At 46.1% G+C, this 144,179-nt stretch overlaps 3 protein-coding genes across 11 annotated transcripts in view; 2 read left to right on the top strand and 1 right to left on the bottom strand.

Moving 5' to 3' along the window:
• LOC119171941 (nose resistant to fluoxetine protein 6) overlaps nucleotides 1-37,097 on the top strand; it is a 37,364-nt gene extending 267 nt beyond the window's left edge. Inside the window, exons 1-15 of the mRNA XM_037422849.2 lie at nucleotides 1-282; nucleotides 8,782-8,993; nucleotides 23,432-23,543; nucleotides 23,809-23,893; nucleotides 24,625-24,707; nucleotides 25,459-25,638; nucleotides 26,664-26,757; nucleotides 27,344-27,430; nucleotides 27,552-27,717; nucleotides 30,123-30,205; nucleotides 30,486-30,608; nucleotides 31,258-31,378; nucleotides 32,478-32,667; nucleotides 34,932-35,074; nucleotides 36,288-37,097. The exon at nucleotides 1-282 is cut by the window's left edge and continues 267 nt beyond it. Coding sequence (XP_037278746.2) covers nucleotides 1-282; nucleotides 8,782-8,993; nucleotides 23,432-23,543; nucleotides 23,809-23,893; nucleotides 24,625-24,707; nucleotides 25,459-25,638; nucleotides 26,664-26,757; nucleotides 27,344-27,430; nucleotides 27,552-27,717; nucleotides 30,123-30,205; nucleotides 30,486-30,608; nucleotides 31,258-31,378; nucleotides 32,478-32,667; nucleotides 34,932-35,074; nucleotides 36,288-36,599 — 2,273 coding nt within the window. The 3' untranslated portion in view covers nucleotides 36,600-37,097. The remainder of the gene's footprint in view (nucleotides 283-8,781; nucleotides 8,994-23,431; nucleotides 23,544-23,808; nucleotides 23,894-24,624; nucleotides 24,708-25,458; nucleotides 25,639-26,663; nucleotides 26,758-27,343; nucleotides 27,431-27,551; nucleotides 27,718-30,122; nucleotides 30,206-30,485; nucleotides 30,609-31,257; nucleotides 31,379-32,477; nucleotides 32,668-34,931; nucleotides 35,075-36,287) is intronic.
• Nucleotides 37,098-47,097: 10,000 nt separating this feature from the next.
• LOC119171940 (TNF receptor-associated factor 2) lies at nucleotides 47,098-60,836 on the top strand. Of its 6 annotated transcripts, none has more exons than XM_037422845.2 (7): nucleotides 47,098-47,203; nucleotides 53,890-53,975; nucleotides 55,315-55,473; nucleotides 56,649-56,687; nucleotides 57,362-57,502; nucleotides 58,473-58,751; nucleotides 60,561-60,836. In XM_037422845.2, exons 2-7 carry the CDS (start codon nucleotides 53,919-53,921, stop codon nucleotides 60,786-60,788), a joined length of 903 nt encoding a protein of 300 aa, XP_037278742.2. In that variant the 5' UTR covers nucleotides 47,098-47,203; nucleotides 53,890-53,918; the 3' UTR covers nucleotides 60,789-60,836. The 6 variants fall into 6 exon arrangements, with proteins under 6 accessions (XP_037278742.2, XP_075748789.1, XP_037278744.2 ...); XM_075892674.1 differs by lacking the exon at nucleotides 47,098-47,203 and adding an exon at nucleotides 49,098-49,239; XM_037422847.2 differs by lacking the exon at nucleotides 47,098-47,203 and adding an exon at nucleotides 49,108-49,271 and having other exon boundaries at nucleotides 53,910-53,975.
• A 12,285-nt stretch (nucleotides 60,837-73,121) lies between these two features.
• LOC119171939 (fibroblast growth factor 1) lies at nucleotides 73,122-142,012 on the bottom strand. 4 transcript variants are annotated; one of them, XM_075892670.1, is made up of 5 exons: nucleotides 141,369-142,012; nucleotides 95,590-95,890; nucleotides 89,382-89,492; nucleotides 82,322-82,425; nucleotides 73,122-80,536 (listed from the first exon to the last, which is right to left on the bottom strand). In XM_075892670.1, exons 1-5 carry the CDS (start codon nucleotides 141,408-141,410, stop codon nucleotides 80,339-80,341), a joined length of 756 nt encoding a protein of 251 aa, XP_075748785.1. In that variant the 5' UTR covers nucleotides 141,411-142,012; the 3' UTR covers nucleotides 73,122-80,338. The 4 variants fall into 4 exon arrangements, with proteins under 4 accessions (XP_075748785.1, XP_075748784.1, XP_075748788.1 ...); XM_075892669.1 differs by lacking the exon at nucleotides 141,369-142,012 and adding an exon at nucleotides 103,465-104,017 and having other exon boundaries at nucleotides 89,382-89,489; XM_075892673.1 differs by lacking the exons at nucleotides 89,382-89,492; nucleotides 141,369-142,012 and adding an exon at nucleotides 103,465-104,011 and having other exon boundaries at nucleotides 73,122-80,533.
• Nucleotides 142,013-144,179: the final 2,167 nt, after the last annotated feature.

The following is a 144,179-nucleotide window of genomic DNA, read 5'->3' as shown; positions in this document are numbered from 1 at the left end:
CCTCCGAAAAGGGCGCCATCGCCTCCGGAAGTGTGGACTCCAGGCCCGCATCTTCGCAGCCGACGACGCCGATGCCGAGCACGACGACGACGACCACGACGACGACACGTGCTCCGAACATGATGGATAGAGCTCGGAAACTGATAGCCGAGGCCATGCGGTCGGCCGAAGGCTCGCCGCTGTTGCGTCGACTCATGAGGACAGAGGTGTCGCCCGATTGCACCATAGGCCTGCTGCGATTCATGCGTGACATGCGGAACCTCGAGCCGTGGGCTGTAAGGCGTGAGTACTACAGCTCCTTGTTCTTAGTGTATTCGTGGTGCGCGCGTGTTTGGCGAGCGATAGCGCTGGCACTCGATAGGTTGGGCCGAGTAGCAAAGAGCATCTAGTTGATACCACCTACGTATGTTTATTTCAAGGAACATGGGCTCCGACTCTGGCCGTTTGTGAGCGAAAGTTCTAGCCAATCGTCTTAACCAAGGAGTGTCTACGTACGGCTATAGTTCCGAGTTATCGATAATTCGGTGCTTTGATAACGGCGCTCATTTTGCGACTTCTGATAAATATATGAATCGTTATCCACGAGGTGCAAATGATAGTGTATAGTGAAGTTACGTTAAAGTAACGATTAAAATTTGTGCGAAATCAATTCGAGAGTTGCTCGCCATACGGCCGCATTTATAGATGGCGGCGGAAGGGAAGACCTCCTGTGTGCAGATTTACGTGCACTTGAGGTCACTGAGTGTGGAAATAATTATTCCCGAATCCGCGTCTAATACCTTATAATCATATATTGGTTCTGGCACGTGAAATTTCAGAATTCAAGGTTTAATCACATCGAAATAAGAACGAAGCAGACAACCTTGTAGAGCACTTAGCCGAGCATGGGCTTCACCAGAAATCATTCTTAACAATACAATAAACGTGTTTCGCACCGAGGACTGAGAGGTACAGACTTTAGAAAAATGTTTTCTTCTTCTTGTTTACGTGCGCGCTTACATTGCCCGATTCGCATTTCGCGGAAAACATCTTCAGGGAAGCGCACTATGAACGCTGCCGCTTGCGTCAAAACGTGGTCTTTTGAGGACGGCATTGTGTCCACTTTACTGGCCAGAAAAACGTTTCTTACGGATGAACGGCTCTGACAGCAAAGTCGCCACTTGTTTATCATCTTCACGCCGTAACGCTTAACAACAAGACCAGAAAGGGTCTATAGCGTTCACGCTGCGGAACTTCGAGTGGAAATCTACGTCGAGATAGACTGCAGCATGAACGCGGCAAAACTTTAAAATCGATTAACGATAATTGATTGCTTCTCGCTTGCACAGAAAATAAAGTTTGTTGCTTATCGAGTACCCTTTTGATAAATGATGCAAACGATTTTTTTTTGTTTGGTCAAGTTTTGATGGAAGACGTTTACGTTGCGTGTCTAGTATTATACAACCATTTACTGAGTTTGTTCATTCTAAAATTTGCTAAGAATGGGGCATCTTTTTATGGGGGGGGGGGGGGGGTAATATTTTCACGGATTTGTTGCAGAGAACACTGGTGTAAAACCTTTTGCTAAGGATTGCTGTTACTTTGGTGGTGTACATGTTGTGAGAACTAAGCTTTAAATAGAAGGCTGGCGGGACTGTTCATACTGCTGCAAATTTCTGCTTCCCTCTCCACTGTCCAAACACACATTCTGAGCAATTCACCCCAATACTCTGATCACTCCAGCCCCCCTATTTCTTTAACGCTACCGCTCCAAGCTATCGTGCCCCAATCTCCCACGTACAGACGTATAGGAAAACGTAGAACACGTCCTTTTTCTCGTGGCCCTAAAATCATCCCTACCCTGACTCCCCATGCACCAAGGTCGGGCGCGGTAGTGTCAGCGGCCTTCGCCAACCAGCTGGCCTGTGTCCTCCTGGAGAAGCTATATTTAAATGTCTAAGTTTGAACTCTCATAAAGATGTCTCTCTCTCTGATATTTTGTTAGCTTTAAAACTGTTTTCGCTCACTCCTTCGACCATGTTGTGACAGCCCTCGACAACGTCATGCCATAGGGTTTCTCCAACGGCCACGCAGGACCAAATGTCAATATTCACGTTGTTTTCACAGAGGCGGGAAACCTTCTTTTAGAAATCGTGCTGCCTAAATTTATCTTCACATGGGTGTTTTTCTGCCCTTGAGACGTCTTCACGTCGGTCCGTTCTCGTCGTTTACAGAGGTCAGAGTGCGAAGCACTTTCAGGTTGGTGCCAAGTCTCAATGACGATGAGCGTCATGAAAGCCATCCGACGGTATTTACCGTCACGGGGGGCAAATGCTCCGCGCGAGTGACCTCTCAGCGACATCTTTCGCGGTCACAAGAGATACTGGGCGTACGGAAGTGCACTGAGGCACTGTTCGGAGCACTTGAATATTGTCCTTTGAATACCTCCGTAGCTATGTGCGCTTTTTAGGAGCGAAGCTCCTTACGCCGTGGGTTGTTCGTCTTGTGTTTGTAGTTGTAGCCACGTCTCGTTTAGTCCTTAGAATGTCCGCTGGATGCCGGTACTTGTATATGATGAATATATGATGAAAAGGTGCGAAATGGTGGTACTTGGAGTGTTCACTAGATGGACAGACGGACGGACGGCCAGACGGACGCATGATTGGACATGCAGAGAGACAGACGGATGAACGGACGGACAGAGGCAAGAACGAATGAACGGACGAAAGCACGGACGGACTGATGGACGCTTCGCCCCACTCATCATCATTCACACCGTGCATATGCTGTGATGTTTTTTTGCATGCCTGAGAAGGAATCCATTCATCTCTTGCTTAACAGCGAAAGTTGCCAAGTGGAAAGCTGTGAGAGTTTTCATCATAACTTTGTGAAAGGGACAGGTTCTGCGAAAGGGAGTGCTGCATGTGCGTTTCGCAGGCGGGCAAAATTATTATCACTGATTTTTTGTTAGTTTTGCTTAGGTGTTGATAGGTATATGTAGGAGTATGACAAATATAGAAGCCATTCAAATATCCACCACGAGAGTGGCCCAGGGTAACTTTCGCATTACACACGCCAACTCTATCTTTCCAGGCATGAAAACGCAGAGCCTCTTTGCGCATGACTTGACGAGACCAAGAAAAAAAAAAGAATACATTAAATATACTTGACGCCGTAGAAAGCTCTTGAGATTTGACGGGTGATACGAGAACTCTATGTTATAGGTCCGACTTCGTTCAAGGCTCCAGAAGAGTACCAAAAGGAGAGATAAAAATATCGAACGAACGCGGATCTTAGAGTTATTGGCGCGCAAAATCGTTTTCGACCGGGACACCGCGCACGACCCGTTCAATCACGAATCCCTTCTTTTCGTCACGTGCTCCCATTCTCCTGTTCGAGGAGATCGAGATATTAGGAAGCACAGCTGTTTCTTCACATTCCTGTACGGCGTATTCTATACTGCCTTCCTTTCGTCAGGTGCTACACTTAAGCCGTTCTTCCGGCGATGACCTTGTCGAATGTATACTAGCCATATCCTTATTATACGAAGCGCAGAGGCACAGCCCTGACTTTCCGCTTGCCCACTTCAGCCGTGGAAATACTGAGGCTATAGACGCAATACAGGTTGTCCCGCAGCGGGTGACCCTGTTTTCACAAAGTCACTCCGTTTCATTTCAAGCAGCAGTGACGAGACCACAACGTGAAATCCCCGGACGCACGCTCTGAGTTTGGCTATGCATCAAGAATTTAATGAGCTGGAGACGCCTGGTACGGGCATTGTCTGGTTGTCTGCATTTTAATGTGCCGGGCTGACACTATAGGTGTAAGCAGGGCCTTTGAATATATTTAAAGCGTCGAAGGACCCGGGTGGAAGCTGTGGCACATGGCTGATGGTTTTTCTATACTTCGAATATTCTGGCACACAAGTGTAATGTACCTAACTTAACATTATTCGGAAGTACTGTCGCGAAGTCAAGTTTATGTAGACGTCGTGTGTTTTCTCGTACTGCTCATATACTGCGAGTTCCGTTGGCGTTCAGTTGAAATAATAGCCTCGTTTTTCTGTCACGGGCGTGTCATTCCATGTAACGGTATTGTACGGTTGTTTTTAGATGTAGGTAGAACACAATAATATTCCATCATCTACATCTCGGGTAGAAAATGGAGACCTGTCTATCAGTTGTCTATGCATAGATACCTGCTTACTGACTCGTATGGGAAGCTGTTCAGCAACAGCGTTAGATGAATGGGCTGAGGATGTCTTTATTGTCATTGTGGTGCTTAAAAACGGGTTATACTATGCTGCAAACTGGATGCTGCCGCTCGGATTTGAAACTTGTAGCGTTCTCGTACCATGTTCGAGGCATCGCAAAGGAGTCTTAAGGAAATGGTCAAAGATGAAAATTATACAAGGCACTTTGAGTTTGCGCTTCAAAACCAAGTTCCACCACCATACAAACAGGCAACTTGGTCTCATTTTCCCCGAACGTCGTTATGGTCCAAATGACGTAATCGCTTCTTAAAATCAACTATGAGAAAGAAGAGACGCTGTTAGCTTGCTTTTAATATATTACATTTACAGCGATGATGCATAGAACTATACAGTGTCACCACTTTTTTTTTCGTTGTGGCCTCTTATCTGTTGGTGCGCAGTACATATTGCACTTTAAAAAACACATTTTTCTATGTTACAAATGGGTTTTAAATGCACCCTCAAAAAAAAAAAAAGAGAACAGTCAAAGTAAAATATTCGCTTACGTGAATGACAGCTGGACTAAATAATAATAAAGAAAACAGACCACTGAATCTGGACGCCCAGTTATAATGGGTGTGCTCACTCATCTATAAGCCCATCCCTCCATCTCTAAACATCGCAGTATAAAGAAGTGAAAGAAAGCAGCAAAGCAGCTTCAAGGGCTTCGACGATGACCTCTAGGCTGCGTTTCCCTGAATCTATGCGATGTGTCCTTTTGCTGGGACATTTCGTACTTATCATCGGTCGTTTCCGTAGATGACGTGGAGGCAACAGCCTTCTACAGCACGGCCTACATATAATCACGTTGGGAGCCTAATGAGCACTGCAACAAATAAAAAGAAGAAAAAAAAACAGGTCCTTGTGCGCACTCACTTCCGGATGTAACCATTGGGCGATCTTCGCGAGCGCTTGTCAGAATGACTCCTCGGGACACGGAATCGTATAAAGAGTTCTCCGTCGCGGAGGTAAACAACACCATTTACATTTCCACGAGACGTCTCATTTATTCGCGCAGGGGCGGCTTTTATTGCCGGCACCGCGGCATCCCACAATACACGAGAAAAGGCCTATAGGCGTTGCGCCTCCCTCGATCTGACACGGTAACGGCTACGTCGGCTTCCTTTCCGCGTCGCATTGATAGCCGATTAGGAGAAGGTCGCTACCGGCCTTTATTCAGGAGGGGGGGGGGGGACATGGTTATTACTAGCAATGCCTTTTCCCCGACCTGTTTCCCTCACAATATAGTACTGCTGTGAGGTGGAAGCGCCTTGATTTAAATGTCGGGCTACAGGAATATCTCACGGCCAGTGGATACACCGAAGGCCGCCCGGAGAAGGTGTCTGTCGATCAAGACACCTCAACAGAACTGCCGTTTTCGTTTTATCTCAATCACTGGGTATGGATACTGCAACGCGTGGTGTTTTAGCAAAGCACTGGGTTGTAAGATACTGCGCCTACAGCAAGCTGCATGTCACGAAACGCTTCGAACCGTTCTCTAGCGTGCCGTGTTCCATGGACGACTGTAATTCAAATTGAAGAAATAGATAGTTAAGAGAAAGCGAACGCTCGCGGAATGTTGTTGCAAAATCGATGGTATCGGATGCCGATAAGAAGTCCCATAAAATGCGGGCTGTTCATATCTGTGACGTTCGTTACGTGCATAATCAAACCGATCGACGCCCCAGGGTTGCCGCGAATAGCCCCAATTTTACGAATATCAGGGTCAGTATTCGTATGTAGCCGATATTTTTGTACAAAAACGCTAATCTCTTGACCTAGAGAACGGTTAATTTTCACGTCCTCCGTGAAACTTGAGGCCTCTTATCAGTAAAGGAAAGGGAATCAGTGTGTGTATATCAACGGAGGAGCCGAAAGGACGAGCCTTTGCCCTCGGTGCACAGCCGCGCTATTCTGTCTCCGTATTGCAGAGCGAAATATTTGTGTTTATCGCTGACCGGTGCTCGTTCTGCGATCCTGACCAAGGCGATCGACGGCGTTGAGTTGCATAATAGCATCACTCTCGCGCCCGAGACATTGAACGCTCACCGAGGCCGGCGGCAACATGGCCAAGGGTTTCCAAATCTATCGATTACTGCCACGGACGCTCGATGCATTCCTATCAGATTGGCCTGGCGCCATGATTTGTGTTCTCGATGAAAGCGAATCTTGGCAAAGACAGCGCACGTGAAGCAACAGGAGCAGCAGCCGAAGAAGATTTTGTTTTAAGGAGGGGGCAGAAAAGGGGAAATTCAGGAGCACATTGCTTGGAGTCCCAAGTCACGGGCCTCAGCCAGTTGCACCGCTCGCCTAATTTACACTTCCGAGTCATGTGCAGCTGGAGGTGTCGTTCGAAAGCGCTGAGCGTGTGCGACTCCCAATGATAGCACAGATAAGCTTGGCTACAGGAGATTTTGTGCGCAAATTTTCATACTAAATTCAGGCCTCCGGAAACAGGTATTCACGACTATAGTTTTCATATCCCAGGACTACTTATCGTGACCTCAATCCGGCAACACGAGTATCCTCCTCGCAAACCACGCCCGCCATTCCCTCTAATCAAAATGTGACAGCCGTGGCCGGGACACTATCTGAAATCATGAGCTCGTCAACGCCACGCCACACTTTTTTTGCAATGATCAGACTGCGGTTTTGGGACACGAAACTCTGATACTAAATTTTAACACAAGTATATAGTGTGCCATCGGCCTGCACTTTTGCCATTTGATCTATCGTCTATATCTCTTCACATGTGCCAACAAAACCAGTTGGTACGGTGAGAAATTGATAATATGGTTATAGTTCCTCGCAAAGAGATGCTGCCGTCAAGTTCCAATGGTAATATAAAAGCGAGGAATTGTGTAGTTAGTGAACACAACTTAATATTCGCTAAAATTTGTTTTAGAGTTTCATACATTATATCCACAAGCTACTAAATTGTCGAAGGAAGTAAAACTGATTGATTGATTGATATGTAGGGTTTAACTTCCCAAAACCACCATATGATTATGAGAGACGCCGTAGTGGAAGGTTCCGGAAATTTCGACCACCTGGGGTTCTTTAACGTGCCCCCAAATCTGAGCACACGGGCCTACAACATATCCGCCTCCAAAGTAAAACCGATGCGTTGCACATGTGTATACGTACATTTTAGTTGCATAAAATGAATCTGATGTGGGGGTAATCTTGAAAGCTACGATGTGGGCAAGTGTTGTTCAAGCGTTAAGTAAACAGGGAAATCAAGAAGCACGAGAAATTCCGATTCACGAACGCTATATAATTGGCCGTAGTTGTGAAATCCATTGCGTCATGTGGCCCTCGGTGCGGTGTTCAGCGAACGCGTTTTTTTTTTTTTGCGTAGAGTGCAATCAGTCGTCCTTGAGCACGAGTCGTTTCGTAGCCAATGCGGGATCAAGCCTGCTGTTAAGACCGGCAGAGGTGCATGCCTTTGTTTTTTGACAGCTCGGCTGCATACTCCTGAAACATCAGCTTTAGCGAGGCGGAACGTAATAAGGACGCGATTGCGTTGGAAGCGTCGCCTGGCGTGCCCATTTCGCCCACCATTGTACGATGCACGCATTGACACGTTACTGTCAATCAACGCACTCAATGACCACGCGGAACTTCTGATACAATGAGCAATGCAACCAGAACGGCAACCGATACTATGATTAACAACGCGTACACAGTGTTCGTTGTAGCATTTCACAAACCACAGCAGTGCCACAACGCACATAAGCGGAGGAAGGGAAATCAGAGGAAAAGCGATAAAGAGGGGCCGCGATGACTGGACAGCTCGAAGTTACCAGAAGACAAGTGTTTGAGTAATCTTAAAAAGTCCGAGTGTGAACGTGTTGCTTAAACTGAATAGTAAAGCGTGTGTGCGTATCGTTTTCATGCATCATTTTCTTCGTAACTATCGGCTGGCTGTCTACATAGGGACATGTCTACATGTCTACATTCAGGACATCACTTGATGATTATGCCGTGTAATATTGGTTCGACTTCGCAAAACGAAGCCAGAAGCACTAAAAAAACTGGAAGCATGTTTCACTCATACGTAGGTTAAAAAAAAAAACACATTACATTTATTTTTTCTACACGTATTATGCGTCTAAGTAGAAGTGTGGAGTGACCATTCACAATCTTCTGTACATATTTCTACGCATTTTCTCTCCAGCAAACAAACAAACAAAAAAGCGTTTAGGTCGGTCATCATTGGAATGATTGATCTTGCTTTTCTCTCTTTTTAAATACGTGCTACATGAGCTTTCTTCCCTTTCTCAGTACATGACAGGCTACTCTTCACGATGTAATGAGCATTTAACTAACATATTAACTCACAGCTTCCTGAGCTTCTTTCTAATCAATAAACTCTTCTCTGAAAACAAGACCCGGGAACAATCAGATAAATATTCTTATGCAACTTTCTTGCACCTTTCTTGTGCACGACTTCGTATTCTTACAGCGGCAATACCGATGGGACCAAGTGCTCCCGGGCTGCTTTCCATATAGCTAAAAGGCGCCCTTTTCCTATGCTTTCTTTGCAGTGATCGACGCGAGCGGAAAGTACCCCTCCGGGCTGTTCCAGGGCACCATCTCGGACATCGGCGCGTACGACGAGTGCGTCGAGACGGTGGTGCATGACCAGTTCGGTCACGTGACAGTTAGTGGACAGTACTGCAACATGTACGTCAAGCTCGTCAATGACACGTCCCTCCTGGACCACATGTTGCCAGCATTTCTCATGACCAACAGACGGGTGGGTATATAGCTTTCGTGGCTTCCATATTGCTGCTCCGTGCACATCAATCGGTTTCTCTGACCGTTTCGGTGGCCCATTTGTTACGGTTTTAGGGCTGCTGACCCGAAAGACCCCACAAACCAAGCCAATCGTTTACCTCGTCAGTTGTGCATCAGCGCTGTAGGATCACAGATAACTTTTGGACAACACTAGATAACGTGTTTAAGTATTGCTGTGTTTAGTGATCTGCTGGTTATCAAACTGCGCGCATGTTGCTCATCAGAAGCATATCCTTCTACTACAACTTCCCAACCTTTTAGTGAAGTATTTATACACTTTAGCATCATTATATTATTATTCCAAGGGGGGGGGGAATTCATGAAGAGATGACAGTGTCCATAGGCGTGAACTAGCGACATCCCAGTCTTTGTTTAAAGCAGCTGCAATCGAAAGCTAATGACTACGTACATGCGTTCGACGACGTGTGATGCCCAGCGCACAGTGCGTTTTCCATATCCCCGCAACACAACCCAGTCTGATTTTCACATACCGTCGGCGGCGAGCGAAAGTGGGGCGTGTATCCAAACTGCACGGTGCGATAGCCTTCGAACCGCTATCGATTTATGATGCTGTCTAGACAATTCTGCGTGCGCGATGCAGAATGACGATTAGATCTTGCGAACCTCGACTGCCTCGATCACCTCGGAGACAGGACATGTACTAGTTTAACTGCACGTGTCCTCTGCTGACCTCGCCGCCGGCGGGCGTGAGGTATAAATTAACTATCTCGAATTTCTGTACGCAGTGCAGCACCTCCTGAAGTGAACGAGCATACGTAGACTTCCGCGACCTTCGCAAAAGTCTGCGCTCTTGGTCGATTTCGAGGTCACGAAATACGCCTAGAATGGGTGCATGCAGCCGTTCAAGGAAAGTGCTGGGAGCCACTGGCACAAAACTTGTTAGGTAGTCCATGACTGATAGTGTAGTGAAAGTTCTGTTACTGCCCCAACCTTGTAGCCATATGTGGGACATTCGGCGTTGTAAGTGTTTTAATACATGAATTGCTTATACTGCAAATGGCGATTATTTCAAAGTCCCTGAGAATCACGTCCAATGAAATCAATAATGATTTTGGGGTCCAACCGGGGGTAAGGGCTTCAATGAGCTGATCTGCATATGCATGCAACTGCAACTGTTCCTTCAGTTTCTGAGGCAGGTGCTTGTAGTAGTCCTAATAAGTAAAATGAATCAATAGGATTCAGGGAGATGCCGGTAATATATGTGTGTTCGTTCGGCATAGCAAATGCAAACTTAACTCGTTATCCGAATAAAAATGAGACAAAAAATCTCTCTAGAAGCAGCGCGCGTGCTTTTAACGAGCGAATACATCATAAAAACGGCCAAGTATGTTTGCTGATGACGTCATGTTCACAGCTGGTGGCCGCCAACTTACCACGGCTGAAATCGCGAGGAATGTGATAAGATGCCGCACACACTCTGGCTGCATCGGTGATCAATAGAAAGCATCGAGTTAGTACCACCTCACCTTACTTTAAAAGGTCGTTGAGGAAAGATGCTCAAGATACCTTGTTGTGTTCCTTGCATGCGTTGCAGCCCGATAAAATCTTGGTAACTAATCTTCCGTGGCTTTCTCCTATGGACGTGCAAGGAATGGGTAGACAGGAGTATTTACACATTGGTTTCTCTCAAGTTGCCTTCAAGGTTCTAGTTAAGTATCCTGACGATTGCAATAGCGAAGATTTTTTATCGCTGCTGTTTTTACTGAGAACCTTCAGATCTACCGTATTGTCAAAAGCAACATGTTCATAGCTACCAGCGGTCATATTTCTGCGGCTGCATGTTGTAATTAGGTTGTGTCAAAGAAAAAAGCTCCCAGAGAATTTCCTTCTGTCATTTATTGTCGGAAGCCTCGTTAAATAGGACAGATTCAAGACGAAGATGATGCAAAGTGTAGGCAACTGTTCACGCTTGCCAGGTAAACGTTGCGAGAACTTTGTCTGAACTTCCCTTTGAAGTTCTCGATTTTACGACGTGTCCCTTACTCATAGCCAGGCTTCAATTTGCACCGGTACGTCATATGCGACAATTATCGGAGCCCGGTCAAGAGCCAAATATCAGGCTCCCTACTGATCCAGATCTCACGTGTATACCGTAAGAGCCACAACGCGAATTGCAAGGGCTCACGGAAGCGTTCGACTAAGTGTCATTGACCAGCCCAGCGCGTCTGAGGCTTTTTGGAGTTTACGTTGTGGCTAAGGCTTTGGCGCACGCGGAAAAAAGAATCGCGAGGGCCGTCAAAACAATCGACAGACTTTGCGCGATCCACGCGAGCTCGTCGGAGGTCACCCGTACGAGTCGTCGTTTGCTGCTCGGGAATGCGTGTCGAGACTACGAAACGACGAATGTTCCGTTCTTTTCCGCGACCACGCATCGCGTATTCGGAAAGATTTATCGCACCGAGGACGACGCTCTGCCTATAGAGAGCCGATGAAGAGAGTCGGAAAGCCCCAGGCTGCCGCTACCGGTACCAGCCTGACGAATTCCGCGCAGTGACTGTACGTGTTTAGAAGCATGAGGCGAGGTCTTTCTGACGACAAAACGGACACGTGTCACGACCGTTATTGTTCAGAAATAACTGGTGTACTTAAGTCGACTGGAAATTCGTCTTTGTGAAGCACCTGAATGACTAAGTACAAGAGCAATCGTGTCGGTGATTACTTCCTATATGATGGCTCAGTGGTCTCATACATAACCTTGAAGCTGGAATGATGACGTAGCCCGCGCTTGGTATAGGAAATTCTAAAGCCGCGTAACCAGCGACTAGATCGGCCATTGATTCGCGTAGTGCTTTATAAGTGAGGTTTCTTAGTTCCCAAATAACAGTTAATCAGACACTTCCATTGACATTTTGGAGGTTATGTTCGCTAAATCGGCTATAGATGCTGTGGTACTATAGAAGTGTTCAATAAATTGTGCAAGAAGGAAGAATAGACAGATTATACAGTTCACTCACTGTTCACAGGAGGTTTCAATGTTCAATTCAACGGCCAAATAATATGATAATTGATTGCTATGTGGGATTTAACGTCCCAAAACCACCATATGATTACAAGAGACGCCGTAGTGGACGACTCCGGAAATTTTGACCACCTGGGGTTCTTTAACGTGCACCCAAATCTGAGCACACGGGCCTACAACATTTCCGCCTCCATCAACGGCCAAATAATATCGCTGAACCACAAATAACCCGTTGTACATACAGGTTCAGAACAGAATTGAATTAGGGGCCAGAACCGTGGCATTGGCCCTTTCTCTCCAGTGCAAGGCATATCAGGGCATGGAATCTGCAGTGGTTCGCGTAGGAAATCCCAGTGGCGCCGCACACAAGTGGCATGACTTATCGCAACTTAATACTGAACTAGCTGTTTTATCTCTAGAGTGTCGTTGTACCTGTTCTTGATACGATATGCATGCATGGACGCACACTGTCGCCAACATGGCGTCTAAACAGAATATTGCGCAGTACACTCGTCGAGGACCATGTAGGGTATTCACTCGTATCTCTAGTTGTGCGACAGCAGTGTTTTTTAGTCTTCCTTCTTTCATTGCGGCTTAAGTAAGCGTGCGACTATGCGCGCTCATTTCGCGTGGTCATGTTTAGTTTTATTTTTGTGCGTATTAAACGATTGCGGAAACCAAGTGGTGACTTAAATCCCTCCACCAAGAAGCTCGTGCTCCAGTGGTAAGAAGGTCGTATTGTAATGCCATCGTATATCGTGGCATAGTTTAGATAATAAAATAAGCGCGTGACGACAAGGCCGATACATCTGCTAAATAATTGATGATGTTGCCCGGTAAACAAAAACGTACAGAAGCGCCAGTATTCTCCTTTATGAGATATTTATCCCTACCTAAGCTCTCGAAAGAAATAAGCATGCTGGCAATATATATATTGGAACAAGTTTCTAACGGAGAGAGGATAAGAAAACAAAACAAAATAACTCTGAAGTATCGAAAGCGTACAATGCACCGAGATTGATTTTTTTCCCCTTCATCGGTGCTTGTTGGCTATTGTTGTAACTCGGGGTGGAAGGTGTATCCCACCGCTGCCACCAGTTGTTGAGGCTCGGGGTGCTGATTCGTATCCCACCGCTGCCAACCAGTGGTTGAGGCTCGGGGTGCTGATTCGTATCCCACCGATGCCAACCAGTTGTCGTGATCCCGGGGTGCTGTGGTAGCGTGGTGTAGCTTCGGGTTGAGGAAACGACCGCTTACAAGATGGGGATACGAAAAACAAACAGGTTTATGGCACTAATTACAAATATTTACAGCATGAGGTTAAGAGTTCACAAACCACGAGCGTGGTGGTTAAACCTTTAGTTGGTTCAGAGCAAGGTTCAGAGCAAGGTTCAGAGCGTTCACAAACTACGAACGTGGTGGTTGAACCTTTAGTTGGTCCAGAGCGACGTCCTGCACTCTGCGGCGTCCTTATAAGCCCTGTCGGGCTCCTCCTTCTTGCGGGGAACACCAATCACACACACACGACCGGTGCAAGGTACGAGCAGGCACGGCGCACGTGAACATCCAATTTCGAGTCAAGATCACTGCACTTAAAGGAGGCGCCAGAGAGGCTCTTGCTCGTCGTGTATGTCGCTGGTCGAGGGGTCCCAAGCTTCGGACAGCAGACATCAAACGGTCCGCCAAACGGTCCGCTCAATTAGCCGGGCACTTTGTGGCGGCGGTCGCCGTTTCTTCAAAGAAATACGCTCTTTGTTGTCCCCTCCGGAACGGCTTACAGCTTCGTGGCGACAGGACGTCTCATCCGCCGGCTAGCAGGGACAATAGCTGGCGAGCATAGACATTCGGCGAGTCGGCTACTTGTTTGGGGATTAAAAGAGCGCCGCTCCCCCGTCATCTCTGGACGCTGGTTCCGAGAAAACTGGAGTTCCAGGCGTGGGAACGCGGCCCGGCTACGCTTTTCAGCGACAGCATGGCGCCTGCTGACGCCGGTCATAACAGCTTCCCCCTCGCCAGATGAGTCACGGAGGGCAGCGGTCAACACTGCTGCTCGCAGGGACGACGAAAGGGTCCGTAGTCGAATCCCAAGAACTCGCCTTCGCTTGTGGCATGGTCTGAGTAAAGGCCGAATCTTCGACACCGTTTCTGCAACTGGACCACATGCACAAGCAAGCACTCGGCCCCCTTCGATCAAACCAAGCCAAAAGAGGGATGGAAACCAATTTTCCTTTCCTAGCTTTAACAAAAGCTCACACTCAAAACTCTCAGGACTCACTTGAGCTGAAAAACCGGACGTGCTACCTTACAAATTTACATAAGATGCACGAAAAAAACTAAAATATCAATTTTGATACAGAAAGAGCACCCCAGAATGGCGGCTGAGCGTGTCAACGTTTCCATTCAATTTGCCCTTCTTTTACCTAAAGCCAAAATTGTATTTTCGAAGAATCAAGCTCTGCCTCACAAGGCGACTGTTCTTTTATGTCACGGTTTGCAGCCAAGTAAGGGGAAAATGGTCTGTCCCTACTTTAAATTTAGCACCTCTGAGATAACCTGCAACTGATGAATGGCCTACACAAGGCAAGCGCATTCATTTCCTGAAGCGCAGTACGTTATCCCACGAGAGCCCAAATTCTGGTGCAAGCAAAGCGCAGCTTTGCTTGATACCATTGTCGTCCTGATATAAAACAGCAGGCTCTTTTTCATCGCTGACTACTTTCATCGGTTCTGTCCCGCTGAGAGCATCAGTCAGGAACTCGGATTCAGTGAGCGCTACCTTTGTCCGAACGTCCGTCTTTGTTTACGGCCGCCCATAATTGTCTACCACTGAGACATAAAGCTCACCAGCCCCCTGAAAGGTTAACCTAAGCTGTGACCTAACGGTCTACCTCAGCGGTTGGAGAAAGCTTGATCTGCTCATATGATCAATGATCAATTGTCTTCAAAGAAGACCAACAAAACAGAGACAAACACTTCTTTCTAGAATGTTCGCCCGGTTGAAGCAAACTGCCTTTGCTAATGCCTCTGAGTAAATCTCACTGGGCTCTCCTGAGCCTTCAATTACTCTCATTTCTAAGCACTACAAAATACACGGCGCTATCAACCAAACGCTTATTCCTTCGCAGTTTGTCTAACGACTTATTCTTACGTTACGTTGTAACGCACAGTGAACAACACAAAAGTAACCCTGGGTGCGATACTCATCAAAAGCACCTCACAACAATTGCATAGGGTTTCGCTAAAACTGTGCACCAATGGCTCTCAAATCTCATAACGCGCAACGACAACTGCACTGTGTTGCGCCAAACTTAACCATTTTACGAAATCATCTGGTCTATGTTAATATCTTCTTCCTTAAATGCCAATTCACGCCACATCCACATGACAGTAAAGGCATACGATATTAAACTAAACCTTTGAAACACTAAAAAAAAACAACAATTTTTTTAGTTTTTACCTTCTCGGTATATTCGTACAAATGATTAATGATCTTCTAGTTCGGCGGTTTTCTTTCTTCAAACTTTACATCAAATTTTGTAACCTATACACAATTAAAATGACTATAATTTGCATCTCCAATGCAACACTGAGTAACAATATTTAACATGCCTGTGCAAAAGTTACTCATACTGAACGTGAACCCTCTTCTCATGGTGCTTTTAATCGCACACGATGGGGTCGCGGTCCCGGCTGTTTTGCAGCAGGCCTGAGGCTACTAAACACACGAACGTTAGGTTGTGTCCTGCCGTCACGCCTCATTCTGCACTTCAGCCGGCTTTCTTCGGTAATGTGAAAGGGGTGCCAGAAGCAGGGGGGAAGCCTGTGCCATTTTTCTTTTGTGTTCTCCCCTACGCGGTATTTAGCCACTCTGCCCTTTCGACTCTGACCCTTCGGCAAAGGCCGCTTTTCCGAAGTTGTTGAGCTGAACCGCGCGCTTCGTTGGGGTGACGCACCTCCCTTTCTCCCTCCACACCTGGCTCGCCGCTTGTGCCTCCATGAACAGCCCCATAGACGTTTCCTTAAACGGATTAGTGGCCTACCCTTTCGTCTTTCGCGGGACGGTGTGGGACTAGTCCTATGCTTAGGCAGTGCCGAACGCTTTCGCTTCTTCCTTTTTCTGCGATGTTTGCAAACCTGCTCGGTGTTATCGCTGCACTGCTGAAGCGTGGCGTTCTTGCCCTCATCAGCCACTGCGCTAACCATGCCTAAATTTGACAATGTCGAAAGGTCCCCTTGAGGCACGAAGAAGGTTTTCAGCTCATTACTGGGCCCATTAGGGCTGCTGGAACCCTCTTCATCCACGCAAGGAGCGTCTTTCGACATCGTCCCCACCTCCAGACCGGCCACGGCCTCGTTCTCTACATCATTTACATGGATGCATTCGAGAATATGCGGGCCCTTCTCTGGCGCGATCTCTGTTTCTAGCGCTTCATGACGCGCCACAACTTCCAGCGCTTTGTGACGCGCCTCACTTTCAGACTCCGGTCTGATTCTTTCTTTATTTTGGCTAACAGAAGTTCCGAATCTTCTGATTAGCTCTGATTTAACAACTTCGTAGTTGTTCGCGTGCTGCTCACTGAGTCGCGCAACAACATCCGCTGCCTCGCAGGGCAGAACCGTGCGTAGCTTCTGAGACCAGGTGTCTCGCTCACATTTAAGTTGACTACACTTTCGTTCAAAGAGTCTAAGATACAGGCCCATATCCCATGATACCTCATATGGCTGCATGTACCTAGACATCTCGAACTCTGCCTCATTTTCGAGTACTCCTTGCTGGCGTCCCAACCTCATACTCAACTCATAGTCTTGTTTGAAAAACTTTAGCTTGAGGCTTTCTCTTTCGTCTTCACTCTTTCCTTCCATCTGAGCTGCTCTTAGTTTTCTTTCGATGATGAGGTCCCATTCTTCACTTAGTTCCTCATCATCAGCCCCCAAATCATTAATCGCTTGAATGATTATGGGTTTTCGTGCCAAACCCTTTGTATCGATCCCCAATTCCTCACACAACAGCAACAAGTCTGACTTCTGCAGCTCCCGTAAGTCCATGATCGTTCTGAGTGCTCGCTACTTCCAAAATAACTTTCCGAAACGGCGAAACTGAGTCTTTCGGCAAAGTTAACTACCAGTTCTAAAATTTAACCCTCTTTTAGAACCTGGTTCACTCAAAGGAAAAGCCAAGCACTCACCCATACGTGATCCACGTCTCGAGCCAGCTGCTTCTCCTGGGCCGACTGTTGTTGTCACTTGTAGCTTCGAATCCGACCGCTGCCAACCAGTTGTTGTAACTCGGGGTGGAAGGTGTATCCCACCGCTGCCACCAGTTGTTGAGGCTCGGGGTGCTGATTCGTATCCCACCGCTGCCAACCAGTTGTTGAGGCTCGGGGTGCTGATTCGTATCCCACCGATGCCAACCAGTTGTCGTGATCCCGGGGTGCTGTGGTAGCGTGGTGTAGCTTCGGGTTGAGGAAACGACCGCTTACAAGATGGGGATACGAAAAACAAACAGGTTTATGGCACTAATTACAAATATTTACAGCATGAGGTTAAGAGTTCACAAACCACGAGCGTGGTGGTTAAACCTTTAGTTGGTTCAGAGCAAGGTTCAGAGCAAGGTTCAGAGCGTTCACAAACTACGAACGTGGTGGTTGAACCTTTAGTTGGTCCAGAGCGACGTCCTGCACTCTGCGGCGTCCTTATAAGCCCTGTCGGGCTCCTCCTTCTTGCGGGGAACACCAATCACACACACACGACCGGTGCAAGGTACGAGCAGGCACGGCGCACGTGAACATCCAATTTCGAGTCAAGATCACTGCACTTAAAGGAGGCGCCAGAGAGGCTCTTGCTCGTCGTGTATGTCGCTGGTCGAGGGGTCCCAAGCTTCGGACAGCAGACATCAAACGGTCCGCCAAACGGTCCGCTCAATTAGCCGGGCACTTTGTGGCGGCGGTCGCCGTTTCTTCAAAGAAATACGCTCTTTGTTGTCCCCTCCGGAACGGCTTACAGCTTCGTGGCGACAGGACGTCTCATCCGCCGGCTAGCAGGGACAATAGCTGGCGAGCATAGACATTCGGCGAGTCGGCTACTTGTTTGGGGATTAAAAGAGCGCCGCTCCCCCGTCATCTCTGGACGCTGGTTCCGAGAAAACTGGAGTTCCAGGCGTGGGAACGCGGCCCGGCTACGCTTTTCAGCGACAGCATGGCGCCTGCTGACGCCGGTCATAACACTATCGAATGTAGTTGTACATTCAGAACGGAAGGCACCCCAGACACAGTGTCAGTTCTCACTTTAAGCAAAAGGTGAACAAGCTAATTTTGTTTAGTTTATAGCTTCTCGGTTATTGCAGAGCCACGCAGAAGGGGGTGAGTTATACATGTAACTCAAGTTACAGTTACTGTGTGAGGGTTATTTTACGAAGTCACCACTTTTGGTGGAGGTCAGGTGAGGAACAATTCCATGTCACCAGGGAATCAAAAAGCGCGAGAGTGTTGGAACTAGGCAACACAATTTGATGATGATTTGCGGGGTTTAGCGTCCCAAAACCACCATATGATTATGAGGGACGCCGCAGTGGAGGGCTTCGGAAAATTTGACCTCCTGGGGTTCTTTAACGTGCACCCAAATCTGAGTACACGGGCCTACAACATTTCAACAGGAACTAGGCAACAGTCGGATCTAAAGCCCTCAACTGTATGCGACATCTACTGCTCTGTAGTAGCGTCCACGTCAAGTGACACTGGAGAAAGGTTAAATTATCATCGCATTTTACAAAAGCATCTTACGAAAAGCAGTACGGGGCATTCGTGGTCAAGTCCAGGCCTAGAGAGGCCTCGGGGTGGACATCCACTACGTGCAAGTATCTCGCAAAGAACACAAAATTTCCCTGTGACTACCTGTAGGGGGCCATGCGTACCGTAACTGTCAGAGATCGTCGCGGCTATAGCTACTTGCGCCCGTAAGGCCGTATGTCGAAAAAAAAAAGCACTGAAATGAAATTATAGTTATTACAGCCGCAAAGGTGGCAGTACTTTCATGGAGTCACTTCCTTCTTTCCTCTCTTTTTTATCTCCATCAAAGGTCCCAGTTTAAATTGTTCCGTCTCTAGTGTGGTGCAGTGCACAATCTAAGTAGGGCACACGTCTTTTTGCACAAGCCTCGCGTATATATACTTTCACGGTCATAGAATATGTGACATTTTCGCACTAAATTCGTCTGTTCTTCATACAACTTGAGCAAATATTCGTCGCTTATAATATACAGACATGTAGACCTGATTCTGGCGGTTTAATGCCTAACCACTCCTTTAGTGCTTGTAGACAGTCCTTTACGAGAGACTGCTGGAGAGTGTCGAGTCGTCTCTGTCACCTTGAGGTTTTCTTAATTCAGCTTATAAACTGGAATTCCTATCAATAGTAATAAATAAGTTGAAAAGAACCGGAAAACTGTCCTTTTTTTTTCCTTGCTGAAAGCAACCGCAGTCATGCATTTTCACTGACATTTAAGGAAAATGTAGAGACGCGGACGACTGTGAACTTATCTGCTTCACTTGGTCGTGCAAAGCCTTTCACGTATACACAGAGCAGCGGTGGCTGCTTCGTACCAGACAGCACCAGTCTTTTAGTGTAACCGCAACTGGTATCTTCAGGGCACGTATAAAATAGCAAAATTTTTTGTAGACTACTTTTATACCCATTCCAGTTATTCGGGAGACATTCAGGAACAGATGATACCACGTCATCTAACACACCTTGATTCTTTTACGGCTTCGTACTGCTCGATTTTCGAGGTACGTGCGTAGGCATACGTAATGGCAAGAAGAAAAGATTAAAGAGGTAGTCTAGCACATAAGACTTTATGTGCTGAAAAAAAAATGGCAGCATATCCACGGAGTGAATGATGGAGAGTGGGGCGAAGCATTCGTCCGTCCATTCGTTCTTGCTTCCGTCCGTCCATGCGTCCGTCTGTGTGACCGTCAATGCGTCCATCCGCCCGTCCGTGCGTGCGTCTGTTCGTGCGTCCATCCCGGCGTTCGTTCATGCATCCGCCTCTGCGTCCGTTCATGCGTCCATCCACGAATCTGTCTGTGTGTCTGTTCGTCCATCTATTGAACACTCCAAGTACCACCATCTCGCATCTTTTCATCATATATTCCTCATATAGAAGCACCGCAATCCAGCGGATATTCTAAGGACTAAACGAGAGGTGGCAAACACACACTTCCTTACGGCTTGCGCTTCGGGTCTACTTCCCACATTTAACCACCTCGAATTCATGGTATATACTAGTTCACTGAATGGCACTGCGACCCAACGCTCGCTAAACCTTTCTAAAACCAATGAGGTTACGCCCAGCGAGCATAACGTTGCAACCTTTTCCTGTCAGACAGTACTCAATGTACATGCCAATGACTGCTAATGGGGATCACAGCGTGCGCTTAACTAAAAGCCGAATGCTCCTGTCTCTCATTCCCCCTTAACAGCCATTGGCATGTCCATTGAGCACTATCTTTTATTGTTCAACAACGCATAGAAGAAATCTCTCACCGGCATTGCCTTGGAGGTGAAAATGTTATACTTGTTACACCATGCACGGCCACTTGGATCGGGGCGCGCAGCGGTCATCCAGGTTGCCGTGGTTACACACTACAATGGCAACGAGGGATGAACAGGTGCCGCCATAAAGAGCTTCGCCCCTAAAAACAAGATCATTAACAATTAAAGTTTATGGTTGAGGAAGAAGCAGTCGTACATGTACTTATTGCGACATCCAGTTCGAACGAATGGCACGACAGATGCACCACCTTGGGGTGCGCTAAGGTGTTTATGTGGACGTCTTTTGAATTCTGTCAGAGAGATAAATTTGCATTTATCCCTAGCAGCGCACGCGATGCCCACATCGGAAGCATGCGCAAAGTGGCTATTACGTAATGATCATATGGGTGAGACCCAATGAACATCCATGTAATTAGATAAAGGCGCACGTTCAGTAACTCCGAGTTGTCTCCATTCATCCCGAGTCCCCGCGTACCGTGTGCCTCCTAATCGTGTCGTGATTTAATTTAATGAAACGATCGTGTGAGCCTATAAAGAGCAAGTTTCTCTCTGAAGGCATGCGTACTTTTTTTTTTCGCTGCTCATTCTATTCGTGCCGTTTGCTGAGCGATGACGAACACTCGCCGTAAGCAATGCTACGAAGACTGCAAAAGAATGAGGGCAGAGATAGATAGATAGATAGATAGATAGATAGATAGATAGATAGATAGATAGATAGATAGATAGATAGATAGATAGACCTTGATGTCTTTCTTCACTAAAAATAAGATTCACTGAAAGATTTGCACGTCGCTTGCTCACGTCAGAGTGCGCGTATGTAAGGAGCAACCAAAGTGAAGCCTTCAAAGAAAAACCGGCCTCGCATTTTCCGAGATCGTCGCAGGCAGAATTATCGGCGCATTCTTCGCGAAATGAGCTACAGGTGACGTGCTGGGGGAAGCCGATCCCGGCGGCGGCGATCGCACCGCGCGCACGTAAGCGTTCTTGTGTCGCAATAGGCGTGTCTGAAGTTATACGCACAGTTCTATAGCGACTCTCGCTGCTGCGCAGCGTGTGATTAAGTCTTTTTCTCTCTTTTTTTCCCCTCTTCATAGTAGACGTTCGGACGCCACGCGAGCTGTGGGGAGCGTGGCCTCTCCATGAGCAGTTTGGCACGACGCCGGACACGTTGCAAGGCACACGACAAAACGTGCCGCGCGCCGCTCCCGCGATGTGCTCCGTGATTATCGTGTCAGTGTACATCCGCGTAAAGCCACTGCTTGCGATACCTATTATGCGGAGTGGTGCTTTCCTGTTTTGCGATGAGCGCTGAAACAACGTCGGCCAAGTGTAAATCGGCGAGTCGTTCGCGTTTTGGCAACATTTGCGGGCGCTCGAAAGCAAATTAAGGCTTGATTCACGCAGGTATTACACGCACTGCCCCACCCCTTCTCACTCCGTCCCCGTCAAACAGCGCTGATGTTCATCGTGATAACACGTTTCTTTTTGTTTTGTTTTGTTGCGGGAATGTGCTTTCTTTGACGTTGGACGATACTGCTTACACCGTCAGGGTATCATTTTCGAGTGCTTGGCGGTGGGAAAAGCGGTGTATCATACTGGTTTGGTGGCTATGTGAAACATTCACACCCTATACAGATTGCAAAAGAGAGCGCAGAAATGCTTACTTTAGAGATATTTGACACGAAATGACGCACAGGCCACGTGACAAAAGACAGCGAAGCGTCGTCGCTGGCTCTCGCGTCATAAGAAACTCTCTATCATGGCAAGAGTGGTAAGAAGGCAGGACAAGAACAAGAAAGAAGGCAAGAAGATTAACCAGGCACTTGCCCAGTTTGCTACTCTACGCTGAGAGAATGGGAAGGGGGAGTATAAAGGTGAGAGAGAGAGAGAGAGAGAGGAAAGAGAAGAAAAAGAGAAGCAAAGATTGTCAGAATTCCGAGCAGGTTTTGACTCCCAAGTGTTCATTAAGCTGCGTTCGATGCTGAATAGCCGAGTTTTTTTTCCTCCTAAGTCCACATAAAAACTTTCAGTCTTGCGGCTCGATATTAAACCCGAAGGCAGGAATGAATGACGACACTATAGATTGCAGAGAGGTTAACCAGATACATGCTCGGCTGACTACCTTATACACTGGGGGAATGAAAAGGGGAGTATAAAGATGACAGAGAGAGTGGAGAGAGCAACCCGAGCCAGCAAGCCGCATCAATACGAAGAGAAAGCGCATAGAGAAAGCTGGACCCGCATATCAACGTACTTACAACGCATATACTTGTTTTTAAATATACAAAATGTGAATGTTAACATGTGAGGAGACGTACCGAACTACCCCAGAACTAACAGAAGTGGTTACAACTCGCATGACAACACGTGCTTTTAATGTTTCGTTTTACTATTTATTTATTTATTTATTTATTTATTTATTTATTTATTTGAAGTATTGCTTTTTAAATGTTTTGTATGCTTGATTCGCCGCTGTGGTCTAGTGGCTTAGGTACTCGGCTGCTGACCCGTAGGTCACGGAATCGAATCCCGGCTGCGGTGGCTGCATTATCGATGGAGGCGAAAATGCTGTAGGCCCGTGTGCTCAGATTTGGGTGCACGTTAAAAAACCCCAGGTGGTCGAAATTTCCGAAGCCCTCCACTACGGCGTCTCTCATAATCATATGGTGATTTTGGAACGTTAAACCCCACATATCATTATCTATATTGTATGCTTACCTAAAACAGCGTCGAAAGACCCTTCATTTGAGACGAGCCTTTGCAAACACATTATTTGATTATACGGTCCCAGTTTGCTTGTGAATCCTTAACTTTTGGTTTGCTGTTCCTGTCTTTACTGATTGGCTGCTGTTTTCCTTTTATGCGCAGACTACAGAGCTCTTCCATCTTCTCGATGATGAACGTGTAAGAGGCCTGCGGGTTGGAATATGCACCATGTCTGACTGCTCCAGAGAAGACATCCAGGCCATTGCGAACACGAGTGAGACCCAGTTGTACAACTCTGTTAGGACATTTACAGCACAGAAGATGTGATATTTTAGTTATAAGGAATGCGGCGACACAATCACCAGCTTAGCATATGCATTTCAATATTCTGTATAGCAATACCACCGCTTATTTGACGAAATTGTGGAGTAGGTGTCAAAACTGTGGTGCTTAATAGGAACAGCTGAAATTTTAGAAAAAGGCTCTGTAAGGGAAATTTATTGGCTTTGTATTTGATTCTGATTTCTCATTATTTGCAGTTACCGAGGGAATTGCGAAGATCACAGTGAACGATTGCGTCACTGGGGAGCCTGTACCTATCTCGGACTGGCAGATAGCGCTCATGTAAGTGTGTAATACTTGCAGCTGTTACTAACTCTCTTAAAATCACGGAGTTCCGAATTTATGCTGTAAACAACGTTGATAAGATGTGTTCTCTTATATGCAAACAAAAAGCGTTACCTCACCAAAGTAATTTTACCACCATACTGTTTTTTTTTTTCTTATCCCTATGGCAGGAGAAATTGATCACTGGTAGCCAGTCCTTTCACTTGTTGCTTTTAAGGCACGAACTGTTTGATTTCAGAAAAAAATTGTGTGTGAGGTCATAATACAGGTAGAAAATTGTGTGTTAGTGACCCGGGACTAGCCCTTTGTACTCGTAAGATTTTGTGGCAGTTTGTGTCAAGTTCCTTCGTTACCTAGTTGAGAGAAAAGGACGTAACTTGGGTGTCAGTTCTTAACAAGACGCAGACCTGATAAACCGTTAGCATTAACTACTGAGTGTTAGTCGCAAATGAGCCCTAACAGCCATAATCATGGTTTAGATATTGTAAAATAGTCGATTCGTCATTAATTTGTACTTCCCTATTCCAATAAATAGGAAACAACTTGCAAGCTCTTGCTTTCGGGCTTGACTGCGCATATACAATAAATGCTGCCGGACCAAGCTTGAGTGTGTTGATTTTTTTATTGACTTCGATTTTGAAGAACATTTGTTGCTTGAAGTGCTATAGACTCGAGTGCGCATTTTATGAATAGCATGCTTACTTCATCTCACTTATTTTCTTTCACAGAGCTCTTGCGGTTGCGAATGTCCTCTTGTTGGTCTTCAGCACTTCGTTTGACGTGTATGCCAAGAAGAAACAAATGAAAAGAAGTAAGTCATACACCGTTAAATTGTTTTATTTACATATTATTTTTACTTCGCCGGTCGTAACATCCATCTGCAGCAAGGATGATTGATATTTAGCATGTATTGTTCGGAAATTCCTGGCAGTTTTCAACAACCATGACTAGACCATACGACCATCAGTATCTCATTAAAATATGAATTAAATATGCGTAAATATTTCGTACGTTTTATAGATTGCTCACAGGTACAGATTGGAAGGCATTTGCGGAGTTTATCAGCTACATTGTTTTACAGCATAGTGGCTCTGGTTTTAGGTGAATTTCTTCTTTAGGCCAGAATCAATAACGTAAAAAAAAGAGAATTCGCATATTCACACCACTAGCAAACAACTATTTCACTACTAATGCAGAGATGCATCTTGCTGAAGGGATCAGCTACTAAAATATAATTGAAAATCTCCTGACAAAATTATTTACCTGTTAAAACTCTGTGTTTTAACGCCTATATTCTTCGACGTAAAAAAAAGTTTGCGTAAGCAACATAGTCGATTTTTCATCACTGACGATGTTAGTAGTTGCTATAGATCTGAAACTCAGAGAACAGTTTATTTTTTTATATAATTGGTGGCTTGACATGTGCATGAATGGCTGGACTTTGCGTAATGAGTTTGCTAATGCCTGCTACGTCTAGAAATGACTTCTGTTCTCACTTTCGATTCGTAAGACGAGTTGTAGGGAGAGATGTGTAATCGTTCGAATATTTTCTTCGTCTACAGCCCTTGTGGTGAAGCTCCTGACTGCCTTCTCGGTGCCCCGTAACACGAACATACTGCTTTATGTGACGCATAACAGCAGCTCGGAGGCGTACTGCTATCGGTTCCTGCACGGCCTTCGCTTCTTCAGCTTGTTCTGGATCGTGCTCGGCCACTCATCTATGGCATTCGATCCAGTCATCTGTAAGTTTAATTTTCATCGTCTGTTTTTTTTATTTATCTTGGTACTCATTTCTACTTGCAAACATTAAAACAATTAAACTCTAGTTTACGGACATGACATTTATTGCTGAGCAGTTGGCTCAGTTGTGAGTGGAGCTCTCTTCCTGTGTTTCGTCTTTCTTCCGGTAGGGCTTAGACGTGAAAAACTTTCTTCAAACTTAGTTTCGGAACTTTCGCTTTGAAACTGCACTCTAGCGTATAACAGTTCATCCTGCTCGTTGTTCAAACAATGACTAGAAACCACCAATGGCATTACCTTTCTTATTTGTGCTTCGTGCAAATAAGCAATAAAAGAAATCGCCGACTTAAAAAGCAATTAAATGCATGTGAGGAGAGGTTAGCGCAAATGCGTGGTGCCTCTTCACGCACATTGATCGGTGCACCGTCAAGTCAGTTCATTGTTGTTTTAGGGGCGAAGCTCCTTAAGGCGTGGGCTGTGCGTCCCCTGTATGTAGCCACTTCTCGTTTAGTTTTTGCAGTGTTCAATAGATGGCGGTACCATCCCCTGCATGTATCCACCTCTCGTTTAGTTTTTGCAGTGTTCACTAGATGGTTGTACTTGTAACTGATGATGAAAATATGCAAGATGTTATAAACTAGACGGCGGTACTTGTAGTTGGTGATGAAAAATGCGAGATGTTATAAATTAGGAATGGTGTCACATATGGCACGTGTCATTGGTGGAAGGCAATCGTTCGATTCAGTGTGGCGACGTCACTAGGGGAGCGTTGTAATAAAATTGAGTGTGTAAAATGTACGGAGGATTCATGGTTTACCAGGTCTACTTCCGGAGCTTCGCCCACTCATCATCACACACTTCATGGATATGGCGGCACTTTTTTTACCATCACTGCAAGGCGGTCACGTGCAAAAGCTTGAAAACAGTGTAGTGTAGTTAAGAATCACGGCCCTGATTTAAAGTATTGCAAGTAATAAGGTAGTAGAAGCGCCGGTAACAACTTTCGTGTGCGTTTGTTCGCTCGCAGCGAGGTTTGCCAACGTTCTGGAAGCCACAGGAACCTGGTTCTACTGCACCTTTTCAACGGCCTTCCTCAGCGTTGATACATTCTTTTACTTGAGGTATGTCGAGAGCAACCAACAGGCACGTTTGTTTTAGGCGTTTTAGGCATTTTAGTGGTTGCGATCATAAGCCATCTCGTCTTTAGGTCGAACTTGTGACGCTCCCAATAGGCGCAATGATGGGGCATGATTTGTCTAAGCTAAAGTTGCCCAAAAAATAATGTGCAACATCCGAGGCAATCCACATACACACGAAAAAATAGAACATGAAAGAAGCTACGTGTGAGATTTTTTACGTACATGTATGCAACCATCTGTCAGGTTACTCAATTTATGCACGGTCTATTGGTAGGGTAAATGGTGTTTCAATGCATTTTGAATGCTCTGGCGAGAAATAATGATTTCACAAGAGCTGATAAAGAATATGTTTTGTTGTGTAAGGTTACAAAAGCTTAAGTTCTCATCGCGGGATATCACAGGCTTGGTACGGCTACACTCAGTATAGTTATACTCAGCTTTTGTAATTATTGGCAATGCCACGTGGAAGCTTTTTTTTGTGTGTGTGTAATAAATCCCGAAAAATGTTTGAAATGAACTAGTCTTAAACGTTGATTTATTTTACCGTATTATCACCGTTTCTCTTTAGCGGATTTCTTCTGGCTTACAACGTGGTCAAGGTTGATTTGGATGCCTGGATCATCATTGCGGTCGCGCTGACTCGTCGAATTATCAGGTGCGTCAGTGGTCATGTGTCTGTTATCAATACATTACTGTGTCCCTTGACTCACGTTTGCCGTTCTCAACTCTTGTCTAAATAAGCTATTGACTCTCCTGGCCAATTTTGTTCGCCGCAGGGTAATGATACCCGTCACCTACGTAATCTTGGCCTTCTTCCTGGTCCCTCTGTTCTACTCGGGTCCCAACTCCAAGCTGCTCTTCGACAATTACCACGAAGAAATTACTGGCCGCTGGTGGCAGCTGCTCCTACAAATCCGCAACTTCTACAACTCCACCGATATGGTTCGTAAAGACACGATCTGTCGTTGAACGACCTAGAATTTTATATAGCGCCACCGCTAGAAACACGTCAGCACATTTACTGACCATTTCTTGATTTCCTTCCCTTCGCTCTTCTATCTCTCATCTTTATACTGCCCTTTCTTATTCCCCCAGTGAGGCTAACCAACACCGACTAAATTTCAAGGCCAAAGGGCAGCCGCAGTGACGTCAGAGGGTGGGGGCCCTTCGTGTCCTTCTTGTCTCTGTGTCGTCGTTTTGTTCTCGCGCTATAACTACCGTCAGGTCCAGTTACGCCGCGAATGCGGCGGAAAGCCACTGTTTCGTTCACGTTTTAGGAGAACCAACGCTCCCGCTGACGGAGCTGCTGCGGCTAGATCTGGCCGAATAAAAGATGTGGGGAAAAAATCTTACTGAGCATGCTCAGTAAGATAACTGGGCCGCCACTCCCTGACGTCACTGCGGCAGCCCTTCGGCCTTAAAATTTAGTCGGTGTTAAGCTAACCCCCGTATTCACAAACGCTCCTTGACTCGACCTTCACCTTTCACTTGACAGAGTGGCGCACTGTGCCGCTGCTCGACTGAAAATGACGCCGCGCTACTCGAGAATAGCAGCAAATTATCACTGATATTCAGTGACTTTCCCTGCCTGGAGATGGCACTCCCATCGGTTTTCTCATGGAATTGATTTGTGGGGTTTAACGTCCCAAAACCACCATATGGTTATGAGAGACGCTGTAGTGAAGGGCTCCGGAAATTTTGACCACCTAGGGTTCTTTAACGTGTACCCAAATCTGAGTACACGGGCCTACAACATTTCCGCCTCCATCAAAAATGCACCACAGCCGGGATTTGATCCCGCGGCCTGCGGGTCAGCAGCCGAGTACCTTTAGACCACCGTGGCGGGGCGGCTTCCTCATGGGAAGGCAGAGCGTTGAGTGAAGGGGCGTTCTAGAATACGGGGGTGAGCCTACCAGTCACGTGTCTTGTTAACCTCCCTGCCTTCTCTCCTGTTTTGCTTTCTTCCTTTTGCTCTTCAATTAGATGATTTACGCAATTAAATCAGAAGTAAGGCGACTAATGGGGCTTGTTTGTCTACGTTGGCAATGAGTGCACACTCATTAGAAGTATTACAAGAGCACAAAAAGACAAAGGTTAATGGGACTTCATACTTCCCATGAACGCACATTCAAGATCAAGTCATCGGAAATTTGCTCGAACAGAAAATGGAAGCTCATGTGTTGTTGTGACGTCAAGAGAACATGCATACTTTCTGCTCATAATGTATTAGCAATGGCACAAAGACTATATCATTTTTGCAGCGAAAGGTTAGCCTTTAAAATCTGTCGCAATCGGTCGAGGTTGCCTATACATGCCATAATAACAAAGTATTACGCCTCCAGACCAAGATTTCAGTCTCAGGACACTGATTTTTTGCCGTACTGTTGACGTGCTGTTATAATTTTCATCAGAAAAACCGCAGACCCGAAAAATAATGACAAGGATATTTCATTTTCCTTGATAATACGCTTAAGGAGCAGCTGAAAATAGTTTTCGCCTTTATGCAACTGAGTAAGTTGATTGAGAAATGGGTGAAGCTTTTCGATAACGCCGAGGAGATAATTTTCACGAAACTAGTAGCCTAGAAGAACCATATATGATTGATTTGACTACTCATTCATCATGTATGCTCAATATTCCCTCAAGGACTAAGGAGTAACCGGCGCATTACTTGTACGCCAACATGACTGTCTGTTAGATCTTAATAATATTGTGCCTAACAAAGAAGACGAGCGCTTAAATGTACACTTCTTTCCAACAACTCCATACATATCATTTCAATGAAAAATCACTCATAATACATAACCATTTTAGGAATGACCGATTTGTTTTATTTATTTACAAAGTTCTTGCAACGCCGTAGTGGCATTACTGCACGGGGGTGTACATACAAAATCCAATTAGGTTGCTAATATTTCTGCGATAGTGCACCTTAAACATTCTGGAAAATAAAACAACATATAATAGTTACAGGACGCAATCAAGAATATATTAGTACAATATGACACGTGGCGAACAGATACTAAAAGCGAATAGGCATGTCACAATTTCACAGTGATACGACTCTCCGACAAAACGAGCAGCTTGGTTTTACGTTCGATGCGGGTTGGAGATGCTGTATAGAAAGTATCCGAACCAGACGTCGAAGGCTACAAGCTGTGCATTTAAGGAGCTTTCCGATAACCGTCAGGGTGATTAGTTTGCCAAGTATTCAAGTGAAACGTGCTTAAAATGTAAGGCATTCATTGGTACCACAACCACCCGTACTAATTCCAATCTTATGTGAGAGAATTCACCGGAATATCCACGCTTCACGTTTCCCTAATGTTCCTTTTACTAAACTGCAGGAATGCTTTTCCCACCTGTGGTACCTGTCTACTGACTTCCAGCTGTTCGTGGTCTGCATCTTTATCCTGGCTCTGCTCAGAAAGTAAGATTTTGTCTCTAACGTTCCGGCACAGATAAACTGCAGTAGAACAATTTATTTTTATCCTTCGCTTTGTCTCCCATGGAATCAATTCAAGAATTTTGTATGCTTAGTTCAAGCGTAACCTTAAGAGTCATCTCTAACGTTGAAAGTTAGCAAGCATTCTCGTTCACAGGGTTTTCGGTTACCTTCAAGGCGCCTCTGCGAAGAATATAGCCCCGTCATTCACGACGCTTGCCTACGTGTCATTGATTCTACAATACCACGTGTGTTGCTTTCACAGGCGGCAAACCTGGATGATGTGGACCTTCCTGGGCCTCTCGCTCTTCTGCAGCATATTCTCCGCGTGGCAAATGCAGACTGGAAAATATCTCCCGGTCATCCCATCGGTGGTTGGAGATCTCACGTAAGTGTAGTACAATATTTGGCAAAATCGTGAAATTAGGAAAGAAATAAAAGCAAGAGATAGTGTAGAGATGATGCAGGCGAACTTTTTCAACGTTACAAGACGGTATAGATACACGTGAAACTGCCGCGAGGGTTTTATTTGCAATTCGATAAGGAACACTTTAGCGTCGAAGTAATTCATTTTGAAAGCACACTGCAAGTGCTTATATATACGCGCATGCACTAGCTGAAAAAGGTGTATAGTTTCGTACTAATTACACTTCTTGCAATGGAGGTATACGTCAACTTCTGTAGTAGTAACGTACGTTGACGCGGCGTACACTTAATGTTAACATCCGTTACTGCTCTCAATTAAAGTACGTTGCCTTTGCCGTTTTGTGAGCCCTTTATAGTGTGTATCTCACTTGTTATTCCATCTTGTCAGATGAGTTTGTGCCCAATTTATTCTCTAAGGGCTCATGTTGTAGCAAGTCAGCGGTTTTTAACACGCAGGTTAACTTTATCAGTTCAGCAAAGGTGAAATTTCGTCAGATGAAGGGGCATAGGTGTTAACAAAAAACTGGCTGTGTGATCAAGCGAAATGTTTGATTTCTAGCGTAGAAGTGCTTTGTTATTGCATATTTGATTTTTTTTCTTGACGTTCGCAGGACTATAGCAAACACATTCAATGAGGTGTACATGATGCCCACGTTCCATGGAGCCAGCTACTTCTTGGGATGTGTCACCGTACTCTACCTGCAGAAGTACAGGAAGGCTGAGATGTCGCGGGTACGTGCATCTGAACATAAACACATAGTTAGTTACAAGAAATTATTACTCTCTAGAGCTGTAGTGGTAAACAAAATGCGATTAAACAAAACGATAGAAATAAACTATTGCATTTGGTTGGCTGTTTTGAGTGTTTCGCGAAATCGTGACCTGGTACCTTTTTAAATCGCTACGAAGTTGAGGGGCGACTGAAAATAACGTTCAGAATCACCACATAGATGCGTGCAGAGGTCAGCCGGTGTGAACACAAGCATTGAAATGAAGTTACTTCATTCGACAAACGTTGTTGCGCTTTCACAGAAGGCTTTACCGACCGTATTCAGAACCAACTTCAGTGCCTCTTGTTGCAAATATATGACAAACCAAAAATCCCCTCCCACGCCCCCCCCCCCCCCCCCGGGACTTGTGAAGTGAAAGTTGCGGAGCTAATTACGAAGAAAAGCTTTTTTAGTCGTGTGACCGCAAGCAGAGAGATTTGCAGGCCTATAGCATTTTCTTTAAAGGGACTTGAATACCTTTTTCAAGAAAACTCAAATGCGGAAAGTACGCATCAGTATCCTAAATTGCATAAAGATACATTGTATTTATGTGACTATCATAAATCATATAAAGCGGATAAATCTAATATGATAATTCACAGCTTATGTGAATTTCTTACAAATTTACATCTATTGCGCCAGAGTCTAATTCGCAAGTTAGTGGAATACTTAGTAACGGTGTATTTTTAGTAATTATTATATTTTGAGCGCTATTTGACGTGCTTTCTATATGACTGTCATATTATCTTGCATTGATCAGTTAGAATTGTGAACTGCAAGGTTTTGTTCTATTTCAGTTTTAACGTTAATCAAAAGTTTGATCGATTCAATAAAAAAATACCGAAAGTCCCTAGATACTAGGTTCCTACTTTATCTTCTAAGTTTGGAGATTCTTTTCAAGTTCTGTGAAGTGCTCTTGAAGAAAACAAATCGCATACATTTATTTCTAAAGTAAATGCTATTTAAGAAAACCCTTCTAGATATCTGAGAATTGGTGATGATAAGACAGAAATTATCTAAAGGCCACTAAAATTGTTCACTGCTCTTTGTTATATGCGCAGACTACGGAGGTTGTGCTTTGGTGCGCCAGTGTTGCCTGTGCGCTGACCTGCGTCCTAGCTCGTCGCCGCTGGAACGCAGGCCTCGTGAACCCTGGTGCTTGGGAGGATGTTGCGTTCGCCTTCTTCGACCGACTCCTGTGGTCTGCTTTTCTCAGCTGGCTAGTTATCGCCTGTGCCCGTGGCCGAGGAGGTGGGTGCATTGGAGTTGTGTTTGCTGTGGCCGTATTATGAAGGTGTTTAAAGAGAACGAATACTGCGCGGAGAAAATAAACACCATTGTTAATGTCGCCTTTACGGTCTTCTTCGCGAGATCTTAGTCATGTTCTAAGTGGTCCCTCACTCAAATGCGAATTAGAAGAGATACTTATACAACAGAGATCTTACAGAAGACAGCGTAAACGAGGAACATCTCTTATCCTCGTACAAATGAAACTTTCTCTCTCTCTCTTTCTCTTTTTCTTGAAAGTATCAGCCTAGTCTAAGCTTAGATGTACGTGCACCTAACTGTTTTGAGGTCGGGTTGATTCGCTTGAGAGAGAGAGAGAGAGAGAGAAATAAGATGCGGAAAGACAGGGAGGTTGACCAGAAAGCAAGTATATGCTTTGGCTACTGCAGTTTCGGCAGCAATAACCATAATAATGACGAAATTACTTATAGCGCTTTCTGGAAGCGTTTTCTCATTGAGAGTCTTTCCGGCATTCAATGTTAAACCAGAACGTGTGCATTGGCTATTGCACTGAGGTCGCCGGTTGCAAACATTACTTTCTCTAATTTTTACAGCGAAAGCTGTTTTGATATTACAACAACGGTCGCGTGCGCTGTATTTGTTCGCTGCCACCGCCGGTGTCCGTAATCACTATCGCTTGAATTAAGAAAGACAACTAAGCATATAGAGCCACGAAAGACACAATGAAATTTGAACATGGGTCCGCTGTGTGCCAGCCCGGTATTCCAACACGAAGTCAAGCCGGCGCTTGAAACTCACTGGCAAACTGGCCTTAGGCAGGCTTAAAGTCTGGAAAGAAACCGCTTCAATGTAGGTATTAAAGCGTTTTAGAACATCAAGAAATACAACCAGGTGTCACACAATGCAAACAGCGTAACGAGTGGGTCGTCCAATGCTCCAACTCATTACTAAAGCTTCAGGCATAATTCTTCATTGTCATCAGAAGCAGCATAAGAAATGCGCAATGTTTCTTGCAAGTACATAGGGGGTAGCACGCCTCTCCGAAGGATGGCATAGTGAATGCCTTTCCACTACACAAAAATTATAATGATTTATGGCGTAGTGATTAACGTAAAAGTGTGTTATTGTCGTAAAAGTGTGTATGGAGTGTTTAAAAAAGGCTCCGAAAGCCGGCTCTTCCGCCTTTCGCTGTGACTGTGCTGCACTTTCCACGCAGAACTGATGGTTTTAAATGGGAAGCATTTCTTAGTACCCTTCGGCAACTTTGAGCGTATCTATCTATCTAGCTGCTTACGTTTGGGTGCTCTCGTGGTCACCCCCTTAACTTGGCGTGAACGAAAATTAGCATGGGAGGGTAAGATGGTTTGACGAATATGACGCGTTGGTCAAGACATGAATAATGTCACAATCATGTCACATACGTGGTCAAACACTTCCCGCCAGACAGTGACACATACCCACGGGCGAGTATGTGCCGCAAGCGGGTATGTACCCAGGTTATTGACACTTAGTATCTACCAAGGAACGACGAGACCACGCATGGACAATTTTAACGCGCAATCGTAAAGGAATACCCGACATTGGTAGCCAAGTTGGGGTCCCAGATGTAATTGAACCCAAGCATTCTGCGTGGCAATGAGGCATTTTACCACAGAGCTACGCCAGTTCTCGGATGTAATTCTTCGTGAAACGTCAATAGTGGTTTCAGCACTGCCTACCTAATTTTATGAACAAATACATATGTACTCCTTTGATACAGCCGTCACGTCGGGTTAACGTCAATTGTGATGAGTTGCCCTGCGCTGAAGTTGATTTATGTAGCAATGTCCAGGACCAGCATCTTCGCAAGCATCAGCGCTTCATACCAGCGTCTGGTGTTGCTCATGCGCATGTTCCAGTTGGAATTGTTGCGCAAGTGCAAACAACTGGTTACATAAACATCTGCAACTCTTGAACATATGTCGGTGCGTGCAACATTTGTACATATATTTAGCCTCATTTCACAACGTGTTGCTCAATAAAAAAAAGTTCCAACATGGTCACCTTCCCTCCACATGCTTCGTATAACGTCGGGTCCCAGGTACGTGGGATCTGCCGAACCTGTTTTACGAGGTTTAAAATTACTAAGCTGGACCAACGCGTCAACGTATTCTTGAGCAGGTCGCTATGTTATACCAGAATATCACCTCTATATTCCACTGGGGCACTTTCAATAGGAATTGTCTTTGTGTTCTTTACTAAGTCATCTGCGTGTTGTCCACTTGCAGGCTTCGTCGGTAGATTCCTGTCGTGGAGTGCTTTCGTGCCTCTGAGTCGGCTGTCATTCGGCGTGTACCTGGTGCACCTTCCGTACTACGTGGTCATGTGCTTCGTCTCCAGAGAGCGCATTTTCTACTCTATGCTCGGAGTGGTGAGTGCTTCGCCGTCTGAAATATTTGGCTTGCCCGCATGGGACGATCGCCGTTATGCAATACGTTATAACAGGCGTATAGACTTGTAAAACACTGCCCCGCCGTGGTGGTCTAGTGACTAAGGGCTGCTGACCCGCAGGTCGCAGGATCAAATCCCGGCTGCGGCGGCTGCATTTCTGCGGGAGGCGGAAATGTTGTAGGCCGTGTGCTCAGATTTGGGTGCACGTTAAAGAACCCTAGGTGGTCGAAATTTCCGGAGCCCTCCTCTATGGCGTCTCTCATAATCTTATCGTAATTTTGGGACGTTAAACCCCACAAATCAATCATTATACAGACTTGTCAAACATTTACACGCTGGTTCAGAGTTCTCGGACTCTGATGATTTGAAATAGCACAGTTCATGAATGCATGCTTCTATTCGTCGTTATTGGCGGTTCGTCGGCAACCTCGACAAGATTGTCGAGATTGCCGATGTCGAGATTGACTAGATTGCTCAGGTGTGAAAAGAAGCCTCTCTTGATCATTAGGGCGAAACATGTAACATTTTCAGCACTAAGAAGTCTTTGGTAAAGTTAAACGGCTAGCGCACTGTGCAAGCTCGTAGGAAAGAAGCCGAAAAAGACAGGATAGAGCACCAGGAGTAAGCGCTTCCTTTCTCTGGGGTCGTGCAGTACGCTATCTGCTTAATGAACCAACTATCCTAAAAAAAGTATCTGGAAGAAGTATACAGAAAGTGTGTGCGCAACATAAACGTGTCGCAAACAAGACCACCTTTCGTGTAAATTTAAATTTATTTAAGCGTTAAGAGCGCTTATTGTGATCCAGAGAAAGTGTTTCTTTTGAGCCCATTGTTGAGCGGTTTACTCTAGCAACCGAGCTAATTTTATCTGAGGAAAACAATCAAGCTATAAGACTACTGGTTAGTAGTTCTGTCTATTGCCACCATGCTCTTGGTGTGGTTTCGTCAGAATGATTGGCAGCGTTTCATTTATGTTTGTCAAGGTGCTTCATAATGATAGTTGCCGATTTATGACGTATGACGAACTTAGAGAGCACAGCACTTCGTCTTTAGCGCTGCATCAATCGTGCAAGCAATCCAACTGGGCCAACTTTACTTTCTACTGCAAACAAAAGCGGATGCTCTGTTAGATTATTTTTTCTGTTCCATGCTGTCATGTCAAGTGTGCTCTTGTTTTTCTTTACTATACGCAGGTGTCGACAGCGTTTTCGATCTTCGTTTGGAGCTGCTTCTTGAGTTACGGCATTTTCATTCTCTGCGAGTGTCCGACAGGCGTAATCGAGAAGACATTCTTGGCCTTCAACGAAATCGAGAAGACTACTCACGGGAACCAGCACTTCAGGCACGACGGGGCGAGCGGCAAGGGCTGGGCGTCCGCCGCAAACGGCAAGAAGCAGCCGCCCATCATACCCACGGTCATCGTGGGACAGGAACAGTTTTCAGCGACAGCCGCAACCGGTGGCACTGCGCAGCCGGAGACCGCGCCGCAGACGTGTCGCTTATGAGTGACTAAAACGCAGACGTGTCGCTTATGAGTGACTAAAACGCCGCTACCAATCGCGATAGCTCATCGATACGAACTGCTCTTTTTTTTCACATTTGCGTCAAGTGAAGCCCGTGTTACGCTTTTCGTGAGCACCTCTCCCATCACACGCTGTGTCGACATGACGGGCATCGTGAACTTCGTCGTGTGACCGTTTTGGTGTGGACTCGCGGACTTGAGGGGTGTGTGCGTGTGTTTTGTGTGTGCGGGTTCAATACCGGACCGGAGGTGTGGACAACCCGAAGCCAAAGACGGGCCCGCGAAAGGGACGCCAGTGACCTTCGTGTCAGAAGGTATAGAGTTCGCCGGCCTCGTGGAACGCTGACCTGTGGCAGCTGCTAAATAGGTGTACTCATGAACTGTGCAATCATTTAGAACACGTCTTTTCTGTAGTTTTGTCGCAAACGGGCATCGGCTGGTATCGTTTCCCACCTGAACACTTTGAAGACAAACTATTCAGGGACAGTTTTCTTACGATTTCGACAGAATGATCACGAAATTCGCGACACGTTGAGTTTTAGACCAGATTGTTCCAGCATATTATTTCCTGCATATATTCATTATAAAAAAGGGCCTCTGCAGAGAACCATGTGAGAGCCTTTTGTTAAAGCTGTTTCATGAATCTGCCAATTGCATGAGAGAAGCTCATACTTTACGAAGGTTTTCATCATATAATTTTGCTGTCTGTATACGCTGAGCAGTGAGAAAAAGAAAGTATTTTGGTCCTGGAAATGAGAAGGTCGAAAAATTTATGAAAAATCTCACGCTAAACAGCAGTGCAGCTTCATACAGGGTATTTATCGAACTCCCAGCGTTCTGTGTATTTAATTGTAGGCGTTGTTTAAAGGCACACGTAGTGCAGACCGTCTGTAATGAGCGGTGCTGGCTGGTTGATGAAGGTTCTCAATGTTCACTAGTCTTTACAATCCCAGCACATCTGGGAAAGCTCGTTTCTTGTGATTATCTTGTATTTTCACTTGTCAACCTCCCTAAAGCACTCGTACGTGAAACCGATTACCCAATGTCTTATAATGGCGGTAAGTTAAGATTCTCTATACAACCATTGTGAATATTTTGTACATACAATACATTTTTGGGGGGGAAAAGTTATCCTTTCTTTAAACATTGATGGTGAAATAAAGCTGAATATGCGACTTGACTCGGTCTCTTTCTTTGTCAGTTTTTTTTCTTTCAATGACGCCATGCACGCGCACTCTATTGTGGGCCTCGTCGTTTTCTAAAACATTTATTTATTCTTACTTATTTTTTTGTGCTGGAAAGCGTCAAGGTGGTCTAGCGGTCACAGTGCGCGACTGCTGATCCGGAGGTCGCGGGATCGAATCCCGGCTGCGGCGGCTGCATTTCCGATGGAGGCGGAAATGTTGTAGGCCCTTGTACTTAGACTTAGGTGCACGTTAAAAGACCCCGGGACGTCGAAATTTCCGTAGCCCTCCACTGCGTCCCCAATAATCGTATCGCGGTACTGGGACGTTAAACTTCTCTTATTATTCTACACTGCTGACCGACGAAAGTGCAGCGGTAATGAGTATCGAAGCTGTTCGGACGGCCCGATAAGTCATGAATTTACCTTGAGGCTCAAAACCTGCAACCGTGACACCAACGGCAATTTAAGTCCATGAAGTTTGAACGCATATCTCTTTGAGGTTGAAAGATAAAAAAACGCCAGGCCTGCGGGGTATAGGTGCATTACAGTCCCAGCAAAAGCTGGAAGAGCAGCCTTTCCGAGCCTTTTCAAAACACTCATTGGGTAACTACTGCGAGTACACGTGCTTGGTACCCACTAGGGGATTAATAACAAGCTTTTGGGAAGTAGGCCGGCATTTGCTATGCCATTATTCGTCATTATTCTGAGAAGTGTGGTATCCGCTAAACACTTGCAAGGAATTTTGTGCCAATTGTCCATGCAGTGGCTGACGACGATGAGGAATTATGGCGGAAGTGGGTATGCGCCACACTTAATAGGGGAACAAGAACAAGCTTTTGTGGTGGTTTGGAGCATTGGACGTCCCACTCGTTAGGCTATTAGCACTGTGCGATGACTAGTTGTTCTTTCACTGTTGTAAAACGCTTTATAAGTCGTATTAACGCGGTAGCTTTCCCGACACCAAACCTGCCTAAGGCAAGTTTGGCAAGGAATCACAAGCACTGGTGTAGCACAGTGAATAACACATCTTGCGGGACACAGTCAAAAGCACACACCGCAAGCATACCGGGAGCTACGCGAGGTTTCTTTAAGGAAGTTGCAGACAGTGTCCGGTTCTTATCAGTTCGGTTTTCCAATGAATACCTTTCTTCGGTCGGGCGAAAGAAATTACATAAAGACATATGCGACATGATTTTTCCAGTTCCTATGTATAGGTTAATAAATAGCGGGGGAGAAGGCACTGATGTTCTTAAGCGTGTTAAGAAAATGCAAATTCAGCCTAGTGCAAAAAGCTTTTTCTTTAAATTACACTCCGGAACACTGCCGGTTAAATCTTTTTTAGAAGATAGGGGATTTTATATGCCATGGGGTTCGCACTGTTTGATCTGCCGAAAGCCGGAGACAATAGATCACGTTTTTCTGCATTGTTGGGAAGAGTATACTTCTGGGATGTTTTGCAGAGAACTCTAAAAAAGGAACTTCCCTTACATTCACTGGGTATCAGGTTTTTAACAGTAGAAAAAGAGGAGGGACTGCCTTTCGATCTTATAATGCTGCTTGGCCTCCATTGTCTATGGCGGGCAAGAATGGCCGGTTACTACTGTGACCCTGACAGGCGTCCGGTCCGTATGCTGTTCTGCGAAAGCATTGCACAGTACATTGATATACTCAAACAACAAGATTTTGTTCCGGAATGGCTCTCCAGGGTCGAACCCCTGGTGAACCTGAAGGAATTTTAGCACTGTAATCACTAATAGTTCCGCGGCTTTTTTGTCATCACTTCTGTTTGTATGTTACTGTTTACAGTGACTTATATTGATGTGTGTACCTTGTGCGAAACCGGTAATAAAGAAAAAAAACTGGTGTAGCACAGTGGCAGAATATTGGGCCGGCACCCAGCGGACCCGGGTTCAAGCCCCACTGTGTCATTAGTGCAAAAGTAAGCTGGCGTCATCACATTTTTTTAAAAAAGTCTTTCCTTTATAATCACGACATTCGAAAGGGTTCGATGCCGCCGTCCATGTCATGACTCTGCAAGCTTGGGCATTCTGGCAACTTGGTAATCTTGGAACCGGCATCAGTAGGTCGTCGCTAACGTTACAAGAAGACTCCAATTATTATCTGCTGTGGTTCAGTGACTATTTTTCGTGCCACTGCTTTATAAGCAACGTGTGGTTCGTACTCCCAAGAGGCATTTCAGAGGCAGGCAAAACGGGTAAAAGGGGGGACAAAAACGGCATCAAAAAGGTAAAAACAAAAACTCGTGCATGGCAGCAATTCCAGTGCAGAAAGTAAAGCGCTCTTCCCGCTTCACTTCACGGGCTGACTGCTTAGTCCGGAAAATTTCGCGTATGAGTATCAACGTCCTCACAAGGGTGCAAAACCTTCACGTATTGCTTTAAACCAGTCATGTCGTCGCAATTCGTTTTTGTTTCACAGTGTGTTCGCGTAATCTGTAGGCGCTGTCTCACTGCACCCCAAGTCAACGAAAGCGTTTGGCGTATGGAAAAAAAAAAAAGGTGCATCTTGTTTCATTGATTTCATGCACTGCCTACATACAGTCCCTGATATCAACACGTGACGCGTATAGTGATTGGTATCACTGACCAAAAGCCAAAACAAGAAATTTAGCGTGAGCTGAATTTCTTGTTTTGCAATCGCTTGTGGGATGACACTCTAGAAAGAACATTATAGATAGCTCGCTAGCTTGGATAGACGTCATGGTGGCAGCTTAATAACGTGCTGGTTCACAAACATGGCGGCCCTAATTGATGACGTAGAGGCAGCACAATCCCATAGCAGTTCAGCTGCTTCAATACGATAGCGATACGGCCGGAATTCTATGGGCCTCAGTGCATCAATGAAAATAAAATGAAAGGGCAAGCAATATAATGATAACACTAACACGTGGTGTCGTAAACCTTGCGTGTGCCATGCGGTGCACCAACATGGCTGTTTCAGTGACGCCAGTGCAAGTCAGCTATAGGGAGTACTCAGTGAGCATGCACTATTTGTTGCGCAATTCACGGGCCTACGTTATCAAGCCACGTGCTTCAATCTAGATGCTATCGTCGTTTACGGCGAAACCGTGAACACCATCAGCTGCAGTGCGTGTTCGGGGAGGAAAGACGCCTGTCAACATTCCTGCCTTTACCAGGCAATTCTGTTTCTCTATCAGTCTTCGCGTGTTGCTAGACGTACACATACAGCCTCGCATTCTGCAGCCATCGCCGTCGTATACCCCCGCAGTGCAGGGCGGCTTGATGGCGCGCACTTCACACATCAGTGGAGAGCACTGCACGCGTTCGCCCCGAAAAAGGAGCCTGGCCGCGGTGGTCTAGTGGCTAAGGCACTCGGCTGCTGACCCGCAGGGCGCGGGTTCGAATCCCGGCTGCGGCGGCTGCATTTCCGATGGAGGCGGAAATGTTGTAGGCCCGTGTATTCAGATTCGGGTGCACGTTAAAGAACCCCAGGTGGTCTAAATTTCCGGAGCCCTCCACTACGGCGTCTCTCAGAATCATATAGTGGTTTTGGGACGTTAAACCCCACATATCAATCAATCAGCCCCGAAAAAGGGTCGACCTTTACGCGTGCAGCTCAATTAAGGCTTCGACCTGCGTAGTCAACTGTGACCGGTAAGTAAGGCCCACTAATTATCACCTTTAGCATGCATCACAACCTTTCGATATTATTGTCAGGCACAGCCGAAGGCAGAGAAAGCCGGTTTCTTTTTATACAACTTCAATATAATATTATCCGAGGTTGTACATGTAAAACCACTGCATAATTATGGGGCATGTCGTAGTGGAGGACTTTGAGAATTTTCACCCAAATGGTGTTCTTTAACGTGCGCTGGCATCACTCTGTGCGCGGGCCTCAATAGTATTTCGCCTTCGTGTAAACCATGGTTTAGCAGCCGAACACCTTAACCACTGTAGCACCACGGTGTATCTTTCATATTATTACATCTTAATAGTTAACTGGGTAAGTTGTGTGCTTCCATTTTGAACGAGCAAACATCGATAATACTAGGACCAGAAACAGACACGACTTTTCGTTTCTTTTGCTGGTTCTCACATTTCTGCACTGTTCATTCGTTCATATTACTTTCCATACCAGCTTAATGTCGCATGGCTATAGTGCAGCTCAGTTTTAGCATGCAGGAAAGAGACACTAGCGAAAAAGTGAATGACAGACAACAGCATGAGCGCCCTCACGCTCAAAGTGAGTTGCGCCATAGCAATTCGACATTACAGTGCATCAACTCGTCCCATCTGCAGTATTTGTTATACAATCCTAATGTTCCTAGTAAGTGAACGACAGTAACCAGTATTTCAGACTTGTTATGGTCGTTCATTAATTGGCTCAAGAGTGTTTCTGTGAAACCTGATTCATCAGTGATGAAACTACAGTACATTAAAATCACAAGTCAATTTATGCTGACAATTTATTTTCATAACAACATTGTAGTTATCGTTAGCATTGTAGATTTGTTACCAAATCGAAAATAAAGAGCCAGGACTTGACTTGAGAATTTCGCGCTGCGTCTTCAGCGCCTAAATGTTGATACGACGTACGTCACAAATTTCGAAATCCTTGTTTGTTTATTGTATTTTTGCTCCGGGCTTTATGTTCTAAGAATACCGGTGGCTGTTAAGTGATGCCACATTCGCAAATTTTAATATGGGATGAAATCGCCTCGTAGAAATCGCAGACGCATTGAAAGTTGGGCTAGTTGGTACGGCACGAAAACGACAAATACGGAAGAGAACAAAAGGAACGCGGACGGATGAGCACTGACTAGCAACTGAAAAGATCTACTTGAAGATCATGTGAACGTGAAAGCAAAAAAATAAAAGTACTCATCAGCATCGCCTACCGAATAATGGCACAAGTGCGTAGGAGATAGGCGAACTGTTTGTCCGTAAGAGACAATATGCTTCACTTACGCATGCGTCACAAGTTTGGTTCATGTGGAATGCCTCTATCACTTCTCTAGTTGCCCGTCAACTATGTTTTAACGATATCTCCGAATGGGCGAAAAACCGGTGAGCAACCACATGCGTTGCATTTCGATGCGAGATGCTAAGCGTTATGTATCTCGAGCACAATTGTTGTGCTCTCGTAAGCGTGCTTTATGGCACCATCCTCTCTAGCCCACGTGTGAACTCCCGCATGTAGAGCCTGGTAAACAATACTGCGCTCGCAAGGTACAAGTGAAAGGACATGCTTGATTTCAAGTCACTTTTTTCATTGTCATCTGGTCCCATTTTCTTTCGGGCCAATAGGCAAACTATAGAAAGCTTTTTGAGGAGCTGAGAGCTGATTTTACTGCATATACTTTTCGCTGACGTCGCTCAATTTATGTGGAAGTTTAAGTACGTACGGTAGATGTAACTACTGATTTGCAGTCTTTTTGTTGAAGCTTTCTTGTATTCCAAAAGTCTGGACTTTTTAACAACCTATTAGCTTTCTGTGCATTTAGCAAGTGCGCACATTCGTAGAGTGCGCGGCACATTCGAGCCTCTAGAGCTGTACTGTATCCGTACGTGCACAAGAATTCGAATCGCTCAAAGGTAGTGATTTCCTCGAATGATTCAAACATAGTGAAACATTGAATCACTCACTCGGCCTTAAGGTCAGCTGTAACTGTGTTGTGCACTTACGCTTCTCACAAAACTCCAGACTCTGGCGTCAATCTCAGACAAGTAGACAGATACTTTTGTACAGTACTAACAGATTGAAACTGGACACTGGTAGCGCATGGCCGCTGTTGCGTGTGCCGCCGCTCATGGGTGCTCGTGGAACCAGGATGTTGCATTGTGGTACAAAGTAACGGCGACAACAGCTACGGAGCAGGCTTACTCCTTCCGGTTACTAAAGAGTTGGCATACAGTTCACAAAGTGCACTCTGCCAGCGTGATGCTGCAAGGCTCGCGCGCTTTTGCATGCATGCATGCAGCCCAAATGGAGTTGACAGTGCGAACCATTTATATTGTGGCGCAAAGCAGACGATGCTCTCGATCAGCGCCCTTCGACGATGGGGCACGTAGCTCGCAAGTAAGAAATTGGATACCGCTAAGATTTCGTGCCTGAAATGTGCTCTTAGACATAATAAATAGCTGCACAAAAGCAGATAAAGTGTGTAAAGTTTTTTTGTCACGACAGAAAAAAAAAGCAGCAACCACGGGCCTGTTACCAGGCAGAATCGAAACAATGACTTAGTATTTTTTTTTGTTTCGCCTCGAGCAGCGAATAGTGCGGCTATACTGCATGGCAAGCATTTGTAGAGCTGTCGGCCATGGGAGAACGAGCAAGCTTCTTGCATTTTTATTCAACAATAGGCAACAGTTTGCCCTAACGACACTAACACACGATATTATTTCCATGTCCATGAAGGCAAGCATGCAACTCATTTTCTTTCTTGTTGAGGCAGAAACCGTGAAGTAAACTTTCCATGCTTTTGTGCACATGTTTATCATGTCTACAAACACACTAAAGGCGCAATCTCCTAACTGAATCTTGTGTCTTACTTGCATAGCATACATCGCCTAAGCACGCAGAACAATAGTGTTGCTAGCTGGCGTGGCAATAAAAGTGGTGCGCAGCGGCGAGCCAGTTTGGTCGACATGCGAATGTGCGTGAGCCTTGCAGCGCCACCCTGGCAGTGTACACATTGTGAACTACAGGCCGACAATTTGGCGACCGGACGGGGTAATCTGTAGGTGTTCCCCCCTCGCTTTATACCGTTATGCAACACATTGGTTCCACGCGCAGCCACCTGCGGCTAGCACATGTACCATCGGCCACACACTCCGAGTGTCCTGCTTCCATCCGTGAGTGTTGTACATTTTTTTACATTTTGTACTGTCACGCCTGCCTTCGCGTTGAAGCGACGGACTGTACAAAAACCACTTCGCTCCCTGGGACGGCCGTACTTCCTTATGTCACCCATTCGCAAAGTTATGCCAGATGGGAATCTAATGTCGTCAGCTGCTAGCATTACTTCGCATAACGTAGCTATTTGTGGTTATCGCATTCATTGCTTTGCTCTTGCAATGAAATTGACTTTTTTTAGGGGTGAAGCTTTTTATAGCGTCGCCCGAGCGTCCCCGTCGTAACCGCTTCTCGTTAATTCTTGAACCGCCATAGAGGGCGGTACTTGTACTATACGCTGAAAAATGCAAATGGTACGACACAAGAGGGCATTACTTGTAGAACAAAAGGATTGACGGCAAATGTATGGAAAGAAAGAGAGACGATCGCGCGACTACAATCGCGTGTTCTTCGGTGGCGCTGTACGCCAGGGGGCGCTCTGTAGTACAATAAAAGGGCCGTTTTGGCGCACGTGCTCATTGAAAGGCATCGGCGACGGAGGATGGACAAGGCTGCTGAGCGGCGTGCGCGCAGGGCGGCGGCTCGCGCTCGTAGAAGGAACCCCGACGTGCGGGCGCGCGAGGGAGAAGTGCGCTGCGAGAAGCCTGCAGTACGACAACGGGAGGCCGAAGCGGCGCGGCACAGTGGCGTGTGGACCCAACTTCACTCCACTCTCCATCATTTACCCCGTTGATATGCTCTAACTTTTTTAGTTGGCCTATCCTATGAGCTGAACAAATTATAATCGGACGACACTCCGACGGACAGTTACTGGCGTAGCAGAGGGGGCTAAATGTTCAGTTTTGCATGCGTACATAGACACGCTCCCATACAAATGCACTCACGACAATGCATAGCGCCCCGACATGGTGGTCTAGTGGCTAAGGTCCTCAGCTGCTGTCCCGCAGGTCGCGGGATTGATTCCCGGCTGCGGCGGCTGCATTTCCGATGGAGGCGGGAATGTTTTAGGCCCGTGTGCTCTGATTTGGGTGCACGTTAAAGAACCCCAGGTGGTCCAAATTTCCTGAGCCCTCCACTATGGTGTCTTTTATAATCATATGGTGGTTTTGGGACGTTAAACCCCCCATATCAATCAACAATGCATAGTAAGAGAGAGAATAAAATGAGGGAAAGGCAGGGAGGTTAACCAGAAAATGGAGCATCCGGTTTGCTACCCTGCACTAGGGGGAGGGGGAATGGGGAAGAAAGATTGGAAAGAAAGCGAAGAGGGAAATAGACGCGCGCGAAAAAAAAAAGGGGGGGGGGGGGAGCTGGGGTGCTACAGTCTATACAATAGGCCGCTCCAACGCAAAAAGTTCAGTAGGGCCTTCACTGATTTTCTGTGAGCACACAAATCATGTCCTCTTTCCAGCACTGATTGTTCAGACAAAGGTCTGTCGTCAAGGCGAGCTAACGCGGCAGCTAGTTGCCGTCTTTGCACGCTGTAACGAGGGCAGTGACAGAGAACGTGCTCTATAGTTTCATCGCTGCCGAAATGACCGCAAGCAGCACTGTCTTCCATGCCGATTCGGAAGGCGAAAGCTTTGGTGAAGGCGACACCAAGCCATAGTCGGCAAAGCACCGTTGTCTCGAGTCGGTAGAGACCAGACGGAGGCCGGAGTCGACGAGACGTGTCCAGTCTACGCAGTCGCGTGTGCCGTAAGCACTCGGTGTTCCACAGGGATTTTAATTCTGCATTAGCGATTTTTCGGATGGTCATTGCAGCATCAGTCCTTGAAAATGGTATATATTTTTCTTCACCATCTTCGTGTGCTGATCGGGCAGCTGCATCGGCATGTTCGTTGCCCAATATGCCGCAGTGACTTGGAAGCCACTGAAACGTGATTGTGTGTCCTTCGTCGAAGAGGTGGTGAAGCAGCTCTCTAATTTCCAGCACTAGTTGTTCATGAGGTCCCCGGCGTAAGGCGAATGTCAAACACTGTAGTGCTGCCTTAGAGTCCGTGAACACGCACCATTTCTTGGAATGCATAGTAAGCTTTCTCAAGAAATATGCGCATAAAACGTGGACGAAAAAGGAAAGGCTCTTTGACCACGTTTTTCGCGCAATTTTCTTGGCTGTAGAATTCCAACTCGCCCAACAGTCCATTCTTCTAAACCCAAAAAGTTAGTTGCTCCCTACCTCCCACCCCCCCCCCCCCCTCCCCCGGCTCACGAAAAAGAAAGTTTCTGACTACGTCATCGGCCCAAGTACGCCGTACACTATCGCATTACGTCGCTTCGGACTCGAGAAAGCGGATGTTGGAGATCTCGTGCGGGTTGTGCAAGCGTGAGCCTCCGTCGCCGTTGCAACCAAACATCGGCGGGTTCCCGTTCGCGCAAACTGACACCGACTGCAATGTGGTACGCTGGCGCCAGACGCAGCCGAAGGGGAGGAGGGGCTCCTCATCCGGCGTCTCTTCGATCGGGGGAGGGGGTGATAACTATACTGCATGCAGGACAGAAGCCAGAGCCATTGCCAGCCACCCCTCTGGATCGCGTGTATTCTCGGTGAAATACGTTGACAGGTAAGTCGTTGCCACAGCTCCGTTTATAGACCTTTATGAATTTATGGAAGCATTTATTTATTTACTTTTATAGCGTAAGCGAGAAAAGTAGCCCTTTGCTTCGAGAGAGGAAATGAGCATTAAGTTAGCTAAGAAGGATTGATTGATATGTTGGGTTTAACGTCCCAAAAGCACCATGTGATTATAAGAGACGCCGTAGTGGGGGGCTCCGGAAATTTATACCACCTGGGCTTCTAGCACACGGGCCTACAGCATTTTGGCCTCCATCGAATAGCTAGGTAGGAAGGTCAATCAGGCAAGCATACGGTTTGCTATCCTAGCTAGGAAGTAGTTCAATCAATCGAGGCAGTCGTGCGCATACAGCGCCGGAACTATATATATATATATATATATATATATATATATATATATATATATATATATATATATATATATATATATATATATATATAATCATGGTTGTGTCGCAATGTTAAATCTTCAGCGCTGTTCCGTGCACATTACCCCAGACATCAACGGTTTCAGATCCCACGCGGGGGGAGTACAATGCACATATCGCTAGCTCTTAAGCTCTGGCGTGTTCGGCGCTATGCCAAGTCCTCATACCATATGAGTGGCACTCATCACCAATCACATACGAGGTCTAGCATTTAAAAATTTCAGGGGTACTTCATAACCAGTTACATGCGAGGTCAAAAACTTTAAAAACATCAAGATTAATAATTACACCTCTTTCCTGCCCCGCCGCGGTGGTCTAGTGGCTAAGATACTCGGCTGCTGACCCGCAGGTCGCGGGATCAAATCCCGCCATTGGAGGCTGTATTTCTGATGGAGGCAAAAATGAGGTGAGCCCGTGTGCTCAGATTTGGGTGCACGTTAAAGATCCCCACGTGGTCGAAATTTCAGAAGCCCTCTCCTACGGAGTCTCTCATAATCATATGGTGGTTTTTGGAAGTTAAAGCCCTAACTGCATGCATGCCATTTCCTATCGACAGCGACAAGCGGCATCGACAAACGTGCTCCGTCGCAACGGCTGCAACCGCATGTCAGAGACACAGTCGTTGTTGCTTGAATGAAAATATCGCGTGCATACCCATCAATTGCGAATAGAAATTTAAAAGTAGGTCGATGACAACGTGCCATGTTTATTCGTGCCTTTTGTGACACAAGGAAGCCACAAAAGCTGCTTTTTACCGCCTTCTTTTCTCGCAATCTTTGGTTTCACCACGACAGGGCGCCCAGAAGCGTGCGCATGACGGCTACGACGCACTTCGCATGACGATTTTTAATTGTAGCAAGTTACCAAATTTTCGCTCGCAACAATGCATGGAGACATCATAACAAACTTTCGAGAATAAAACTTAAGGCGAAATACGGCCGCTCCATCTCTCTCCGCATCAGATGAGAATGTAAAAAAGGCAGCCGATATCTTGCATTCCTTGAAGCACACGTGGATAACAAGCATCGAAAGCAAATCGCAACGGAAACGAGGACCAAGGGCGCAGCCATGTTGCCGGTAATCGCCATGTGGGCTTCCAGGCGAGAAACTATCTTTTCCAGTTTTCCAGAAACACGCGATGCGACAAGTGGTGGCAACGGATGGGCCTGGGCGACAGCAAATCTTGTTGCTCGTCGCTGTTGTTTGTTGCTGTCGCGAGGAAATCGCGTACATGTGGTTAGGGCTTAAACCACACATATCAATCTATCACCTCCTTCCTGAACTCTCAGTGACGCACGCAGAAACACTGCGCGATAAGCGATATCTCGCCTAGGCCACGGGCTTCGGAAGAATAGGAAAAGCAAATACGAGCGACATTTTATCAGCGCAGACTTTAGGCGTTGCTCAGTCAAGTCGGACGAATGATAAATATTTTATCTGGCCTCGGCGATGATGAGCAAGCCGTCAATTCTGCGTTCGTAGTGTTCGCCTCGCGAGGTTTTCATGAATCAGTGGTCAGGGCTAAAGCCGAGCAGCATCAGCTGCATTTACTGACGTGAGGATGACATCTCCTTCGCAGTGATGCAGATTTGATCAGGTACTGGCGCTTTGCTTAGCTCTGAAAGGAAGGTCAGTTTAATTTTTAAAACTTATTCCTATTCTGTTTGTTCAGCTGCATGTCAAGATTATTTTTTGTTCTTGAATGTTTACGTCCGGGTGTCTACATCTTTCAGGTTTACATTTAAGGTAGCGTCTGAGTCTCGCAGCGAAATCGTTTAACATAATGCTACAGCACAGCTGTTCCAGAGAGTTTGACCTTTAAAAACACACTGCAGACAGACATTGTGTTTCATTTGAGTTTTCAATATATACTCGGTGGATGTGATGTTGTGGTGCAGTTGATTGCAGTGCTTGATTTTTCTAAGGGTACAAATGAAATGTGCTATTATTATGGAACAGTAACAATGTTATCACGAGTTTAACGTCCCAAAACAGCAATGTTATGAGGGAAGGTGAGATAGAGTGCTCCAGAAAATGCGACCAGCTCGGGTTCTTTAACGTGCACCTTAATTTAAGTAGACGAACCTCGAGTGTTCTCCCTTCCACCGAAAATGCAGTCACCCCAGCTTAGGTTAGATCTCAAGACCTTCGGCTCAGCAGTAGAGCTTTGTAACCACTAGATCACTCTGGCGGCTGATTATGCAACAAATGATACCTTGCATAAACTCATGTGTATGAGTTTCAAGCTGTAATCCTAAAGGCGCACTTTTTCAGCAATCTGTAACGTTTATTACACCTCGTGAAACTGTACCTTCGTCAAGTCTGAAGTTAGCATACGGTGGCACACTTGAAAGTTGAGGTCATTGTTGCCGCAGTGGAGGGAGCGTGCTGACGAACTTCGAGACCTGTGATAGATGAACAGTGTCGGTGTGTTTGATGCATCATTTGCCTGATTTGCGTACTTATATTAAGGGCTATTTTTTTTATCGTAACCTGTAATTGGTTGACACCTATCGAAATCATAGTGCGAGAACTTTCACAGCGTCTACTACCGTGATATGGTTACGGGCATCGACGTGGCTGTTTGAAACGATCTTCTCTTCGATAGCGAGTATGATTTAGATCGAAACAGCAGCGCCAGATATTAGTTTCGTTTTTATCTTGCGTGGAGAGATTCATGCTTGGCAGTTGGATGCCAAAGCTGCTGAGCCAATGCGGCAAGTTATTATAGTTTGCACTTTTATTTCGCATTATTCATTGTTTTGATCACGCTGCATGTCAAGGAAAGGCATGCACAGCTGAACGCAGATTAAATTACGGGACAACGGCCCTATACCACCCATGCTGTGCTCAACGCTTGCTTATACACGTGTCCCTTAATCAGAGCGTGCAGACTAAGCGTGCATGTTTTTCTAGTTTCTAATATTTAGCAAAAATGAAACATTGCCGCGTATTCTGTGCTATATTCAAGTGTTTCAATAAAAAGGCTTTTAAGCAGATGAGATGAGTCATAAATTACGTTCTACGAGACGATGTTGATTTTCAGAGGGTTTCAAATTAACCAAAACACCCACTTTATCTGTGCACTTTGACCCACGTGTTCTTAATTATTTTGAGATTGCAAACTTAGTGACAAGTCTTCCATGTACTCTTGATAAATGTGCTAAATGTAAACAATCGTTCTAATCCCGGCTGCGGCGGCTGCATTTCCAATGGAGGCAGCAATGTTGTAGGCCCGTGTGCTCAGGTTTGGGCACACGTTACAAAGCCCCAGGCGGTCGAAATTTCCGGAGCCCTCCACTGCGGCGTCTCTTATAATCATATCGTGGTTTTGGCGCGTCAAACCTTACAAATCAATCAATCAATCAAACAATCATTCAGCAGAGCATTTTTGGGAAATGAAGTGCCGTGTAGAAGGGGATGTCCTCCTGAGTGGCACGAAACTTGAAGTGACACTTATAAGTGGCACGAAACTTGAAACATGAACATAGGATAGCATATAGAGAAATGTGAGCGCCAATGACCAACTGTTTATTGGCAGCAAAGGCTGCAAACCAAGAAAAATTTCCAAGCCTGCGCAGATGCGTGAAAGGGTGATGGTAGATAAGCCGCAGGGGGGGGGGGGCAAAGGAAGCACGTGAAACCTTGCAGGCTTTGTGCCGAAGGTGTCGCTTACGAGATTCCCCTGAGCTGTGATAGGTACTACATAGGATAAACAGGATGGTGTATTAACGACCGCGTGAGGGGGCATGCCAATAGCAATAAAAACTGATGGTGTACATTTTACGGCGCATGTCAAGTCACGCTCATGTGTGCCACGTTTCGCACAACTTAAGATTATTGCCAGGAGTAGGGGTCAAATGGTGAGGGAACTATTAGAAGCGTTTAACATTAGAAGGAAGGGTTCGTCTTTTGTCAGTGGCGCGTAAATCGTTTTAGACGAGTTTGACTTATCCTTCTTCAACACAGCTTTCCTGACATGTTTGACGCCACTACTTCACGCATCTGCCCATGCTCGGAAAATATTCAATAGTTGGTGCTCATCTGGCTCTTTTTTTGTTTTTGTCTTTGTCTCAAGCTTCACGCCACAGAGAGAGATAGAGAGAGATAAAGATGCAAGAAAAGGCGGGGAGGTTAAACAGACGCACATCCGGTTTACTACCCTGCACTGGGTAAGGGATAAAGGGGAGAAAAGAGGTTGCAGAGAGATGAGAAGGTACACACAATCAATTAGCCGATGATGCAGCCCGCTCAGCCCATGAAGGAACCCGTGTAGTCCCGATTCCTCTATCAAGGAATGATGCAGCAAGACCACTTTACCTGCTGGCTCGAGATCTCACACGCACGTTCTGGTCGTCTACCAGCTTCCAAAGGTGTCAATTTTATGAACTGGATCCTTCGCTCAAGCTAAAGCTACCATCACAACTTTCCCGCTCCGATGCGACACTGTTATGCCGCCTTTGGCTGGGTGTTGCATTTACAAAGGTGTACTCCTTTCGCATTGGTATGGCAGACACTCCTACATGCGACTACTGCGGAGCTGAAGAGACCATCGAACACGTCCTGTGCAGCTGCGCTTGCTACGACACACAGCGATGCCAGCTCCGGATTGTTTTGAATCAACTTGACCACGGACCATTTTGTGTGCAGAAGATACTAGGACCTTGTGCATCTGCCTCAGTTGCGCAGAAAGCAACTAAAGCACTGCTACTTTACCTAAAGTCAACAAACCTTAGCGACCGCCTCTAGACTGTGTGTGCTCCCCGAGTGTGCTCGTGATTCACGCCACAAATTTCTAGTAAACCAAGGGACGTCCTCCTGTAATTAGCAAAACTTATGCGCAACGTAGTAATTTTAAACACGTGCATGAAATCTGTAAACAAAGAATTACTTGGATCTATAACTTTAACACACTCGTTAAAATCCGGCTTGAAATATTAGGTTTCATAGTATACGTGCTTTGCACGAAAAACAAACCGCTACATATATTTGCTCGGCATGCGACTGAGCCGCAGTGGTTATAATATTTGTTGTTAAGTCTGGCATAATAGTTACGACTTGAGTAATATTTGAACATTTATGTTTTATTTTGCACTGCAAATTCAATAAAAATTTTTTTACATTTGCTCAGTTGGTTCAGACTTTTCAATTATCACTTAACAGTACTGAACTGCCACGAAAATTTTTGTTATAACTGATAATTGCTATGAATGTCTTGCACAAGAAAAAAGCGAAATATGCGACGGCAGAATGTTGTGGAAAGACTATAATATTAGGTAGGATATGCCAGAGCAAACATCAGCCATAAGAATGACAAAGCTGACAATTTTTCGGACGTGCTTGAAAATTCAGACAATTTCATGGGACCACCAAAGGCCCCGCAGCCAAGTTACGTACGCTAAAACTCAACCAAGTGTGAAATTGTTACGATAATTGCATGTCTGAAAGTACGTTAATAGAAGCCACCACCACTCCCACGCCATAACCGATTTGAAAAGTTAGTTTATTCACAATGCGAGATCGCTATGCGGTAAAGCATACTGCGACTTCGAAGAGGCGCAGGGGAATATTAGTGTAGTGGGCCAGTTTCAGCACCTTGAATTTCTCGTTTTATTCTTTGTTTTTGCGGAATTCCGTTGCTTTTCTACACGAACACCCAAAAGCCAGAATTCATTGTTATAACCGATGATGTGGCATGCGGACATTGCTGAGAGCGGTTATTTCACTATAGAAAACATACAAAAGTTGATCGTGCCGCAGCTTCTCATTGTTATAACTGATTTGGTGTAATTATAAATAGGTTCGACTGCGGCAATGCCACTGTGACTATATATTCTTGCTCCATGCCGTCACATAGACTCTCAAAAGAGCTGTCATCGGGGTCAGTTAGTAAATATCTTGAGGATTTTGACTAGCCGAAACGCAAGACACTGAGCAAAGAACCGAGAGGCACAAGATGATTTTACTATCAACGGTGAAGTCAGCTGGTAGTACAGTCGTTACATGAGCCACTTTTCACATTTTTGTGTTTCGGCATGTTGAAATTCTCAACAATAGGCCGGCAGAGACGGAGTTGACTGAGAGGCCATAGAATGAGCATTCGAAATAACTAAGTTTCACTTCGAAAAACAATTTTGGAACGGTATTTTGCAAACATCTTTATTGTGAATCATGGCAAGCTATCATGAAAGACTTTCCTTTCGAGCAGCATTGATACGACAGCTTGTTGTATTTTTCAACTATGAAGCTCGGCCACCTTCCTGAAAGGGGACGAGCATGCAGCGCTGTCCGAATGGAGGGTGCCGCAAGGAAATATCAGAAACGGAACTCAAGGTACGCTTCGTGTTTTCCACATCAGCGTCGCTTTGGACGCTGTTATTTCCGAAACGAGAAAGCATTCTTTTCCACGAAGCCTGGTATCTCAAAGAATTATTTCGTATAATCGATGTAACGAAAAGCGAGCATTCCACATGTCTGATGACGTGTTGTTGTGGATGTGTTGTGTAAATGTTAATATCTTTGGTTACTGCACTAGCATTGGTACTAAGTGTTACTGTAAGTAAGCATTACTGGTCACTGCATTGTTATGTTCTTGTTGCTTAGTGATTATGTTCTTTCTGTTACTATATCATTACTGTCATTACGTTCTTACTGTAATAAGCGATCATGTTCTTATTGTACTAGTGATTATGTTCAAGTTGACTTATTATGTTCTAGTGAAATTGAAACTTTCGAATCCGCTGTCTCTGCTGCCCCAGCGAGGTATGGCCTAGTCAGGGGGTTTAAGTCCTCCTTTTGCCTTACGTCGCGGGCAAACCCTGTACGTGTTATGCCCAAATAAAAAAAATAAAGTAAAAAAAGTGAAATAAAAAATAGACAGGTTCTTTTCACAACACAAATTATTGATGAGCCCAATGCCGGAAAAAAATATTTTCTTGTTGTTCTAATGCGAGATCTTCACTTAGTGATTGCGAGTGTCATCGCGAAGATAATTCAGGAAAACTGTTTCATGTGTTTTGAGTGGCGTTTTCCCTGATTCTTTGAAAGCATTAAAAGAAAGATGGCCATTTTCTAAATGATATGCTGCTGTATTTAATTCATAACGAGTACCACCGGGATTATGAAAAAAACGCTATTATTGTTGTTCTTATCATTGCATTTCACTTATTATTACATGGACAAAAAAGACATTAAGCCAGATTGAAATTTTGCATTAGGCACAGTACTAAACATTTTCACAGAAATATGAAGGCCTGTAGTGTGCGCCAAATATTCTCCGTACACCAATTAAACTAAAACGTTTCAAGGAGGCAAGCCCTAAAATCCATCGCAACTTTCTTTTTCGTATTCCAAAGGCATAGCCAGAAATTTGTGTCCGTATTGTGTGTGGGGTGGGGATGGAGAGGTGTAATGGCGAGGGTGGATGTTACCGGTTCTTGTGTATATTTATGCATGTGTTTGCAGTTGTGTGTGTATATATACACATGCAAATCTTTAAAGTTTCTAGAAGCATTAGTTTTTACTCCCCCCCTCCCTTCATCCACTGGCTATGTCAATGTGGTGTTCCCTTTTCAATGACGGATGTCTGTACTAGGTCAATTGATGCGGCATAAATGTTGGTATAATTGTTATTGTTGTCGATAATCACATATCTTCTTGCCAAACCTGTCAGCCGCACCTGGAAAGATGTGCCTATCGAACCACTCCCTGCAATCTGTGCAACGCGGACATCGTTTTGACCAATTTCATAGAGCACTGCACCACCGCTTGTCCCAAGAGAAGCGTAATATGTAGGATCTGCTCGGCTGCCATCTTCGCGGAGGAAACAAAGGTAGTACTTGATTGTCACTCATGGTTATAATCTCGGCCACTTTTTTTAGAACTCCTTGTAGGGCAAGTTGTCAAACTTACCTAAGTTCACCAGGAGCACAATCCTGAAGGCTATTTCTTTTTCTTTTAAATCAAAGAAAAATAAATCAAAGGGCCTTTGAAATCAAAGGGCCTTTGAAATCAAAGATTGCACGTTTGGTCTCTGCTGGCGGCAAGTTATCTTTTCGATCCCTTTACTCGTCTTTACGTGTACATGAGAACCAATACAAATATAATACCCTACATTTTTTAGCATCATTGTATAGTTGTCCTCATTCATGTTGCGTCTAACATAAAAAAAAACGAGTCAGTAAAGTTTCTTTTCTTTTGCTCATAAAATAATTTTCTGACATTAATATCAATTTCCTATGTATACCATCTAGAGAGAGTGACAGAAAGCTATTCACTGAAAAAACATAGAATTTGGCCGGGTCCTATTTTATATACTTTGGCAGCACAACTGCTGTGTTTCCTGAGAAAGACAGGCTTGTGTGAACGCCTCTGACATGCGGTAGAGTTCTACATGCTGCAGTAAAATTACTGTCAGCCTCTCCCCCACCTTTTTTTTCTTTTCCCTCTCTTCTCTCTTTCTCGTCTTTCTTGTCCCCTTCCCTAATCCCCCAGTGTAGGGTAGCCAACCGGATGTCTTTCTGGTTAACCTCCTTGCCTTCTCCCTTTTTGTTGTTTCCTTCCTTCCTTGGCAGCACAAAAGGCAACCATCACTGTTTCTAAGAAAGCGATGCTTTGCGGCAAAACATTTTATCAGGGAAGGCGTAAAAATTACAGGTAATTGTATAGTATTCCAGAAAACAACTAATAGCATGTACACCCTTTAACAGGCTTTGTAAAAGCTCTTGTGTTTGTTTGGTTTTGAACGTATTTAAGGTTTTAAAAAACGCTTAAGAAATTTAAAAAAGGATGGAAAGATATGCTACTGACTCTGTAGAACACTGCTGTCTTCGCACACTTGCTTACTATTTTAATAAAATGGAAATCAACTTACTCAATCATTCTCGAAATCTATACCTAACTTTTTATGCACAAAATTGTCGTTTTACTTCCTACAGGTTCTTTCAAAAGATAGTGCAGAACTTTTTTCTTGTAAATGCTAAACTCTTTCATGAACTTTCTTTTTAGGAACACTCCAAGACCTGCCGCGTTAAAGGCGATGAAGAAGTAAGTTGCCAGTTTTGCTTTCTTCTTTCGTAGTGCAACCTCACATTTAAATCAACAAATAAAAGCTATCGACCACCGTAGTTATCAGTTAATACAAAATACGCCGGAAGCCATTGATCCTGAGCGCCTCAAACTAGTCGTAAAAGGTGTCAATGACACCCATCCATTTCTAATCCAAGTGAGCCAATAAGTCACATGCAATATTCCAAACTTTGGCGTTCCTGCCTTAAATTTTTCTTCGCTATCCAAATAAACAGCAGATTTTATGGGGCTTCTTCAAGTTAAATTCGTGAGTATACACTGAATATAACATGAAATTGACCATTGCGTATCGCTATAGAAGCGTTCCACGCGAATCGAAAGAATGCGTTTGCTTGTTTACAGGTCTTTATAGTTTGTACACTTTGTATACAGTTTGTATAGTTTGTAGATAGGCTTGTATAGTTTGAAAACCCTGGAAACACGTCAGTGAACGCGACTGTAATTTACTTGTTAAAACAATTAGAGAGTGTGAGGAGCTAATGAATAAAACAAAACAGAACTCCAGTTCGTATCATATCCCGATCTATCGTTATGCATCGATGCTGCAGCTGATCTCCGTTTCCTTGTATAAGATATACAGCACACCCTACCTCAATTTATGCTTGCCACTTGTGTTGCTTCCATTGTTGCAGAAATCTGTCATTCCAAAGAGCAAAGGAGCCTCGAAGAAAAAGTCGAAAAGTGACAGCATGACTGCGGACTCTGAACTCAAAGAACTGCGGAGACTACTGAACGCTGCAATGAGAGAAATAGCCGAACTAAAGCTTTCTCAGGTGCGCAACAATTTCAATATTTCAGAAAGCCTTAGTGATTTGCAGCCTGTCATTTACTTGACGAAAATAGTTGATATCTCCCGTTCTAGCGTGCGCTTCGTGGCTAAATAACGCGGATGCCAGGGATGCCGCAGATGAAACATTGACGCTTCATTACTAGATTTATTGTGCCCGTCGTGTTAATGCGCGAGGTATGATACACATAACGAATAATGTTTAGATGATGTCTTTCTAAGTGCACGCTGATTTGCGTCATGAAACTGGAATTCTAACCGAAATTCGACTTCTAAGACGTATTGTTAACGAAAGCTTGATGGTATATATACAGAAAACTGGGCCGAATTAATTCTATTTTTTTGGTAAGTAATTTTTGCCATTGGTCAGTTATATTCGGCAACAGCATGCCAAGCGTCTATACTGTCTGAAACCTTTTCTTACAAACATTGTTAGCTTATAGTCGTTTCTGCTATGCGAGCCTTTGAACGCATCTAGGCGATTCGTTCGCTGGTGATTTGCCTTTGCAGAGCCCCCGGCAACAATTCATGAATCGCAATGGGTGTCGTAAAGCATTTAGTTGAAGAGTTTTTGTCAAAGTTTTTTTACTGAGGAGGTTTGCCTGAAAAACCAGGCATGCCTCTCCAGGTCCCCATTAACATATTTCTCTATACTATGGATTTTGATTTTTGAAATATAAAAAAAATTGTCAATTACAACAAAAATTGCTGGGTAACGATTCCAAATTCATCTATGAAAGGGCGGCGTTCTTTAAGTACATTCTGGAAGAGGAACTCCTCCTATCGCTTTCGATCTCTTAATGACAGATCCTTTCATAAAAGTGTACATTCAGGCTGGTTGGTTCACGAATTGAGTTGCAGCAACGCAGATGGACAGCCCCGTCTCCGTTGTATGCCCCCTTTTTCTGCTGTGCGGCGGCTCTTTTTAAGTAGTCATCACTGGTGATTTGTTTCAGAGCATTCAGGAGCGGAAGACGGCAGCGCTACTGCGTCGAACTGGAGCGTCGTTCATCTGGTGCTTGGAGTCGTACCGGCGACTTCGCCGGCATGCGATCTCGCGCCGCGATGACTGTCTCAGCGAGCCCATCTTCTTCGGCCTGGCTGGCTGCAAGTTTAGGCTGCAGGTTAACTTGTACGGCGTCGGTGGCGGGGCCGGAACCCATATGGCTTTCTTCGTCCAGTTCAAGGTTGTCGACCTGGCCAGGATGGACAGCTGCTGTGTCAAGAAAACTAGGGTGAGCTTTTTGCGCAGCGAGTATAAAAGGAAAGAACTGAAAACAAAAACAAAGAACTCTGTCTTTCAAGGATTCACCCGATATAACTCGAAGGTGAAAACAATCTTCTTCGTCATTTTCTTATCAGTCGATTGTATTGATTCCTCTAGGATCGAAAGCTCTTTGCACGCAGCGTGACTTTGCATTGCCTTCGTGATTGGAGACATTGAAAGCCTTCTGGACGTCACGTACTTCCGGTATCAACCTTTCTATCACCAAGTGACGATGTTATGTGGTTGCGCAACTATCAACTATGACGTCATTTTGACGTCACAAATTTTAGCGATCTGACACAAGGATCACGTCGGAGGGATCTCACATCGTGTGATGATTTTTTTCATCCATCTTGCTGACAACAACGATCGCTTGTTCTTTATATATATATATATATATATATATATATATATATATATATATATATATATATATATATATATATATATATATATATATACAGCGATTTGCTATTGTGCTAATTTTCGGTGTGTTAGCTTCAAATATTTTAAGTCAATCAACAAATTCATACTCAGTGATTCGATTGATAGTTCTAGCTCTAAGTGACGAATACAATGATTTGCCACTGCTCATTATATCTGTCTTGCTTCGAGTCGGTTGGCTAGTACGTTCCCCTAAAAGTCAGAATCAGCACATGACCCAAGAGTTTAGAATTTAATTGTTTTTTAATTCTGTTTAAGCGAGAATAATCGAAAATGGTAGCTTTGAAGAAGTAAACCAGTTGACCTTTACGTCTGACGAATTAAGTTATGGAGTGTTGGAGCACGCGATCAGACAGAAGAATGCTTAAATTAAATTCTAGAGATGTTATCCTGGCTTTTCGCCTGACATAATACTTGTGGTGCCAGCTGATTATCATGACATACACACTGGTAAACGCAACAGCACATACAGTGACACGCACATAGACTAAAGCATTTGCCAAGTTTCGATGATGCTCTCGGCCCTATAAGGAACGTCAATAGCGCCGCCTCTTGACGCTGCATGCATTTTCTTAAAACCCAGAATATGCCGAACTTCTTAGCTGGAGTCCTGGTTATGGTTTAATGCTGTAATAAAGCCCTTGAATGTTTTCTGTCGAATCTGTTTAATTAGCAGCTACGTATTTTGAAGCAAATTTCTTTTACAGCTAAAATATTTATGCATCAACAGCCGATTTCGGACCGCGGTTGCTCGTCGCCGTCACCACCACCGATGCCCGTAGCCGCTACTGCGCAAAATAAGAAAAAAAAATATACTGGACCAGATGGGCTTCATGCCTGGACCCTCTGCGTGGCAGTCAAATATTATACCACATGACCACGTTGGTGATCGAGATCTTTTATCGAAACACTCTATGCAGGCGTCATGTCGGGCAAAGAATCATGTTGACATAATATAGCTTGATAGAAGAGTAAAATCACAACCAGGCGTCACACATTGCTAAGTGCTTGTAGTTTGTTTCAGCCTTGAATAACCAAAAAATCCGCCTGTCATGACGTAGGCCTCAGCAACACGCCGGTTTCACGAATTCCGAACAGCGCAAAGAACGTGCCAGTGGAGAAAGTAAGCAATCTGGCCCCCTCGTGAAGTGTCTGACGTCTCGAAAATGAGTAAGCGATTTTGGTTGGCGCATTTTTCCATGGAAGGCTAAGCGATGGCTACGAGCGGTGTCGTCATTTTTTTCTTAGTTCGTAACTGACTGTATATTATTCTGAAACATCTTTTTTTTTTCGTAGATACAATAAGGTAAACGTAGCCTGTGTCCGCGTGCAGTGTTTGATCCGAGTGGCGTCCCAGCGAGAGGGCGTCGACCACGTCGACCACACGTTCGAGTTCTGCGTCTCGGGCCAGGACCGGCGGCGCTCCACGAGTCGTCCGCTGCACATGTGGAACACTCTGTTCGGCCGAGAGAAGTTCATCCTCTTCGAAGAGCTCGAAGACCAGCGTGTTGGATACGTGGTCGACGACATGCTGATTCTGGAATTTCATGTTATAGATTGATGTATACAAAAAGAAAAATTAAAACAAAAAACAATGAAGCCATAAAAAGTGCAGCGTTTCCTGAAAATAGATATCATCGTCAGATTTCACTAGTACATAGCAATTATTCCTTAATGCTTAATAAATGCAAGAAGGGCTGTAGCAATCGTCAAATTTGATTGACCTGGCGAACTCGCACATTTGGTATGATGCATTTATTAAATCAAACAGAAAATCCAATTATTCATAGTGCACTGGCAAAGTTGGGGGAGGGGGGGGAGAAGCTTCTGTTTGCAGGTGTTTATACACACTCTGACAATCATAAATGATAATTGCGCCCCCTTCCCTCTTCCTCTTCTCCAAAAAAAAAACACTTCTGGCAATGACTCTGATACCTGCTGATATTTGATCAACCCTGACACGATGCAATACTGGTCCACTTATTTTATTTTCTGCCAAGTTTCGTTCTACGATCCATTTCCTTTGGGGCGAAGCATATATTTTAGTGTTCGTTTGTCGGCTTCTTATTACATCTACACATTAAAAAGCATTTAACTGCAGATTGTGACCCCTCAGTGTAGTGCGAAAATGAGCGCGCAAATGTAGCCTTTTCACGTGCACGTTAGCAGGTAATTAATGCGTTAAATTTGTATAGAATTTATCTAAAAGTCTTCATGCACTCAGTGGTCTTTAAGTGTTTTTGGTATTGTGGCGCCAGCTGTGGTTGTTATCGAGAGACAACAAAACCGGATATGGCCTCCAAGATTGCCAGACGCCCAATGGCATACGGTATGCGCGCCAACATTGGTGTCGTCGCAGCTGCCAGCATCTGCATGGCCTCCGAGACGGTCAGAGAAAGAGACAGGGAAAGATTATTTCTAGCTGATTTCTTTGTCGGCCTATGCGTCGAGGTCCCTTTATGCTCCATAACCTTTCACCAATTCCAGGACCCTTCATTTAGGCGTGGGGACATCTTCATATCTTAAGGAAACTTCTGAAAGAAAAGGTTGTCGCGCTATTGATTGTTTACGCAGGCTGAACCGTATTGAAGTAACACAACAAACTAGTAAAAACTCTTACAAATTTTTTTTTATTTTAGCTTGGTATTTTCATATCGGAGTATGCTGCCTGATGTTGCTATAAACTGCTCATCTATCAATGCATTCAGAACTGAGAATTCAACTGGTAATAAAATTTATGGTGTCACTGAACTTCATATGCAGCCTCTTGAGCCTGCGCACTTCTAAACGTCGTTTGCCTTTCTTTATTTTCCTGTTCAGAGCGTGTCAAAGCGTGAGCGCGCGTATTTATTGCTCATATTTGTGAGCACTCATTTTTTCGCTCAATGAATATTGTTTCATTTCTTTCTATTCTTGAACTGTATTTTATGTTTTACCCACTCCCGCGTGGAACAAAGAAGAGCAAAATAAATTCGGTTAATCATAGGAACCTTGCAAAGTGACAAGCCACTGGAGCAGCAGCAGGTTTGTACTTTATGAAGTTTCTAATATGTGCTGTTTACACTCTTGTTTGTTGTATCCTTCAGATCCAGCATTACACTGGATTCTCACATTCGTTCACTAGATCGCGAAAACAGAACATTCGCATGAATGAGTAAACACTTACAACAAATTGAGATTTCAACAAACTGTTTAGCACATATTGCGTTTTACGAATTGTATCCTAGAGTTTGGCGAGGCAAAACTATTACTAACGACTTTTCGCGAAAGCGGCTGTATCAAAGTATTGATATAAAATTCAGACTCGTCTACGGTGAGATGAAGAATGCACATCGAGGAATTTCAACATTGCTCCTTGTCCGATTTACGGAACTCCGGATACCAGAGTAACATGACTGGCAGCTGACGAGGGGGGGGGGGGGGGAAGCGAGATGGAGGCCGTGCCCTCAAGTCATGTATGATGGTATGCGAGAGCGTGCTAAATAGACCCCACACATTGACCTAATGGGGAGGGGGCACAGCGAAGAGTTTTCACTCTCTCTGAAGGGGAGCCCTTCGCAAGCTTATGATTGCGAGCACGTGCCAAATCTTTTTTATTTCGGTTCCACTGATCAACCGATACCTGAGAAATTCATCAATATCAGATAAACCAACAAAACTAAATGTAGTGGCCTTGCACACGTGTCATTTCACCGACTTGGGTGCCTGCCGGGCATGTTGATCAGATAGCGCGCATGAAGTGAACGAGTACACGCAGCCTCATTTTCTCAGCTGCGTAGAGACAATTATGGTAGCCCAACGATGTTTCGATCCAATTTATGGTAGCTTTCATTATATTGTACAAATTTGTATTCGTTTCTACCACAAATATAGGAATTATCATTGTGTGGGCATTAGTTTATGCACAATTCGTGTTGTGCATATACAGAGTCATGTTTGCTGATCGAATGCATAAATACATGCAGGCCAGTAGCAACATCGGACTGTTAAATGAGAAGGTTTCTTGGCCGTTCAAGCTGCCTTAACGAACCATAATATTTGGTGTATTTGTGATGTAACGTGATGAAATTGAAAGTGAATTCAAACAAACAAATAAAGAATGAACGAAATGGACATTGGTTCTAATAAGCTCAATTTCAAACCATTAGATGAACAATGACTGTTGCCTAACTAACAACAAATGATTAGCGCAGTCCAATTAGGTCGCTGGCACGACAAATACCTCCAGCATTTCATGCGTACTTTTTTCGTGTCTTGCGACTTCTCCTAGCTTTGTCGTATTTCGACTGATTGTGGAGGGCCCTCGAAACCGAAATGGTCAGCCTATGCCGCCGCAATAAATTGCTACAATGTGTTCAGAGGCAGAATGGCTCTATCTAGGAAAAATCAGCCCAGCTTGCCCCAAGTCACTCTAGCCTGGACTAAAGCCAGACTGATGGCTGCCTCACTGGTGCGCGTTTGACTAAACTTTCATCCTCGCATCTCTCTTTTCCTACCCTTTGGTGTATTAGATCCACCATGGGGGTCTTGTGGTTATGCTTCTCGACTGTTGACTCGTAACGGTCGCGAGACATAATAAAGACCGCGGCGGCCACATTTTCGGTGGAGACTGAAAAGCTTGTGGGCCGTGTACGTAGGCGCACGTTAAAAAACCCCGGGTGGCACTATTTTCCAGCGCTACACTATTGCATTCGCCATAATCACACGATGATTTTGGGACGTTAACCTTCAATCATTATTTAATTGCTATAAGATGCTATAGTGACTATGGTTGCTCTCATTTTACTATATTTCCGTGTCTGTTGTTTTTTCCAGTACATTTCTCTACGTCATTCATTCACTGCCCTTCTCCCCTTTATTTGTCACTATTTTTCCTTTACTTGTATTTGCCTTTCTTTGTCTTGTCATACTCATTCTAACCTGGGAGATGATTTAGACTCCAACCAAAAGTTTTCAAGAAACCCGACGTTTTGAAACCAACTTGGTTCCGAAGACGCCGCTGCTATGTAGTCCCGCAGTCACCCCTGAGCAAGGAACCAAATCGGTTTCGAAACATCGGGTTTCTTCAAAGCTTTTGGTTGGAGTCTAAATCATCTGCCAGTATCATAGCCAACCAGACAGACTTCTGTAAAATGTTTACATTCACTCTACCTTCCTTGTTTTCTTCCTCCGCCTCCTCACCATGACTTCGATTTTCCACTTTCTCAGTACACTGTACAGTACAAGGCTATGCTGCACAGTTCTGCGTGCATGAACAGCCGAGTGGTTTCAATGCTCGACTTTGGATCGCGGGTTCACTGGTTCGAACTTCGCCTCAACGAGAAATCTTTTTCTCAAAACATTCTTTTTCTTTTCCTTGCTTTTTTTTCTTTTTTCTGCACTGTTATTCTGACCCACCAGAGTTATTGCATCCCACGTCAGGTAGCTCAGCGCGCATGTTCTGGTAGCAAGGCAGAAAATCATGAAAAGAACGCGTTCCGGTTGACGGCGACGATATTTTATATCTGCGACACACAGCGAACCTAAAGCATAACAACTCTGCTGTGAAATGGAGAAAGTGTTGTATATCCACAAACGGTGACTCAAAGGGGCTTTCTAACAACGCAGACCACGTGAGATTATTTTGGGTGATTCATGAGAGCGTTAAAACAAAAAAAAAAGCGCCTGAGACCACTTCAAGGTGTGACGTGGCCTTATGATCGGCGATAAAGGCCTGAACTTTTGACTGCTTTCGGCCACCCATTACAGTGAAACCAATGCTTCAAGGGAACCTTTAGCTCGGAAGAAACGTCTAGTACACCCATCGCTGCGAGGTGGGACGTCAGACAAAAGCTGGGTCTTATCATCGGTGATAAGAGCCTCAACTTTTTCGACCGTTTTTGGCCATCTATTGCAGTAAAGCCAAAGCATCAGGGGAAAATAACTCAAAAGGGACGCGTAATACGGCCATCGCGGCGAGGTGTGACGTCAGACAAAAGCTGAGCGTTATCATCGGTGATAAGGGCCTCAACTTTTTCGACTGCTTTTGGTCCCCCATTGCAGTTAAGCCAACACATCAGGGAAACTTTAAGCTTGGAAGAAGCGTCCAGTACATCCATCGCTGCGAAGTGTGACGTCCCACAAAAGTTGGGCGTTATCATCGGTGATAACGGCCTCAACTTTTTAGCCTGCTTGGGGCCCTCTATTGCAGTGAAGCCAAAGAATCAGGGAGAACTAACTCACAAGGGACGCGTAATACGCCTGTCGCAGCGAGGTGTGACATCAGACAAAAGTTGGGCCTTATCATCAGTGATAAGGGCCCCAACTTTTTCGACTGCTTTCGGCCAATCAATGCAGTGAAGCCAAACATCAGGGGAAACCGACTCGGAAAGAACGAGTAATTCGTCCGTCACGCAGAGGTGAGACGTCAGGCAAAAGTTGGGCGTTATAATCGGTGATAAGGGCCTCAACTTTTTAGACTGCTTTTGGCCCCCTATTTCAGTGAAGCCAAAGAATCAGGGGGAACTAACTCACAAGGGACGCGTAATACGCCCGTCGCAGCGAGGTGTGACGTCAGACAAAAGTTGGGCCTTATCATCTGTGATAAGGGCCCCAACTTTTTCGACTGCTTTCGGCCATTCAATGCAGTGAAGCGAAAGCATCAGGGGAAACTGACTCAGAAGGGACGCGTAATACGCCCGTCGCGGTGAGGTGTGATGATAGGCAAAAAGTTGGGTGCTATCATCGCCGATAAGGGCCTCAACTTTTTCGATCGTTTTCGGCCACCTATTGCATTGAAGTCAAAGTAAGAGGGAAAACTGGCTTAGAAGGAACGCGTAATACACCCTTTGCGGTGAGATTTGACGTCCGACAAAAGTTGGGCGTTATCATCGGTGATAAGGGCCTCAACTTTTTAGCCTGCTTTTGGCCCTCTATTGCAGTGAAGCCAAAGAATCAGGGAGAAATAACTCACAAGGGACGCGTAATACGCCTGTCGCAGCGAGGTGTGACGTCAGACAAAAGTTGGGCCTTATCATCAGTGATAAGGGCCCCAACTTTTTCGACTGCTTTCGGCAATTTATTGCAGTGAAGCCAAACATCAGGGGAAACTGACTCAGAAAGAACGAGTAATACGTCCGTCGCGCAGAGGTGGGACGTCAGGCAAAAGTTGGGCGTTATAATTGGTGATAAGGGCCTCAACTTTTTAGACTGCTTTTGGTCCTCTATTTCAGTGAAGCCAAAGAATCAGGGGGAACTAACTCACAAGGGACGCGTAATACGCCCGTCGCGGCGAGGTGTGACGTCAGACAAAAGTTGGGCCTTATCATCGGTGATAAGGGCTCCAACTTTTTGGACCGTTTTCGGCAACATATTGCAGTGAAGTCAAAGTATGAGGGAGAACTGGCTCAGAAGGGACGCATAATACACCCGTCGCGGCGTGGTGGGACTTCAGACAAAAGTTGGGTGTTATCATTGGTGATAAGGGGCCTCCACTTTTTTTACTGCTTTTGGCCCTCTATTGGAGGGAAGCCAAAGAATCAAGGGGAACTAACTCACAAGGGACGCGTAATACGCCCGTCGCAGCGAGGTGTGACGTCAGACAAAAGTTGGGCCTTATCATCTGTGATAAGGGCCCCAACTTTTTCGACGGCTTTCGGCCATTCAATGCAGTGAAGCGAAAGCATCAGGGGAAACTGACTCAGAAGGGACGAGTAATTCGTCCGTCACGCAGAGGTGAGACGTCAGGCAAAAGTTGGGCGTTATAATCGGTGATAAGGGCCTCAACTTTTTAGACTGCTTTTGGCCCCCTATTTCAGTGAAGCCAAAGAATCAGGGGGAACTAACTCACAAGGGACGCGTAATACGCCCGTCGCAGCGAGGTGTGACGTCAGACAAAAGTTGGGCCTTATCATCTGTGATAAGGGCCCCAACTTTTTCGACTGCTTTCGGCCATTCAATGCAGTGAAGCGAAAGCATCAGGGGAAACTGACTCAGAAGGGACGCGTAATACGCCCGTCGCGGTGAGGTGTGATGATAGGCAAAAAGTTGGGTGCTATCATCGCCGATAAGGGCCTCAACTTTTTCGATCGTTTTCGGCCACCTATTGCATTGAAGTCAAAGTAAGAGGGAAAACTGGCTTAGAAGGAACGCGTAATACACCCTTTGCGGTGAGATTTGACGTCCGACAAAAGTTGGGCGTTATCATCGGTGATAAGGGCCTCAACTTTTTAGCCTGCTTTTGGCCCTCTATTGCAGTGAAGCCAAAGAATCAGGGAGAAATAACTCACAAGGGACGCGTAATACGCCTGTCGCAGCGAGGTGTGACGTCAGACAAAAGTTGGGCCTTATCATCAGTGATAAGGGCCCCAACTTTTTCGACTGCTTTCGGCAATTTATTGCAGTGAAGCCAAACATCAGGGGAAACTGACTCAGAAAGAACGAGTAATACGTCCGTCGCGCAGAGGTGGGACGTCAGGCAAAAGTTGGGCGTTATAATTGGTGATAAGGGCCTCAACTTTTTAGACTGCTTTTGGTCCTCTATTTCAGTGAAGCCAAAGAATCAGGGGGAACTAACTCACAAGGGACGCGTAATACGCCCGTCGCGGCGAGGTGTGACGTCAGACAAAAGTTGGGCCTTATCATCGGTGATAAGGGCCCCAACTTTTTGGACCGTTTTCGGCAACATATTGCAGTGAAGTCAAAGTATGAGGGAGAACTGGCTCAGAAGGGACGCATAATACACCCGTCGCGGCGTGGTGGGACTTCAGACAAAAGTTGGGTGTTATCATTGGTGATAAGGGGCCTCCACTTTTTTTACTGCTTTTGGCCCTCTATTGGAGGGAAGCCAAAGAATCAAGGGGAACTAACTCACAAGGGACGCGTAATACGCCCGTCGCGGCGAGTTGGGACGTGAGACAAAAGTTGGGCCTTATCATCGGTGATAAGGGCCCCAACTTTTTCGACTGCTTTTGGCCAATCATTGCAGTGAAGCCAAACATCAGGGGAAACCGACTCGGAAAGAACGAGTAATTCGTCCTTCACGCAGAGGTGAGACGTCAGGCAAAAGTTGGGTGTTATCATTGGTGATAAGAGCCTCAACTTTTTAGACTGCTTTTGGCCCTCTATTTCAGTGAAGCCAAAGAATCAGGGGGAACTAACTCACAAGGGACGCGTAATACGCCCGTCGCAGCGAGGTGTGACGTCAGACAAAAGTTGGGCCTTATCATCTGTGATAAGGGCCCCAACTTTTTCGACTGCTTTCGGCCATTCAATGCAGTGAAGCGAAAGCATCAGGGGAAACTGACTCAGAAGGGACGCGTAATACGCCCGTCGCGGTGAGGTGTGATGATAGGCAAAAAGTTGGGTGCTATCATCGCCGATAAGGGCCTCAACTTTTTCGACCGTTTACGGCCACCTATTGCAGTGAAGTCAAAGTATGAGGGAGAACTGGCTCAGAAGGGACGCGTAATACACCCGTCGCGGCGTGGTGGGACGTCAGACAAAATTTGGGTGTTATCATTGGTGATAAGGGGTCTCCACCTTTTTGACTGCTTTTGGCCCTCTATTGGAGTGAAGCCAAAGAATCAAGGGGAACTGACTCACAAGGGACGCGTAATACGCCCGTCGCGGCGAGTTGGGACGTCAGACAAAAGTTGGACCTTATCATTGGTGATAAGGGCCCCAACTTTTTCGACTGCTTTCGGCCAATCATTGCAGTGAAGCCAAACGTCAGGGGAAACCGACTCGGAAAGAACGAGGAATTCGTCCTTCACGCAGAGGTGAGACGTCAGGCAAAAAAATGGGTGCTATCATCGCCGATAAGGGCCTCAACTTTTTCGACCGTTTTCGGCCACCTATTGCAGTGAAGTCAAAGTATGAGGGAGAACTGGTTTAGAAGGGATGCGTAATACTCCCGTCGCAGCGAGGTGTGAGGTCAAGCAAAAGTTGGGCCTTATCATCAGTAATAAGGGCCTCAACCTTTTCGGCCTCTTTTGGCCACCTATTGCAGTGAAGGCGAAGGATCAGAAGGAACTAACTCAGAAGGGATGCCTAATACGCCCGTCGCGGCGAGGTGTGACGTCACACAAAAGTTAAGCCTTATTATCAGTGATAAGGGCCTCAACTTTTTCGACTGCTTTTGCTCCCCCATTGCAGTGAAGCCAACGCATCAGGGGAACCTTGAGCTCGAAAGAAACATCTAGTACACCCATCGCTGCGAGGTGTGACGTCAGACAAAAGTTGGGTGTTATCATCGGTGATAAGGCCCTCAACTTTTTCGACCACTTTTGGCCACGTATTGCAGAGAAGTCAAATCATCGGGGGAGCTAACTCACAAGGGACGCGTAGTACACCCATCGCTGCAAGGTGTGACGTCAGACAAAAGTTGGCCTTTATCATCAGAAATAAGGGCCTCAACTTTTTCGACTGCTTGTAAGTACTCATTGCAGTGAAGCCAATGCATCAGGGGAACCTTTAGCTCAGAAAGGACGTATGGTACACCCATAGCTGCGAGGTGTAACGTCAGGCAAAAGTTGAGTTTTATCGCAGTTTATAAGGAAGTTTTGGGACTGCTTTTCTCGATTTCTTGCGGGGAAGTAGAAGTATCAAAGGAAATTTCAGCTCGTAAAGCTCCAACAAAAGTAATAATGAGAGGTCTCAGTCATTAAGTGGGCTAGTTTCATAATCACAAAAAATTGTTAGGCTGAAGACATTCAAGCGAGATCTGTCATTTAGCTGCTTGTTTGTGCAGCGGGCCGCGTGGGCAACGGGCACACCTCGGTGATAGTTCAGTTTCTACTCAAAATAGACTGAGTGGAGAGCTATGAGGTATTGAATGCAAAAGCGTTTCTATGCCTAGTTAATAAGAAACGTCTGCGTTCTGTCCATCCCTCTGTCACGTGGTACGCGTGACTTCAAAAAAAATCAAGTGTATAGAACGAAATAAGTTTTATTCGGAGCGTACGGTTTTGAACCTACGACCTCGTGCTCAACAATTGATTGCTTTACCCACTAGGCTAAACAACAACGCTTGCAAAGCACGAATGTATCTGAGTGGTATCAATGTGTTGTGCTTGTGTTGAAAAAAAAATGTTGAAATAAAACGCTTTTTGTGAGTAATATTTTTTGTGGTATTGCATTACAGGACTACAATATGGTTATGAAGGACACCATAGTGGAAGGCTTCAGAACTTTTAACCATCTAGTGTTTTTTTTTCTTTACGTTCGCTAACGTGGTACAGCACATGAGCCTCTAATATTTTGCCTCCATCAGCCGGGATCGAACCCGTGGCCTTCAGGTCTGCAGCCGAGCACGCTAACCACTGCACCACTGAGGCCGAGGCGGGCAGCTTCTCTGAAGGCTTCATTGGCTCTTGGTGTAGAACGTAAAGGCCTTTTTAGGGCAACACGCCGAGCCGACATGGAGCGTTCTTTATACGTCAGGAAACCTCTGATCTTGTGAAAATATAATGCTAAACGCCCATTTTAGTGATCATGGGATGCGCCTTCCGGTGGGCACCAGCGGATTTCAGACACATAACAGGCGCCATGCCAATGCCACTGGAAACAACGTTGTGATGAAGATATCAACCACGGAGTTTATCACACTTAAAACATATACGCTCCATAAAGAGATTACGCGTGGAGTTTCTAATGTGTAAGAATTGGTATCCTCATAGGGAGGCCTATAGGCCCGGCCGCCTAAAGTTGGTGTTTTTTTATTATTATAAAAGTTTATTCCTCCTTCTACTTGCACCCCAACTCAACAAGAAGACTGTGCATCAGTGCATCTGCCTAATTTTAATGTATTAAACGAAACAAAGTTTTGTTTGTGGGTTTTTGAACATTCGGCCCCACGCTCATCAGCCCTGCCCCAAATGTCTTACTCGCTGGACTAACCACATTGAAACATTGAATGGGTCAGAACCATATGAATTCATTGCACCCAGATGCAATATACATGCAAAATATTCATGGAAGGAATATACTAAATAGTTATTATGAAGTCTTCGAATAGGGGCCTCAAATGTTTGGGGCCCCAGAGGCATTTGCGTAAAAAAGTTTTTGAATATGGTCTGCGGCGCTTTGGATCCTTACCCAAGAATTGGTCACGTCACGTTTGTCTGACGCAAAGCTTTTGCGGCAGGCTTCGGGGCTCCCGCTGATTTCGAGAAATAGCGTTCCCAACGCAAAACCAAAACGCGGTTTGGGCTTGGCGCATGTGCAGTGGCCTCGACACTGTTTCATTGGAGCCCCAAACTTTTGGAGCACCTATTCGAAAAATCTATATTTTTGATTCACGGTACCGGGGATTGGAAAATGTGACTTCTTACTGGGCAACGCGACGCGTTAAGCCACGCAGCCACGATGACATACGTCCTCCCACTTGAAAGCACAGAAAGCTTGGGCTGATTTGTTCTTGGCGCTTCAAACTTGTTTTCTAATCATCCCACTTACTAATGGCGAGCGATTTATATGCACCATTTATCGTTGGTGGTACGCAAATACCTGGGGTTATTCAGCGTGGCAGAGGCTCGTTCACCATCACCCAAAACATGACACAAATGTCCAAAGGACGCGCTTTAAAATGAGTCATCCCGCTCGGCTTTCACTACAGGGCCCTGTACACTGGCCCGGTACTTAGACCTGCAGGCCGTGATCTCCGTGGCTGGGAGCTGACCTCTTGCGGAAGTTCAGAAGGTGACTGTGCTTTCATCGTGCTGTCTAAGGCGGCAAAGCCAGCACGACGCTCACTGCATCATCCTTGTTTGCTAAAGGGTAGCAGCTTACTCCTTTAGCAAACAAGGATTTCATGCGAAGAAAGGCTGTAGCCTATAGCCATGAAATTTTGTTTTGCTTACGTCATTGCTTCGCCTTGCAGCGAAGACATGATATGATTTAGTTTTTTTGCATGGTACAATGCTCACAATTCGGTATTGCAGCAAGTCTGTTCTGCAAATGGCGGTGGTGGTGGTGATACAACAAGCAGGGTAACTTGACATACAACGCCGGCAATTTTTCTGCCCGAGCTTCCTGTGAGTTGATCGAGTGGTTGTCTTTCCAGCTATCGATCCGGCTCGTGTCACGCAGGAATATGATTGATAGAATGGGTTGTGCTTATTGGACACCAATACAACGAATGTTTCACGTAAGATGTCCTCATAAAGAATCTAAAGATGCCCGAGTAGCTTATTCAGCCGTCTTCGTAGCGGAATTTTTCGATCAATCGCTTTTGACTGCAATGTCTGTGTGCGCTTAAAGTCGTATACTTGCCCATTGAAGACATACCACCGGTCAGAATTACAACAGAGACGTTAGATAGATACATACGTTGGCTCCTTTTATTGCTTTCGCTCTCCGTTTCTTTGCCTCGTTCTTTATTTCTATCTTTCCTTCTCTTTCGGTCCCATGTATGGTTTTCTGCGGACACCATACTTTTTATCCTAAATAAAGTTTTTTTCCATACTATACCCTACCTAAAATTTTATGGCCGGCTTCAACAACTGCGCAGTTAAAAGACTATTTGGCAGTTCGGTGGGTATTGCGTACAAATAACACCAATTCGTGTTACAGTTAAGAAATGACGAGATGAAAGAAAAGAAATTCTGGGAAGATAAACTGCAACATAATTCTATTTGTTACGCTGCACCACGTTAGAGAGAGCTGAAAGAGTATGAAAATAAAATATATAAAGAGATAAGAACATAGTACACGCATGCAGTCACAGCTGTTTGAAGTACAGGATAACTTGGCAATACTTGCATTGCTCCTGGGCATCAGCTTTTGCCAGAAACTCCGCCAACGTGTTCATAGTCCTCTGGTGTTGTAGCTTGGGAGTGCCGTATTCGAAGATTCCTTCCGAAGGAATTGCAAGTGCAGGCGTGCACAGTAAAGACTCAATTTACGACCCCACAAGTACTGGTAAAGAACGTCTTTATTGTTTCATAACGTCTTCGGCAAAGGTTATCTCCCTGAGTTAATATACACAAGCGAAACAAGAAGCGGACAGGGCACACACTGTCGGGGTGAAAGGAACTCAGTCGCATGTTTATTGGACCCCCTTCGAAATGCACAATGACTAGATATACAGTGAAGTACTTTGCACATACGCGACGATCTCTAAATACATTCGAGCGCGCTCTTTCACTAAAGCCGCTTCATAGTTTAGAGAACTTTAGCACGCTGTCATGGTTGCCACCACTGCCTCAGCCAAGAGCGAATCAATTGCGAGCAATCTTGCGGCGCCTATTCGGATGAGCTACCAACAGCGGTGTACCATTGACGGCATGATAAAACCTTCTAAAGGACACTGAGTATAACATTGACAAGAGCAATGCGTACAAAAGCGCGCGCACAACGTAGATATACATGTACACTCCGCAGCCACGCATAAAAGAACAACAAATGTTAATGATCCGCAAGATATAATACGTCTATAGGCAAACACTTGCATACAGAGGTCCTGACAATTAGGCATCATCTATACATTAGACACACATCTGAAGTCTCAAGCAACACACTGCCCTTTGAAAGCAGTTTAGTAGGCCACTACAGCAGCACGTAAGCGAAAAACGGACTGTGCTAAGACAGTTTAAATCAAGCGCTGCCCTCCCATTTTCGCCCTTCTTGCAAGTTTAGTTTCGTTGTGCGTGAAGAAAGTGAGTCAATGTTGTCAGACGGGCACTGAAGGCTGCTTCCAGGCACAACGGTAACCCGTGAGCGATAAATATCAAACAAGATACATTAATGCATTTCGCGAACTTGGGGAACACGAAGAACCTTTCAAAAAACAGTAGAAAAAAGAATGTACAAGCATCACAAGATTGGGAAGTCAGGTTAACGCAAATAAGTCAGTTTCTGACAAGAAATATGGCACACGCATTCAAATTAACGACTTTCAGGAAGACCAGTTGAAGACGAGGCAGTTTTGACAAGTTTTGACTCTTGCCTATAGTTGGACATCGGAAAATTGCAGCTATGGGACTGAGTTCAACCAAGGGTTATTCAGTACAGGCTGCAGTATAACTTTGTCAAGCATTCACACTTAATATTTCGCCAGTCTACTTTTAGAATGCGCTGAACCATGCGAGCGATTGCGAATGATTAGAAAGGAATGCTTTACGACTTGGGAGTTGTCCAAAAACGGTCGGAGGATGTAGCGTCCTGGGACATTGAACTATTCACGTACATTTTTTTTATTTGGCCGGTTAGTGCAGACTATACTGTGTTTCACTTTTAACAGCACGTGGAGCATATTCATTGTCTGACAACTACCACAGAAAAAAAAATATGTGGTAGACTTCTAGCGCTCACCAAACGATTTGTTCCCGTTCGCTCAAGCAATATTTACCCGGTGTAACTTTTACGTAGCCACCAGAATAGTACACGAAAGTTTCAGAAACATTCACTTGGTAATATGAGAACTTCTCAATCAAAGATAATGAGGAGAAAACTCGGCGCTCGTTCTCGTTCTTCCACGTTTACGCAGCCACAAAAACTTATTAACCTCGACAAAATCGCATTTCGACGGGCATTTGAAGCCAAGCATTCTCCAAAATGACGCGAATGACGAGCTGCTCTTGTCCAATTGGCACTTGGAGCACCAGCCAGGAGTTTTGAGTACATTTTTATTTAGAGCACGCCCTCTGTAGATATCATTGTAAATCTATAATTTCATGCTGACCATTTGGTAATAGCTTCCTCAAAGAACACATATGTTCTAATGCCTGCCCACTTAGTCTGTAACAACCACAATTTTTACGAACATATTAGAGAGTTTTCGAATAGGGGACCCAAAAGTTTGGGGCCCGAAACCCTTTTGCGTATGTATGCTTCGAGTCAAGCAGGTGTGAAGTTCTCAAATAGGGTCTGCGGTGCTTTGGACGCTCACCCAATTCTTGGTCACTGTAGTCTTGGCCAAGAGTCCCTTCACTTCAGTGGGTGCCGTAGCATTTGTCTGACGCAGAGCTTTTGTAGTAGGCTTTGGGGATCCCGCTAAATTCGAGAAATAGCGTCCCAAACACGGCTTGGATTTCGCGCATGCGCAGTGGCCTTGGCGCTATTTCTCTGGGGTATTCCAAAACTCCCTATTGCTCATGGGTTAAGTTTCTTCCACATTATCAAAAAAGGCCCTCGACCTCCGAGTTCTTTCTAAACCAATGGGAAAGAGAATTCACAACAGTGGTAATGGTTTTTTACATGAGGCTGTTCCCCATGTAGGAACCAAAGTATCTATTACGTACTTGCTTTTTGAAAGTGTGCCCCTTTGCGAACATTCCAGCCTCCTCAAATTCATATACTGCAGTGTGAATAGCTGATGGCGACAGAAAAAAAGTGCAGCAGGGCAACCAAATAAATCAGAAGCTTGGAGTATTGTATTGATGTAAATAAATCACTGTGGTCGCCAGTAGTCGTTTGCCATTAAAGAAGAATAACAAAGGACGAAAGGCGAGGAGGTTAGCAAGCACAGGGAAACCGCTTTGCTACCTCCTCCTGCGAACAGGATGGGGAATATTGAAATATGGAGAGTAAGAAGAGAGAAATACTACAGATAACACAGCACACACGCACATCACGGGAAACTAGGAGAAGTGAAAGCGTATACAGTGCTCAAACCATTTGTCCTCAACTTCCTGCGAATCCTAAACGAACGAAAGGAGTGCCCACTTCCGATTGGCATTTGAGTGCGTCCTGGACTTGCTCTAGTCTTTATGCCTCAGTGCTTACCATTCGAACTCAGACGAGAAAAAAAAAAAAACGAAACGAAGAGAGAGGAAAAACGAGTTGCCCAAGAGGAGAGACGGAATTGGCAGAGGGCCATCTCCGCAGCTGTGTGCGTATACGTTCGTTCAGTCATGGGCCCGAGGAGATGTTGACTGCCGGTGCGTGCCCTTATCTCGTGCGCGGAACGCTATGTATAGCATCCGAGGAAGTGTCCCTAGGAACTAGGCGCGGGGAAGCGGTGCGTGAGCATCCGTCTGGGCTGAAAAACGGCCTAAGAGGACGAATAAGCCGAGCCCTCACCACCGCACACCCTCCGCCATTGATTTTTGTCGCTGTTTTACTTTCCCGACTTTTTCGCAGAGTTCGTAAGAAGTGCGGGTTTCGAGAGACACACGTGATGCTGTGCGTTTTGGTTTTATTTGAAAGACGCTTAGGAAGGTTCTAAGGGCAACGCTAGCTGGAACCCGTACCCGAAAAGACCAATGAAGGGGGGAATATCTGCAATGCGATGTGGGCGCGGAGCCAGGCTATCAGCCCAATTTCTAAAGATAATGAACGATGGATAGTAAAATCGATCAGAGAAGAATCCATGTATACAAGCGTCAGGCGAAAATATCTCTATCGCGTGTCCTTAAAAAGGCATCATTGTGGCCCTTGTGGCCACTGATTAAGGTGCAAGTGTCAACAAGACTGTTAACGTAACCTTCGGGCGGCAAACGACTCAAAACATTGCATGGCTCAGCGGTTACGAGAAGGTAGCAGGTTGCAGAACCCACGATAAAACGTGGGAGGATGCTGAGAACGTGGCAGGCGAGTCGAAAACCATACGCAAATGCATAGATGCACATCCTGGCAAAAAGTACCACACACAAATATCAGCACAACTGGGTGCTACGAAACATGCCGGCACCCTATATACAGACGAGCACACGAACACTTTAGCGAGTTCTTTCCCTTTAAGCCTTTAAACCAGTGAAGCAGATTAAGTTTGTAGCAAATCACAGTAAGAGTTCTGCTGGTTGTAGATAGTCGAATGCAATTCCAGAATAAGTAGGCTTTTTAGATCGCAGTTCGTAATTGGTATTCTGCTGGTACTGCAACAATAAAAAGTCTATTTCTAGTTACACCCCTTGGCTACTCATTCCACCTAAGCCGAGGTCACATGCCGTTGTGGTAGTTGTTGCTGTTGTCACCAAGAAACAAGGCAGCATAGAATGAGTCCGCAACTAGGTTCCTGGACAAATGCTAACCTCACACGCTTCAGCCTCTGTCGAAATACCAACGACGACACGTTCACTGAGGTTGAAGGCCTGAATAACCAGGGTCTCGTCACCTTCTTCCGCACATCTTCAATGCAGCATCGACGAAAGTCTTCGATAAGCATTGAAACCTCAAACGCTTCTTGTTCAACTCAACTGCGTTACTTTTGTGTCTAAGCAAATGTCACCGAAAACGGTGAGCTGTTCGTTGTGTACAATGTAGACACCGACAGAAAACTAACTCCATTGGACCTGTCTAAGCTTGAAAAAGAGCTGTGCTCAGAAGGTCAAGTGAATCCATTCATTCATCGCAAGCAGCATCAGGCATATCTGAGGAACTTTCAACAAGTTCTACTTTATGAGAATAAGCATGCACTTTTTGTCACAGCACAAAAGTTATTTCTGGTCATTATGAAATAATTATGAAACCCATTACGAAACCTAAATCTATGCTGACAGTGAATAATAGTGATTCATACAAAGGATGTACCCGTGATCGATGAAAGAATCGGGGAACCCCTTATACAGAAACTTGTAATAGCACAACTCCTTTAAAAAAATCACCTAGTCTTGATGCTCGGGACATACATGCGAATCCGGCTGACATATCAACGGCAGAGAGGAAATGAAATCATTGCGAGTTCGACCAGCAGATACATTGCCACAAATGAACTATGTTCGTCAACTAAGTAAATAAACAGTGTTCATGAACCAACTAGCCACACTAAAAGACCTTTTGAACTACTGAGGTCATATGTGCTTATTTTAGCTTCTTCGTTTCGATAAAAAATACCCTTGACTGTTCTTTCACGTAGCCCTTCACCGTATGGTACTTGTTAAAAGTGGAACTACAGTGATACAGGCATTTCTAAAAGACCGTTAGACTGTACCATATACGTAAGATGTCTCGCTCAGACTACTTCGTTTAGATTACTGCTTGTTAGATTCTAGCTGCACGAGGGAATCGGAAGTACGTCCTTATATGTGACGGCTCCGTAATCCAGCACCAAACGCATCTTACGATACGGCAGCTTCAGTTATCTGCATTTTTATCTAATCACAGTAATCTAGTGAGGACACGAGTTCAAGAGAGGCAGAGTAGACAGCGACCAAAACCGGTAGTGGATTCTCTGGCTTGGGCATAACTGCAAGTTTGGATCAGCCACAACCACTTATGCAAACCATGGACATCCAAGCTACGCTCAATAGTTATGAGGACGTTCTTACGTAGCACTGCAACCCCTGAATACGAACTTGCTGGCACGGAACTCCCAAGCAAAGGCGCTTGCTCGTTGGCCAAAGCGTTCAGATGTCCACCCCTCTAGACGCAGTTCAACGCTGCAAAAAATCGAATGCCGCTGCAGTAGGTGATCGCAGAGCATCCCTTATTAGGAACAGTTCCCCGAACTCCATCATAAAACAATAAAGCTTGCTCGCGTCAGTTGACATACGTTTTACTGTGACTTCATCTACAAACGTGAATACTCGCGGTCATTGTCACTAACACATTTTCTGTACCTTTTAAGGTACAGAAAATGCTATGAATAGTCAAACAATGGGTAATTTAAGCCCTGATTTCACGTTCCTAGTTGAACAAGGTAATAGAAACTTCTATTGTGGTACAACAAAAGGCTGCGAGAGCATGCGAGAACCACTCATTTGCCTTCGAACTTCTCTATGCATAACGTATAACACAACTCTTGCAGCCAGAGCTGCATTTAGAAGGCTGCTTACGTCAGGACACAAATGCGCATATCAATCACGCACACTACAGTGGTATACAGAGTATAAATACGATGCCTATTACACTTCTCAAAAGTCGTCCGTAAAAAAGCAATTATCACTCGCATGTGACAACACAGGCTTGGCAACATGCGGCACAACCACTACTGATGCGAAGCCTTTCACAACATCAAATATGGCCGATGAAACAGAGCATTCATGTCGTTGTCCCTTGAGAAGTAAGGGTGTGGATGAGAGAGAAGAACTCAACTCCTCGTTCTCAGAGTGAAACCGAACGCAGAAGAGAGAGTCCGGGACAGTTTGTGTGACCTTGGTTAATTTCGGCATTTTTTTTTGTTCTGCCCTTTTGCACAACTCCGCACTTTTGAATGACTTAACCCTTGCAAGCAATACCCTGGTGGTACGTGCCACCACCTAAAATATCGGCTGTTTCTTTACAGCAAGGCCGCTGGGGGGCATAACGTTCTCAACAAGCATCCACGCTTCTAAAAATTCAGATCGACTTCTGAACACTGCATAAGGTAGCTTAAGGTGGAAACTTGTTGGTCGGTCTAAAGGCTGGGCGTCTATTTGGTCTATCCTAACTTTGGCTACGTCAAACGAGGGCAGCAATCTGTCATCAGTTGTACTCGTTTTCATTAGTCGTTAGCAGCTTTTTGCAACCTATTCACACATAAGACCCTCATTCTCATCTAGCAACTTCATTTCTTTCAGCTACACACCAAACTTGCTTTTTGTTCTCTAATATGGTAATAATATATGGGGCTTTACGTCCCAAAACCACGATATAATTATCAGTGACGCCATAGTTCTGACCAGAAATTCGGGCCATCTGGTGTTCCTTAGCCTGCAAGAACAAGATCTCTCCAACTTGTGTGTCATGCCTTAGTAAATGGGAGAAACTGCAAAAAAAAAGGCAGTCACTAAAACTTTACTGACGATGTTTGAAGGTAATTTCTTGCAATCAGCCCATCGAGAATATTTGTCTATTCATTCCACAGTCACCATTCAACCAAACTTTCTACCATATCTTGTCTTCAGCTTCAGCTGGTCTAAAAGTTAAAGGGGCAAAGTTTTACCCAATCTCTGGTGCTCTATATAGCAAACGACGTAGCCTCTTCACATTCTTTGCCCATTCTATAAGAGCATTTGAGCTCGGCGAACCGTGACTGCTACCAATCTCTGACACCTCTCTTGCGTTCGATTTCACCCACGCGCGGAATCCCACATCATCACATTCCACTCCGACTGACCTACGTGTCACACGCATGCGCTCACCGATCCACGTGCAGCAGCGTGGCTGGTGCCAGGCTATGTCTTGTTTTCCATTTCTTGGTGGGGTATTCGACATTGGGATGTGGGCACCTCAAGCGGTCGATGAAACACCACGGTTGCGGGAGTGGAAGGACTAGGAGCGTGGCTTGGCTGCCCTGGGAAGGAACTGGACGGCCTTCTGTCCGCGCGCCGTGCGTGGTCCCGGTTTGGGCACGCCCGACTTCTTGATGCCCAGGTACCAGCCTTTGTCCTTGTTCAGCTTGCTCAGGTAGAGGTTGTAGCCGCCCTCGTACATCTCGTAGAAGATGCCCTCTTCGTCCATACGGTTCTTCTGGAACAGCGCAACAATAAGGGAAAGGTAGGTGGTGGAAGGAGATGCGCGTGCGTTAGGAGATATCCCAGACTCTTTCTGAAAGTGCAGTTTAATCTTAAAGGCAGAGTTATTGTTCAATGGAGATAAATATCGTGGAAGGCTCCCTAGTCTCCGTTAGTTACCAGAAGGTTGTTCTGTTATTACTGCCACGAGAAAGCCCGAGTAGTGCATTTTAGGGGTGAAGCTCCTTAGGCCTTTGGTCGTTCCCTCCTCCGTACGTAGTATGTAGCCACCGCTAGGTTATGACTTGCTCAATAGATGGCGTTGTGTGTATATGTCCTTGGGAATAATATAAAAAGATGGCGTTATTGGTTTTAAACAGAGCGAACAATGATGAGTAGAGTAGGGCGAAGGGTACATCCGTCCGTGTGTACAACCGTCCGTGCGTCCGTCTGTTCACCCGTCCGTGCATGCGTCCGTTCGTCTTCCGTTCGTCCATCTGTACATATGTCTGTTCGTTCATGCTTACATCCCTATGTCCATACGTCCGTCCGTGCTTATATCCCTCCCTCCGTCCATCCGGCTGTGGCATACTTTTCTTCTTCTGGCACGACACGCTTGGGACATAAGCTTGTAGTGGGTAGTCTGCTGAGGAGAAAGAAGAAGTAGTTGGAACAATGGCGGAGATGCATTAATAAACCGCGCTGTGTTTTCGGAACCGCGTTTCAGAGTGCTATACTTATTGGTGACCCGGACGTGATGCGATGAATGCGGAACTTGTTCTCGACTTGAATGAACCATAAGGAGGGATCGGCAAGCCACAGCTGTGGTAGCGTCATGGTAGTAGTACCTCCAACAACACCCGAAGAGGGTACATGGCCTGGTGCAGTGGCAGCGGTACCAAGGGCGAAGCTGTCGAGATGCTCACGCTGCTCCATGGAAGGTCGCGTTCGTAGTAATAATAATAAGTATAGCGCTCTGAAACGCGGTTCCGAAAACACAGCGCGGTTCATTGATGCATCTCCGCCATTGTTCCAACTACTTCTTTCTCACTACTAGCTTATGTCCCAAGTGTGTCTTGCCAGAACAAGAAGAAAAGTATGCCACACGCCCATCTGTGCCTATATCCGTTCATACGTACGTACGTGCTTCCTTCAGTTCTGGTCCGCGCATTCGTGCCTCGGTCCGTCTGTTCGGACAGACGTACGGATGGACACACGTACAGACGGACGGATGGACACTTCGCCCCACTCATCATCATTCGCTCCGTGGATATGGTGCATTTTTTGTTCTCTCGATTTCAGTGTTTCACGCAAAATACAATTAAACTATAGCGTGAACTTGCACTTCTAAATTTGTGCACTCACACTAGCTAAACGTGAAGAATGTCCGACCGCCTCAATGGCAAGAACTTGGAAGGTTTGTAATGCCATTTTGCGAGAGGAAACTCGCTGCTAATGTGGCTAACTGGATCACTCGCCCTGAATAAACCCTCCATTTCAGCGACACATTTTTTTTTCCGGGATGCGTTCTGTCCGGTGATAGCATATGCAAACGATTCCTACGGTTTGCTGCCAAGTCAAATGCTCGCTCGGACAGACAAAGAAACACATTTATACATCCAGAGAGAGCCAGGAACACTGACAGCGTGTCGAAGGACGGTTCTCTGCCGAGCTTCCTTCACTCTATTTTTGTGTGTAGGAAGAGGGTGCGGAAAAGGTTGAGCACGTCCCTAGCTGACTGCACACGTGGGCGTAGAAAAGCACACACCATTTCTAACGGATTCGCGTTCGCTGTATTTACCTTGGCGTATACTCTGCCTTCGGCGTCCATGCAGACGAACAGTCCCGTCTCGACGCCACGGATTCGCACTTGGCCAATGTCGTGCGAAAGAAGCTCCAGGATTGCTGTGAAAAAAAAAAGAGAGAGCAAAATAACGTATTCTGTATAGCAGAAAATTTGCTCATTCGGAAACTAAAGACACAACATTAATAGCATCCATGGAGAGAACTTAGTAGAAAAATAATGAATGTTAAACAAGAAATTCAGAACACAGACTTCAATGGCTAGGGTAAATACCAGAAAATAAAAGGAAAGGGACAACATGTGACGAGCGCAATAGAGAAAGGCAGAGAGCGATGCCCTCCTGCGAGGCAATTCGCTCAGCATACATAACTGCGTAGACGCTTCAGAGAGCAGAGTTGTGTTTTTGTTGATTATGATGGCGGGAATATTTGGCTTCGTTGTTGGGAAAGCAATTTATCTGACAAAAGGCAAAGATATGTTTCCTGCAATAAAATACAGAAGGATATGCACATGTACCGTAACCGCTCCAGAGGACAGTGTTTTGCTTGCCGCCGCTGCGGCGTTGGCGAAAGTTTTAGACAGAACCGTGTTTCAACTTGCAGGAACTTAAGTGGATTCATAATGGAAATATACATCAGCATGCTGATGGATGCGATGCCAGATTATGCATGACCATCCCGTTTACGTACTGATAAAGTGTAGTGACTATAGCGTGTCTGTGGTAGAGAAGCAGTTTGTTGTATTTCAGGGGTTTTCCACGAGATTGCGACATAGTCGATTAACACCTCGCCGGCGATGCGGACCGCTTTGCAACGCAGGAACACAGATACGTATACTGTTATCCGTAGAAGGCGCTACATGATAGCTCCGTTATATCGTGTATGGTGTCACGTCCGATCATTGAAATACGTCGCAGAACATGAGCTGCCGCTTATACAGCCTCGATCCATCAATACGTCTAAACTTGCCAATGAATATTTCACGACGTGAAGGCTGGCTGCTGTGTCGGCTGCGGGTGGAAGTAGGCCTTCCGTAACTTATACAGCTATTGCGTCAGTACGGCTGTCTCATCCACACACTCCAAGTGTGGATTTGAAGAAACAATCGATTAACTTACGTGTCACTGTTTCTTGTACGAGGAACAATGCCAGAGCATTTCGGTGTGCTTTGAATATAGCCTATATTTGGCCGGTCTTGGAGCTAAAGCAATAAGAATTTTGCCCCCCCCCCCCTCCCAATTGATTCCCGCTATCAAAGCGAAGTCTATGGATTACAGCAAGGCAGAAGTGCTCGACTGTAGATACGCTATTATGAACCTTGATTTTACCTTCATAATTTACCCGCAATCGGTATTGTAGTCCAATTGAAGGCGTTACGCTGCTGGGCACCGACTCGTGGGTTCGACCCCAGTCGTGCGGCCTCGTTCCGATGGAAACGAAATTCAGTTGCCTTCGTGTACTGTGACAGAGATGGCCGTTACAGAACGTCTGATTGCCAAAATTAATGCGGAGCCCATCGGTGCGATGCACCTAATACGCAGATGGTCGTTTTTGACATAAATTTGTTAATATTTGTTTACTTTTATACTTGATAGAAAACGAAGTTTCTAGAGCAGCCCGAGGCAGAAAGATGTAGTAATGGTTCATTGTATCAGAAATAAAAAAAACTTTGTATCTCCTTAGCTCTTGAAACGGAAACGAGACAAAAAGTTATTTCCTCTGGAGAAAAGGCGGAAGGTGGTTGAGCAGTGTATAACACTTTAGAGAGTGGTTAGTTGCGGAATTATTGCGGTTTATAAGCCCGGTACATAACTTCTCTTGTAACTTCACAAAGAAAGTTAACTTCACTATAGCATTTTCTCTGTGCTCAGCTATAAATATCTTCACACAAAATAATTCACGACCCAGCCAGCTACGTTACAGTTATGATTGCGTTGGCAGGTCGAAACATTTTTTTTAATTACTAGCACAGTGGGCGCCACATGTTTCATGTCATGAATGTGTCCTTGTCTCACGTATGTACGCCGGAAGAACGCCTACGCAGAGCCAGTTCATAGGCCCAAACGTGCCACAAAATGACCGTTCGTGGGCGGGAAGTGTATTGAGAGCCTCAAAACTAACGCAGACGTTCCAGCATGTTCGCGACTGTTTAGTCAGGAAGCTAGACAGGTCTTCCTGTTGGCATGCTGGATTGGTACCAAGCCGCACTGAGGCTGGAGCCGTGGTTGTTTGTCTTCGTTTGTTGCTAATTATACGCACTTGAAAGATAGCCACATTCCCGGCGAACTGGTTTAACTGCCCGTCAAGTGAAGAGCCGAGGAAGGAGGCCAGTGCGGACCGTCAGGTGCGTGGCATGACATGTGTGATAGGAACATACTGTTCTCACTCCATAAATTACAAGGAAGGGCACTCTCTACATCACACCAACTGGAAAAAGACTGTTCTACACTCGTTGTTATGGCTACAGGTGGCACCGGCTAACGCTGCCAAGATAACCAACAGAGAAATTATTATTATTATTATTATTATTATTATTATTATTATTATTATTATTATTAATTCGTGGGGCTTAACGTCCCAAAACCTCGATATGGTTGTGAGAGATGCCGTAGTGGAGGGCTCCGAAAATTTCGACCACGTGGGGTTCTTTAACGTGCAACAAAATCTAAGCACGCTGGCCTCGAGCATTTTTAGCCTACATCGAAAATGCGGCCGGCATATGATCCCACGAAATACGAAATAGAGCGGATAGGGAATCGACCACCGCTGTATGTCACTTGGTAGAAGATCGGAGGCTTTATCCGATCGAAGGTTGCCGGTGCAGCTCCTGCGAGCGGCATGTCAATTTTTACCCACTTCTTTTCCAGTCATGGCACTACACTACAGCTGAAAAACTACAACTGTTCCCTATGCCTTCATAGACTTGATTTTCTGTTTATTTAATTAGGTTGCGTTTAACAAAAAATATTAATTTCGTTTCTACAATCAACTTTCCAAAATAGCTGCAAGTGGCTTTGAGGGTTGCTCTCTTATTTTTTTTTTCACAATACCTTACTTTCATTTATTGCGTTAACGAAAAGGTCAATTGTGAAAATTTTTATGCTGTTCTCTGTTCCTGGGAGCATATAGGGGAGCATTTCATCTTCTTTTACAAATGATTTTTCTTGCCGCATCGGAATGGCAGGCGGTTCTGTCAGTGATCATTGCGACCGCGAGGAAAACATTCAACCCATCCCTCTGCTTTTGTCCCCTCCACAGCTAACAAACAGGCCCTTTCAGCAGTGGTAGCCTGCGTCGACAACCAGCTGCTTTTCGAGCAATCAATCTCAGAGTGCTGGAACGTGTGAGTTTCATATCTGAGAGCAACGAAGGCGCTACCGAGGTCTCTTTACGAACAACCAGCGTCGTCGAACGACTATGACACTTCCGTGTTTGAGTGTGTGGGTGCTGATGTTTATACAGCTCTCACTACCTTCCATTCTTTTCCGTCTTACTATCATTTCTCCTTATTCAACAACGAGAAATAGTCAACTCTATATTTATCTTCGGATCCGTACACCTGCCCGCCTACCACTTATCTTTTTTCTTTGTCTTTCAAGTCTAAAGCTTTATAAATTTCGCGAAGTAACGTTGCTGTGAGAGCATGCTAGCATTGTCGCTATACTCCATCACTGTGGCTAATGTTATCGCAACAGAAAGATTTGTAATGGTTACGTGTGCTAGTAGCAGTGATGCAAGAAAGGTTTTATTTTAGGGTCAAAGTATGTTTTACTCACAGAAGCAAAACAGTGACTACTAAGTTATGCTCGTTAAAAACTTACAATAAAAGCATACTGTAAAGCTCCAGAAAAACGATGTTATCACAGCGTTAGTCTTGCTTGTTTCACACAAAGAACAATTAAGCTACTACGCAGAGCATTCCATGTAGCGCTGTTTACCTTTACATTGTTTGAATATGCCTTCTCAATTTTTACGAAGACGAGGCACCTGAGGTACTTGTTCACAAAGCATCCCTTTTTCAGCGCTTGCATTTGAATGAGCGTTTGCATGTTCGTTTGTTTTATCACACTAAAATAAATTGGGCTTGTCACTTGTCACTGACCAGCGGACTTAATAAAGTTCTTCATAGCATACCATATATACCGACCAGCAGACAAACCCTGAGCTGATGCTTGTATTATAAGCCTGAAACAAACGTAAAACGAAATATTTAAGCAGCTGAGTGGGCGTTTCAGTGCTCCTTTTACTAAATGTCACTCGCAGCCTAAATTATAGACTCCAGCAAGGGGTGCAAAGAGAGCACTTCACCTGCCCCCCCCCCCCCCCCGAGTTAAAATCTCGATTGATTGATAAGTAAGGTTTACCGCTCCAAAACCACCATATGATTATGAGAGACGCCTTAGTGGAGAGCTCCAGAAATTTCGACCACCTGGGGTTCTTTAACGTGCACCCTAATCTGAGCGCACAGGCCTACAGCATTTCCGAGTTAAAATCTTGGTAACGACAATAGCCTAAATGAAAATATATTACAAAGAAACAAAGCAAGGCTTGTAAAATTACATGGGCACATGATTACTCAGATTCAAAATCAAAAGTTGTAATTAGCTCAGTTAATTTCTATCTGTTTGATAGAGACACACGCGGTTGCGACAAGTGCGCGGCAGGGAGACAGAGGAGCCTCGATTCGCCGCTAAACATCAGCCACCCGTGAGGTCACGTAAGCGAACAAACAAATGCACCTCTACCAGAACAATTTTACACACTTCCTAGGAAAAGGCACGGGCGCAAAGAAACGCTGTAATGCAGCTCTTCCCCGTGTGCATAAAGCGCTACCACCAACCATGCATCAAATCGATACCATCTCTCGGCGTGCGAAAGATACCCCGGGAACAATGGTTCAAATTACATTATTAAAATGGTATACACCACCCCTATACGCAAAGGCGTGTACAGCGTGCGAACACAGCGGGTGACGTCACGATCCACTACCGGGGACTCTCGGTGTCCTCGATCGGCACTTACGCAAAAGTTCATGCACTTTTGCGAATGAAACAGTTTTTGCGACACAGCACCCATTTACTCGACAGCTCCCCGCACCCCAAGGCAACGAAAAGTGCTGCGACCCGGCGTGCACTCCGTGCGAATCGTAACGCGAGAACGCACATTTCCGCAGATGCTCGCTGAGAAGTGACCTTCGTGCGGAATCGTTAGCGAGCCTGGTATCTCGTGGACGCATGCGTTAGAGTCATACGTGCGGACCTACACACTTTAATGGCCGCATAACAGACAGAGTAAACGGCGAAGAGAGAAGCGTGTTTACACGGGCTCACCTGCTGTGCCGGCATACATCTTTCTGTAGGCAGGCCTTTGAACAAAGAAACTTGAGAGCTTGGAAGGTTGCCACTGCATTTTCGAAGATAATAGCAGGCTGGACAAGGTTTATAGCATGGTGCGTGGCGTTACGAACATTGCCTCATTGGGTGTGGTCAAATGAATAATATTTTAGACGATAAACATATTTGCAGCCCCGCTGCGGAGGCCTAGTGGCTAAGGTACTCGGCTGCTGACCCGCAGGTCACGGGAAATACTCCTGGCGGCGGCGGCTGTATTTTCGATGGAGGCGAAAATGCTGCAGGCCCGTGTGCTCTGATATGAGTGCACGTTAAAGAATCCTAGGTGGTTAAAATTTCCAGAGCCATCCACTACAACGTCTCTCATAATCATGGTGGTATTTGTACGTTAAACTCCACATATAAATTAAATCGTTAAACATATTTTCAAAGTTCCACGTTGTTTTCTTCCTCTCCGTGTGTACTAGTGATGCAAAGTTAATGGTAAAAGGGGCATCGAGAACTTCTATAGTTCTTTTTAAATTATCGATGGTGTAAGAAAACTGTCCATATCACTACTATTGACATACTATACATAGCAGTAGCCTTGGCACAATCAATAGTACCGTCAGTAGCATCAATACAGGCAAAACTAATGATAATGATGAGGCTCTAATTAAGTATGCCATTGTTGGCTGACTAAATTGCCAAACATTCACGATGGCCTGTTATTAGCAATACTCAGTTTCTTTATGAGGAATTTTTGGCGAAATAAATAAGTTATTTTCATGACGGAAATGCCCGATCGAATCCATTAAAAATTCATATTCAAAAGAAATCAATTTCACCGTACAATTAAACTTAGTTCTTGATATTTTTATGTTAGGTTGTAAAACCTCAACAGCTCCTACGTACTTAATAATTTTACTTTCAAATAAAAAAAAGCCAATATAGGCCTGGATCCTCCCATTCCCACCATTTGTAACGGCTTCTTTTACACAGGTAAGCACTTCACCCTAATTATCATTGGTCAGCGAGACATTCTGAACAGAGTACACGAGTATCTCAACTTTCTTGCCCTTGAGCCCGCTCCTCCTGCTCCACCATTTATCACGCACCCAAAGAACGAAATTTACGCAGCAGTGAGTTCACTGTTGCGGTTGGTTTTGTACTATCGATGCTGTATACTGTCACACTTACTATCAATAGCCCTATTGATAGTTTTTTTACCATCAATAGTTCGAAACTATCGACAGTGTCGATAGTGCTATCGGTACAGTTGTGCATTATTGCTAACTACAGGAGCCCATAGCTGGTATTCATGATATTGAATAATAAGCATACGTGTAGACGGGTACGAAGCATATGAACAGAGTGCTACCACAATGATATTCTGTCAGTGGTAAAAAAAAAAAAAAACACCATTCGCTCTCCTCTCACGGTAACCTTAAAAACTTAAATAATTTTTTTTCTTTACGGCCTCGCAAATACATAATACAAGTAAAGACTTATTTTCACTCAACAAATGCTAATTCATACTGAAGTTTTGGAACCTACAAATTTTATGTCCATGATGCAGCAGGCATGGTGCCATTGCCGTACATTTGATTTCTGTCTGTAGCATTTCGTGTAGGATGCGAGTGCAGAGATTGCATTAGTACGCCGGAACTTATATGCAGCGTAACCTTGTATTGATATGTAGTGATTAGATTACCGCGGAGCCTGTACCGTTTTCAGCGAAGTGCTCTTGCGTGCCCTGGACAACGCCGAGGGGCTCCGTGTCCTCTTCGACATCGCCGTCTTCGAGCCGTTCCTCTAGTTCAACGCCTTCCGCAGCTTCTTCGTCGCCGGTGAGAACGTCACGTGGGAGAGGGCGAAAGAAAGAAACAAACAAAGGGCAAACAACGTCAGATCGGAGGCTATAGATGCACGTCCAAAACAGATGGGGTGAGGACGGTGTAGCGAGGTCTTGGGTACACTGCAGGTGATGAGCAGAGGCGTGTACTGCGCCCGCAAAAGCCACTTGACAAGGGATTTCAAAGCGATGAAGGCAGAACAGGTTTGCGATGAAGAGGAAGCGAATGTCGTGGGCATGTGCCACGTGAGCGGATTGACGGCGGACAGGACGTGAAAAGGCAGCGAGGCACGCAGAGCGGAGACACCCTACGGACACATGAGAAGGTGGTGATGGACGAGGCAACAGGTGTACAAGGCCATCCGGGTCGTCGAATGTTCTGTGTGCGATGCTTTATAATACATGAATTAGCGACAAACCTTCAAGCACGGATAGCGAACACACAGACGGATGAGGGGGGGGGGGGTGCAAACGTATATCTTATGTAGATTTGAAAAAAAATGCCAGGCCTGAGCAGAACACGCATCGCAGTGACGGCGAAACACGCATGCATGGGCGAAACACGCAGTGACGGCAGTGACACGCATCGCAGCTGGAACAGCGTCTTTTTCTAGAGCCACTTGTAGATTAGGGGCAACTAATACAAGTACACATTGAAGGTACCCAATATGTCATAAACCACCGTAACTTTCAGAAGGTAGGAAAATACCCAATATATCACTGTTCACTATTCTGTGGATTAGAAATGTACTCACTTAAACATATGTAAGGCATCATACGCACTCTGTGCTGTGGCTGATGAGGGTGACGAATTGTGGCTGAGCCTTTTATAATGGGTCGGAAGCATTGGATGACCCACTAGCCGCGTAATACGGATTGTGTGACACCGGGCCGCAACTTTAATCTGTCACGATGTCGTATTATGTATGTTAACAGAGTTTGTTACCCGACATGACACCTGCATAGCGTGTTTTAGCGAGGCAATTTCAAGAACTAGCGCGTTTATGCGAATACTCGAAGGCTACGCAGAGGTTCCGGGTTCAAGTTTTATGAAATTCCGGAAATAGTTTAACTACATTTTTTTACTTATCACAATAGCGTGGCGGTTACGCACACCAGCATTCGCGGCGTCGTTTTACTACGGCACCTAACTCGTCTCTTGTTGTGATCTCAATACAGCTTTCACTGTGATATAATAAGGGCCTCAACCTCAAACACCATCACTGTGACCAGCGTCATGGCCGAGAGAATGGAGGCGCGAAGCTGGTGGCACGGAACTTCATCTGCTGATGGAGGTGCTGATGCGTCATTGGCGATGCTACCGACGTGTTACCGACGTGTTACGAAACTTTTCGATTACCTTGTTTTTTTAATTTCGCGCGGTTACGGAAACCGGTAACGGCGGACAACTACCCCATTGACATGGCAGTTGTGATCTGATAACATTTATCGCTGTAAAACATTGTTCGTGGCACTGTTTCTCCACATTTGACATTGGTTGGTTTCGAAAACGAGGCAAGAGCGAGGTTCTCTTCCTGCTTTAGCCGTACATCAATGAACAATAATCCCGTGCAGCGCGCCCACTGCAATCAGCATCGTTGCGACCGGCCTTTGCAGGTACCAGAGGTCCGGGATGGAGACTTCAAGGCAGGAGGAAGGGAAACTTAACAGATGGTTTATTTACATTATGTACATAGCGAGCGCTCCTTGAATGAGCCGGGTGGCTCATTATAAAGGGTACGTTTTTTCCAGATCTCTAGTTCGGGGAAAACGTGCATATAGCACTGTTCAATCACCTGTCACACACAACTTTCGAGAGTGACGCTCACACACGGCCGAGTAAACGTCCCCCATTTTGGCGTGGTCACTGCACTGGAATGTGGCACCAACGTTTCTTTTTCTTGTCGTGTGTGTGCCGCTGGTCGAGGGTTCCCAAGCTCGCGACAGCATACATCAAAAGGGCCGCCGTAACAAAGCTCAAAGGGGTCCGCCGAACTGCTCGCTCAATTAGCGGGGCGGTTGACGTCGGGGTTGACATCACTGTCTCTTCCGAGAAAGATGTTGCTAGCGCGCAAACACTTGTAGCCGTCTCGTAATGCGGCTCACGGCAACTCACGGCGCATCGCTTCCCGGCTGGGAAGGACAATACATGGTGGATACTGGCCACCAGCCATTCGGCGATTTGTTTGAGGATCAAAAGAACGCCGCTCTCTCGTCAGCTCAAGCACCGGTCTCAACAGCATACAAAGGATCACAGACCTTCTTCAACTTGGCAAGCACTGAAGCCACCGGAAATGTTTATAGTGTATTTCTCGGTGTCTGCGTTTACCAGTCAGCTCATCTATTTGGGCAGTGCTTTACGTATACATAGGTCATGTATTTGTATGGATGATAATCAGAGTGACTAAAAAAAGTCAGCAGCCCAGCCACGAAGTGAGTGCTGATGACAGAAAGAGGCTAAGTTCTAAGGCACATAATATCTACGTTGAAGTCATCAACTTGTACAAAAGACAAACAGATGGGTGGATGAGCGCACGGATAGTAAGACAGGCGGACAGACGGACCAACAGATACACGGATGGACTGAAGGACGGACCGATGTACAGAATGAGTATGGCCTATTTTTAAACCATATGTACGCCATAACAGTTTTATGTGCGATATATGCAACACCCGTGTTTCGATCCGACGGCAAGCTACAACAACGACGGCGTGAATGGACATAGTGCGAGCCTAGATATCTTCGCTTCCAAAAAGCTAACAACGCTGTGTACACATGGACGCATCGCTGAGGAGCACATTTCGGCCACTAGATAAACTTGTTCTGAATTACAGCGAGGAGGCATACATATGTACTGACAAGTATCGAATATTCAGCACAAGGAGCTAGGTCTCATTTCTAGAATACTGTGGGTATGTAGTGCCCGAATTCGCAACAATCTTCTCTTTGAGCTCTCTGATAAAAAAATACTACTAGAATGTATACCGTATTATTTGATAACACGATACCGACGATGATAAACGCAGGAAAGACACTGATGGGAGTGCTATAACAGGACAAGACAGCAACAAAACTTAGGGGCTTGTGCCATACTGGGTGAAGCAACACAAAAATATAGATGATAAACACATGGTAAGCGGAACTTGGGTGAACACGAGAAATATGCAGGTTAATATAGTAACGGGTAATACAGAGAAAAAAAAAACACGTAAAGGTTGGACAGCCGTACGGGTGACGACAGTTCGCAGGCTGATTTGTGTGGAAAAAGCATGTGGACTACTCAACAGCTATTATACTGACATCAGCGCAACAAGCAACAAGTGATAGCAAAAAAAAAACAAAAACACACACACACACACACACACACACACACACACACACACACACACACAAAGAGCCCTTCATTTCAGCACGATTAACTCTCATGAGTGCAAAGCCTTACTCAAAATATTCCCAGTGGTGGTGCGATGTGGTTCCGAATTAACACGGGAGGTAATTGAGGCAGCAGAAATGGCGAGACAACTGCGTGAACATCCCGTCCATTGCGTCGGCAAAAAAAAAAAAAGAAGTTCACTATTTGTCCCAAACGCTTGACCGCTTAAAGAGACGTGTGCTGATATCATATTTGTTTTTCTTAATTTTTTTTATACATAGGCTTGCACTTTTTTTGTTCATATGCCGTTTTCTTCATATTCTGTTTCGTTTCGGAAATAAACTTCTGTTGCAAGTTCAGCGCTAGTCTGTGTTTTTTATTATTATTATTGAAATAAAAAAAGAACCAAGGAGTTCTTATCCCTTCTCCCTTGTTGCGCTGTTGTCAGTTTACTGTTATCGGCAAAAAGCTAAACGCACTACCCCGCACTACGCCCGCTTGTATATGGCACTGTGAGGCTAGCTCAACATTAAAACAACAAAAGGTGTTCTGTGTTTACTATAGCTATCAGTTATTTGATTTCTTGTTTCCTCCTACTCTTTCACGCTGCTTCGCCACCGCGATTTGCAGTGCTCGTATGTCCAAGCGCGAACAATTTCACTAGTTTTCATTTGGACACGTGCTTGTAATGACGATACAACTAATTTGCGGCAGTATACCGAACTCAGAAACGAACGATACTGGGAGTACGTACTGTAAAAAAACTTGCAGTTAGGACTAAAGGTTGATTCGTGCCGATGATTCGCAGCAATTTCACGGACAACTTAGCCGCAAAGCGACCTGCTGCAAACGGTCGCTAATGGTCGCTTTCGTCGGAAAGCGACTGCTTCAGCCCACTCGCTCTTGACGTAATTATATTAGGACACTGGCCGAGACCGTCCTCTGCACGCAAGGCATTGAGAGCGTTGTTGCGCTTTCTGCGGGCAAGTTGTCTTAGAGACAGACTGTAAACTGCGTCGTGGATCGTCTGATGACCTTCTCTCTCTTTTTTATACAACGTCTCTTTTCTCTCATCCCTTATCCCCCTTACCCCCTTCTCCAGTACAGGGTAGCCAGCCGGTCTGAGAACTAGCTAACCTCCCTGTCCTTCCTCCTTTATTCCTCCTTCTCCTTCTCCTCCTCCTTCTCCTTCTCCTCCTCCTATCTAGCCCCGCGTCACGCAGTTCCGATGATTGCCCGAACCGGTGCTGCAAGAAGACGGGTAACGGCACATTTCGGTGTGGCAACGGGATAGTCACACTATATAATTCAGAGTAACAAGTGTTGGGGTTTTACGTCGCAAAATCACAATAGCATTATGAGACATGCCATAGCGGAGGACTCCAAAAATTTCGACCATCTAGAGTTCCTCAACGTGCAGCTAAATTTAAGCACGCTATAGCCTCAAGCATTTCGCCTAATTCACCGAAATGGGCCCGCCGAGGCCACGATTCGATACTGTAACGTTCAGGTCAGCAGTGAATAATTCGGAAGGCCAAAACGCTGAATTAATCAGTCGGATACGGTTACCGTAAAGAAAACGAAAAAAGCAGGCACAAGCAGAGTGATTAGTCTTTCACTGTTCCTTGTGTATCGGGCTGTTCAATCGCAGTTAAAGGGCCACTAACCACTCCGCGTTTAAAGACGAGAGGGTGATTTTCTCCTCTCCTCCATACACGCGATGCATCCTCATCGCCCCTTAGTTCTTGAATGCACATGAACAATATCAGCACTAAGCGCTAGCTGCTGACCCGCAGCTCGCGGGCTCGAATCCCGGCTGTGGCGGCTGCATTTCCGATGGAGGCGAAAATATCAGGAAAGAATATTGCGCTCATTTTTGTGTTTTGGGAGCCTGGTGAGTGGACCTTTAAATAACAAGGCCCGTCGCAATCTGAACATTGGTCCCAGTGCGTAGTTCCTTCATCGAACATCTCCATTGTCTGTCCACCCCACCCCCACCTACTTGTTTTGATAGCCTGAGGCGCCACTGTCCACACTTCACTTGACGAGCTCTACAGTTGCGAGCTATGCACTAAAAAAATGGGCCGCCGCAAAAAAAAAAAAAAGGTGTCTTTTTGGTCTACAACAGTAATGGCCTTCTATATTGAGCGTATTTTCTTGTATTATTTCCACGCGCCCGGCACTTCCAGGTAACGAACGACATGTGCGTTACCAGCGTGACATGAGATTCTTGAGAGGAGAGTAGCGAGCGCAGAGTTTTCAAAAAAGAATATGCAAGCAACCCATAGGGCGATACTTTTGGAATCATTTGTAGAGCGGCACAGTTTAGGGTAGGCAAAACTGTCGTGTGCGCCAAGCCACTCCTATCATAGCAGCTTTGTATATATTTTGGTAGACCAGGCGGGGGTGGGAAATGGAAGTGAGGGTAAGGACGAAAGAAGAAATGGCAGAGGATGAAACATAGCATGTATAAGAAGGGGTGCTAAGAGGAAGTGAGTGTGAGGGACACTGATGTGAGGGTGAGGAGGACAAGAATGAGGAAGGTATAGCATAGACCAGGGTTATATTGTAAGGGGTGTGTGGAGGACTTGCTCAGCCTTCGCACACCTGGTGTGTAGCTGCCCCAATCTTTTTACTCGCTCTTAAAGCGTGAAGACCCCAAAAGATGCACTTTCGTTTGCAAGAAGGCATAGAGACAGGACGTTACCGTATCGGTTGTACGCCTCCCGCGTTCCGTACACCGTGCCGGCGGGGAAGACGGCCAGGTTGTGTCCCGTGCGGCAAAACAGCTGCTTGACGGGCCCCAGGTGGTCGGGCAGGTTGTCGTCCCGGCCGCCCAGAAAGGCGGGTCGGAAGCGAGCCATGTTGCTCCAGATGGCGCTCGCCTCGCCCACCAGCCGGGACGGGGACCAGCGCGAGGCGCACGCTCGCGATGAGTTCGAGCCATCGCCGTCGCTTGCATCGCCCGTCGACGGTTCGCCCGAAGCCTCGCGCGCCAGTTCAGCCTCCTGCGTGTCCAGCGCGGAGAATGCATCACGTCATCGTACACTCGAAACACATTCTGTCCGTCTTAATATGCAGAGCAAAAATGGAGACACGTCCGCGCGCGCGAAGGTACCCTTTCGTCCTTTATGGAAGAGAACACGCAGCGGCTGGCCGCAGCACCATCAACTAACAGCTAACGAAAGCACGTCCGCTATTGGCGGCATCTATCGGGAAACAAAATAACGAATCCTGACAGGCAGACAAGCGCTGCTACATCATGCTGCCGCCTCGGTCCCACAACGGGCGATGTCGCCTGAATCGGACGTGTTTTTCTTAGATGTCGGCTTTGCTGTGGTTGCTTACACCACGCGCCTGCGTTTCCTTTCATAGAGGACGACAGCGTGCATGTGCTCTTTGGAAACTACCGAATGAAACATACAGACAATTGAACCAAGAGAAACATAGGGCGCATTATTCGTTGTCTTTTACTACAGTGCCACCATTGTTGAACTTAATTGGAAAGAATAAAAAGTGGACAAAAGAACACCCTCTCCATCTCTGGAATTCGAACCAACAACCTTTTAACTACACTTCCGATGCTCTAAGAATTCAACTACGATGGAGGACGCTCCCTCGGCCCCTTTTTTTTGGGTATCTTCGGACGCGTAATGCCCTAGATTGTTACCCAGTGCTACTAGTACAGAAAGCGGTGAGTGTTGAACCCTGTTTTCGCCAGAAGACACCGTGTGGAAAGTGATATTTGCACGAGGTGTAAGCCGACTAACAAACGCTCACAGACCACCTAAGGCATAAAGTGTGCAAGATACAAGCCCCAAACGAATTTTCCTTCTTTCGTACTGTGACATTAAGGACATTTGTGCAGCCAACAACGGTGAAGCTTAGCCAGTTATTCATTATATTGATACGTGTATGGAACTGTCGCCCCGACACAGCTGAATTGGCACCCAAATGAAGAAGACTACAACGTGTTTGTTGTGGGTTCGACTCTCGAGCTTCTCCCGTTGGCCTGCATGACTGTGCGCCCTTTAAGCCGTTAGCAAGACCAGCTCTCGGTGAATAAATCTTCCCCGTAACAATATCACCGTACTGGTCTAGAGACTTCTCAATGTTCGTAACGGATTCACAATGGACTTGTCTTTTGGAATTATTCTTTATCTAATTTATACGCCTCTTTAATAGTTTTGAATGATATTTTCATGGTTCACCGTGTTTAATTACTTTTTCCTCCTACTTTGGGCTTTGTTCATTAAGGAATATTGATTCCTGGTATTTAAGTGCGTGATCCTAAATGTATACATATAGATGACAACCGCCCTCCCATTTTGAATGCTGTGTAGAGCGCACCAAGTTGGCTGCTTGTATCGCAGGTCATTTGGCTTCTGCTGAAGATTTACCTTGTGAGTGAGTCATGCCGCTTGAGTTACGTAGGCGAAAAACTCGTGGAAACATAATTTGCAAAAACAAATTCTCAAGTTTAAAAAATAATACCCTCTAGTAACTTCGCTTATTTCTAGCTAATACATGGGTCTTTAAAATAAAATATTATGCATAGTTTTAGCCCGACCACAAGACAAGTTTTTGGCACTGAATACAGAGCTCCCCCCCCCCCCCCAAAAAAAAGTGAAATGCACAATTTTTTCAGACTACCTGCTATAGCTTCACAGTCCAAATTATTTTTCAATTTGTAGCGTGTTGAACAGGCCACCAGCACATATTTTATTTGTGTCCTCTGAGTTTGCAATGTTCCCGAAAAAAAACCCAAATTCGGCAACATTATTCAACATTGCTCATGCGAAAAGTCCTCGAAAAATTAATACAGAAAAGTCAGTCTTTTTTTACGGTTAGATCACTCCATTATTTTGCCGCAAATTCCATTTTATTGAGTGCGTTTGGAGAACGTATTTTGAAATGAAATTGTTCTTTGCCGCCCCCTAGCTCAATTGGGGGCAAGCTACCGACTCTCGGAAGAACGTTTTTGGCAACGGAAATAAACGACCAGGACGAGTTTAGAACTTCAAAAAACACGTGCAAAATTTTTTCAGTCATATTAGGAAAGGTCGAAAAAAAAAACGCTGGATGATTTGGCATGGAATGAACCAAAAGCGAGAAGATGACAAGATCAATTAGGGATAACAATATGTGTTGTTTGCAATGAAATGGAAACAAATCACTTTCTTCTCCCATGCCGCCGCTTTGCCTCACTGCGCTGAATAATTCTTGAGAGAACGATTGGTATGCTCGGATTGGCTGTTAATACATCCACCCTTTTATCGTTTGGAGCCAGTCAGTTGGGTGCGGGCCACAGTGCCATTCCGCCAGCGCTATATAAATTCATTCAGGCAACCGGAAGAATACGCTGCTTGTGGTACTGCCAGATATATCCAATTCTTCGTCCCCCTTCTTCATTTTTTGCTATTTTGTTTTATATATTCTGGTTTATCAAATTCTTCTGCACTTTTTCACCTTTTTAAAAAGAAACGTATAATATTGTTCTTATCTAATTTCTCTCCTTTTTAGCAAGCGTTGTATAAACATTTCCATTACAGGGTACAGTGTGGTTATGAGCCAAGATCTTCTAGGTGACAAGACAAGACAAGATAACAATCATGACAGGTGGTGGTAACTTGCACAGACCGCTTTGTGAGGCAGGCACTATTCAATACGTGGGGAGGCGTGTGCGCAGGAGGCTTGTGCACGGGAGGGGGGCTTCAGTCACCTAAGACGAGGGGATGCCAAGTCAGCCACGTTTACATAATGCCGAAGGGAGCACTGCGGCGAACCTTCCCCACCTCTCTACCATTGAAGGTGTACCCCGCGTACGCCTCTGGTCACAAACCATAAGTTCAGTCGTTATTAAACTTACACAGACATATCGGACATCAAACTCGCGAATGCTATGCTTGTGTTTTGAATAACTGTTTTCCGTTGTACGCTTTCCATTGGAGGCACATCATTATCAAGCTGCGTGTGAGATATGTTCGATGTATTTGTTATATTAGACGACGACGATGATGATATATGTGGTGGCTAATGGGTGGGTTGTACTTAATGGGTTATATCAGAGGAAGAAATGGTTGTTATGGGCTGTAGATATGAGCAGAAGTGGGTGCTCGATTCCATTAATGACGTTAGGGTAGCTATGAGCGTGATTGGGTCGGAGATTCATCCCCACCCCATTAGAAGTTCCGCAGTGTTGTGTCTACGTATATATACACACAAAGACATCCACAAACATATATGCACGCAAAGGCTGAACCACCCGCTCACCACCTCAACACGAGAAAATTTTCGGCTGCGCCATTGTTCCACGACCTCAAGTTTATTAGCTGAAATCTACAGCTAAGCAAATTTAGGCTAATTAAATATAGCTCTTCACATTCTGAGGCAACTGCTGTATTGGTTAACACGGGGTGAAAGGAAGGGTCATATACAATGCAAGTGAGCAATGGACATTCCTTGACTGACTGGCCCCACCGACGTATGCACACTGCATGCGCTCTCATATTCACTGGTCATCGTTTTCGTAACGTGAAGTCATAGACGAATTGATTTATATGTGGGGTTTAACGTCACAAAACCACCATATATATGATTATGAGAGACGCTGTAGTGGAGGGCTCCGGAAAGTTCGACCACCTGGGGTTCTTTAACCTGCACCCAAATCTGAGCACACGGGCCTACAGCACTTCCGCCTCCATCGGAAATACAGCCGCCACAGCCGGGGTTCAGTACCGCGACCAGCGGGTCAGCAGCCGAGTACCTAAGCCACTAGACCATCACGGCGGGGCAAGTCGTAGAAGAATTAAAGTCACAAAAGACGCAAAGGCTCACGAAAGTGAAGGCAGAGGCAAGAACGAGAACAAAGTTGAAACCAATATCATGCAGTTTCTGTCCTGCGAGAGCCGAAAAATCCTGCGCTGCTAGCTTTTCTTTGTTTTCCATCCCTATCATGGCGCAAACGTGCACATTATCAACAAGAAAGTGGAACGTGCGGGTTTGATTTTAGAGAGCGCTAGAAATAAAGAATCTAGAAAAAACCATTCCTGCAATGAACAAATACAATCCGTGGTCGTATCCAAGCCATATAGTCAAGTACGAGCTATAGTGTTGTTCTTTTTTTCTTCGTAAGTCCGGACTTGCCATGAATATGCTCTTTTTAAAGAGTCGTATACGAGACAAGTCACAATTCCAGAGTGAAGGGCAAAACGTACTACTTTATTTTTTTTTTAGAATGTATGCGAATAGGTAAGCGACAATGGTAGCTCCTTTTTCAGAGCATCCACACTTTATATTGGGCTGTTTCCTATCGCCCAATAGATGGTTAAGTTGTGAAGTGTATAGCAAATTGTTCTTACGAGGCGGTACCTTGCACAGTAACGACACCCACATTCTCTCGTAAGGGAAACGCTCAATTCAATGCGTATACACTCGCAACGCAATCGAAGGCTGCTCGTGCACGAACGATGCGACACAAGGTTTACTATAAGGGCATCGTGTAGTAGTAACCGACTGGTATGTATTCTTCCTACGTGGGTTGACTACGATATGCAATCAGATATCGCTTAACCAGCTGACGCAATTGAGTGAGAACTAATAAAAACGAGAATACTGCGCATAAGATGCAGAGGACGTCTCACGAGCTATTTCACGCTACAGAAGTCAGGTCACGTACAAGCGTAGAGTCAATTTATACGAGTAGTTACGACTAAATGAGCTCATTAATTACATTAAAGGATATATATAGTTAATAAAGAAGGGGATGAATAGAAGCAAAAGAAAGTTTTGATGTTTCATGCGACGTCGCTTTAGAATCGCTAAGCAGTTCATGCATGACCCCTTGCTTGACAACACTCGGCACTGACTTTTTATTGCACGTGTTCGATTCACATTCTGAAAAGTGGGGAAAAAAGAAAAAAAAGGAACACAAAATGCGAAAACCAGGATTTGGTCAGCATTAGATAGAAGCACTAAAAACATTGCGATGCCGGCTGTGAAGCAAGTAAAATAGCGAAACTGAAGTAAATCGTAAAATACTGGCGCCCCTACCTATATTCATGAAATTCGACAAATCGGCATACATTCCTACCTTCCTTCGCTCGTCTCAGCCTATTCGTATCCAGCCTATTTATTTGTGTTCATCCCTTATATGTTTGCGTTTGAAGGAAATGTCGGCAGACTCGACCACCGAAGCAGTTGTGGGTGCTCGGGCTTCTCCGAAATTTATTGAGGTACGCTATCTTCTGTTCGCTGGACAGTCTCAATACGTGTCCTATAAAGATTGGCCGATACGCAGGAAACATGGAATATAAGAGGATACGTATTGGCCGAGAACGGTCGGCTTGGGTATAGCTTGCGATGAGATCGCAGCTCCTTTGAGACGGGGGTGGGGGGGGGGGGGGTCGTCGTGGCAAAAGTAGCGTTCATGTATACTGATCGGTCGGTGACCAGGACGAATATCATGTGAGGTAAAACTCACGTTGATTCAACTACAAACTGAAGAGCTTCAACGGCATGTAGTGTAGTCTTTCTCATATAATATAGACATATAGACAGACATAGTATGAATTGAGTTAACCTTGCGTGAGAGGCTGAAGAACTGGGTAAAGATGACAAAGCCTGTATACTGCCACAGTCATCCATTGCATTGACACCATGACCCATCTGTCTCATATTTGCTTATACCAGGGTTGTATACGCTCCTAGTTATCAAGTCCGTGAAACGTTCTTCTTCAGGGCCTTTACGTGGTGGGAGCGAACCAGGAATTGCAAATGCGAGTCTCCATCTTCCATTCTTTCTCGGACCTTTTCTGGCTGAAAGGATTTCGCAGTTCCAGACGCCCAGACTCTTCTCTCAAATTCAAGTGCTTTCCCAGCACCCATTGGTAATCAACGCAACTTAAGAACGCGCCACTGCTAAGTGCATAACAGACAGGTGTGAACATAGGAGTGTACTTAATTTTAGCGTTACCATTGACCAACTTCATTTTTTTGGCACGAGAAAAAGAAATTAAGCAGCAAAGAAACTTAACCTGAGCATTCCCTCAGTAGTCATTTAGAACGCACTGTCCAGGTACAATAAAGCAGAAGGACGGCAGGTGGATGCATGATGATGTGTTCTATATATCATAACCTTGATAATATAGTTTCAAAAATACTTCCGCATCATACTTCCGCATTACGTGCGGCAGGTGCATTACGCAGTACTTCTCGACATCATTTCCTTATCCTGTTTTATCGCTTCTCAAAGTTCCTGGTCGTATTGCCAAGCAATGGATTTCAGGTGTCATCCCCTTGATAGATAGAAGCCACCGTTGCGAAAACCAGGAAGGGCTACATAAAAAGTATACGAAACAAGGAACTAGGTAGCATTCGTGGGGCGTGATAACAAAGGTGCAAGATTACAGTAACACCGTGCAGCAGTTATTTTTTTTTCTGATATCAAAAAGGGGAAGAGTCGGAACAATAAACGATGGACTACTCACTAATCAAAGGAGACAACGAAAAATAAAACAGTTGCGTTAACACCAATTTGTAACGACTTGACGAGACTCATTGCCTCCATTCCGCCGATGTAAGCTGTAATGTTTGGACAAGCAGACTTGTACACGTCTCATCTTGAAAACATTGAATCCAGCAGAGCTTTGTTCAACTTTTTTTTTTCTCACATTGCATAGTTTATGCGTTTCGTCTTCCGAACAATCGTGGTTTTGTACAGCAGCTTGCGCTCTCACAAACGAAAGGAAGCTCTTTAAGAGACCAGTGTCTACTTTGCACGTGTGAGAACGAGGCCCGATATTTCGAACTTTCCGGCAAATATACATGGTAGCTTAACCACTTCGAGATGCTATATTTAGGAAAACAATTTATACAGTCGTCCCGGACGTCTCTTTTCGACGACATCTCCCTTTTACTATTCTTTACTATTAGAAAACAGTACATTGCCAATCTATAGTCGAGTGTATAGTCTTTAACTGTATAACACTCCCTCCGAGACCACATTTCGGTCGAAAACTGGTCAACATCTTGCATTCGACTGCACATAGCCTACAACGCCCTAAAAAGCGCCCACGGGCTATATGCAACTGTGGCCCGCCAACGCTGCGACCCAGTTGGACATGACATGCTTATATATCGGGGGCATCGGTCTTCGTGAAAAGCCACGGCGATTTCCAACTCAATCAGCCACCTGCCGTCAACAGCGAGATTCTGTCGTGAATTCCCCACGTGGTGTTGCAAACGCAAATGCAACATTGACCACCGCAACAATGATCGATCACATTTAGGCGATACTTTCACTTCTGAGGTACTTGACGGCCAGAAGCGGAGAATCACTCCTTCAGAAGCGGCTGTCGGCACGCCGACAGCCGGTTAAACCAATGAACGCGCAGTATAAAACGATATCCCCCCAATGTGATCGATCTAGGATACTGCGGTGGGAGGGAAAGGAAGTTCCCGAGTACAGGCCAATGAACCACGACGGGCCTTCTCGATCACGCCCTCCTCGCCCATTAACTTCGGCGCAGCGCGTTCCCCTCCGCAAGTCAACCGCGGCCACGTCGCGTTACGTTCCGTTTACCTTTGCCGAGGCGAAGTCGAAAGAGTGGAGGAGGATCAGGATGGAGAAGAGCAGCAGTCTCGGCAAACGAAGCTTGACGTCGGGTCGGCCACAGGTCATCACTGGCGCGCGCCGAGGAGACCATGACCGCTGCGGTCGCCGTTAGACACCGCTGCACGGGCGCTCTTGCCGGCTCCTCATCACCGACGACGCTTCCCATGCAGAGGTCTTGGACCGCGGCGTGGCTCTTGTTTCTTTTTCCCCTCGCCGACTAGTACCACTTCGGCGACGACGCCTGCTGCCGCTGCCTACCTGCCTGCCTGGAGTGCGGCAGTTCGGGGTGGAGGAGGCGAAGGTCAGTCGTAGCTGCCGGTGTAAGCCTCCGTTGATACGGCGACCATAAAGCGTTGTGGTGAGGAGTCTCGGAAGAGGGAAGTGCCTCTTCTCAAACCGCCGCAATTATCCACGCTTCGTGAAATACACTCGAGCCGCGGCTTCGTGGACAATCTAGTTGGGCATCGCTCGGTAAACACTGGTGAGCACCCCACCCCTCCCCCCACAAGCCTCCCCTTCGGCTGCTGCACCAGTTTGTGCGAGCGTGACACCCTTTGCGGCTTCCGTTGGGGCGCCTGGGGAAACCGTCCGCTCCCGTCCCACGTTCTCGGAGACGGCGCCCGGCTACAATGCGATTATCCATGGGCGGCGGCGTTGCACCCTCGGCCGGTACACGTCCAGGAGTCGGTAGTGTCGGCGTTCACCCCGCATCTCGTCCGAACGACTCCCAACTTGTTCCCCCGATCTTCCACGCTGCCGCCGCTTGCCACCGCCATTGAAAACGCGAAGCGGTTGTGTGCCATCGCAATTACGAGGAGGAGAAAGCAAGGTGGCGAGGAGAGAGGAGAAAGTTGTTGGGAGAAATGAAAGTGCGCGCGCGTGTGTGGAGACGTTATCCGCCCAGGACTTCCCCCTCGCCGTCGAGTTATATATTCGATAGCAATCGTACACGTCTCCCCGTTCGAGAAGAAGTCTATCCTGTCGGTTGCCGTGTCTTCCAGGCCAGGCCGGAGCCCCGCCGTCTGTGCTCACGAAGGAAGCGGCAGCATTGAGATGACTCGGGCAGCGCCCAACACTTGGCTGCGTACTGAGACCCTCTGGCGCTACGCCTGGGTCACGTAGCGGAGCGCGTACGCCGCTCGCTCTATTTAATTACGTGCAGCATCGCGGAAACTACATAACCCGCACGCATGAGAGTGGTGATGGGTTTCCAGGCAGGCCACTGATCATATGTGTCATCGTTTTTGATGTATACGCTTCGCAAGCTGGGCCGAGAGTGTCAACCGCCATCTGCATGACAATAAAATGCACGTTGGTTGTCTTAACGGCCTTTAACTATGAGTAGCCGGAATAGCTTCGCTGACCTGAACACATATGGCAGGCTGCGCGGAAAAGGAAAAAAAAGAAAAGCCTGCGCACTTCGCTTTTTTTTTGTTTTTTTAGCACCGCATTGTCATATGGGTTTAAAAATTCACCAATTCACGATCTATAGCTAAAACAAGAGTTTTAGCGCTCCGCTGACGTTTGTCTTGGTTCATCCAGAAGCCGTATAAGCACAGATGCGACCAGCTTCGTCGACGTAAAATACAACTCGCCACAGCTGAACTGGGCGCCACGGATGACGCAAACGTGCAGCAAGTGCGACGATGTGCTTCGGTATTCCTCGCTCTCGCGATCGGCTGATACGAGCGTTACCGCGTAGGCAGCAGTGCACCGTTTTATCGAAACTGAGCGGGGTGGTCGAACGCCGTGCGAGAAAAGCGCGGCCGCTTGACGGGTCCGTGAGGAGAATCGGAATCGAGTACCTCGTGACCGATTCTGTAGCCACCGGTCTATACTAGGTATACAGCGCGCATCTAGATGTGTGTATACTATACTTAGATAAACGTGCACTTTCGTCCAGGATTAAGCGCAACTGCGAGAAAAGGCGCGCGCAGGGCGACTGCGGAACGCTCCGGATAATGAAGTGGCGGAATGTGCGCGGCTAAAACGGCTGCCTAACCGGCAAATGGTGAGAGTGGGTGCTGCCGTTTATCGGCACCGTCGATCGGGCACGAGGCCCTGAAAACGTGAAACGTAGCGTCTTCTTTGTATATTGACTTTCCTCAAGACGAGCCATTCGATGCGGTAAGCACATGGGCTCCAGCAGAATTCAGCTATTGCGAACAACGCGGTTTGATTATGTACAGACGGGACAACTGTTAAAGGGAACAGCTGCGTGCGCAGCATGTTTAGATTTCGCTATCTTACGGAATCATAGCGATATGCATAAGGCTACGGGTGGTTAAAAGTCCCGACTCCTATTGACAGACTATTGACTTGCATGGAGATTGTTTCTTAATCCACTTGCTCTCAGAGGGCCCGCAATATTGATGGTGTGCAATCGAGTGTTCCCTTTAACAGTGGACTATACTGTACGTGAGCGAGGCGAATCATCGATCAGGCCATCGTTTCTCCGAGGGTATAAGCATCGTATATCATCCTGGATATATCGAGATTATGTGTCACAGATGGAGGCTTGTAGGCCACCCATAAAGATAAACGACGTTTTTAGGTCCTTAACTGGCATCGTGCACATGCGATGAAGCACAGCAACACCTTCCATTGTGCACCCAAAGGCAAATTTTCCGCTCATACAAATATAGAATAAACTCGTTGAGCCTGTATAAACACACGTATATGTGTGGCACGCAGAAAGTCGAGAACAGGGAAGGCCCTCGGGCCATTTGGCCTCATTGGTGAAGTGTATGCGTGTTTGTGCCATACACTTCCTCCATCCGTGTTCCGCGCATGCGACCCGCACACCTACGAGTACATATTGCATGTTCAATTGATTATCAATAGTGATAGGATTAAACTACAAACAATCAAAGTGGGAGAGTAGGCTTTAATCTGCTGGAGTGCTCTATTCCACTGCAGTACGCGAGATGATGGGTTCAATTTGCAGCTGTAGCGACGTTACACTCTATGAAGTAAAGGAGAGTAAAGGGTATCCAGGTTGCTCCTTTAGTGGAGTAACTAACCTGCCACACCTATTGCACCATTTTGGGAGTAAGTGCGAAGGAGTAACTTCACTCTCGTGGTTACTCCTCGACGGAGCAACAGTTAATTTGCGCAAAATAAAAAAAATTAGGTTTTGTTTGACTTAACGAGCCATTCGAAGTGAATGCGGGCATTTCGTTAAATGTAAAATTGATGAGCACAATTCGCATTCCGAAATAAATTTCCGAAAATTTGTATAGAACACACGCGATCCAAAGTCGGGACCACTCAGTCAGCATGCGCGTACACTAACCACTACACCACACCACGCTGCAGCACCGTCCGAAAAGAAACAGGCTTGCGTAGGCACCGATGGGTCGATTGCACACGGCGCGAACATTCCTGCATGCAGTTACTCCAAGTGCCCCTCCTTGCCATCCCATGTGCAATCTTTTGCGCACATTTCGTCTTTTGCCCTTCTTGGGGTAACTGCGCAGTTCCTCCGGAAAACTTTTTACAGTGTAGTTTCATAGAACCGGAGTGCCATAAACAGTATGGAAAACACGGCGCCTATATATCTGTACAGAAGTGCTTATAGAAATCCAAGACTATGAGCCTCGGTGTTACAGCGGTTGCAGTGCTTGACTCTTGAACCAAAGGTCGCGGGTTCGGTGCCACCCGTGACTTTCCCGTTTCAATGGAGGCGAAACGTTGGACGCTCGTGAACTGTGCGATTTCAGTGCACTTTAAGGAACACCAGATGGTTGAAATTTCCGGAGCTCTGCACTACGGCGTGCCTCGACCTACTACGGTGTGGTACTATACGAGCCAATACTACGGTGTGGTGTTGGCTCGCTAAACCCCCCGGATTATTATTGCAAGAATGATTGATTGATATGTGGGGTTTAACATCCCAAAACCACCATATGTATTGCTAGAATAAGGGGGTCGTCAAAGTAATTTCATACGTATATGATGGAGTCACGGCAACTATACTGCACAGCTTTAGAACGCGATTGCACGTGAACTAGTTGCACTGCAGGCCTGCCGATGCTGCAGACATTGTTACGACTGCGCTTGTAGGCACTGCAATAAATCTTTGGCTACCTTCACACTTTTTGCATTTTTGTCTCAAGTTAGCTGTTCACTCCGCCATTATTACATTAATAATCTTTGGATTCGTACTCCTCAGTAGAAGTAACCGGGAGAACAGTATACGCTTTTCTTTTACCATTCGAGAATCACGGACGATCGTCGTGATATCATTTTTTTTGTAGCATGGGCAACGCGTCTTTCTTTCAGAACTCGCACATTATTCGAGAAGTCGTGTCCTTATCTGCAGCCACGACCAACCTTTGCACCGTCGCGCACAAGCACGCATCGACGCGCGTTTCCCCGCTTCCCCATTCATTGCACGCACAAAAGGTCTTTCAGAGGATCGATCCGGGGCGGTGTCCCCGGGGTCTGTGCACGTCGCGGGAACGGACGTCCGGATGACAGGCTTCGAGCATGAAGCCCAGCACAATGAATAACGGAGTGACCCGGGCGCGGAACATATCTAGGCCACGCACAGCGGTGTGCACTGCATGCCTAGGAAATCAGAAAAAGCACCATACTCAATGCACCACACTTCTAAGCGTGGGGCGTACACAATTGTGTATGTCATTTCTCTTTGCCATATTAGCGGCCAGTCATATGGTAAAGAAAAAAACAAGGGCCATCAAGATTTTCGCGAAATAAACACTGTTTTTACTGAATTTATAATATGACCTTAATAAACAGCAATACCATGAATAATAACAAGCCACGATATGACTATGAGAGACGCCACACAGTGGAAAAGTCAGGGAATTTCGACCACCTATAGGGTTCAATGAACTGCACCTAAATCTAAACAGGCAGGCCTCTAGAATTCTGCCTCAATCAAAATGCGACGGCTTGGCCAATATTTGATCCCTCGACTTTCGGGTGAGCAGCTATGCACTTAAACAAAAATATTTTTTTGTTATTCCTAGCTGAATGAATGAATGAAGTGATAGTTATCGGATAATTGTGTGCTTCATGCTCATACTTATTTCCAATAATGACATATTTTTTATTTCATTTGTAACCCCATCATTCTCGACTCATTTTTTTTTTCTTTCCAGTCAGGCTACGGAATGCACTAGCTAAGACCCAAATGAACAGCAGCGCGAAGAGCCTTTCGCCAAACGCGAAAGCGTCTTCTAAATGCACGGGACATGCTATAGAATTGAAAAAAAAAAACGCGGTCCTACTGTTCATTGTAAGACCAAAAAATCGTGCCGTTTCTTCTCACTCTTTTCCAACCACCTCACATAGAATCACCTCTCACCCTTTTCGAACCATTAGAGCGACTTCCACGCCGCTTCCCACGCCACAAAAAGCACACACAGAATCATCTGTTAACCAAAGGATTGGCTACGGTGGGGAAAAGGGGTGTTCAGGAGCTTTAGTGTAGCCTTTTCAAAAGCAGCTCGATGCGGAAGCAAGTCAAGACATGCACCCAAACCAGCGAAGGGCGCCGTTTGGGAACCACAGACGTCTCTTCAGAGTCGGGCAGGGCGACGCTTGACCACAGATCTTTTTCTGCCATTTGCTCTGTGGCATGCAGAACGGAGCACCGCGAAACCTTCCCACGCACCTATGTTAAAAAAAAGAAAAAAAAAAACGGCGCCAATGGTTAGCCGCTATACGCCTGCCCACCGCAGGTTCTTCCTGGTCTTTTAGTTTGTTGATTATGCCTTTCCCGACAGTGCCCTCTCTACGCACCACAGCCGAAGTAGAGTGCACTAACAGAGCCTTCTAGTACGCTCATTCATCATCGTGATCGTAGCTGTCCTCTTTCCCGTCGGTGTCATAGCCTCCCAACCCCATGAAACCAGGACGTGCTTCAACCGAGGTTTGATTGTAGCGTCTCCCCACCATTGTTCATGCTTTCTTTTCTTCTTGTTTGCCTGTCTACGTGAAAAAGCTAACTGCGGAGAGCAAGTAAACAAGTTTTTTTTTTTTGCAGACTGTGGAAGGAGCTGTCTCTAAACCGCTTTTTTTTTCTTTATGTACAGAAGTAGTCTTAACCATTGAAAGCTGCATGAAGAAGGTAAAATTGCTCTTTAACTTTATTAACCTTCACTGAGCGGTGACAAATAAAGTGACTGGACGTGAGTGCTTGAAGGATGAAGTTATTTGAGTGATGGGGTTTTGATCTTCATTATACTGAAGAAAAAGAGGGTCGCCCGCTTGCAAATATGGTGATGAGATTTCGACATTCTTAGGGTTCCGCCTCGAGTCACTTCTATGGTCACGATAACCGAGTTGATAATTAAAAAGCCACTCCCTTATATGAAAACTTGGGGTCAATTGAGTATCCCGTAAGCACCAGCGGTGGTGGAATTCAATCCTCAGATATACTGCTGATCCGTATATCTGAGGATTGAATTCCGGCTGGCAAAACGCGGAGTGCGGTGCACAGCTGGTATGGTGGCACTGTGGCACTTACACAATATCGCGACGAATTCACGTGCACGGCCACCACTGGTGGCGCTGATCGCGCACGAATTCACAATAATAGTAAGCGCTGAGGAGAAACGAAAACTGTCCGCTTATCTCCCGCCTTACACCACCCTTATACAACGCTTTCATCGTTCGTAGTCGTGAGCCTTCTACGCAAGTCTATACAATTTTATTAAATGCGAAGCATTTTTCAGCAAACTCGGCTACTTTGAACGTATCTATCTATCTATCTATCTATCTATCTATCTATCTATCTATCTATCTATCTATCTATCTATCTATCTATCTATCTATCTATCTATCTATCTATCTATCTATCTATCTATCTATCTATCTATCTATCTATCTATCTATCTATCTATCTATCTATCTATCTATCTATCTATCTATCTATCTATCTATCTATCTATCTATCTATCTATCTATCTATCTATCTATCTATCTATCTATCTATCTATCTATCTATCTATCTATCTATCTATCTATCTATCTATCTATCTATCTATCTATCTATCTATCTATCTATCTATCTATCTATCTAGCCGCTTACGTTTGGGTGCTCTCGTAGTCCCCCCCCCCCCCCCCTAATTTGGCGTGAACCAAAATTAGCATGGGAGGGTAAGATGGTTTGGCGAATATAACGCGCTGGTCAAGACATGAATAATGCCACATTCTCGTCGCGTACGCCATCAAACACTTCTCGCCAGACAGTGGCACATACCCACGGTCGCGTATGTGCCGCTGGTATGCGGATATGTGCCACAGGTGACTGACCTTTAGTATGTGCCCTGAAACAACGAGAACACACATGGGCAATTTTAACGAGCGAGCATTAAGATATATCCGACATCGGTAGCGTCGACCCGACGAACGCAAATAGTAATATGTCAGGGTCCCAGCAGGAATCGAAAGTATGCTGCGTGGCAATGAAGCATTTTACCACAAAGCTACGCGCAGGTCTCGGAGCTGCATAGAAGTGTGGGAGCTTGGGCTAGTTGGTATGGCATGTTAGCGCTCGTGTCTTTCGTGTCCTTCTTGTCTCTGTGTCGTCGTTTTGTTCTCGCGCTATAACTATCGTCATGCGTCGGAGCTGCCTTTCAAACAGACGCTAATCTTTGTGAAACGTCAGTAGCGTTTGCAGTGCTGCCTACCCAATTTTATAAACATTACATATGTACTCGTTTGATAAAGCCGTCACGTCGGGTTAACGTCAATTGTGGTTGGTCGCCATGCGCTGAGCTTCATTTATGTAACAGTGTCCAGGGCCAGCATCCTGCCGAGCATCAGCGCTTTACATCAGCTTCTGGTGTTGCTAATACGCATGTTACAGTTGGCATCGTTGCGCAAGTGCAAACGACTGGTTATATAAGCATCTGCAACTCTTCAACATGTGTCTGCAGCATGCAACATTTGTGCATATATTTAGCGTTATTTCATGACGTGGCGCTCAATAAAAAAAAATGCAACACGGCCACCTTTCCTCCGCATGCTTCGCATTACGTCGATTATCAGGTACGTGGGATCTGCCGATTTTTTTTTTTTTGACAGCTGACCGGTAGCTTGCCAGCAACGTTGCTGCAGATGTTATCACAGCCATACACGCGACACTCATGTACGACCGCGAAATTAGCTTGATCCCTTCTAACTGCTATTTTCCCGCCTATGCAGCCACTCGCCGTCGCGACTGATTAGCAGCTCGCCGCGCCGCAGAGTGGCGCTACTTATTCAGTGAAAACTGAAGCGCACTAGGCATGTCATAGAGGCCGTGTGCTTAGATTTAAGTACACTTGAGAAAGCCCCAGGTGCTCTAAGTTTCCGGAACCCTCCCCTATATGCGTGATCTTTCATAATTAAATTGTGGTTTCTGGACGTATAACCCCAACACTCATTAGTATCTCGCTACGGTGGACTGTCACAAATCGTTCCCACATATGTCACCCTTCAAGTATGACCAAGAATCGGGTGAATAAAGCGATAAACTTGTATCGAAATTCGCACCCGAGTCCAGCTTATACAGGTAATGTAAGCTTGCTAAACAACTATTAGTAATAATTCCTGGAGTTTACGTGCCAAAACCATGATATTATTATGAGGCGACCACTTGGGATTCTTTAAGGTGCACTGACATCGCACAGTACAAGAGTCTAGAATTTTGCCTCCATCGAAATGTGACCACCACCAACGGAATCGAACCCACGTCTTTCAGGCCAGCGGCCAAGTACCGCAACCACTGCACGAGCACAGTGGCCAGCTTACTATGCAATCACTTATGACATTATTGAACGTTCATTAGCGCTATTTAAGCAATGCAGAAAGTGGCCGTGTTAATAAATCACAGATTTATAAAAACCCAACATAAGCCACTGGGTTCTTTTCTTCGCTTTTAATTCAGTAATTTCTTTGCGTGGCACTAAACCGCTAAGGCAGTAGGTTAGAAACGGGGGAAAAAGCTTCATGAACACTGTTCACCTTTTCATGACAGTCTGTTTTTCGTCGGTGACAGTTTCCGCAAAGTGGATTTCTTGGCACTCACATTTTCACAGTAGAATACCGCAACATATGTTCGTATATTCCCCACTCTTTTTTGCATGGTATTTCATTTAGGTTACTGTTTTACGCCAGGTTTGGAACCTGCCCCTTCGGCCATGTAGCACCTAGATCTGGAAAGTGGAAAGGCGCATTATTGAAATTTATTTTATTTCTTATTTGCATGGCAGAAATGACACCCACCTTGTATCAAATCACCTAGCCATAGGCCGGCAAAATAAATTGATCCCACCCAGACCCACTCAATATTTTTTTTTTTCACTAAGGAATCTCTCGGCCTGACGCTCACGAACATTTTCGTCAACCGGAGTCACTCGGAATCGTACTCACGAGCATTTTTCGCAACCGGTCTCACTCAGACTTAGACGATAGTTATGGCGCGAGAACAGAACGACGACAAAGAAACAAGAAGGACACTGTCGTCGTTCTATTCTCGTGCTATAACTATCGTATTGTCATACCAACTAGCCCAAACTGCCACACACCTCAGACATAGACTTGCGAATATTTTCGTCAACAAGACTCACTCGAACTAAGATTCATCGCGCAATCGGAGTGAACCGACTGGCTAGATAGTTTAACGACCTTCGTTCAAAGGGCTCTGCGTCAGCCGTGCTTCGGCAGCACTCGACTGATAACTGAGCACTTCCGCTCAAGCACCTGTGAGACCCCGATACCGCGGTAAATGCGTTCCCTGTCCGTCACCCCAGTGAAGTGACAACCCTTGCATCTAATTCAAGATTTTTATTTATACAAGCACTTGCAGTGCCACGCTGTAATTAATGCACGCGTGAAGAATCGTGCCAGACAATAATACAACCTTTAACTAGGCATACGCATTCTTGGGCGTATCAGAAAACTCTGAGAAAAATTCGATTTCCCTATTAGTTATCAGATGTTAGTGTAAAGCTTCCATCTGCAGCTTCACGTGGACCAAAACAACGGTATACGGCTTGCCACATGTCTGATTCCAGTGCACACATTGCACAATAAACAAACATTTACGTCATAGATTAAAACAGGGCAATATAGGGCTAAGTATTCACAGACACTACTGTTTCCATGGCTTTCAGTTACGGTCATATCACGCAATGACATGAACCGATTATATTGACAGAGTGACTTTATTGATATGTGGGGTTTAACGTCCCAAAACCACCATATGATTATGAGAGACGCCGTATAGTGGAGGGTTCTGGAAATTTCGACCACCTGGGGTTCTTTAACGTGCGCCCAAATCTGAGCACACGCGCCTACAGCATTTTCGCCTTTATCGGAAATGCAGCCGCCGCAGACAGGATTCGATCCTGCGACCTGTGGGTCAGCAGCCGAGTACCTTAGCTACTAGACCACCGCGGCGGGGCTATTGACATAGTATGGCAAGTTGGACGAGTTGGTTTGATGACATTATCGGAAACATTCTGGCGCGCACATTGTAGACGGGAAAACGGAATGTTTCCAAGAATGGTTTTATAAGCAGTTGCGCATACGGGTCGGTAAATGCGACTCATGTTTGAATCCGTGAGTTGTGCTTGTATGATTTGATAGACACGTGATATGCAGCTCAACACTAATAAAGTTCGTGAAGACATTAAATGACTTCCAAATAGAAAAAAGAAAACAAACGAATATTTTAAGGTGACAGAATGAACGAAATGCCATCAAAAATTAATCATCAAATTGAAATAGCCTAACCGTAGCGAATATTTGTTGGAATAAATTTAACGCCAAATATAACGAATCACGCGGGCCTGAAACAAAATTAAAGAACTGAGAAAATCGAGCGTATTGCAATCGTCCATTTGAACTTGTTACCTTCGTCGTATATACTAGTAAATGGAAGATTGCGTTGGGCAATTTTACCGTCGTCATAAAAATAGTAAAAAAAAGTGCGATAATAAAGAAGGAAACTAAGGTGACTTTAATGTTCTACATTTAAGAGTGATGGCCCTGGCCACGAGCGTTTGGTTCACTTCCTCGGCTCATACCCCCATGAAGTTAGAATCTTGAGACGATTGGCTGAAAGACAGTTTGGGGGATTATACAACCATTTCATGCCCTTGGGGGTTTTTTTTTTTTTAGAATCACCCATTTGGTGGTGAACTTGAGGTGTGGCGCAAGGGACGTACTATCAGTTTGTGCTGCTGTAGTAACATTAAGAAAGAAATGAAAGAATAAAGAAAGGAAGGCAATGCCAAACTTGAATGCTAAATTGTTGGCTCACTACATATCTTCTAGTTCAGGATTGGTACTTCATATCATAATTAACTAAGTAGCATTTATTGGAATTAAGCAATGCAGAAAGTATTGGGGAATTCACCTTATAATCGGCCAATCTCCTCCATTGGGCACAAGCCATGTGTAGAGAAAAACAAAACAACTTGAATGACGTTCGCGCTTTGCCTTCTAAGCGTGAACGACATTCTAAGCGAGAATTCGTTCACGCTTAGACGAATCGTTTTACTGGCATCTAACTTGTTAATGAAAATTGTGGCATACACTGCGCGTGGAATGCTTCGACAAACGCTTCCTTTTCTGTACAGGTGAAGTAAGCAATGTAGCGAAAGATACAGCGACATAAAATTGAACCCTAAAAGCAAAACAAGAACGTCTGGCTTACCTTAGTTGTGTCCTCCTCCGTCCTTTCACACCGAGATATGTGCTTGACGACAGAGAGTTACTTCCTAAGCGCGAGTTAACACCTGTTTCAAGATGCTTTTGAAAGTTTGCAATCTTACACGACCCACTTGAACATCAGTATGTGAGCCACTTCACAAAAATGAAACTCTTGCACTCGTGACCTCAAAACGGGGGCGTCCGAACGTGCTCGACGAATCGATTCTTGAAACGCACTGAAGCACGTCTACATCCCCTTTCATTGAACGAATGCAGTGACGAGCTGGCGATGAAACCGCGGCACAATAGCGACGATCAATCGTAAAGCAGTTTACGTGGTCATGAGGGCCTACGCAGAAAAGCGCTGACAGGCTGTACGACGAACACGGAATGTCCGGAGCTTGAAGATATCCGGTCAGGCGCTTGAACTCCGAACGTATCAGCGGCGAGTGGTTCGGAAGCCGGCCGGTGCGCGAACACTCACTCTCGGACCACGTACCGCTGCCGGCGCGGCCCCGCAACAGTGGGCTGGCTCGTTTGTGAGCGAGCCCAGCCCAGCACCTCTATCTATACGTTATCGTATTTTTCTTACTTTTTTTTCTATTTCATCACGCGAAGCGCGCCAACGTCACGCGTGGGGGCGCGTGTCGACTCGGCAGCGCGGTCGAAGGTGGGGGGAAAGAACGAAAGGTGACAGAAAGCTCACCGGTCTCGTTGGCAGCGCCGGCGCGATCGTTGCGTAGGATGACGGAGCGGGCACGACATCAGAAAAGTGTGCGTCAGTGTCTACAACGTGTGTGTGCTTTCTCGACCGAGCAGCCGATACGTCACTGCGCACGCGCTAATCTTTCGAAAGCCTTGCACTGTCTTTCCGCGAACGTGTATTTTAGTTATTACGCGCGTGCGTGCGTGTGAGCTGCGTGTATGCGTTCGTGTTTGTCAGTGCTAGCAGCCCGCACGAACTCACGCTGCTTTCTCGTCTCACGATGCGCTCGCGACGGGGCTAAAATAGCCTTCATAAGACGAGGTTTGGCGGGGCGCGGCGGCTGCAGCTCTCTCGTTCGTGAGCACACACCGTAGCTCACGTTTCGACACGCCAGCAAAGACCAAGGGTACTCGTAACACATGTTTGTGTGGGATAAGCATTACCTTATTTTCTTTTCTTTCTTTTTTCTCCCCGAGTATTTTTCAGTACCCAGTGCGAGTGTCCTAGCCCTGCCGCACAGTTCAGTATCACGACTTCCGTTGGAAAGAGCGGTACAGACGGAGCTACGCACACTTGCCTAAAACACAGATCCAACCTCTCCGGCTGCTGTTTTTGCGCAGAAACGTGGCAATACCTACACCGTAATGATTACCAACACAGCCGTACTGCATGCAACATTATTGTGCTATAATTGAAGTCCGAAAGAAGGTTGTGGCTTTAGTGAGGTAGCAGCTACGGGCAACAGCGGCCACAGCCATGCGCTCCACCACTCTTGACGAGCGTGACTCCGTTTGCACACATTGAAAGAAAGATTAAAGCGTTTTTCACGTGCCCAATGTGCTGCTAAGGCTTTGACTCTAGCAGAGGAAGTGAAACTCGCTTTAATATAAGGCAAGAGAGCTGCAAGCAAATATGAATCGCCTCCTTTACTTTTGCTTGTAACTAAGTTTTTACTATCATCAGTGCTACACCGCATGTGTCTGCATGTATGATGATTTTTGTTTGGTGCGTCGTAGTTTCAGTTCATTTTGAACACGCTTATTAATTTTGCTTGTCATACTGTAAGATAATTAGTATCACATATCTTCTTCTTATGTCTGTACAAAACTGCCCATTGAAGGAAGGAAAGCTCGTTACTAATTAATTGGATGCCTTTTTCAAAAAAAAAACATAGTTGGAAGAGAGGGAGGGAGGGAGGGGGGCAGTTTCTCTAAGGAGTGTATAGAGAAATCAATGCATCGGCACGTTCTACTGGAAATTTTTGAGGCCACATTCCGGCACAAATCATAGCCATCTCATTCTTTACTTGTTTCGTTTGTCTTTCATTTGGCTGCATAGCACACCCTGTTTAATCAAAAATTCACTAGCGTTCTTTTTGTCCTCTTGTGGGCATTCACTCGTTTAATTTGCGCATACTTGGAGCAGATGTAGCCAAATGTGATTAAATTCACCGAGGGTAGCATCGACCGAATTAACTTGAAGTTGCTCTACAGCCAAAAGTAGCAACAAACTATCAATAATATAAATGCGCTATCAATACCACACGTTATGTTGGTACATGCCTTCTGTAGGGAGTTCTTTGATTCTCAATTCTCGACATGCAAAGGTTTTTCCTACAAATTAACTGTCCATCCAAGCCCATAATTTACAGAACACGTAAGATTAGCGAAAGATTGTAACTAAATACATACTTTTGAGATTGATCTGCGTGAGCCCCACCGTGGTGGTTTAGTGGCTAAGGTACTCAGCAGCTGACCAGCAAGTCGCGGGATCGAATTCTGGCTGCGGCGGCTGCATTTCCGATGGGAGCGAAAATGTTGTAGACCCCTGTGCTCAGATTTGGGTGCATGTTAAAGAACCTCAGGTGGTCTAAATTTCCGGACCCCCCACTACGGCGTTTCTCATAATCATATGGGGGTTTTGGGAAGTTGCACTCCACATGTCTATCAATCAGCACCTATCCACGTAAAGCGCCCCTATAGGGTCCAAGTACTTTAGCGCAATGCCGTCAAGAAGAAAAGGAAACATTGAACGAATCATATTCTGCTTAGATGACAAGGTCCACGCGAGGAATGCCTGCGTGGGATGTTATCACCCGGGAAACCGTCAGCAGATAAGCACGCGCCAACACCAAGGAGCCTGGAAAGTGCGCAAATATGGCCACGTCGGCGAATTCTTTGCGGAAGCTGTGAGTAATCGCACTGAACATGTTAACCAGATCTGGCTTCTCAAAGCGCAAGCAACTTGCAAAGTGGCAGTGAGAAAGCAGAAAATGCTTGTAAGGAGGCAATGACTACCTGATTTATTACATTTTTTATTACTGGGAATAATATATGACGTACAAGGTGGTAAGCTTAGCCGACATCAGACACTAAGGCTGAAGGTTAAAACAAAATAATGCTGCCACGCCTGAGTATGTTCTCTTCTTGCCGTGCGATATGCGCTTGATGCCGTGTATGTTTACGCCTACAAATGCTCCAAACGTCTTCAATAAAACTTCACAGAACAGCTCCCTGGCCATCATCATTGCGGCCGTACGAGTATATATTGATATGTAATAGGTGCACTTATTTATTTATTTCATTATGAGCAACAAATGTTGTTTTCACTACACGACAGCATATACTGTAAAAGCTCCTTGGTCTTTTACACATTTGCCTAAGACGACACGAAGGCAAAATTTATTATTTTTTTTCTTTTCGTCCACCTCGGTGAAACAGTGGTTATAATGCTCGGCTGCTGACTCGAAGGTAACGGGTTTGATTCCGGTTGCGGAGGTCGCATTTCGACGGAGGTTATGTGATAGAGGCCTGTTTAGGGTGCTATGTCAAAGCCCGTTAAAGAACCCCAGGTGGTCAAAGTTTCCGGAGCCCTCCACTACGGCGTCTCTCATAATCATACGGTGGTTTGGGGACGTAACGTTCCAGATTTTATTATATCGTTTTCTTCCCAACCGACTGTATTGACCATGTAATGACGTCAAATATTCTTCATGATGGATTCATTACACGATTATGCTTTCTTGTATCACTTCGTGTTGACGCCAACGGTCACTGTTCGTGCTTGATGAGGCATCTAGGCTATCATCTAAGCTATCACCTTAAAGGCTCCGCCATGGGATGCTTCACGAGTCTGCAGCCACCTAGGTGTAATGTAGTTGGCTGAGTACCCGTCAGCACAAGCCCGCTGCTTTTTCCCTGAGCGCTTTGTTGGCATACAAGTAGTACACTATGCTCGTGAGCTTGAGCAGTCAGGTATGACTGGCCCAGTCAGATTACACTAATGCACACGTAGACAAGAAAATCTAACATGGCTGACACAGCAAGCATTCTATCCCAATCCTGAGGCAAGAATTATTACATAAGTGCTCAGTAACAAGCGCGTGGGACCGAGAAAAGAACATTTGCTTACTGAGTGCACTACACATCTAAAATAAATTATCTCTATCAAAACCTTCAGGAATCGTCGACGATGAAGACAAGAGAAAGATAGAGAGAGAGAAAGAATAAAAAGATAAAGAAACAGTAGAAATAAAGGTGTACTTGAATTTTTCGGAATATACTGTAGTATACATAGTAAAGAAAAGATTTATTTACAAGAAAATACAATTGAAATAGGATGTTGATTAGAAAAGAACAAAAAAGAACCAAATAAAACGCATTACCGAGAACGAAACTCGTGACGTTCTGACGTTTTTTTTTTAATTAAATGTATGTAAGGAGAGGTTGGTGCCAACAACTCTTCTCTTGCCCAGAAGTCAACATCGCATATTTGGTAGCCGACACAATAAGGCTACATCGGTACATAGCACAACACTTACACAATGAGCCCACGTCTTTCAATACTGAAATGTGTCCACACAACGCAGACGTTATGTTCCCATTGATTTATTGATTGCTCCTCTTCGTAAAGCATCACAGCATTTATACGCGATGGAGCGGTAAAGAGTTGCACTTAGTTTTTGTTAGTTGGTATGAATCCAACCTGATTTTCTTTGTGAACGCGTAGCCTACTACGCATTTATTGTTAACTATTATTTTAACAGCCATATTTTGAGAGCCCCTATACGAATAGAATCTCTGCAGGCGAAAGGCAAAAAATGTATCTCAATCACATTTTTCTCACTTTCGCTGTTCGGCCCCCAAATTCTTTTAAAGCCTGTTTAGAGCCTATATAATATAAAATCTCAGAGAAACAAAATGCTGGTTTTTACACTGCTTGCCCGTCTGAAAACATGAGCAAAAGCTTCGGTCGGTTGCGTGTTTTCTTTTCTCCTTTCTTTTGCAAAACATACCATAGCACACGTGGAAGAAAAACGACCTTGTCCTCTACATCGAGGCACACGGCCGTAAATTTTTGCTCCAGAAAATAAGCTCACATGGTGCAAGCACGTCTTTTGCTTTACGACCCGGGCAAAAAAGACCAATGGCTGTCCGCGTGCTGTGCTTATCTTGGTGTCCTTTCTCTATTGAAAGCAATTTGCTCGAACACGCTATAGCAAATCTAATAAACAAAGCAGCATTGCAAGATATGCCTCTTACCAGCGATTCCCTGGACTTTGAAAAAAGGTGAACGTATACCTTACTTTTTGCGTGTAAGAAGTAACATGATGTATATAATTTCTTTGGTACTGCACGCAAAGTTTCCTTCACTATTTACTAAACAGAAATGTCCGATTGTTCAGCCAACATGAGAATGACATGCTTTGGCCGCTAATAACACAAACACAAAGTAAAGAAACACACATACAACGACAAGCACAAGCGGCACTTCCAATCAAAGTATAGACCGGGGGCAAACCCGGAATAAATATACAACATACAGATATGCGCACTCGTCACATAGCCTTACGCTAGCCAGCTATCAAACAATCTCTTCTCTGAGACGTACAGCGCCCCCTACGGGCTCTGCCGCAGTGGTCTAGTGGCTAAGGTACTCAGCTGCTGACCCGCACGTCGCGAGATCGAATCCCGGCTGCATTTTCGATGGAGGCGAAAATGCTGTAGGCCCGTGCGCTCAGATTCGGGTGCACGTTGAAAAACCCCAGATAGTCGAAATTTCGGGAGCCCTTCACTAAGGCGTCTCTCATAATTACATGGTGGTTTCGGGACGTTAAATCCCACATATCCATCAGCGTCACCGACGTGTCCTTGATACACCCTTATTTTTTATGTAACAGGCTTCCATCAACTCACGCGCCGTTTTATTCCTATTTCTACCCAGAATCTTAAACTCATTATAACGAGGCACACCCGCAGGCTTTGCAATGCATAGGCAAATGCGCCAAGCCATCCTTTATTAGATTTAATCCATGCACCCTAACGCGTCATTATTACAGCATCCGGTGGTCTCGACGTAGGAGTTACCACACTGAGAAAGTGGAATCTCATAAACCATGCCTTTGGCACATTTCCCGTACGTCGTACCATGTTTCTTGTCGCGTCACTGACGGCTCGCCTCCACCGGGACCACCAGACGCTGTATTAATGAACGGGTTAGGGAGCACAAATTAAATCTAATGAAGGATGGCTTGGCGCATTTGCCCATGCATTGCAATACCTGCGCATGTGTACCACATTTTAATGAGTTTAAGATTCTAGGTAGAAGTAGGAATAAAACTGCGCGTGAGTTGATGGAAGCCTAATACAATAAAAATAAAGGTGTATCAGCGACACGTCAATGGCGTTGTACTTATCGGAGAAGAGATTGTTTGATAGCTAGATAGCGTAATGCTGTGTGAAGACTGTGCATGTCTGTATTTCATTATTTAGGCCTGGGTTTGCACTCGGTCTACTTTAGTTGGAAGTGCCACTTGTGCTTGTCGGTGTGTGTTCCTTTACTTTGTGTTTGTTTTATTTGCGGCTGAATCATATCATTAAGCAAGTACCAACTAGGCCAACATTCAGCATTGTTACAACTAAGGAATGACGGGTGTATTACATGGACTTGCCTAATGCCTATAGCCTTAGGGCCTTAGTGATTGCGGCTTTGCACGGACTTGTGGCTTTGTTTATTGTTGTGTGTTGACTTTTTCCCTTTGGATAAAAGAATGGACGTGTATTAAGCGCACGAACCAATTTGAATTGGTGAGAATAAAAGGGTCAAGGTGGTGATGTGACATGTGGGACTGCTAAATTCCGTCGTCGAGCAAAGGAGCTGCAGACCACTCCGAACCACACAAACCTAATGAGACGAAGCTAGTAGGTAAATCCATAACACCCATTGATGATGTAATAAACGCATGCAGGCGAGAACCGCAGCAGAAAAATAGGTCTGAACGATGAACCGGGCGTTCGGTCTGGTTTCTTCACTGATCGATAGTTTTCTTCACACCCGTGTTGTCAACTGCCACGAAAGTTAACGTGCTACCCGTAATTCTCATTCCGGTGGAAGCTACATGCGTTCCAGCTCCTATAGAGACCAGCACCATATTTCCTCCTATAGTGTGCTAATATGTACTTTCAGTTTTGCATGCAGAAGCTACGATAAGTTTACGAGGTACACCATAGCGTGGGACTCCGCCTCAATTTCGACCACCTGGGGTTCCTCAACGTGCCCGTTTACTCACGCATTACGGGGGTTTCGACCTTTCTAGTGCATGGAAATACGGTCACCGCGGCCGGGAAACGATACACACGACGTCGCCGTGCTTAGCGGCACAGCGCCAGAGGCTACGCTTTCTTTCTTTCTTTCTTTCTTTCTTTCTTTCTTTCTTTCTTTCTTTCTTTCTTTCTTTCTTTCTTTCTTTCTTTCTTTCTTTCTTTCTTTCTTTCTTTCTTTCTTTCTTTCCTTCTTTCTTTCTTTCCTTCTTTCTTTCTTTCTTTCTTTCTTTCGTTCTTTCTTTCCTTCTTTCTTTCTTTCTTTCTTTCTTTCTTTCGTTCTTTCTTTCTTTCTTTCTTTCTTTCTTTCTTTCCTTCTTTCTTTCTTTCCTTCTTTCTTTCTTTCTTTCTTTCTTTCTTTCGTTCTTTCTTTCCTAGTGTTCAGCCTCGGCTTCCTTCTAATAATTTACTTTGACGAGCAGAGAAGAAGGCTGCATCAGCAGTTTTGAGCTCTGCCGGTTGCTATAATAGAAAGCACCCTCAGAGCGAGCCTCTCGCGTTATTGTGGTGCCTCCGCAATCAACAGAGCGCAGGGCTTTCACTCTCTTTATCTTGGCTCGGGAGTATCTGTGAGAGGCACGCATCCGTGCGTGCGAACTTATCGCTTCCAGCTGCACGCGGGACGCTTGAAGTGCCGCACGTGGCCACGTTACACGGAGAACCGCGGCTGGTCAGCTTAATTTTAGAGCGACGTCTCTGTGTAGCTATTTTGATGACTACGAAAGACACCTACGTATGGGCGCGCGCGGCAGCTTGAGCGAGGTAGAAGTAGGTGAGATGGATAAAGAACAGCTGGACCAGTGTGCGGGCGTTGTCTGTCTCATTCCTAACGAGGGAGTTTAATAGCGACGCCAAGCAGTAGGCACGGTATGGACAAAAATACTCGAACAGTTCAGCGTCTACAGCTCGTGCTTTCTCACTGGTCATTACCTTGCGAATTCACCACTACAATGCCCCAACTTGAGGCGACTGACGTGGACCGTTTCACGACCAAGGCGGCGCTTGTCCGTGGACGGCTTGAGCGGTTCAATCACATAGGTGACAGGGCGCTGTATGACGCGATAAGGGCCAGTATACTTTGGTGCGAACTTGGGAGTCAGTCCAGGAGAGTGGAAAGGAAGTCGGAGCCACGCGAGCGAACCGACGGGGTAAGTGTCCTTGACAAGATCACGGTCATGGCGATCATTCTAGAGGGCTTGATTATCGGGTGTGAAGGACCGTGCACGCCGACGACACTTTTCGGCATGTTCGGCTATTTCACAAACTGTACATAACTCGGATGCACCAGGATTGTATGGCAAAATTGTGTCGAGTGTACTGCATGGGTCACGAAGAACTTATGAAGAAAAGCCTCTTGTTGATTGAATCGCCGTATTGTAAGCTTACGTCACGAAAGGTAGAACGACGTCCCAATCGGAGTGGTCGGAATCAATATACGTAGTGAGCATATGTCTCCCAGGGTTCTATTGAAGCGTTTCGTTAGGCCGTTCGTCTAAGGGTAATAGCCTGTTGATGTGCGGCGTAGCGTACGGCATGAACGTAGGAGCTGCAGCAGAACTTCGGACAAAAATATGCGACCTCTGTTCCTCACTGGCTCCCGCGGAGCACCATGACGGTGAACGAACCGGTGCAAGATGAAGGTTGCAACGTCACAAGCACCAGACAAAGGTAGCGCTGCCGTTTCGGCGTACCTTGTCAGATGGTCGGCAGCCACAATCACCCATCGATTACCAGCAACAGAGCACGACAGCGGGCCGTATAGGTCAATCCCAACACGGTCAAATGAGCGTGCAGGACATGGTAAAGGCTGCAGTTGATCGGGTGAATGAGGAAATGTCTTGGGCCGCTGACACAAGAAACATGAGCGAATGGGTTTGACGTACAAATTTGTACATACCCCGCCAGTGGTAACGTTGGCGGTGTAACAAAATAATCAGTTCGCAGACGTTAGACGGAGACGACCCGTTTATTCAGCATGGAGACCAAGCTGTCCATGCCTAGCGCGTGCCTATCTCTATACTTCGTCCTCTTCGATAGTCTGGCCCGCTCCAAGAGAATATTCTGCAACATCCTCCCAGGGGGGCCAAGATGACTCACACACTTCGATGAAGTCTGGACCACTCTATGTTGTTCTGATCCGCATTATTATTCAAAATCATTCCAAGGGGGCTGAGAATCATCCAAGGGGGCTGAGAACCCACCGATAACGCAGTTCGTGTTGAAATGCACTTGCATTGCTACCGAGAGTGCCAGTGCACTAACGCCGTCGATTCGTGGCTGTCGCACCCCTTGCTGTCTCTGGAACCGGCGCTTATGAGACGGAGGGTGTTCTTGACATGCGTTAGGCTGACGTGCTGGGCGTGCAGAATTACGAAGTCGCGATGCCTGTCGTTGTCGTCACCCAAAAGGTGGCTGGTCTGAGACGAGTTGTTCAAGTACGACGTCACCATGGACACGCTGGCGCTGACGACGTCGACGCACATGACATTGACGAGCATCGACGTGCTTGTTCGGAGGCTCCGCGTCTTCCAAGTTCCTGCCGCCAGCAACCGCGTAGTCAGGCTGATGGCACTTCCTTCCTGAGATCGAAACACCTTGCTCCCATACAGATAAATTGTGGTGCCTGTTTTAGGTTCGTGAAGACACTTTATCGCTCCTGATGGCACCAAATCACCACATCGAAGACATGTCTGTGTGCGTCGCAGAAGGATTGCAGCTCAAGACGAACAGTCTTGACACGGACGCTGGATGCTGTCAGACAACAAGGGTCCCTGTACCATCCAGCCAAACATTGTCTCTATTGCTGTTAGCGTTTCATTTACGTGGTCGATTTTGCCGGTGGTGACCTTCCCATAGGCGTCGGATCCTATGATGACACTGATCTCGTCCGGTTGCCACGTACTCAGTTGAAAGTGGTCAGCTAAGTTGTACTCCCGTTCAAAAAGTAGGTGCGAAATGTTGGAGTCGAGTGGTGGGTTTGTGACAGAGAAATGTCAGGAATCGTCAACGCTTCTGAGATAATCGTTGAGTCGTCGAACTGGCTTCGAAGCCGCACGTTGACACGCTTGGTGCAGAGTCGCCTTCGTGACTTGGAATCTCCAAAAGTGACAAGAGAGAGTTCTTTTTTTCCCACGACGGAGCACTGAAGCATCCTTGCCAGGTCTGCATGAAGGTAGGTGCGCTGACTGCCGCCGTCCAGCAGATACCCGCACAAGGAGTTGGTGGTCTCCAGACTCTGCCCAAATTGGACCTGTCTGTAGCAATACGTGAGTGGGCTCAACGTGACTTTGGGTCGTAGTGACCGTTGGCATGGTTAATGGGGGTGGTTGAGAAAATGCTGCATGGAGATCGTGCGTTGGGGTGCGGATTTGCGGGTGGGCGTGATAACTCGCAGAGGATGGTCAGGTGGCGTCGCTGGCAGGTACCACATCTAAGATTGAATGACTTCCTACACATTCTAGCGATGTGGTTTCGTGTTCCACAGCGGAAACAACAATTATAGTATTTCAGCCTTGCCCGCTTCTCTTCAGCCGATAGGTTGGCATTGCAAGCAGCGATCATGAGATCCTTGTTGTGGCAGAGTGGGCACGCCAGTCTAACAGGCAAAATAGACCCCATTAGGTCGGACGCTGACGGTACCATTTCTGTGTCATACGTTTCTTCAGAAATGTGTGTTCTGGTTTCGTCTTGTGACACACGACGAGACCGTAACCGGCCCTCTTCTCAGATTTCTACTTGAATGCGGAGAAACGTTAGTAAATCCTTGGCTATCCACGTTCGGTCTTCAGGCGTTTCGGCGATGCTGGAGGCGCAGTTCGATTCTTTACATTTCTGTCTGCACATAATGGCGAGATCCTCTGGCAGACATCGCATTAGGACACGGTTTAAGACCACCGTGTACTGGTCGGGAGCAACTCGATCCTAGGCCTTCCAATGCACTAACGTGTAACTGCACACTATCATACAGTAGACGAAGCCTTCGCACATCTGACGAGCTTTTCACAGGGCTCAGTGCAAAGAGATTATCATCATGCTCGTTTACAAGGAGATCCTGGCGTCCAAAGCGATCCGAGAGGGTCTTGATTGCAAGTTCGTAATTTTGCTCTGCTAAACGGATGCCTTCGACAGCTCGCTTCGCGCTCCCAGTTAAGTAAGTGAGGAGGTACTTGAACTTTTCGATGCGCGGTAGCTCGGTATTTTTATGGATGGTAGCGTCTAAATGGTCCCAAAAGGACTGCCATTCACAAAGACTACTATCAAAAGTTGGTATCTGGAGCTTGGGCAGTTGGACCGCACGCGGACGGTGCGCTCTCACCTGCCATGCTGCTTCGCCGGAGCTCGGACGTTCCAGGTTGCTTGGCCCGGGTCCAGTGGCTCGTGACTGCATTGTGGCTGCCTTCTCACGTTCCTGTAGCCAAAACTTGGCTCATGACACGACGTAAAGAATATTTGCGTTGTACTTGTCTGCTGTTACCACTTCATGATCCAGGTTCATCCGTTGTCGCCAGAATGAGCTCACCGAGCCTCGAAAGTGCTGCTTCTTTATCCTTCAGGAAATCCATGTGGCCGGTAATCTGGGAGGCGTCTGGATCCGGTCGCTGCAGCAGGTCCGATAACATTGCTAGGGCTCAGGTGACACCAGCTCTGGTCGAGCCGCGCTTCTTCCGAAGATGGTCTTTTCTGGTCTCTTCTGGTCTGAGATCCTTCTAGTCGTGAGACCAGAAGGATCTCTCAGTGAAGCTAACCAACAGAGTGCGTGATGGTCAGTTACCACATCAAAAGTTTGGCCGTACCAATAGGGTCGAAACTTATTTAACGCCCACACAATTGGGAGGCACTCTTTCTCGTAGCAGAATAGTTGGGCGCGGCTAGCTTTATTTTATTTATTTATTACATACAGACGGCAGACCTTTAGGTCCGAGCAGGTGGGCAGTTACAAGGGGACATAGTCGAAACAATAAGTGGCATAAAGATTGTTTGGGGTGAGTGTTTCATACACTCATAGTGAACACAAGGAGCGACATAGCAAATTATTTCAAAATAACGCATGTACCAGACAAAAGAGAAAAAACACCACAAATTCATACTTCATATGTCGTGCGATTAATGTAAAAATAAATACATAATAAATACAAAACAATAAACGCAATTATTTTCACCATTCACGCTAAGAAAGTAATGAATACGTAAGTATACAATAAGTACAGCACATACAAGATGAAAAAGAAAACGAAAAGAAAGAAGAACGCTGTAATAAAAGATCGAAAACCTAAATTTTCAGGACAATGCTATTTAGAGCGAAGGAGAAATAGATTCTCTGAGGATCCCCGAGTTGTTCCGTTCCAATCTAGACCATGCGTGGAAAATATGAGAACTTATAAGCGTCTTACTGAGGGTGCGGCTGGCATAGGCGACTATATACTCCGTAAAACCTGCTTTGCGTTCCGCGAGTACTGCACCAAGGCCGACGCCACTTGCATCCATGTGTACTTCGGTCGGCGCAGTAGGGTCGTAATGGCGCAGTGCGGGTGGTGGGGTAAGGAGTTGGCACAGTGTTGCGAAAAATTCGTCAAAGGCTGCTGTCCAATTCGAAAGATCTGCAGGGGCAGCAAGGATCTTGGTGAGCGGAGCGATGATGGAAGCGAAATTCCGGACAAACCAACAAAAATAGCAGCACATGTCTACAAAGCTCCGTAGTTCTTTAACTGTAGTCGGCTTAGTAAATTCGGCAAAAGCACGAAGCTTGTCAGGGTCGCGAAGGATGCCGTCTTTCGAGACGACATGACCAAGTATGGTGGGTTGTGGAGCCCCAAAGTGACATTTCTTCAGGTTAATCTGAAACCTGGTGTTTGTAAGGCACTGTAGAATCTTACGCAGACGAGTTAGATGCGAAGTGAATTAGGGTGAAAAGTCCACAACGTCGTCAGATAGCAGAAACATATGTTCCATTTGAGACCACGTAAAATGCTGTCCATCATTCGCTTGAATGTCGGGCGCATTGCAGAGTGCGAATGGTATTACTGTAAATTCATAGAGGCCATTCGTTGTTACGAACGCCGTTTTCGGACGATCAGACTCGGCCGTTGAGACCTGCCAATAACCTGAGCGGAGGTCAAGCAAGGAAAAGAATTCTTCACTTGGAGACAATCGAGAGCATCGTCTAAGCGGGAAACAGAATAAAAGTCTTTCCTCGAAATGTTGTTTAGGCACCTGTAGTCTACACAGAACCGGGTGGAATCATAATTTTTTTTTGACGAGTACAACTGAGGAAGACCAAGGACTACAAGAAGGCTTGATGACTCCACGCTGTACCATGTCGTCTACTTGTTCTGTAATTACGTAACGCTCCGCCGGCGGCACACCATAGGGGCGCTGGCCCAAATGAGTACTCTTTCCCGTGTCACTTGTGCGAACAACGCTGTTCGTTCTTCCTAGCACCGCTAGGGGAACAGTCAAACGAACGCCTGAATTAGTTGGTCTAGTTGAGCCGGGGCGAGATGGCTGTCAATAGAACGGTGAAATGCATTGGAAGACACGCTGTCCGAGGCTAGGTGAGGAACCAACGTGTTCAGCTTCATATTCGGCTTGGTTTCGAAGAAATAGGCAGGCACGATAGCACCTTCATCGATAGGCTGAATGTGGTCGAGCGTCTCGTTGCGGCACAAACCGAGGGGACACGAGTTGGGATTGGAAATAAATATTCCGGTGGTGTCTTGACAAAGCGCAAGAACGGCGAATTGCAGCGATGTGTGGTGGCGGGTACCGAAGATGTCAGATGGCGTGAACAGGAGGGTAGCATCAGAAAGTGAAGCACGGTAGGCTGGGACAAACTGGGCGCTGAAAGGAGGAAGGTCAATGTCCGTCGCGACGACAAGGTTGGCCACACTAGACACGGCCCCATCAACCGCCATCACGGAATGGTAACAGCTCCACTTCAGCCCGAGCGCAGTCCACAACGGCGTGATGACGTGATAAGAAATCTCATCCTAGGATGACATCCGGGGAACATGAAGCCAACACGTGAAATTCAATGGTGTACAACACGCCTCGAATTATCACTTTTGCGACACATGCCGCAACGGGCGGCTCAATTTGTTGGGCACTCGTTGTGCTAAGGGAAACCACGGGAGAAATAATCGTCCCTTTACGGAGAGAGTGGCAGAGTCTTTGGCTTATCACAGATATCGTGACCCCAGTATCGTTGAGTGCAAGTGTTCGTACACCTTCGTTGATTACATCAATAAGATTGGCGGGGGACAGGCGAGGACTTAAACGATTAGACGATGACGCAGCTCGTGCCTCCGGAGCCACGGCAGTTAGTTTTCCGTCTCAATGGAGCTGGGTCGTCGACGCATAGGCGACACAGAACGACGACTTCTTGAAGCGGAAGGCGAGCGGGAAGTAGAACGTCGAGAAGTGGAGATTCAGGTACCGGAAGGAGCTTGCGCGTCGCGTTCGTGAACTTCAGGTGGCACGTGAGGCGACGGTGGTATGGAGGCCGAAACGAGTAGTCAGGGTATCTTGGTGCCTCCGGGTTCACTGCGAAGCACTGACGACATAGACGAGCAACGTGACCTGCAATTCCTCAAAAGTAGCAGGTGGGTCGCTTGTCAGCAGTGCGCCAGGAATTTCCGGAGTGCTGCTGTGTAGCTGGAAACGGCACGGTGGACAGTCGCACAGGTTTTGGGGCATACAATGGGAGACGACGCGGTGGCGTGGCAGCGACGGGCGTTGGTGGAGAGACAGACGTCGGCAATGGCTTCGCCTCGGAGACCTGCTCCTGAATAGCCTGTCTGATGGTCGGCGTTAGGTGGTTCATTGGTACTTCGGTGGTCGGCAGACACGAGGGACACGAAAGCTGTCGTGTGACCTCTTCGCGTACATATTCTTTTATCTGCACCAGCAGGGTGCTGTCACCACCGACGGCCAGGGCAGCGAGAGAGTCGTCAGCTGTCTTCGACCTCCGAACGTTGTTTGCGAATCTCTTCCAAGCTCTGGTACAAGGTCACAAGTTCGGACACGGTACTTGGGCCCTTCACCAGCAACATTTGAAAGGAATCATCGTCTATGCCTTTCAAAATATGCCTTATCTTGTCTTGTTCGGTCATCTTAGGGTTAAAGCACCGGTATAAATCGATGACATCGTCGATATAGCTTGCGAAGCTTTCGCCCTGCCGCTTTGCGCACGTCTGCGTAGGCACTGTTAAGCACGGAGCTCGCGCACTGCGGGGCGATCAAACACAGCTGCAAGGGTGCTCTTGAATGCGCTCAAAGTGGCAAATTCGGCATGGTGCATAGTTTGTGAACCACAGGCTCGTGATGTCTTTGAAGTAAAATGGGGCATACTCCAATTTCGAAGGGTCGTTCCACTTGTTGGCGGCGCTCACGTTTTCAAACAGATGCAGCCAGTCTGCCACATATTGGTCCCCGGTGCCGCTGAAGAAGGGGGTATCCCGTTGGCGCAGGGTGGTAGGCACAATGACCAGTTCAGATTGGGCCGTACGCTGGTCATTGCCTTGCGAATTCACCACTATATATCTTTCTTCTTCGCAACGCGATTTGCTTTTGCAGCAGCCGATGCTCTTTGTTTGCTTACGCAGATGCATCGCACATGCAGTCGAACCCTTCTGGTTAAACAAATATTTAGACAGGAAGCACAGCTTCTATGTATCGAACTGTTATACGCCCATCCTAAGCTCTTTCAACCACCTAGATGACGGTGAATACAGTACCGAAACGCTCTGCTTGAACTTGAGGCTGCATACGTACCATGATGGAAACCGCAGTGAAGTTGACAGCTGGGAGAGTTGGTGACAGTTCATTTAAACGTGCGAAACAGCGCAAGGAGACAAGCAAAAAGGGAAAAAATTATTAGATTTTTTTTGTGCTTTTAGTGCACAACACGTCGCTAACAAAGTGGCCACTGTTGCGCCTTTGGGTAGCGTGGTGCGGACTCGGGCCATCCGAGTCCCCGGAGAGGACGAGTAGAGAAGCCGGAGAAGGAGAAAAAAATGTTTATATACAGTATTTACATGGTAGCGTGGTACAACATGAAAAGAGAATCACACACGAGCGCCTCTGCGCTAGCGTTTTTATACATCGTCCGCCTTCCCAAGATCCCTTGCAAAGAAAATTTATGCGCAGGATACTCCAATGAGATCGTCGTCTTCCTCTCCGTCCCCGAAGAGGGAAAGCCAAACACCGCCTCCCTCTGAACCTAGGAAAGGGGCAAGACATGCCCAGTTCGCTGTTTGGTGAGGGAGACCCCACGCGCCAGCGTGGCACCACAGTGAGATGACGTGGAATCCCAGGCGCAAAGTCGCTCCCTGATGCAGCCAGGTTGACTCAAGCAAGGCAGAATACCCCGTACAGCTGCTGGGTCGACGCTGCTTCGGAGTGTTGCTTTCGGCGGCTGACAAAAGCTTGGCCAACGACTTTTGTGTCAAGAGGAGCCGGCGACGTGGTTTTTCCAGATTGTCCGCGTCCGTCGCCGTCCCGGTGCAGGGTTGACTCATCAACAGCTGCCAGGTGCCAGCAGGCCGCGAAGACCACGTGGAACTTGGGCGAGGCACAACAGCACCCCCGCCGCCAGATGATACATCGGGAGGTCGAGTTGTTCCATGCAGCTCGGCCGGGTCGATGTCGGCGACGTTCCGGCAAGGCTCTTGCTTTCTCGAAGGGCCTGGTCAAACTGGAATGCTCCAAGAGCTGGCCTCTGCGCCCCGCTTCGGTGAAAAGTGGGTGACAAGCTCCAAGAAACGACCTTTGTCAGCCACACACAATGCGACAAGCACCGCGTGCACGCCACTCTCATCGCCAGGCCTCCGATTTTACAAAGCAAACATCTTATCTTAATAACTTAAGCTCAAGGAAACAATGTGCATACCAATCGGGACAAGTGTCCAGTAACTCTTTCATACGTAACTCCATTTGGAATCGAGATAACATTATAATCAAGCTAAACAAGCAAACTGTAGAGCTCGGGACAACGAGGGAGTCAGTGAAAAATTTCTCTACGCCCTCACTGTAACACATTGAAAAAAAAAATACACATAAACTAGGTAAAGGTAAACAAAAAAAATCAAACAAACCTTCCGCGTCTTTTGACGAGTCAAAACGCTCGACTTAGGGCGTCTGCATTTGTATGAAGGCCACCTCTCTTGTAGCGCACCTCGAAATTGTGCTGCTGCAGTGCTATGCTCCATCTGAGCAAACGACCATTCTTAGGTGACATTTGGTGTAACCAGGTTAGTGGAGAGTGATCAGTTTCTATAATAAACTTAGAGCCAGCAACATAGCAGCCTAGTTTTCGTACGGCCCAAACAATGCAAGCACATTCTTTTTCCGAAGTGCTATAAGCCTCTTCCCTGCTGCTCAATTTGCGACTCAAATACAAAACCGGCCGCTCCTCTCCACTCTGGTCCGTCTGACATAGCACTGCTCCTAAACCGCGTTCGCTTGCATCACACTGAATAGTGAAAGGTTTTGCAAAATCCGGTGCCCTCAAGACGGGTTTCTCACTCAATGCGAGCTTCAGCTTCTGAAAAGCGTCTTCCTTTTTAGAGTCCCATTGAATGTTCACAGGTTCGGTCTTGCGTAAACTATCTGTCAAAGGGCTGGCAATCTCGGAGTAATTCGGGACGTAATGCTGATAGTAACCTGTGAGGCCGAGGAATGCTCTCATCTCGGTCTTAGTGCTGGGACGACGATAACCGACCACCGCGGCTACCTTGAGTTCGGACGGTCGACGACGCCCATTTCCTACAATGTGCCCTAAATAGCTTACTTCAGCACAGCCCAAATGACATTTCTCTCTCTTTACCGTAAGACCTGCATTTTTGACCCGTTCCAAAACCATCCGAAGGTGTTCAACATGGTCTTCCCATTTGTCCGAAAATATCGCCACATCGTCTAGGTAAGGCAGCGCAAATTTCTCGAGCCCGTGGAGAACCTTATCCATCAGGCGGCTGAAACAATACGGCGCGTTCTTGAGCCCAAAGCTCATCATCAAAGGACGAAAAGTGCCCAGGGGTGAGATAAAAGCAGCGTATCGACTCGCGCGCTCTGTCAAAGGGACCTGCCAATACCCCCTAACAAGGTCTAACGTAGAAATGTATTTCGCCTTAGACACTGTCTCTACCCTCTCTTCAATGTTAGGAATAGGGTAAGTCTGGTCGACTGTTACAGAGTTCAGGCGGCGATAGTCCACGCATGGCCTTGGATCACGGCCCGGAATCTCAACCAAAATCAAAGGCGAGGTGAAATCACTGTCTGCTTCGATGATAACACCTAGGTCGATCATGCGGCGAATTTCGGCCTCTAGTATCTCTCTCTGTCTAGGTGACACCCGATACGGCTTACAGCTGATCGGCTTGTTAACCGTCAGCTCAATGTCGTGCTTAATCACATCCGTTTTGCCTGGCTTCTCGGAGAAAACGGTAGCGAATTCCTGTACTAAAAGCTCTAAATCTTCCTCTTGAGCCTTACTTAGGGTGTTCCCTGTGTCTACCCTATCGGACAATGTGCTGCTGACCGTGCCATCGGAAAGACAAAGGATTTCCGCGCCCTCATCCTCAGGAACATTGAGTGCAAGGTTTACTACTGCTTTTCGTCGCATGTAGGGTTTCATTAGGTTACTGTGATACACTTTGGGGCATTTCCGGCCCCACTTTACCTCGTAGTTGGTGTCTGAAAGTACTGACAACACTGTCGCTGGTCCCTCCCATTGTACGTCCAGCTTGTTTTTTTTTGAAGGGCATAACAGCATCACCTCATCGCCCACTCTAAAGACTCGCTTTCGAGCTGACTTATCGTAACGGGCCTTGGAAAGCGCCTGTGCTGCGCGCATGTTGCTCTCCACCACTTCGCGTGTAGTCCCCAGTCGCCCCAATAAATCCAGTACATAGGAAACCCCATTAGGGTCCTCCCCATATCCAGTCCATGACTCTCGTATTAAGTGCAGCGGACCTCTCAAGTTCCTGCCGTAGACAAGTTCAGCCGGACTAAAACCCGTACTCTCGTGTGGGGCCGACCTCAGAGAAAACATCGCAGCTGGTATACACCCCTCCCAGTCACTTTTATGCTCAAAGCACAAAGCTCGCAAAACGCGTTTCATGACCGAGTGCATGCGTTCCACAGGGTTCGACTGTGGATGGTGAATAGAGCTATGCGCGATTTTTATCCCGCAGCGTTCTAGGAATGTAGTCGTAAGGCAGCTTGTGAACACACTTCCGTTGTCACACTGTATCTCCGAGGGAAAACCCACCCGAGAAAAAATAGACAACAATGCGTCCACCACGCATACTGAACTCAACTCTTTCAGTGCGATTGCCTCCGGGAACTTGGTGGCAACGCACAGCGCGGTCAGGACGTACCGATATCCTGATTTAGATGGAGGCAGAGGCCCCACGATGTCAATCACGAGCCGACGGAAGGGTTCTGTGACTATTGGCACTAGTTTCATTGGTGCCTTCCATTTGTCTGTTGATTTTCCTATCCGCTGACAAGTGTCGCATCCACGGACAAACATCTCTACATCCTTCCAGCACCCGGGCCAGTAGAACTCCTGAGCCAGCTTAGCTTTCGTTTTCTTTATACCTAAGTGGCCCGCCCAGGCGTTGCTGTGGGCCAGGTCGAGAATGTTCCGCCGGTATTTCAGTGGAACTACCACTTGGTTGTAGACCCGCCCTTTAGCGTTCTCATACCTGCGATGCAACACCTCGTTTTGGGTGTAGAACGAAACGTTCTTCCTAGAGTTACCTTCCTTATGTATGGCATCTAGCAGCATAGAGAGTGCGAGATCCGCCTTTTGATCGACCACTAGCGTTGCACGGTCGGTTCTGGCTAGCTGACACCAACTGGTGGACGCGGGTGTTAACACCGAGCCTGTCACCAAGTCCTCGTTTTCGGGCGTTAGAGATATTTCCTCGCTGTTGTCGAGCATAGCCCCAGTTTCCGTCTCGACAACTCGCATGGCAGACTCATTTTCCGTCGCAACTACCTCAGGTTTTCCTACACTGCCCTCGGACGTCTGTTCCCCAGAGGGTGAGCTGCTCAGCTGTTGCGTCAGCTCGCGCGCCTTCAAACGGGTAAGGGCCATGCAAGCTATTTCGGTGGCAAATGATTCTCCACGTGTTTTTAACATTTCCTCAGACTTATTTGAAAATAGGTAAGGGAAGTGCTCCGGGAGGTTGGCTGAAATTGCTGCTTCCGTACACAATTGGCCGAAAGGGCCCTCGATTACAACCCTCGCTATCGGTAGGCAGACGCTTTGCTTTTCTGCCACTTGCCGAATCCAGGCACACTCTCCTATATAGTCTTCGGAAGATACGCAACTTGGATGCGCTACATCCATTGTGGCCGCCGAGTCCCTCAATACCCTACACATTCGGCCGTTCACTGAGAGTGTCCTCATGTAAGGCTTCAACAGCTTTAAGCTATCCTCTGACTCCTGAATTGTGGCAAATGCCATGTGCCTCTTACAGCTCCTGGCCATGTGGCCCTTTTCTCCGCAGCTGTAGCAAACAACTGGCTTCCGCGCTTCTAACGCATGCGCTATGTCACCAGGCGCCTTTGAACCTGATGAAGGTGCCGCCTTAGTCCCCTCACTGTCCTTTCCCTGCTGATTGTCTAATAACTTGGAATTTTCGGGTTTCCAGTTATTTCTTGCAAACCTCTTGCGTCCCTGGTTTCCCGACCAGCTTTCTACCTTTTCATTTTTTTCCGAAGTTCGTGGTGTATTGCGGAGACTACGGCGTGAGCAGTAATCTTCGGCGAGTTCTGCTGCCCTGTTCATGTCTACGTCTTTCATCCTATCCTGCACCCAAAGCCTTACCTCCTCGGGAATTCCCCGGTAAAACTGCTCAAGTACCATCAACTCAATGACCTTGTCATGGTTGCCATAGACTTGCGCGCTTTTGAGCCACTCTTCAAAGTTGGCTCTAATTTGGTAGGCATAGTCTGAATGAGATTCGTTGCCCCTCTTAGAGTGCCTGAACCGCAGGCGGAAAGCCTCTGTCGATAGGCGACATTTTCGTAGCAATGCAGCCTTTACCCTGTCATACACCTCGGAGTCCTCTTTATTCATTCTTGCGATAACATCGGACACTTCGCCTGGTAGTACGCATATCAGTTTTTGTGGCCAAGTCTCCCTACTAAACCCTGCATTTTCGCATGCTCGCTCAAAATGCACGAGGTATAATGCAATGTCGTCACCCGCCTTGAAGGTGTGGATTAGATCCTTTATCTTTGATTCTCCACCCCCTGAATTTTGATTTCCCACGGACATACGAAGCTCCAGTTCTTTCAGACGGATTTCATGTTCTTTATCCTCGCGATCCCTCCTTATTTCCTCCTCTCTTTGTTCACGGGCTAAGCGCTCACGCTCCTCTTTCTTTGCCAAAATGGTTTCTCTGGCCTCAATGGCCTCTTCTAAACTCACTTCCTCTTTTCCCAAGTGCTCCAAAATTTGTTGTTTTCTTTTAACCGAGCCGACCGAAATATTCAGCTCCTGACAAATTTCGAGGAGTTCTTGGACCTTAAACTTCTCCATCTTAGATATGCACACCGTTTCTCTTCTAAGGTAATTTTGCCCACGAGCCACCCAATTCTTGGTCTGCGAATCAAAATTTACCAAAATCACCCTACCACGTTACCGACCATCTGCGCTAACGAGTCTGGCGAAAAGAAGAGCAAACACGCGGCACTCACCACTTCGATGCAGCCGACGCAGGCGAATCCCATAAGCTGCCAGCCACTGTTGCGCCTTTGGGTAGCGTGGTGCGGACTCGGGCCATCCGAGTCCCCGGAGAGGACGAGTAGAGAAGCCGGAGAAGGAGAAAAAAATGTTTATATACAGTATTTACATGGTAGCGTGGTACAACATGAAAAGAGAATCACACACGAGCGCCTCTGCGCTAGCGTTTTTATACATCGTCCGCCTTCCCAAGATCCCTTGCAAAGAAAATTTATGCGCAGGATACTCCAATGAGATCGTCGTCTTCCTCTCCGTCCCCGAAGAGGGAAAGCCAAACACCGCCTCCCTCTGAACCTAGGAAAGGGGCAAGACATGCCCAGTTCGCTGTTTGGTGAGGGAGACCCCACGCGCCAGCGTGGCACCACAGTGAGATGACGTGGAATCCCAGGCGCAAAGTCGCTCCCTGATGCAGCCAGGTTGACTCAAGCAAGGCAGAATACCCCGTACAGCTGCTGGGTCGACGCTGCTTCGGAGTGTTGCTCTCGGCGGCTGACAAAAGCTTGGCCAACGACTTTTGTGTCAAGAGGAGCCGGCGACGTGGTTTTTCCAGATTGTCCGCGTCCGTCGCCGTCCCGGTGCAGGGTTGACTCATCAACAGCTGCCAGGTGCCAGCAGGCCGCGAAGACCACGTGGAACTTGGGCGAGGCACAACAGCACATACAATAAACGACATTGCTTAGAATGCAGTCTTTGGAAGATCAGCAAAAACGGTTCCTACTTCGTATCAATGAAAGTCATTGTTACACGCGAAACGCTTCTTCTCATGTATAATAACCGTGTCATATTAACCTGGTATATTAATGTCAGGCCTTTTCTCCCTTTTGCGCTTGTCTCGGTGTGCTGCTTCGCACGTTAAAATAAAACCACAGTGAAGATGCGCCGCTTTTTTTTTCCACCAGAAGGTTATGATGTACTGTAGTGCAAACTCAACTAAGCAGGAGCAATTAAGTTAACCAGGAATTAAGATAGCTAGCAGACATAACATTGCTGTTTATCGTTGTATTATTATCTATCAGATTTCAGGCTGACATCGCATACAAGACATATCTGCCTGACCAAAAATGTGGGCCGACTACGATTACGGTGCAGGTCCACCTCAGCGTCTCCAAGTGATAACTTTAGCAGGATAGCACGACGCGCACGTCAGGTGTTTTCAAAGAGGGATCTTCATGCAACCGAAGCGGGAGTGCAATCGTGCCCCAGTGATAGGGACACTGGGCCGCCGTGGAATCCTAATACGCCTTCACACGGGAATCGCGCGCGTCCTAGATAACGCCATTGGTTCACAAGCACTTGTGCCAGTCTCGAGAGCAGTGTATCGACACACTGCACTGAGCCCTTTAGGAATCTTTAGATAAAGCACGTGCGGAGAAAAATGCTGACACTCAAGCAGCACCCCCCTCGCCTTAACACAACAAACAGGGAAGGGTGTCTCAGCTCTTATGGAAAAATCTACTTATTGGGCAAGCTGGTTGAATGTGTATATATATATATATATATATATATATATATATATATATATATATATATATATATATATATATATATATATATATATATATATATAGAGAGAGAGAGAGAGAGAGAGAGAGAGAGAGAGAGAGAGCAACGGAATAGGAGCTCGAAAACACACCTGCAAGACAGAAGAAGACACGGACACACAGGCACTGTGCTTCAGCTTCTAACGTGAAACCTGGGGCGAGGTTAATCATGCAATGTGTGCCTATGTGTGCCACAGCAAAATCGCTGCAATGAGAGGAGGAAGAAGAAGAAGATTCCTGACCGAGGTAATTGTTTTAAGGGATATTCCTCTGACGCCAGTGGTGTCAAGCCTGAAACCGCGCGTGTAAGGAAGGGTGTTTACGTGTTACTAACGTCATCGGAAAAATAGCGTCGGATTGTAGCTCACCGTTTCCTTGTTTGCTTTTCATTCATAAACAATGGCACGTACTCACTCTGGTGGATTGGCCAAGAATGAGTATTTGATAATTTGAAAGGTCTTTTGCGAATGATAGGAGACTTAAGAAAATAAACAATGAAAAAAATTAAGTGGTAATGACACGTATATCCTTATTTTCTTCTCATTGCCCAACTGCAGCAATTTAGTCGCAAATCGTCTTCGTGTTACACACCGCAACATTCGACGGAGTACGCTTTGCAAAAGAAAACTCAGTGGAATTTGAAACCAATTTCGAGACGAAATTTACCAAATGTCTGTAAATTGATGCAATTAAATCCTAATACATCGTCGGCGACTTGCTAGGATAACTTTCGCCTTCTTCAGCTTTAGTAGTGAGATTATACCCAACTTTGATGGCGCGTAACCATCCATGATGGACCGCGACGATGACCTGGCACGCCTACAAGCCGCGACCGTAAAATGCTTCGTCCCTCAAACACCGATTCATCATCAGGAAGAAGAGGCCAGCAGGACGCTGTGCAGAGTGCAGACTGGAATTGGCTTTGTTGTGCCCTCGGTGATTGATTGCTGCGAACGCAGAGCAATTAACAGCAACACCAACATGGTGGTTTTCATTCCATAAAGCAGAAAGAAAATGACGCACGGCACTGCTGGAATGTTCCTTTTTTTTACATAAGCGAGAAAGACGGTGGCAGCTTCTCAACGCTAGTGTTTCGTAACAGTATCAGCTTCAAACTCGCGGTGTCAGCTCCGCTCAGCGATGTCGCGAGATAGAAGCCCAGGAGCAGCAACCACGCTCTGATAGAAGCCGCAAGATTGTGCGATGAGAATAATGCGAATGCAGATAGTTTGAATTAATCACTACGACGCCTATCACGGTTCGTTGCGCGTATAGTGGACAATAAACACAATATGCAGCCTGTCACTGCGCAAATTACATCAAAATACTACTGTAGACTATATAACAATAACTTTAATTATTTTTCATCGCCGAATATACCTACACTCAAAGAATCATTGTAATCGCCCTAGCAAGCGCATCGCAGATAAAATAGAAAGAAGCAGATGCAGAAAGCTGGGCGATATTGCTGGAATACAGAAGCATACGGCTTCGAACAAATGTGATTTGATTGAAGATGCAAAAAAAAGTTTGGTTACGATTTTCATTCGTTTAGACTAGGCTTTTCAGCACACTCTTCGGCCAACGTTTCCGGAACATCAAAGAGTATCAGTTGCAATCAGGGCAAATTAAGAATTGAAGTCTTCATCACTTTCAGCAAAAATTACCAGCACCTTGATTGAACGACCTGTCAAGCTTTTTCGGTGAAATAACAGAACTTCACAAGACACCGACATAAGAAGTAAGTTATGAAAATGCTCAGCTTGCCCGGTAACAGTAACCAGTTCGAAAGTAGAAGCGTGACAGAACAAAGGTATACTGACGCACGTGTTGACCAGTGCTAGAACAAACAGCTAATAGGGAGTTTTAGAATAGCGCACCGCGAGCCCTTGCGGTGCGGTCGCTGCCACTGCGCATGCGTCGCAACGCGAGTCGGCGTTCGCGGCCCGCGCGCAAAAAATCCGAAATTGCGTGCGGCGATCGCGGCCCGCATGTGGCCCGCAAACACTGGTTTCGAGACTACGGTGTCGCTGCGATCGTGCGTTGCGGTTTGCAGCAGGGCAAACGCTATTCTAAAACACATATGGCGCCCGCTACGCCCGCAGCGCTAGCAAACTGTATTTTAAAACTCCCTATGGTAAGGGCCGCGTAATGCGTGTTCACTGCGATTACATTTTGTTTCTTTCGCTTGAAAAAAGGAAGAAAAAACATTTAGAAACAAGACGAAACTAACAACACATGCTCTCAGTAATTTCGCTGAAATAATGCTACCTTTGTCTTTATGACTATATTACGAGAAAATGACGCAATTACTGATTCTTTGCTTAAGAAAATTCATTGTCTATTATATTGTTAAAAACAATCTGTGAGAAACGGCCCGTGACATGCGGGCGGTGTAACGGCCGCGTAATATCAGTCAACCAAATCAAACTTAAGTCCCCATGCAACTTATATTGAGGGCAGTGTACAAGTTACCAGTGAGGCTTGGCACGGTCCATGACCCACTTTAAGGAAACCAACACCTGCCACTCTGCACAGTTTTGATCCATTGAATTTACTCGAACTTGGCGTAATAGAGCAGAGGTTAGATTTACCTCCCGTTTGTCGTCGTCCTGCCTGTGCTCCTCCTCTTCCATTTTCACATCCGGTTTGGTCCCGCCTCGTGCGGAAGTTCAGGCCAGAGCAAATCGAAGGCAGGCACGCAGCGCCCAAACAACTCAGGCGTCGCCGAATCACGCCGACGTGGTGCCGCGAGAAACGTGGTCGCCCGGAGAGTTCTACACCACGCAATTCCTCTTTCTAAGCACGACTCAACGCGTCACAACCCGGCTCCCCTTCCTCCGCCGCTGTACACGGCTCAGACGAACTAAATGCAACGTAAAGACGACAGGTTAATGATATCAAGACTGGTTACAAAAATCACGCTCGGAGTTGCGCAGCAAATCTCGGCCTATGTGGTCACACCCGGGCCTTCTCACAGACGCTGTCTCGCTCTGGAGAATCGTATCGTTGTTGAGAGAATCTTCCAGCGATTCCGCGCAGCGGGATCCATCGACCCCATTTGCCTCTTAAAGTCCACCTGGCCATCAGAACGCGACGGGTTACGTGTTGGCTGTACGCGCGCGCGAAACCTCGCACACGGCCTCGGAGGATTGTGCGCGGCACTGTTGCGCGAGCCGAGAGCGTCACTCGGCGCGTAGGACGCTCCTCTCTCTCAGCCCCGCGATCGTCCCGTTCCGAGACGAGAGCCCCGGGCGTGCGCAATAGAGCCCGCGCCGCGGCGTTGGCAGCGTGGTCGTCGTCTCGGGCCCTCCCGACTCCTCCTAACAGCAGCCGAGCGGGCACTGGATGCACGTATCTTCGACGCCTACTGGCACGGCGGTCGGTCTTATTTTCGCTTCGGATACATCTAGGCCGAGCACGCTTCAAGCGCTGAAACGCGGACAGATGTGTGCTTGACGGCTGCTTGATGCGTCTGGTATGCGTATCCACTTCCATGTGCCGAAAAAAGTGCGCTGTTCACCGATAACAACTAATGTACCGCCATTTAAACACACCTATGTGTACTTCGTCGTCTCATGATGACGGTGGCACAAACTTAAATGCATTGAATTAAAATGAGAAAAGCTGCTGAGGGAGGAGATGGGAATCTTGAAGGACGCTAGAACGTTTTTTTTTGTTCTTGTTTGACACCGTTCAATATTTGCAAACACTGTACAACTGCCTGACCGGCGGCTCCTACGGCACTCCTTTTGATCGTGTGAGGTAGCACGCAAGCTTAGACTCACAAGCGCCAGATTTGTACTCCTATAAAGCGTTTGAAGTGACACCACGATGCTAACTTAACGAAACGAGATGCCCCCTCTGATGCTAACTTATAAGAAGTCACCTAATTTCACAAAACATTCCTTGTCCAACACTCCCCCCCCCCCCCCAAAAAAAAACAAAAAAACACCAGGCCTGAGCGGAACACGCAGCCCAGTCACAGCATACACGGGACGAGCGACTTTCAGAGAGCTCGTTGTAAACTTCATCAGGGAGGCCCCGCCGCGGTGGTCTAGTGGCTAAGGTACTCGGCTGCTGACCCGCAGGGCGCGGGTTCGAATCCCGGCTGCGGCTGCTGCATTTCCGATGGAGGCGGAAATGTTGTAGGCCCGTGTGCTCAGATTTGGGTGCACGTTAAAGAACCCCAGGTGGTCTAAATTTCCGGAGCCCTCCACTACGGCGTCTCTCATAATCATATAGTGGTTTTAGGACGTTAAACCCCACATATCAATCATCATCAATCAACTTCATCCGGGAGTTAAGGGCGATTTGGTAGGTACTAATTAAACAATAAATAGTCATTTCGCGCAGTAGCGAGGCACACATAAGGCAATACAGGCACGACTACGTAGCTGCACGCATTTGCGGACTCAGTGTGCCGCACTGCAACTCCGCACGCATCACCTCGCATGATACAATCCTTCCCAAACGTCAGCAGCCTACAAAGTCGCGCCAAGAGCGAAGGGCCCCGAAAGTACGAGCTACACGAAGTAGAGCGAGATGGCTCTGGAGAGAGAGAGCGGCGAAGCCCCTTCATACCCCTTCCACCGTGGGCTTATATATTTTCTTTTCGTACGACGACGTCGGCGGCAGCCGCGACGTTGGTCGCGGTCGTTCTCCTCTGCTCCAATGGCGATGGAGAGGCGGGCGTCGTGCGGACTCGGATCGTTGCCGGAGAGGATGGAGAGGCAGCCGTTCAATCCATTAGGGCCACGTCTCGGCGACGCCAGTCCGGCAGTCGCGCCGCGCTCAGATCCGGTTACCTCAGCGCCAACGCTGCACTGACCTCGAGGGAGAGCACTCTCTGGCTGTCCATTTCGCCGGCGTCCGCAAACTTTATGGACAAAACGGACTGGGACTACGTCTTTGCCCGTGCCATTGAGATGCGAGCGCGATGTGAGCGCACTTGTCTCACGAATATCCTTGTTTATTGCTTCGGCAGTGGGCAGTTCTCGCCGGCGACTCCCACTAGCGTACAGGCTACTTTTTCTGCAGCTTAGCCACTGGAGCTTCGTGTGGGTTTGCGCTGTTTTGCTTCACAGTAGAGTAGACAATATTTATTATTATTATCGGTCGCATATTGTAGTTATAAATGTCGTCCTGTGATGCAATTGCTCAAGTTGCCGGTTTGCACGTCAGTTCCGCTCTTTCATTTGAATCAGTGGCACGGAAACACGTTGAACGAGTGACGGAGGGTTTCGGCGTGAACGTAAGGCGGCATGCTTTTTGCTGCCACCGGTAAACAAAATACGGATTTTTCCGTGCTGTTCAATTCGTCAATGTCATGCATGAATACCATGCACCTTTTACTGTCGTATTCTGTCCCTCACTCTCTTTATGCGCTCTTTGTTTATATGCGA

This window comes from Rhipicephalus microplus, chromosome 4 (genome assembly GCF_043290135.1).
Source record: "Rhipicephalus microplus isolate Deutch F79 chromosome 4, USDA_Rmic, whole genome shotgun sequence".
Taxonomy (NCBI): domain Eukaryota; kingdom Metazoa; phylum Arthropoda; class Arachnida; order Ixodida; family Ixodidae; genus Rhipicephalus; species Rhipicephalus microplus.
The sequence above is the reverse complement of the archived record's forward strand: the minus strand, read 5'-3'. Positions and strand labels throughout refer to the sequence as shown.

Bases quoted from the DNA above. Each gene is read 5' to 3' on its own strand.
- LOC119171939 (XM_075892669.1), bottom strand. From the start codon at position 103,563: ATGACCTGTGGCCGACCCGACGTCAAGCTTCGTTTGCCGAGACTGCTG. The intron at 89,490-95,589 runs GTAACGTCCTGT...GCGACGAAGAAG, and splicing joins GGAGGCGTACAACCGATACG to CTGCGGAAGGCGTTGAACTA. The intron at 80,537-82,321 runs GTAAATACAGCG...GCGCTGTTCCAG, and splicing joins AAGGCAGAGTATACGCCAAG to AAGAACCGTATGGACGAAGA.
- LOC119171940 (XM_037422845.2), top strand. From the start codon at position 53,919: ATGCAGCGCTGTCCGAATGGAGGGTGCCGCAAGGAAATATCAGAAACG. The intron at 55,474-56,648 runs GTAGTACTTGAT...CTTTCTTTTTAG, and splicing joins TCTTCGCGGAGGAAACAAAG to GAACACTCCAAGACCTGCCG. The intron at 56,688-57,361 runs GTAAGTTGCCAG...CCATTGTTGCAG, and splicing joins GCGTTAAAGGCGATGAAGAA to AAATCTGTCATTCCAAAGAG.